This window comes from Pieris brassicae, chromosome 11 (genome assembly GCF_905147105.1).
Source record: "Pieris brassicae chromosome 11, ilPieBrab1.1, whole genome shotgun sequence".
NCBI lineage: Eukaryota > Metazoa > Arthropoda > Insecta > Lepidoptera > Pieridae > Pieris > Pieris brassicae.
Genome location: NC_059675.1, coordinates 12,053,202 through 12,182,264, shown reverse-complemented (window position 1 = coordinate 12,182,264; position 129,063 = coordinate 12,053,202). Strand labels below are relative to the sequence as shown.

General features: G+C 34.9%; 4 protein-coding genes across 6 annotated transcripts; 2 read left to right on the top strand and 2 right to left on the bottom strand.

Moving 5' to 3' along the window:
* Positions 1-9,172: 9,172 nt before the first annotated feature.
* Positions 9,173-19,001, top strand: LOC123716504 (sodium channel protein Nach-like). Its single transcript, XM_045672267.1, has 10 exons — positions 9,173-9,279; positions 10,647-10,853; positions 11,363-11,537; positions 13,030-13,175; positions 13,764-13,890; positions 14,442-14,591; positions 15,517-15,709; positions 16,429-16,618; positions 18,471-18,574; positions 18,883-19,001. Exons 1-10 carry the CDS (start codon positions 9,173-9,175, stop codon positions 18,999-19,001), a joined length of 1,518 nt encoding a protein of 505 aa, XP_045528223.1.
* A 612-nt stretch (positions 19,002-19,613) lies between these two features.
* On the top strand, positions 19,614-24,817 carry LOC123716328 (NAD-dependent protein deacetylase sirtuin-2-like). Of its 2 annotated transcripts, XM_045672017.1 has the most exons (7): positions 19,614-19,768; positions 19,838-20,086; positions 20,413-20,619; positions 21,097-21,246; positions 21,694-21,886; positions 22,432-22,618; positions 23,225-24,817. In XM_045672017.1, the coding sequence occupies exons 1-7, from the start codon at positions 19,654-19,656 to the stop codon at positions 23,405-23,407; spliced, it is 1,284 nt and encodes a 427-aa protein (XP_045527973.1). In that variant the 5' UTR covers positions 19,614-19,653; the 3' UTR covers positions 23,408-24,817. The 2 variants fall into 2 exon arrangements, with proteins under 2 accessions (XP_045527973.1, XP_045527972.1); XM_045672016.1 differs by having other exon boundaries at positions 19,616-20,086.
* A 585-nt stretch (positions 24,818-25,402) lies between these two features.
* On the bottom strand, positions 25,403-28,913 carry LOC123716657 (DNA repair protein RAD51 homolog A). The gene is made up of 6 exons (XM_045672503.1): positions 28,604-28,913; positions 28,122-28,321; positions 27,836-27,983; positions 27,360-27,568; positions 25,986-26,115; positions 25,403-25,731 (listed from the first exon to the last, which is right to left on the bottom strand). Exons 1-6 carry the CDS (start codon positions 28,685-28,687, stop codon positions 25,486-25,488), a joined length of 1,017 nt encoding a protein of 338 aa, XP_045528459.1. The 5' UTR covers positions 28,688-28,913; the 3' UTR covers positions 25,403-25,485.
* A 9,687-nt stretch (positions 28,914-38,600) lies between these two features.
* On the bottom strand, positions 38,601-122,313 carry LOC123716283 (homeobox protein prospero). 2 transcript variants are annotated; one of them, XM_045671946.1, is made up of 8 exons: positions 121,709-122,313; positions 114,826-114,871; positions 87,875-87,933; positions 52,453-54,227; positions 51,707-52,281; positions 50,677-50,831; positions 39,252-39,396; positions 38,601-39,163 (listed from the first exon to the last, which is right to left on the bottom strand). In XM_045671946.1, the coding sequence occupies exons 4-8, from the start codon at positions 54,152-54,154 to the stop codon at positions 38,984-38,986; spliced, it is 2,757 nt and encodes a 918-aa protein (XP_045527902.1). In that variant the 5' UTR covers positions 54,155-54,227; positions 87,875-87,933; positions 114,826-114,871; positions 121,709-122,313; the 3' UTR covers positions 38,601-38,983. The 2 variants fall into 2 exon arrangements, with proteins under 2 accessions (XP_045527902.1, XP_045527901.1); XM_045671945.1 differs by having other exon boundaries at positions 51,707-54,227.
* Positions 122,314-129,063: the final 6,750 nt, after the last annotated feature.

Sequence of the window (129,063 nt, the reverse complement as noted above, 5' to 3'; positions counted from 1 at the left end):
GAAGTTATATTTATTTTGGCGCGTTACGGAAAAATTATGAGAGTAAATTTTTACGTCACCGTCACAAAAAACGGACACCCTGAAGTTATAGTCAACATTTTACTTGGTGATATTTAAATGTACTTTATTTAACTAGATAAAGCGTTATAATAAAACCTTCAATGTTTTAAATAGCTTTTTTCTATTGTTAGTGTAGTTTTTTCTACAAACGTAGAATATAATTTTTGAAAAGATTTTTAACTTTTTACGCCAAAGAAGTATAAATTCTAACACGTTTTTTTAAATAGCACGAGAGCGTAACGCCAGACAGTAACGCGGGCAGTTCCGATCAGTGAGCCCCGCCTCACCCATAAATATTATGAGGATATTTTCGAAGTAGTTGTCACCTGGGCCAGGCGCAGACGCAATCCGTTTAACTTAATAAACCCCTTTTTAGGAAAGGGGAGATCGAGATCCCCCTACTGCTGAACCTCTCGGTCACATATCTACCTGATTGAAGCTGCTTGAGGCTATGGCGTAGGTATCTCTGTTTATAATAAAAACTAGTTTTTAGTTCTCTCAATATTGTTTATAATGCCAAAACTCGCCAAAATGCAAGGCAAGATGGCGTCGCACCTTGCCTGTTAACAGAATATGCTTGAATCAATCTTCGGTTTAAAAAATATTTAATGAATTGACAATTCTTTAAAACAGGTTTATTTTTCTTCTGTTAGTTTATAAACCAGTATAAATATTTACCGTGACAGTATTTTTTAAATAATTAATTTAATAATGTGACATATGACGAAGTTAACAAATATTTTTGAAAAAAATCGCGATATTTTTTATTGACATTGGCAGGCTGTAAAACCTATTCTTTAGAAGTTTCTCATACTAGACCTCACAGACGCATGTCAACCCTATATTACAATCTAAGTATTCTATGAATTATGAGGTGTTTGTAACCATAGAGTCTAGAGCACAATCAACTTGTCTTTAACTACACTTAAACGTAGGTTTTACAAATTAGGCATTACAATGTCGCATCGCTATTTCAATATAATTGATGATTTATAGAGCTTTAAATATAATTTGCAGTGTATAGGTAATGCTTACTCTACGGCGGCCGTGCATTATAAATGGTCTCTTGTAATTTCTACTATGCATACTCTATGTAGACTGTCTGTTTTCCTACCAGCTACTTCTAATACGACTGGGACCATATTTATGATAACGGCGTTTACCTTGGGCGAATGTGACATTGACAGGTAGCGCTCGCTGAAAATATACACGCAGAAAGTCACAAAAATTACTCTAGGTAAAAATTAAAAACTGTTAGTGGTTATAGATTTCTTCGAAAGTAAAACATTGATGGCTTATATAGCGTATTATCCAAGACGGATTCTATTTCAGAAGATATTATTTAATTATGTATGCACGGAGATATTATTTAAGGCTGTACACCTTGTGCGTTTCCGTGTGCATTGTAGTTGGCATTTGTTTCTAGTCATTTGACCCGTATTTCATACAAATATCTCGCTCATACACCCCTTGCCAGTCTTAAAATAATACAAAAAGAATGCAGTTAATGTGCGTTAAGTGGCTCTTGCCTCTGAATGGTTGGATTTTTTCACACACCATTTAGCCATACTTTATTTTAAGTCACAACTTTCATATTTTACAATTTGGATCGTTATTTTAATTATATTTAGATAATATAACTACAAACTTTAAACTCAAAACAAAATGTTGGCCTTATAAAACATTGTAGAATAATTTATAATAAAACGGTGTTTTGAAACGTAATTCATAAAGGGTACTAAGAATAAGTTTGATCAAATTTATTTATTTAAAAGTAATGTTACAGCTACACATATACATATTGTAAGAGAAAACACTTAGACAAAATACAAAACCAAAACAGATCACATTGTTCAACAAAACGATACAGAAAACAAGTCAATTATCAAAAATGTTAAATACATGAATAGATAATAAAAGAAAACTGAAATTAAACTTTTAACAAACTACAACTGAACATTTTAAAGAAAAAAGAAATTGTTACTAGTGCTAAATAAATTCGATCAGATCCCGGACCCAAAAATATTTATCCTATATTTTATTGTAGTTAGATACCCAATGGGGTTGGTGTTGGTGGGAATCGCTGATGGAGTGAGGTCAGCATTGCCTAGAAAAAGCCAAGAAAAACCTTCTGCTGTGTTACGTAGTGGAACACTAGTATAAGCAGAACCCCGACCTGTCCGAGCCATCCACGTCCTAGTCGTCCACCCTGGGACCTACTGCAGCCACGCTCACGCGTGCCCACTACCAAGAGCTGCAGATGAGCTGAGGATGCAGGGCAAAAGGCGAATATTCTGCGCCTTAAAACAGAATCCACTCACTAGGGAGGTAACCCGTATAAAACCGAGCATGTCTGGATGCTCTAAAGTGGCAGCCCCACTATCAGACTAGGGCACAGTGGGTTAATCTCCTGCTTGCCTGAAAAACCAACGATTCAAGAAACCGAAACAGTGAGAAACCGGACCGATCTTTTACCGACGACCTTTGGCATTAAATCACGGACACGAATTGCTTTTTGGAATATAAAAACGCTAAGTAACGACACTCGACTAGCACAAGCAGAAGCAGAAATGATAAGATATAATCTACATATACTTGGTTTAAGTGAAGTGCGTAGAAATGGTTTTGGCGAACTGAGAACGTCCAAAGGCCTAACTCAGAAGAGTCCTCATTTTCCTTCCCGGAGTATAGAAATACTCCGGGAAGGAAAATGAGGATGACGACCTTGAATATGGCGTCGCTTTCCTCCTCTCTAACTCCGCAAAGAAAAGCCTTTTGGACTGGAAACCGATCTCAGACCGAATCATTTGGGCCCGCTTCAACTCAAGAGCACGGAAGATCTCCATTGTGCAGTGTTACGCTCCCACCAACACGTCTGCGGAAGACATCAAGGATGACTTTTACAACGCTCTAAATGCCACACTTAAAGGTATTAAGAAACAAGTTATTGTGATCGTCATGGGAGACCTTAACGCAAAAGTGGGAAGCGAAAACAGTAACTGTGAGTGCAACATGGGCAAACATGGACTCGGAGTACGGAACGAGAATGGTGAACGGTTTATAGAGTTTTGCCAACACCATGACCTGACCATCGGTGGGACACTTTTTATTCATAGAGATGTACATAAGTACACATGGAACTACCCTGATGGCTTCACGAAAAACCAAATTGACCACCTTGCGATCAGTTCGAAGTGGCGCTCGTCACTCCTCGATGTCCGAAACCGAAGAGGCGCTGATATTGACAGCGACCACCATCTGGTTGTAGCCGAAATGCGACTCAAGATTGCAGTTGCGCGACTAGCTGGTGGTAGGTAGGTGGTGGTAGAGCTGGAAGAAGGTTTGACGTCACTAAACTGCGAGATCCTGAAATTTTGAACAGGTTCAGGCTTGAACTTCGTAACCGCTTCACCAGACTTCACGCCGACGATGACTCAATAGACGGAGAGTGGAAACGCATCAAAGTGGCCTACACAGAGACCAGCTCTTTTGTCTTAGGTCATACTAAGCACTCGCGCGTGGATTGGATGTCACAAGCTACTTGGCAGCTGATAAACGACCGTAGGGAACTCCACCTAAAACTGCTAGGAACCAAAGACGAACTACTACAAGCCGACCTCAGACAGCAGTATCGGGAGATTCGTAAGAAAATCTATCGCAGCTCGCGAAAGGACAGAAGGTTGTGGGTTGACGGTATTGCTGACCACGCTCAAATTGCCGCTAACACCGGCAACATGGGAGAACTGTATAAAGCGACTAAAATCTTGGCAGGAAAGATAAGTCAGCATAAAAAGCCTCTAAAATCAAAAGACGGTCAACTTAGCGTAACAGCAGAAGGGCAACTACGACGCTGGCGTGAACACTTCGAGGAAACCTTTCGTCCCACAGCTACGCATGGAGGCGTGCAAGACACATTTCCACCACCCAGGCCACTAGACATCGATATCAAACCACCTACACGTGATGAAGTGGAGAGAGCGGTCATGGGTCTTAAGACTGGTAAAGCACCAGGGCTTGATTTAATAGCCGCAGAAATGTTAAAAGCGGACTTGGCTACTACCGTCGACACTCTGACACCTTTGATTGGGAAAATCTGGGCCAGCGAGAAGCTTCCGGAGGACTGGAATAGGGGCCTTCTTATTACTGTGCCCAAAAAAGGTGATCTAAGCCAATGCAGCAATTGGAGAGGTATTGTATTGTACCTTGCTCTCGGCCCCTTCCAAGGTTTTCTGCAGAATTATCTTGGACAGGTTGTCTGCAGCCATCGAGCCTCTCCTTCGCATAGAACAAGCTGGCTTCCGGCCTAACCGCTCGTGTACCGACCAAATTAACACTCTTCGTATCATTCTCGAACAGGCATCAGAATGGCAGAGAGAGATTTATCTTACCTTTGTTGACTTCGAAAAAGCTTTTGATACATTGAGATGGAGCAGCATATGGTCGCGACTCTCTAACATTGGTGTCCCGCCAAAGATAATTAACCTAGTTAAGGCCAGCTATAGGAACTATTCTTGTAGAGTGATTCACGATGGTCTCGTCTCAGACGATATTCAAGTGCACGCAGGCGTCCGGCAAGGCTGCTTACTCTCGCCACTACTTTTCCTGGTTGTTCTCGACGGGATTATGGATCGCATACATCAGAACCAGCGTCGCGGAATAGAGTGGGGATTAACCAACATCTTAGAAGATTTGGATTATGCCGATGACCTCTGTCTGCTGAGTCACACGCACCGCGACATGCAATCTAAGTTGGACGACCTGGAACGCGAGGCGGGATTTGCGGGACTCAAAATCAACACCCGGAAAACGAAAGAAATGCGTGTTGGAGTTGAGAATCGCACCCCAATGCGGGTGAGTGCAGAGGACAGAGAAAGCGTTCAACAATTTGTTTACCTCGGAAGCGTCGTGTCTGATACTGGAGGTACAGAAGAGGACATCACTTCGCGCATTGCCAAGGCCAGAGCAACCTTTGCACAACTTCGGCCTATATGGCAGTCATGGATGTTGACGCGTCGAATCAAGGTTAAAATATTCGGATCCAACGTCAAATCTGTGCTGCTCTATGGGTGTGAAACGTGGAAGGTCACCAAACACATCTCGCACCGACTCCAAGTCTTCGTTAACCGCTGTCTTCGCCGTATTCTGAACATCTACTGGCCTGAAAAGATCTCTAACGAGCAACTTTGGGAGCGCTGTCGAGAAACCCCAATCAGCCAGCAGATCAAGCGACGCAAATGGAATTGGATAGGCCATACACTCCGAAGGGATCTCAATCATATTCCCAAGCAGGCGCTTGATTGGAATCCGCAAGGAAAGCGGAAGCGTGGCCGTCCCAAACAAACCTGGCGCCGAACAGTTGCGGACGAGGCAAAGAGAGCCGGAAAGACTTGGAGCGAGGTGAAACACGAGGCTCAAGACCGAACGCGATGGAGACTCACTGTGGACGCCCTCTGCCCCACATAGGGGTTATAGGACATTAAGTCAAGTAAGTAAAGATACCCAATACATTAGCGAATAACGCAGGTAATTCTTGTTCGTACGAGCCACAAGGAACTTGTGGATATCTTGTCGTTTCCGGGGAAAGAAATTAATTAAACCAAATATCAATCCATCCGCCCATAACGCGTGCAAAAAAATATGCATGTCTGACGCCGCAATGAATCTAAATTAAAATATTTGCAAGTATCCTCATATCTATGAAATATATATATATATATGTTTATTATGGACCATAAAATACAAGTATCACTTACCACGTCATTAAATTAAAAAAGAAGACATCCCTACTCATCGGCAAAGAAGACAGAATGCAGACCGAGAGAATAAGCCGGCGTAAAAACCTCTCGGTACTTTTTTAAAATATCAAATCATCAAACGACACTTATATTAAAACAAATATCGTAAATCAATTAGAAGTAACCTGTCTAGTCCCAGGCCCAACTAGATAATCGTTAACTTTGTATTAAGTCTTTTTACACAGCTTTTCTTAAATACATTTCCTCCGGAGAACCTCCGGGATTTTATTAAAGGAGAGTATACCTTTTCCTAAATAAAATACTAACTTTAGATAGTCTAGTACGGGGCAATTACAGCCTGCGTTTGTTCCGAGTATTAACATTGTGCGTATGTTCTATTCTAGTAAACTTAAACTTATCACAATTTTTGTGTACGTACATAATATTTTCATAAATATATGAAGAGAAATAAAGAGTTTAATTTCCTTGAATTTATCTCTCAGAGATATTGAAATATTGATTAAAAAAAATAATTTTACTATTTATTAATGTACTTAATTGACGTATGTATTCTGTTTCATATATATTGTTTATCTATGTAATCCGTTTTGGCTCTGTATAGTGTCTAAGTGTTTTGTTTTATTATGTGTATGTTAGCTATAAGATTGCTAATAAATAAATAAATTTTAGTTCCAGATATATATTATATAAAAAGCGCATTTGATAAATTTATATAATGAAAAGATTATATTAACTCTTGTGTTAATATTATCTCTATTTAATTATAAAATATTATTTCACAATACGAATAACAATTAAGCTAATTTAGATTGAATTAATTATCTAGCTAATTTACATATGTAAAGTGTATTTACAATATTTTTTAAATACATAGTAATAATAATATAAAATTAATAAATAGAAAACTTGAGTTTGGTCCCTGCCAAGTGTACCTTTAACGCTGGGAGTATTTCGGGAAACGCAATAGTAATTATATACAGTAAAACCCGCTTAAGACGATTTCTCAGGGACCCTACCACAGACGCGTCTTAAGCCAGAAAGCGTATTATGCCGGATATGGAAAATAATACGTACTACATATTATTATGTTCTAATTTTGGTATATATAGGTATTAAATTATACATTTATAAATTACATTAAATACGTAGTGTAATTATAATTACATTATTTAAATCACTTATTTTAATTTAATTCATTAGCAATTAAAAACGATTTAAAAATACATAATTTAACTTTTGCAGCGCGTCTTCGGTTTGATCCAAAGAAGCTACATAGTGTCTTAAATCATTAACAGTTGATAATGCCTGGGCGTTTGACAAAACCGGAGTTTCATCATTATCACTTAGGGCTTCGTTATGTGATTGAATTTCGTAGGGTGCTACATTGTTATCAATGGAAGAATATCTAGGAAAACCCTGCAGTATCTCGGGTTCTTCACAAGCGGGCGGGGAGAGTCTTTCTGGGGGCTCTTGTTAGATCGCTCGGTTAGACCTCGGCTTAGGCTCGGGCTCGGGCGTATTAAACGGGATGACGAATCGTATTAAGCGTTAAGAAATGTATGAAAAAAGTCACAAGTTCCAGAAACTGGCGTAAAGTGGCGTATTATGAGAGAAATCGTATTAAGCGTTAAGAAATGTATGAAAAAAAGTCACAAGTTCCAGAAACTGGCGTAAAGTGGCGTATTATGAGAGAAATCGTATTAAGCGTGATCGTCTTAAACGGGTTCTACTGTAAGTCAAAAACATTATATTATTCTTGATTGGAACCCGTAAGGAAAGCGGAAGCATGGTCGTCCTCGGCAAACCTGGCGTCGTACAGTTGCAGATGCGGCAAAGAGAGCCGGAAAGACTTGTAGCGAGGTGAAATATGAGGCTCAAGACGGAACGCGATAGAGACTCAGTGTGGTCGCCTTCGGACCCATCTAGGACATTAAGTCAAAAAATTCAAATGACACTTCACAGACAAAAAATATTCCACATGGTAAAAATATTGTGTGACCGAATGAAAACAATTATACATGTATCAACTATATTATTACTATTTTTAATTGATTTTATCATGCAAGAGAAATTAGGGTTCTACATTCACTGCAGTATTTATAATTACAAAGATAGATATGATTTGACCATTTGTATTTACGTTAATTGTATTTGATACCAAGTATGTAATCTTCGCAATCATAATTGTTGTAGTTTGAACAGGTCGTAGAGAAGAAAAAGAGAACGCCCACCAGAAACTTGGTAAGATGGAATAAAAGAGATAGTGGAGCAGATTTGGAAAATTGTGATTGTAAGACATGTGGGAGAAGGTTCACTCCGTCGGAGGTCGAGTACTAGTGTAAAAAGTAATGACATATGTAGTTTATTGTAGTGTAGTACTCGAATTTTTATCTTACAAACACTACAAAATAACTAAATAAAAGTACTGTTTATATACAATTTTCTAACACAGACTAATAAAATCTACCAAGAAACCGAAACTATAACGATTAAGCAACTATATGATTATAGCAACTGTATCACAATTGACAAAAAAAACTTTCTCTTCCTTTGGTGTCACTTTATTGCTAAAGGTTACCTTAACAACTTGCATTGCCGGATCTTGCGCAAGTTTAAATAGCTCCTCAGCAGATGTGATGCCAGTCCACTCCCGTACGTTCCGTAACCACGACCAACCAGTCTTTTGCCTTTGTGCCCATCATCATAAGCTGCAGTGGTATCGATGATGACGCAAAATGTGTCCGAGATATGTGAACTTCCGTCTTTTAACAGTCTGTCATCCCAATTCGTTGAAGGACTCTTTCATTCTTCAGTCTTTGGATCCAGCTGATGCTAAGCGACAGAAAACCACGTCTCAAAAGCTTTAAAGAATCTTTTTCTGTTTTCTTGTAAAGTGTATGCCTCACAGCCTTGTAAGGCTTGAGTTTCTAGAATTATGCGTCCGGAAATTAAAACTTTTATACAGTGAGTCCAGGCCCCATGGGAGTTGACCCCCACTATCCCACTTTAAGCCTGCCCCTGTACTCAATGTATGGGAAATGTTCTGTTTACATATAAATGACAAAATACTTGAAAGTATCAAAAAGTTTTGCATTAAGTACTGAACCTTCATAATTCTAATAAATAATAACTAGTCGTATAATTGAAGCTAATTGGAGGCTAAACACAATCGCTTTATGGAAAATAGAACAGTGTTCATGGGACAAGCTAGTAACATAAACATCTCTTTAACGTATATTAAAAAAAACATGCCTTGGCCTTTTCGTCGAGCAACTTTTAAACAAAAACCTAAGGAATTATGGTGGAAGGCTTATAGGCGACGTCAAAATCGTATCAGAAAGTGTGTAGGCACAGAAATGATACTGAGGCGAGCATTTTTAGAAACATTTAGAGAATATGTTGATAACTGCTCCATTAATGGCGTTAAACAGATGTGGGAGCCCAAGAGTGGGGTAAAGCAAAGGTAAAGTATGTATCTGAGATAAAAGAGCAGTGTTGGCCTAGTGGCTTCAGCGTGCGACTCTAATCCCTGAGGTTCGAACCCCGGCTGTGCACCAATGGGCTTTCGGTCAATATGCTCATTAAATAGTCCCTCTTTTGGCGAAGGAAGACATCGCGAGGATCTAAAAACGAGGCACTAAAAAGGTTCTAGCGCCACTGATTTATCATTTATTTTTTATCAAACTATTGAAGTGAAACTTCGTTATCGGCGTTGTAAAAAAAAATGCCGTCACATTTTCCCGTTACGCGCCATATTTTTCTTGTCCCTACCACGGTTGATTCGAAGAGATTCGAAGCCATTCATAACAAAAGTATATAAAAACAATAACAATGATAGTAGGTAATAATTCTATAACAATTAATGAAATTCTGTAATAATCTTAGTAGTAATAAGGTAAAAAGAAAAATTGTATTATGTGTATTCATGTCTATGATAATAAAAGCCTTTTGTTAAACTTTATCTAATTTAACTTTATTTCACCAATTTCTGTAAAGTTGCATATAGTAGATAATTTTTCGAAAAATAAGTTCATAAACAAGTTTCACTCCATACGTGTGTACACTAGTACACGCACACATTTTTGTTAATCAAATTATTATACCCTTAACAATCACTACTTTATTATTGTTAGGAATTAAATACTCTTTCGATATTAATTGCTTCAGTAGTTTAGGAGGTTAATTTGTAATATTAAGTACTATATATTTACACAATGGACTTACGCTCTAAGTGAGCATTTAACTCGCTTGTACATTGAAGGAAGACATCGTGAGGAATTTAACGCCTTAGACCCACAGTCCTTGCAAGTCAACGGTTTGTGTAAGACGCAGAAGGCTAGACAAATCCTCTTAGAAATAACAACTCAAATGCTACATACAGCCTTTGATTTGTTATTTCTAATTCGCCATTCGTATATGTTATATATTGGGAGTCGTGTATGTAGCGTGAATTATATATAACTTCTGAATTGCTTATACAACTGTTTACCGTGGCATATTAAAGCTCTTTCCTGCGAGACCGAGACAAACTTAAAAGACGGACATATTACACTAACATTGCCCGCCTCTATTTTTCTCCATCGACTCGTTTGTATATCAAAATAAAAACTCCTTACAATAAGGTTAACACCGTTGAGGATTTAAATAATTGTGTTTATTTACTCCGTAATTAGAGAAATTTAAAAGGTTGATTATTAAAGAATAAATGACAATGAAAAGTATATTTAAAAGTTATACAGTCACAAACACGTACTAATATTAACTTCACGTCGCGACTGCGCATGCGTCGTCCCCTGACCACTTATTAACCGTGACCTTTTGATTCACCAGACTAACGTGGGCTGTTATCTTCGTGATAATGACTGCAGCTATGGTCTACTTCCTTCATTCTGTGTGGTATGAAAGTCTCGGAAAACCCCTTGTGGTGACCATGGACTCCTCCACCTACCCCATATCCAAGATTGACTTCCCAGCTGTCGCGATATGCAACATCAATAGGATCAGTACGAAAGCATTAATCAACTACACCAAAATAATGTAAGTGAAGTTTAACGCAAAGTATGTAATGAAGAGCACTGTTCTGCTTCTTGGAATGAAGCGCCTCTCTCATAATACTCTCATATGTCTGCCAGAAGGCTGCTGGCCTTTTAAGAATTGGTCCTTTTTTCGTACAAAACGCCAGTTTCATACGTATTCTAATACCTATTACCAATGAGGAATTTCCTCTTTTCTAAAACTTACATACAACGTTTGTCCTATACTATTTCAGGCCAGGTGACTTTAGTTATTAACACTTTGTTGCAATACAGAATTACAGTATGATAAAAATATTTAAATAAACGGAGGTCAAGTGGCTGGATCTCTTCCAACAACAACTGTAAGAAAAAAATTAGATAAGATGATGTGCAAAACTTCTTAAAAAAAATTTGCGGGTATTTGCAGTCCTGAGGCTATGAGCGAATCTGTTCTGTGGTGCTGTTACTTAAGACATTTAGAGAAAGTTATAATAATTATTCTTTAATACATTAATGATGATGTCTTAACAGATACCCATTACTAGCTAAACATAACGAGTCATTCGACGAGGTTCTAGCTTTCCTCTCTCAATTGGGAAGACTTATTGATTACACATACAACTTAACTCTGCGCAACCATCCATTCGTTGATGCCTTCAATTCGCAACTGAATAATACAAGGGAGCTTGTCAAAATTATGAGGATGGTAGGTATTCAAAAAATCTTATTCGTATAAGTGAATATTGGAAAGAACCTTTGGAAATTGATACCCGAAACCGTGGTAGGTATTCCACTCCATAATAAATTTGGAGTGGAATTATAGTATTAAAAAAAAAACTCTAAGATGATTAACAACAATTTGAATGTAAACACTTTTTAAACGGATTGAAGCTATGTATTATTATTATTATAAACTTATAATTATTTAATTAAATTTAAATTTTTCCGACGTTTCGCGTGCTTTACAGCGTGCGTGGTCACGGTGACTGAAGACAAAAGGTGTTGAATGTGAAAAGTATCACAGCTGTAGAGAAAGTTGTGTTATCTGTATTTATTTCCCCGGAGTTGATATCGACTAAAAGATGGCGGGTTTTCTAGAAATAACTCACGGTGTCCTCTATTTTCGCGGATAAACAATCCGGGTCTTGGGGTTTTAAAAAACTATTTGAAAGCTTAAATACATTGGTTTTCCATACAATTTGTACAATCCAGCGATTTCTTATCAACGACAGTGACTGATTTACTAGCAGGCTAATTAGGCTGGTGTCTAGGGCGGCCAATTTGGGGAGATTTTTTTTTTCACTACCTCTTAGAAATCAAACAGATTTTGACGTTCACTGATGTTTTACAGAAGTCTGCAAGACATTTTGCCGATGACTTTCACCTCTCACCTGTCATTGTACATTTAGCGTAACAAACTTCCATATTCTAGAGTAAAACAAAGTCCTATGCGCCCCCAGCACACACTTTGTACAAGTGAAGAAACGAAATTGCAGAACATGTAGTTCCCTCTTCCCTATCAACGTATACATGTCAGTCCTACTGGTTGGAGCCTGCGAAGCCGATGGTTTTCGTAATTTTGTGCTCAAAATTATAACGTGCAATTTCAACGAAATTGTTGGATTGTAAAAATAATCTAGGCCATGACAATTGTAAAGGCGAGGGCTGCTCAAACTTCACAGCTTCGATGTATTGTGGCTTTCATTTAAAATTATCATGAATCAGTAACTTTAATTTAAGGGCCACTAGTGTCTCGCCTTCTTCTTTTTTTATCTGTGTGATGATAACCCGTAATATGCGAATTCCTTCTATATCAAGAACTAGAGAAATTGCCTCACTGGACTGGTGTCTACCAGAAACCTTGATTGCTAAAGACTAAGACTTACAGTGTGAGCACGTATGCTCTTTCGCGGTCATTTGGAAAGAAAGCTTGGTGAGTTCAGCAAGGTGAGACGGTTACTACGGGCCACTACTTGCAACTCTATTAATTCGCAAATTCGGCCCCACGTGAAGTACTGTTCTCATCTCTGGGCGGGAACTCCCCAGTATAACAGGGGGGTTATATTTTAAAGAACATTATCTCACCAACATACTTTTAACTCTCGATCAATATCTTTAAAAAAAAATAGAAAGCATAACATCCCTTTCTAGAAATAGTAGATCGATTGATAAACATTCAAAAGATGCATTCGTTTCAGCTGGCGCCATCTTGCGACGAAATGCTAATGAAATGCTTTTGGGGAGGCATGCAACAAAAATGTGAAAACATTTTCCGTGTTCGCCGAACGACACATGGCCACTGCTGTATATTTAATTATATTCTTGGTTATGATTCAGCTGATAGGTATGCTTATTTTCTTTTCGTTATTATATATTTAAGTCCAGCTTCCCGTAATCGTAATAGATCCCTGACGGTCTATGACGAGAAAGTTCTTGATTGAGTTGGATGTGGAGAAATCAGCAACGAAAAGTAGCGTTCATGGGCTTCGAATTGCGCAATCACCACTCCGCACGTCTTTCAATTAATTGTGATCCTGGTAAAAATCCAGGGTTGAAGAAAAATCATGACTTCGTAACGCTATAGAATGGCCCATCCATGTTGTATCTGCGAAAGAGTTGATGCATCTCGTGCAAGACCCTCTACGAGACTAAAGCCAAAACTCCTGTAATGGAGAGGCATCAAAAGGAGAAGAGGTCCACTTATCCCCAATGGGACACATGGAAGAAGTAGCCTTGAAACACAATATATATTTGAAGCTGGGTTGTGAAGGTGTTATACAACCTAACCAGGAATATTTTCTTTTTACCTTCCTCTTTACATTGACTGTTATAGCAAAGGGAAATGTGATGAATAGCAATTTGAATTACGCACTTTAGGTCTGAGTACCGCTTAAAGTCTAGGTCAACTCATTGTGTTAATATTTATTATCAGACCAGACCGCACATTGGACACGGCGAAACGGCAGCTTAGAGCTGGCAAGTACTTTGGCCTTTTTGTTTTATTGGAATCTATGGCTGAGGACTACTCCTATAATCTGTACAGCAGGAAAGGATTTGAGGTAAGAGAAAAAATACTTAAACTTATTCATAAGCGTCCTAAAACTATTTTGATGTGTCATTTTGATGAACGAGTCAAATTATGGTCAGACACATCCACAATAATAAAAAAGACTAAAAACATCACGCTTCACCATCACGTGAATATCAAGGCTATTCAACTCTTTGACACCACGGGCCTAGTGAGAAGACTGAAAAGGACAAAACGATTCGAACTAGTGGCCACTTAGTGTTAGTAAACACTGCTAAACAGTGAGTGAAAAATAGAGACTGTATGTAGTGTAATTCGACACTGTTTTGTTAAATATCCTTATTAGTATGTTATATAAGACTTCAATTACTTATTAGTCTTATGTAGTCTCATGATTGTAATGTTCCATGATGTCTTATAAAAGATACGTGTATAAAAAGAAAAGTAAACCAGATACAACAATGATCCCATCTTGTCTAAACTTCACTCACTCTAGATACCAACCACAGCTAGCATACGTAACATCGAGTTATGTAATTAATATATGTAATTAATCGTTTTTAAATATCAATTGATTGACAGATTCTGATATTCGATCCGACCCATTTTCCTGACCCAAACGGCGGTAGAGTGATCCAGAGAACAGTTCAACCCGATCAAGAGGTCTACATTAAAATACTATCCACCAAACAGATAGCTACGAAGGAAGTTCGAAAATATCCGGAAAGCACGGTTGGTACTCCCAAAGTTAATTAATATAAAATTCTGGGTATAGTGGGCGCCACTGATAAAACAACTTTAACTTTATTGTTCAATAACCCCCTACCACGACCACAGTGAGTCTACATCGCGTTAGGTCTTGAGCTTCGTATTTCAACTCACGGGCAACTGTACGAAGTTAGGTTTGCTTGGGACAGCCACGCTTCCGCTTTCCCTGTGGGTTCCAATCAAGCGCCTCCTTGGGAAAATTATTGAATTTTTTTCCGAGTCTAAGGCCTATCCAGTTTCACTTGCGTCACTTGATCTATTGGCTAATCGAGGTTTCTCGACATGAAATATTTCTATGAATAACTCCCGTGATCCTGGTTTCACACGAAATTATAAATTTTATACAGACATATTACGCAGCGTTTTCTACCTAATAAATATTTGTACATGTGTAAAGAAATATTTGTATTTCTTTAAGATTATTAATTATCTATCATGTGTCACTACTGACGTTTTGTTTAATTGTAAGATTGAGAGTTAGTTAGTCTGTGGACAAAACGCGAGTTGTGGCTTGTCATTTATCATATGAATTTTATTATTCTTTTTTTTTACAATGCACTTCCATTTGACTGAATTATAATTATGTTAAATGACTTTTAAGAAATAAAGAACTAACTTTTGTTTAATAATAGTTAAAACACCAATACACAAAGACATGTGTTGCTGAAATAATGTTTCACCAACACATGTATTTAAAAATATCAAACCAAAGCCAAAGATGAGAATGTGGGAATATTAATTCATTCATAGGCACATTTCTTTTGTTTATGGTGCAAGTGCAATGCAATAGTGCAAGCGATTTCCGTTTCACAAAACACGCCCTTACATTATCGTTTTTATTTTGTTTAAGCCGAATGTCAAAGCTAAATGTATATTTTAAAAATTACAGAGAAAATGTCTATTTCACGACGAAAAACGTGAAAAATTCAGTAAAATGTATTCGTACAGTGCCTGTGTAGTTCACTGTCGAGTGAGGACTATACAATCGCTTTGTAAGTGCACACCATTTTACCTACCCGTGTCTTTAAAACATGGGAGGGTGTGCACATTGGATGATCTCACATGTCTCAATAAATATAAAGGTAATGTATAACACATAACACAATAAAACCGTTGCGCTACAACGCTGTAAGATCTGGGCCTCAGATTTCAGTATCTGTTTCATGATTATTTATTTTTCTACAAGCATCAGGGTGGTCAGACTCCTGTATCTGGCATATCCTTTACTTTTTGAGTGAAAGGCATGCCGGTTTCCTCAATATTTTTCATTTACCATGTATAGATAGACAGTGCATTGGTGCAATGCCGGGTTCAAACTTACAACATAATACTCTCAAATTATCAAATCAATAAAAACGTATAAACGATAATTTCTTTACACTTAAAAATTGCATTGTGACGCCTACCATTGGGTAGCTAGGTAGGTAGCACTTGCTGTCACGAATGCTATGATTTTTATTAGTTTCCATATTTCAGTCCATTTTTTAAATAAAAAAAGCCTATTTTACGGAAGGATAGTGTAGCATTTTAATAGTGATATCATTTTTAAAAACGTTAAACAAAATCACGTAATTTTGCGTTTTTTTTTTTTTTTTGAACAGGAGGCAAACGAGCAGAAGACAGGGATGCAAACTTCTGGCGTTACAAAAATACAAATATTTCCTATATATAATTTATATGTTATATTATATATTGTTTAATGTGATAGTGTTCTTTACAGAAGTTTATTTGCATCGCATATTTATGCCAAATTTATTTTTCATTAAAAAGAGTACATAATAAGGTACATAATTATTTGTAGAAAAGTTTTTCTACCTATACCCGATGGGTGAAAGAAATTTTGATGGACTCGAGATAGAGGCTGTGGACTCGCTTTACTGTCCTGAATGTCTGCCGGACTGCGAACATACGCAACACTTCACCGAATATGTGAAGTTTCAGTCAAAGTCGAACGGTTTCCAGGATAAACTATTTCCTAAATTGGTCATTAGGTGGGTAGTAAAATAGTGTAAATATATAAAACAAAGTTAGGTTCGAACACTTATCACTCGAGAACGGCAATTTCATTGTAACATAAAATATTTTTTTGAGCTTAATATTATAAAAAAACCATCCAGTAAGCAACCAACCAGTAGTGGGACTGACATTTATAAGATGATAGAGAATAGAAAGAGGGAAATACATTTTCTGCAATTTCTTTTCACATATACAAAGTGTGAGCTGAAGGCGCAGAGGTGGATTACTGGTTGGAGGGCTGCGAACTAGCTGTTCTACTTTATTTTACTCTAGAAGTTTGCCGCACCAAATTTATAATGACAAGTGAGTGGGAAAAGTCATCGGCAAAATTTGTGGCAGAAAATTTGTGTAAAACATTAGAAAACGTCAAAATCTGTTTGATTTATAAGAGGTAGCAAAAAAAATTGCCCCCCCCAAATTTGCCGCCCCAAAAATTTGCTGCCACAGAGTATTCAGCCTGCTGGTGAATCCGCCACTGATCCTCGACCAGTCTAACCACTGATTGGCCGATCCGAGCCGCCAGTGACGTTCAAGAAGTTCTATAAGGATGACTTCGCTAGCGCGTCTTCAGTTTATGTCATCTCACTGATTTGTAAGCGCAGATTGTACATAGTCGCTACACAGTAAACTCTCCTTGATATTAAAGATAGTATTTAAATAAAGATTTCGAATCCACAAGATATATATAAAGGCGTAATTAAGATTTTAAAAATGTAGAACAATGTTATTAACAAAAAGGATTTAGATTTTCTGGTATATATGTCGCAGCCAACTAGCATAATAAGCCGTTCAATTAACAGCTTAGCCTGTTAACTAAACAGCGGCCTGAAAGATATTCAGCTGTAGCGTTTGTGACAACGTTTAATAAACAGGCTGTCTAATGCTTGGGTCATTCCTACGATAGAGTGACTATGTGGCTAAAATAAAAATAAAGAAACATCTGACAAAAACATTTCTTTAAAAAATTAAATGCTTGAGTCAGTCACAGCTAAATTCACATTATTATGTTCATTACACTCTTCCATTGTACCTGTTGTTTTTCATTAAAATTTGGAAAACACCATCAAAGTTGTGATTTGCTGACGCCATATTGACAGAAAGTGGAACTAAATTTAAATTAACATTCCACAGACTAGGCAAGTAATAAAACGTCATCAATCCATGTTGTTTGCGTAGCTGTTGGATCAACTGGCTGAATATCTTTCAGGCCGCTAGTTAAACGGCACTATTAAGTTAGGAGGCTAGGCAGTTAATTCAACGGCTTATTAAGCTGGTTGGCTGCGACATATATATTGGTTGTCAATTATTTATGCGTGCGTTCAGAAATTTATTGTGTGAAAACTAAGGAAAATATATCCAGCTATTTAATTAATCAACAAATGAAATCTCTGGCACTCAGCATTCATTCTGCTTGATAAAATAGTAAGCTTTATATTTATATTGTATTCATTGTGTTATTTAGATAAAGTAAGTTCACCGTATCTGTAACAAGACATTATTGGCTGTTACGCGGTATGAAGTTCACCGGGGTGCTTAATCAAGATGCCTGTAAAATGTACAGTAGTCGAAATCTAAATTTGTATGAGATTTCATGACACGAACTGTAATTTTCATACAAATTTAGTTTTCGACTTTTGACAAACACTACTCTTGACTAAGTCCCCTGTTCAACTAGTAATAATTAAAATAACAACACATATTTTGTTACGTAAAAGTGTAATTAGTGTATAAGGTGACCGTTTCATCATTATAATCAAAGTAAAAAGTTGACACAGTACCTGGTAAATTTTAAGTTTATATGAAAATGTAACAATACTGTTTCCCCAGGGACGTTAATACCACGGGAAAATGCATAATAAGTATTTATCAATCCACAAATTTTGGAGTATTAAACCGCTTGGATGTTGTATCTTATTGGTTTGAAGTTGTTAGTAAGTATAGCACGAACTTCTGTATGTTTTTTCAGTATAGGTACTGTATAGGGCATTAATACAATTTATGCTACAAAAACTAAGGGGCTGATTTTGGTTTCAAGTGTGCGAATTTATTTACTAAAAAATATATATGTATTTTAACTAATGTTAGGTTACCTAACTTGTGTGTGCATAACTTTTTTAATACTACATATATTTAAAATAATCATTAGTGTTAAAACAAACTAAAAAGGCTCGTTTGAAGTTTGTTGACGGTTGGCCTTTCCCACCTATATTTTTTCTTAATAAAATCAATTACTTTTCAGGTAACATCGGCGGCTTTTACGGCATTCTCATCGGTTACTCAATAATAACCATTCCTGAAATATGTTACTTTTTTATATTTCGGTTTTCAGTTCGCGTATATCATTTCTATGCAACATAAAAATTTTACTTACTAAAATGTATTGCATAGCTATAAGTTTTAAATAATTAAATTTGGTAACTGGATAATACATATTTATCTTTCAATAATTGTGATAAACAAACTAACTTTCATTATACTACTGTGGAGGGCACAGTGGTAATATGTTAAAGAAATTGATAAACTGATAACTAACATTGACCTACTGTATTAAATCAACTCAACTCAGTCTATTTAGAATTATTTCACATCAATTTTATTAAATGGCTATTAAAATTAATGTCGTCATTGCCCTTAGGTATGCGAAAATATTTCTTAAGATATGATATGAGATAGTCTCATGTGTCAAATGTGAAGCTTTAACTAATGTAAATTCAATTTGACCAGAGAGTATGAAAATATAGAGTTTACGTTTATGAGTAACAGTAAACACTAAATACCACATTACTCAATTATAGGCTGCGTTCCGAAACCTTTCCATAATGAAAAGTATGAAATTCTAGACTACTAAAGTAATAAGAAAACGGTTTTAAAAATTAAAGTAACGTAATATATGACCTATATATATAGAAAATCATTTGTAATGAATATTACGTAACAGTAATTTATTATTGCACTTTAACTTTGTCCATAAAGTTCACGTTCAAAGTCAAAACATTTCCATGTTCGAGGAATGCGCGTCAATCCGCTGTCAAAAAGGCCTTATCCGTGGGCTGTGTCAGTAATTTGCAAGCGTAATTTGTTTTTACATAAAATGTCCGCGAATTCCTCTCCAGGAAAAAGCGATGGTGAGTCTTTGCTGTGTTTGCTGGAAAAGTTATTAAACCAGGATCACCAATTTTTGTCTTCGATTTTAGCTGAGGATAGGAATCGTGCCCCTAACCCGCCAAATCAAAGTGAGCATTTAGGTTCTCGGATTCGTGATTTGGATGTAGATACTATTCGAAGATATTTTGCTCAAAAATTCGGGTTCTATGAGCCTAGCGAACCAACTGGTGGTGTCGAAAAGGTTTTACATGAAGTCAGTTTAGATGGTGTTGTTAAATGGATGAATAGCGCGAGATGCCAAAATGTTATTACATTAGCTGGAGCTGGTATATCAACATGTAAGTATTTATATATCATGCCAATTTATTTATAAGAATGAAACAAATGAATTAATGAGAATAATTTATGTTCTAAATGAATAAAGGAGGAAAATGTTTTATATACTTTATAAATATCTCTTCTTTTATAGAAACAACTGCAAATTATTTAAACAAACTATTTGATTAAAACTTGTTTAAATAACATGTTGTCTTCAGCATTAATATACATATCCACATACTTTTTGTAGCTAATTGGTTGAAACAACTTTAAATGTTGCATTCTGTATTAAAACCTTAGACATGACATTTATAAATGTTAGTTATTAAATTGTGTATGATTTCAGCGGCAGGTATCCCTGACTTTAGAAGCCCCGAGACTGGTCTCTATCACAATTTGCAAAAATACAATCTTCCAGAACCACAGGCAATCTTTGAGATAAACTTTTTCAGACAAAATCCCAAACCATTTTTCACACTAGCAAAGGAATTGTTTCCTGGAAATTTCAAGCCAACAATTTCACATTATTTCATTAGGCTTTTGCATGAAAAAGGTATTTTAATGTTATGCTTCCTACTTATTTAATAAAAGGGTTGATATACAATAATAGCATTTCAACTATATTGAATGGGCCAGTAAAAATATATTATAATGTAAATTTTCCTTGCATTTTATAGATTTCATATACAATTTTTTTACACCTTGGATGTTAAAATAAAATGATTTATAGGCACCTAAACATAATAAGTTCACTTGTAATAGCTAATATAACCATTGATAGAACTATTTTAACATTATGTTGTACATTAATAAAAGTGTTAAATCAAGTGATGTTATATGATGGATACACGATCTCTTGATGTAAAAGTTATTAATCATCTTATATATCACATGTACTTTACATTTAGTTTTTGTCTGCCTTACAGTAAGCATGGTAATTGTATGTATTTAAACTGAACGTTTTTTAAATGCTTACAATATTAGTCTATTTTAAACAATTCTCATTCTTTTAACCTGCATTATTTTACAGGTCTATTGCTTCGTCACTACACACAGAATATTGATACATTAGAAAGAGGCGCTAAGATCCCTGATGATAAAATAGTTGAGGCACATGGCACATTTTATACATCACATTGCTTGGAATGCAGAAAATTGTATAATCTGGAATTTATAAAAGGTTGGTTTTTGTGAGTAAATATTTTTTGCAACATACGGTCAGAAAAAAAATCCAGTGACGGTTGGATTAAATGTATGAATTTGGATGGTAGAACAATAACGGCTCAAAATTAGATTTAATCTACAAACATAAACATGTGGAAACAAATCTTAAAATTAGAAGCAAGACCAGGTTGTCTGACAGGTTTAAGGCTCAATAGATTTTGCCCTAAAGTGAAATTAATTAACTTAACTAGCTAATCAATATATATTATTATCTTTGTTGAAATCTAAGAATGAAAAAGCGTAAGAGGTTTTGTAAAGGTATTTGTTGTATAAATTTATTATTAAGATAAATCTCAAAGAACAAGTTCGTTTTATATATACCTATGTACCTTAACTGAAAATTTAATACATTTTTAATTTAAGTATGTCAATACAGATTTTTGTAAATAACTCTTTATTTCAGAACACATCTTTTCTGATGAGATCCCCGTATGCACAGAATGCAGTGGTGTAGTCAAACCAGATATAGTTTTCTTTGGAGAAAGTCTGCCAGAACGATTCCAGAATTGTCTGCAGGAAGATTTTCAGAAATGTGATATGCTAATCATTATGGGATCGTCCTTGGAAGTCCAGCCATTTGCATCGCTGATTGATATGTATGTTATGTATACTATACTATACTGAAGAGCACATGATAATTGCTATTATTTATTTTATAATTTATAAGTTGCTGATCTCTGTGGTTTTGTAGAGATATTGTGTGTAGTAGGAAAGTTCTTGGGTTTTATTCTAGGCAAAGAATATTTGGATTTGGGATTATGGAGCAAAAGAACATATAATCAATTGTGGTGACAACAATTCACACAATCTTTATAAACAATTCAAATAATCACATTGACATGTGTTTTTTTCTGCGACAACCCATATAGTAAAATATATTTTTTTACAAATATTTCAGTTTAAAGATAACACAAATAAGACCATTGCTATTATGTAGTAATGATTATTAAATGCATGGAGCAAGATGTAAAGTGAGAAAGGAATGAAGATTTAAAGCTACCATCAGGAAATGAAAATTTAATTTAATATTTATCGGGAAATTAAATAAATCTACACATATGCATTAACTTATTTTTTTATATTTAACTCTTTAATTTAATGATAATGGTAATGGATAATAATAATGGTTTAATGATTCCAGGGTACCTGAATGGTGTCCCCGTCTCCTAATAAACCGGGAGAAGGCCGGTATGAGGTCTCCCTTACTCCGTATGTGGGGCCTGATGAGTGGGGGACTTCAGCTAGATGATGATGCTGTCAGGGATGTGGCAAGGCTTGGTGATTGCGATGATGGGTGTGCTGATCTGGCGGAAAGACTTGGTTGGGGGGTAAGTCTTAAAGCTGTGTCTCTACTAGTCTTTAAAAAACTTCAATACCATTTTTTAAATTACTAAATTCCAATTAAAATAATTGCAGAATTCACACATTCTTTAATGATGATATTGAAAATTTTTGTGTGTTGCTTAATTTCAACCAAATAAATACTTTCTTTCTAAATATGAAGTCTATTTTCTATATAAAGCTATAGGACTTGGGGAGCGTTCAAGTATTAACGAGGGGGAGTGTTTGAACTACGCGTTTTTTATAGTGTGAACATGATTAAAACAAAAATATAATTGGGACTTTTAAAGTAGAAATAGTAACTTGGTGGTCACGTATCGTTTTACTGGGTGAAGGTTTTCCTTGAACGGTACTTTAATCGTAGTTTTAAGAGTAGTCGTAGTAGTTTAATCTGGATACTTGATCTTGTAAAATAAAATACATAGCGATTAGAATGAAATTGTTATAAATGAACCGGAAACCAGAGAGCGCTGTTTGCCTAATAATGTCTTCGTGCCTCTTGAACCTGGATTCGGGCGTTTGTGTCACGACTGTGCAATTTTCTTCTACTGTTAAATACTTTTTTTTTTCTTATATTAATTCTAATTTCCCAGGATGAGCTTCACGCATTAGTGGCCAGCGAGCATGAAAGGTTGGACCGCGAAGGCGCTCTCACTAAACCCCATGTGCGAAAAGTTGTCCAGTGCTTGAAGCCGATTATTCCAAACGTTCCAAGTGGAAGCTCTGCCATTCCAAAAGTGGTGAAATCGCCACCCAATCCGATACTCAAAAAATGAATGAATGATGCATTTTTCGAAGCCTCTAGATGTTCCTCTATCTTGGTTTAAATCTTGTTTATAATTTCGTTGTAGATAGCTTATTTATTTTTGTACTATGTAGTCTAGCATTGCTTAGTAAAGGGAAAGCAGGGAAGGAAGTTTTGTATGGCGGTATAATTTAACTAAATGCATACTATACCAAGTCCCCATTTAACTAGATATGGGTGTTTGAGTTAAACATGTAGCGTCAGCACGCTTGCGTGCGTTCCATATCACATGTAAGTCTATTGCGTCAACTGTCATCTTTGACAGCTGACATTGACATCAGAAAAAAACATGTGTTTACCACATATTTTCATTGCGTTAATGGCTTTAAAATTATACACGATGTATTATTACAATGAATTTGTTGATTGCTTTAATTAAATGTCTGAACTTTCAAAAATGGGCGAGTAACATATATTGATGTCTAAGAAATAAATTTTCTTTTGAACTTTAAGTTTTAGAATACCTGCGATTAATTCTAGCAATATTAAAAGAAAACTAAATTAATCTAATTGTACTCTTTTAATTTTATGTCTCTATCTCTCAAATTGTGTTAATGTTGTGGTGGAAAGACAGTTAAGCATTCAGAATGATTTATTGTTGTTTTAGGTAATATATACTGAACTATAATAATTTTCCATAAGCGCTTAACAATCTTACTCTTAATTGTTACCATGGTTACCATGGTCATTAGTCGTAGTAATATGAGTATGGTATTTATGTTTTTAAACTTATAGTACATGTTTTATCCTAGTTATTTTAGATGTTGCCTAAGACAATTGTAATATGTCTTAGTGGTTGTCAGTAGGAGTAATGTGTGGTCAGATGAACGTAAAATGTTTACTCAAAACTGATTCCATCTTTGGTCAAATGTGGCCAAATTTAACTAGCTTCGTAGTTGATAGATTCAAATATTTAACCATATATTCATTAATCAAATTCTGTGTAATGGTAAATCCGTAAAGGGCGTCTCTTAGCACGAATATATAATAGAATAAATAAGATTTTCCTTTTTTTATTTGATCAGATCCGTGGGCATATTTGGAACTAAACAGCAACTTAATATTACTATACTGTGCGCTCTTTTCTTGAAGGAGGACCCTAAGTCGAATTGGTTTGAAAATACTGGGCGGCTGGTACCACAGTGGTGGTGCGCGGCAAAAACGCTCATATGTAGAACGACGGACATTAAGGCGATCCATTTACCTGCCTTGACGTCCGATCATAAAAATGCTTCTAAAGTGTTCTAATTTGTCATTTAAAGCTATTACTCAACAGTCGTAAAACACGCAGTACCTATTTACATATTTCAGTCATACTTAGTGCTAAGTTTCGCTTCTTTACACAATCAAATAATCAGATATTATAATATGTGTTAGTTTAAAATTATGTGTTAGTTTAAAATTATGTGTTAGTTTAAAATTATGTGTTTTAGTATATAAGTCGCCGTGACACTTACTATTTATTTGTATGGGACTGCTCGTTGGGAGTTGAATATACTAATATGTGTAATTCTTGTTATTATTAATCCCTATATGTAGATTTTTACAGGAGTTGTAATATCCAAAGATATCCTACGTAGAATTGAAACTTATGGGAACACTACACGTCGTCTGTGAGAACAGTGATGGTGTAGAGTCTTTAGTGTGAGTTTTATTTTTGGACGCTAATACAAACACTTTTATCTGAGGGCAAAAGTCGTATGGAAACCGGTGTGTCTCAAAAATCAATTTCAAACCAGAATTAATAATAGGCTTATTGTTTTCATACATTTAATTCATAAAAATTTAACTATAAGCAACTTTTCAATAAATCATTTAGTAGTTAGTTTTAAATGAAAATTAGTTTAATAACTAAAATCTAGCCTATTTTTTTAAATTATTTTGTTTTTGTTAGTGTTTAAAATCTAAATTAATTTTTTAAAACAAATAATTCATTAAAATATTTTTTATTGTCAATTTCACTGGCTTGTCTTGTTACATTTTTTAAAAAGGATATATGATACAAATTTTAGTTTTTTAAAGCCATTAATAATTTTGAACTCAAATACTTTATTCCTTAGGATCAGTAATTCCTTCTGAACTAATCGCAAACATTGCTTCAGTCTCTGGAAGGCATGGGCTGTCATAAATCTTGCAAACTCTATTGTCACCACGTCCCTTGCGTAAGTATAGGCGAGTAGTCGACGCGTGCGCAAGAATATGTCCGCCAATTGGCTTTTTTGTGTCCGCGTTGAATACACCAACTGCGTCCACTTGTGCCACTACCTGGTTTGTAATTATCACTGCGACGCCGAACTGGAATATTACAACATTATTTAATACTGGGTTTAAACGCGGGTACAATATAGGGACCATGGGTTCGATATCCAGCTATAACATAATATGAGTTGATAGGATAACACTGATCTACTAGTCTTAACATCAACACGGAAATATGTTTGCCCCATGGGACGATTTCCAGTATTAAAATAATAATGAGCTAATGTTATAAACTTCATATATGATTATAACATAAATATATTTAATGAAACTATAAATATTTCCCCTACCTCATCAGCGAGTCTTAGCAGCATCCTCATGAACCTGCCGAGATGCTGTTGTCTTGGATTCAGTTCACCACGTCCTGAATAGTCTGTACGGTATAACGCAGTCACACTGTCAACTATTAGCAAGGAATATCTGAAAATGTAAGAGGTGGTGATAAATTACAGGCCACATTCCTGATGTCAAATACAGATACCGGCAAACATCTTGTAAATATGTCCTTGCCAAGAAGCGATTTTTAGGTAATTAATTTAATGCTCAAGAAGTTTGCCGGTATCACTACATATTATAAAGTTTGTGAAGTGAAATTTCTTTAGGCGCATGTGAGTAAAATTTTGACGTAAACGTCACGAAGATGTGCAGCGTTTTTGTCGAAGAAAAGGGAGAGAGATTGAGACTGATTAGAGGGAGTGAGAAAGGGCGAACGTAGTATGAAGCAAATAGCCATGGAGCGAGGGTAGAACAACAATAGATGCTATTTTTACAAGATAATTTAGATAATGTTGAAACTTATATTGCATTTTTTACTTATCATAATGTTTTAGTCACAAAAATGCCAATACCAATCGCGTCAAATAATGTAAATATCGAAGAGATAAATTAAATTTATAATTTGTGTTAATTTTCGACACTTAATATTTTAATGACCATTAAATTCCTAACATATCTTCCTTTTTCCTTCCACTAAGTCTCAGAAAAAGTTTTAGATTTTTATAAATATGAACTAGACTTAAAATTTAGTTTACCAAAGAAGTTTCACTTCTGACATGTGTACTTTGTACGCAAGCACTTTTTTTAATAAAGTTTCTATTGCATTTAATAAAGATATTAAATGAAAATCAACCAAAGGAACAAGCAGGGTAAAACAGAGGATACTCATGTTGCTAAACAAATAATTGAATAAACATAAGAATTGAATTGAAATAAATAGTATTATTGTCTTGATGATTTTAACAAGGCCTTTTATACAATTGACAACAATAATTTGGCAAGCATATGGCAACTCACTAGGAATATTGCAAAAATAAATCTAAAAACGTAGGTAGACATAGTAAATGTAGCTTGAGGTAGAATTCAAACAGAACTTTGTCGTCATCGCCAAACGTACTTAAGTTTAATTGATTGTGTAAAAGAAAAAAGAACTTTACAAAATAGACATTTAAATTTTTCTAAAAAACTATTTTTGGAATAATTAATTATTCAGGGGTTGCCATTGTGAATGCCCATAAACCAGAGGTCTTGAGTTTGATTCCCAATAAAACAATTTTTTTTGGGTTGGTAAAAGCAAAAACTCAGTAGTCTGTCAACAGATGTCTGAAGTAGATATTATTACTTACAATTCATAAGTAAGAAATTAATATTATTAAGTATGCCATTACCTGGATTCAGCCATCATAGCACATGCCTGTACAAGCAACTGTGTCTGATGATCAGTATTATATGCTCGGGCATATGCCACATTGTCTAGTACAGCTGCGCCTTCCATGCCATATCGTTGTGCTACTGCCAAAAGCCTCTCTGGACGGAATGTCCCTTCTGTGTCTATATACATACATTTTCCTTCACCACCTGATTGTTCTATTGGTAACTGAAAATAATATAAATAAATGTATAGTTGTTAAATTACAAAAAAAAGTATTCCAACATTGTCCCTTAGAAAGAGGATAGTACAGTTTTAAACAAAGCATCATATATGTTAGACAGCATATAGAATAGCACCAATATCCAGAGCATGGCTCGAAAAATTACAATATTCATTATTCCTGACTATTGTAAATTTACTTAATTTGATTTTCAGCATACCAAACATGATAAGTATATGTCTATACTAAATTTTTACAACATTAACAAATACCTGGCATGTGACAGCAAGAGTGTGACAAAGCTGTGTTTTTCCTGTACGAAATTCTCCAAATATCTCAGTGATGGATCCAGTTTCAATGCCACCCCCAAGAAGCCTATCTAGTTCTTTTGAACCAGTTGTCAACTGAATGATTTCCGCCCTGTAATATTTAGCAAGAGTATAAATAAATTGTCGAAAATTATGCTTGTTTGATTCAAATCAACTCAAGACAATTGCAAATCTAAGCTAATTAAAAAGCTAAATGTTTCAATATTAATTTTTCTAAAATGAGTATTACCTTTTCTGATGAAACTCTGTTGCTGTAGTAAAACCCATGGGGACGAGCTTAGAGGCCTCAGCTAGTATCTTATCTGCCTTTGCTTCTGATATGCCTTTTATAGTTATAAGCCATTTTTTTGGTGCATATGCTACTGACTCGACAGTGTGGTATCCAGCTTCTTCCAATTTTTTAATATCCCCAGCCGTGATGCCATTTCCCTGTAATGACACAAAACCATTTGGTAGCTTTTTTTAAAAACATTAAATTTAATGTAAAACTACCACTATCTATGGAAAACAAATGTTTCCCTTTGCAAACATAAAAAAACTTTAAAGGTTAAAATACCGACGTAGACAGGAAACAACTAATTAATAAGCCTAAATTAAAATAAAGTAATGTAAATTTTTGTCATCATTAAGTACTACAATTTAATTGTATATAATTATGTAAACATCCTTTTCAAGCTGCTACTCGGATCGAAATAAAGCGTACATATTTACCTCTAATTTGTTAATAAGTTGTGGTCCACAATCATCCAAGTCTTCTTCAACAGCTGAAGCAGTTGTTGCAGATGCTGTAGCCATTATCTTTGTAATAATTATTACCGAAACATCGATGAAACTTGCTAATGTGAATATTTTGGTAAGTTTTAATCTAACAACACTTTGTTATAACAAAATATTGATAACCAATCACAAAACTGTATTTTTACTTTCTGTATATAATCAAAAATATTTTTTTTTCTTAAAATACACTTTATATAGTTTACACCTTTTTTCAACAACATCAAACTTCAACATGCAAGGCCAAAGCGCGGGCCCGGATTCATATTGTTGTTTTGACATATATTAAATGTATGTTAGTTATGTAGGTAATGTTAGTGTCAATTGTCAATACATATTTGACTTTGGTGCGCAGTAATTCTAAAGTCAGTAAAGTTTTAGAGAGTTTTTATCTCAGTAATTTTCAAACATTAGTGTGTAAAAAGAAAGATTTCATTTTAAATATACAGTCAAAACCGTTTACGATGACATCGTTTAGAACAACATACGGGTTATATTGACCAGAAGGTAATTAATACAACGTCATCTGTGACGACTATCGGGTCTAACGACCAAATATGAGTAGTCGTTATAAGAGATTTTGATTTTATAACGTTTAGCATTTTTTGAAATAAAATAGGTATATACCTTTTTAGTCACATTATAATGCGTGAGACTTCTAGCAGGACGGCCTATAGTTCTTTTGCGCGGTAGGTATTTTTCTTTTTATGCCCGCGGGCGTAACTTGGTTTTTATATTTTTCCTGCAACATGATGTTACTGCTGTATGACCTCTACTGAAGAGCTCAACAGAATGGCAACGTTTGGGGCATGTTACTGTTTGTTAATTTTAATATAAATATATTTTAAGCTATCTAATCGTTGGTAACCATTATCCTCACACACCATTTTTTTATTACATTACTAAACTGTTATCACAATCATTTTTTAAATTATAAAATATATCACAGAAAATCTATTTTATTTACTCAAAGCGGAGCCTTTGATTTTGCTGAAATCGCAAACGAAGAAGTAAAAAGTATGATGGGGATGACACAAAAGGGCGATCGCGGAAAGTTATTATTAAGCAGATACAAAAATATACAGACTCACAAGTCTTTATATATTTAGAACTTCTCAAATTATTTATTTGAAATACAATTTTAGTTGTTAAATTTATAAACTACTACATTTGAGCTCATGGCCCTGGATCGAGTGGTGAAGGAGGCTTACTTGAGGTGGTATAGATGCCGCTAGATCAACAGACTGGAAGAGGGCCTGCTGTAGGTGAAAGTCAGCAATTGGCTGAAGGTAACACAGGACGAGAACGCTGGAATTTTCTCATTTCGGAGGCGAGGACACTGGGTCGGAGTGAGTTAATGAAAATTAAAATACATGGGTGTGAAAGAAAACAATTTTTTTAACGGATTAAAGCTATTTGTATTATTATTATTACGTCACCTTTGAAATTAAACACCTTTTGTCTTCAGTGACCGTGACCACGCACGTAAAGCACGCGAAACGTCGGAAATATATATAAAATTATGTAAATAATTGTGAGTTTATAATAATACAAATAGCCTTAATCCGTTTAAAAAATTGTTTTCTTTCAATGTGTAAAAGCTATGTTAACCAAAGACAATACTATATATATGGGTGTGAATTAAATATTCTATGAGGGAGTTTTACGCAAATTCAAGCAAATGCAAAAACGAGTGAATCACTTAATCAATTTCATGATCTATTGCGTCTTTAAGATTATTTATAATTTCGCTGCTTTGGCCTTTTACGATTAGGGTGCAATTATTGCCTATGTTTTCATCTTGTATATCAAGTGGCTTGATTAGGACTTGCGATGCCTAAAAGAATTGAGTGCCTTTCGCACATGCGATCCGATTTTATTTGCTAAGCAAAACGTTAATTTTGAAATTTCAAAGTAAACGTGTAAAAACGCGTTTACAGTTATTATTATAACATCGTGCCTTTATTACCTTTATTGTTGTAAAGCCTTTATTGCTGACACACAGTGTAATAGCTATATAATCATTGTTTTAGTTACATAACCTAACTTAATCTTATACATCAGTAGTGCCAGTTTCGGTGATCAGCGTGTCCTGTGTTACATAGGCCTCTTCCAGCTGCTTCCATTCTTTTGTAATGTTACCTCTTCTTGTCCAAGTTGTGTCTCATATTCTCATTATTATCGTCTGCCCACCTCTTGCCCTGTCTTCCTCTTTTCTTTTTCCGATGTTCTCAATGTCAGACAATTCTGAGTGACGATATAGAGTGTGTTATTTTGGGTTTTTGAGAGTGAACAGTTAATGTTTTCAAAAACATTGCCTTTAGTACTAGAGTGGTGATTATAATGTGAACAGATTTTGTCAGACATCTTATATTATACAGACTATAATGGCGTCGAAACGGTAATTTTAAGTAAATAAATATTTTAACAACGTTTGTTTTTTTCGGCCAAGAATTGAACCCAATGAGAACTCATTTGTTTAAAGACAAGTGAGCCGTATATAAAAAAAAAACTTAAAATTTGTCTATGAAACGATCCGATGTCGTATCGTACCACTAACAATTTAATCACTCCCGAGGCAAATTTGATTAGTATGGAATAAGCTGTATAAGTGTTGATATCTATGCAATTTTAAAACCCCCTAGGAATACTTTAGAGGTGTTAACCGTGAACAAGAGGAATTAGCATTTATTACTAGGGCATATGTACTACGTACAGAAAATAAATTTATGTATATATTATTTTATTTATTTTGTTAGTTATAGATTTTTAATACGTACATTTCTTATTATGAAGTATTAGTCATGTTCTGAATAAAGAAAATAATAAGATGTCGTGCATATATCTGTTTTTTTAAATATAATAGGGGCAAACGAGTCTACGGAACGCCCAAAAAGGTCAGTCATCGCAGCCCATAGATACCCATTTTTAGTGGGTGCGTCACCGGCCTCTGAGGGTGGAGTACGCTCGAATGTTGAACAGTTGGAGGTCGTATCTCTCAGGGAGTCGATTCCACACTTCCCTAGTTCGTAAAAGAAAATGCCTTGGAAGTTTTCCAGCCATCAAGGTGATGTTGGTGAAATTTAGAATTCATACGGCTCGTACGGTGATGAAACGAGGCAGGAGGGAGCACCCCAAACAATTCTTCAGAACACTCACCGTAGTACACTTTATAGAAAATGCAAAGAGACTCAATGTCTCTGCGTAGAGAATCAAGCCGATCAGTAAGACATTGGAGATTGACAATTCGCTGAATTTGGTCAAAAGAAAGAGCTGGTATTTGGGAGCTACAGCCCCACATGTTAGCAGTATTCCATATGAGGTAGTATTTGAGCCTTGTAGAGCTGCATACGTTGTACCTCAGTGAAATACTGCTTAGCCCTACCCAAAACACCCAACTTTTTGGAAGACAGTTTGGCTTTAAACAATGAATTAATAGTAGGTTTTCTAATGAAGTAAAAATATATCACACATTAAACCGTTAGTAGTTTAGAGCATTGTCGGCCTAGTGCAAGGCAGCCAGCACCTTACTACCTTAAAGCAAATCATGGCTATGCAACAAAGTGCTGATTTTAAGAAAAAAAAAGATATACAGAAATTTGAGGACCAGGCAAAGTTGTAGCGTCACAGGAACACTATTTATTAAAAGTCAAATACGATTATATGGAAAACGTAAATTTGGTTTACTTTAAAAAAAGTTTCCTAGAAGCTGTATTTGTTATCTTTGTAAGGAATATTTGAAATTGCTCCATTTTAAATATTCTTTTACTATTACAATGCATTCTCGCTGGGGAACATAGGCTGTTTATATATTTAAAAAATGTCCAGCGCTTTTCGCTAATAAGCTATAATGACCTTCAAAATCTTATCATAATAATATATAAAAAAAAAATTGTGCCTGATCAAAAAGATACACAAACATGAGTTGATTGCTTCTAGCGTATTTGCTATGTTTTTTCTATTAGGCGTTAACATTTAACTGATGCACATTTACATTTACTTACAATACCTTTGTAATAATTCAGCAGCCGTATTAAGACGAGGGCAACCACCACAAAATAAATTATAAACAACATTTTTTTTCTATTTTATTTGGAAAATAAATTTTCACTCCTTTGTTGCCTCGATTGCTCCAGTCTTCTAAATCCGGAAATAGTTTGCAATCTGATATTATAGGTAATGTAATGTTGTTTTTGTTGAGGGTACACCCACCTGTGGAAGTTTCAAGGACAGCCATTATGTGTTGATTGTGTGAGTGATTATAGTGTCTATGATTGAATGATTAAATGACACCTCTATGTCAAAATTCATTACCGTTTTTACTTACGGTAGTCAGACTTAGCACAAATCTTCTAAATCGTACCCTCAGAGACTCAACATCGTTTGATTCCTATTAGTCAAAAATGTGTTGCATTCTGATATATGGTAGTGTAGCTCCTGTTAATCTCAAATCGAATCCCCAGAAACTCACATCTACACTTGGAAACTTTAAAAAGACCTGTTGTGTTGTAATCCAGTTTTAGTTGTAAAATATTCGGCTTCAATTCCGTAATATTCAGTACTAAATTTCACTGTTTACTACATTATTTTTTAATAAAATCCCTTAAAACATATCACACTGTCGATAAATAAATTTAATTCAGATAAAGGCTCTTGCTAAGTCCTTGTGAAATTTAACAGTATTTTAAACATATGTAACATAACTGGAAAAGAGAAATGTGCTTGTATTCTGTAACTCCAAATAGCGATGCAGGTCCTGACTTCATAGTTATTTTTGCATAGCAAAATTCCAAGGTCTTAATTACGGATCAAGGATTACGGATACTCTAGTTCCAATATATCCGATATTGGAAGGTACAGGGTGGCGTCGGCTGCTCGCTCTCTATCTGGCTCGACTTCTTTTTAGACCCAAGACACAGTTTTTAACATGCTTTTTACTTCTGATACACTATCAACCATGTAGATATTCTTTTAGACGACTTCTAAAAAGGAGAAGTTTAAATTAACATTTCATTATATTCCAAATACGAAGGCAATCAATACTGTTAAATAATATTTTCAATCGATTTTGAAATCGGTTATATTCAAAAAAAAACGATATTAAAAAAAAATATATATGAATCAGGACTGATTGAAGGTCGCAGCAAAAGCTGCCCAGCAGTGTTTAGCTGTTCTTATTTGTGTAATGTGTTATAATAATTTTTATTTTTGATGAAGTGCTTTATCACAAGTCCATTCTATCAATATTGGTTTAATTTAATAAAATAGACTGAAGGGAAGAAAGCTTCCAAACGTAATTTTTTGATCAATCTATTATTACGCTAGTTCTAAGCTTTTAAAGAGGAAATATTTGTATGTATACGGTCCAAATGCTGTAATAATATCAACATTGTAACGCCGAATTGGTTTTAAGAATTCATTTGTGAAATATTAAATTGTCCAAGCTACAGGATATAAATGAAGTACTGGGTGTGCAATAAAACAAATTATCAAATAAAAGCTTAGCTTTATTACTCGTTTTAATCACGAAGAAACATCCCTCAGTGGTATCAACAAGTCTCCACGCTGACATTTTCATACTAATACAACTTATTTCACAATTGTCATTACAATCAATCAATTTCGATTTAATTTTAACACAATTTAGAACCGCCAATTGTTTACCATTTACGTAAACGGTCAACACTCCGACCTGCGACGGTCGGATTAATTTTGATAAAAAGATTTCGGTCACAAATCTCCACCTTGTCTAAATACACCAAACCGTGGTTAACTCCGAAACATTCACGGACACACGCTCGTAAAATCTAAGCATTATGACAATGTGTATTATATTACTATAAGAATGTTGTAGTATTAAGAACCGTTATAATAAATGCGTTAGGTTAGGTTAGGTTAGTTTTTGTGATATAAGTATATTATGATTTGTCTGAGGCCCACAGATTACAATAGTGACCCGCTTGCAGCCATTCATAGACAAATACCAAGGATTCGTTTACAATTTTTATTTCCACTTTCACCTTAAATGCCTTTAAATTTAACTTTTTACATCCAGAACCATATAAACATCTTTTAGTCATTTATATATTTTTTTTATCTATAAAACGGTAGGCCTCACTGCCGCAGCACTACCGCGCCGGTCAACTTTTTATTTACAAGTGGTTAATGATCCTAAACGTTTAATATCCGATACTATGCTTAAAATTAAATACAAAAAACGCATGACATTTCTAAATTTATCTAAATGTCCCATTCTTGTAATCGCTATAATTTATGAAATTTTGATTTTTACACCAACTTTAGAAATATCAATACAAAAATACTCTTTTGAATAAAATTTTATACACGACTCATCGACGCGGTGGCGCGGCGGCAGCGAAGCCGCCCCGAAAGAAAAAGCTTTGAGCCTCGTAACCTTAACATCATGAAATTTGTACTAAATATATCGAGACGAGCGAACGCGGGCCCTTATTACTTAGCCGAAATGCGAGGATTCGAAACAAACGCCTAAACACTAGTCAAATTTCAATTTTCTTTGTAACGCTCAGTATTGCGGCGAACACGTAGACGCCGAAACATAATTGTCGCACGTGAACTCGCAAAACCGCGAGCCGTTACTAATTTAATTTTGTTTTTTTTTCTTAATTTTGATACTAATTTTTATCACCGGGAACCGCGCCCGCTCGCTATAATTTACAAAATATAAGTAGGTATATCATACGAGAACAGAGTCGCAGCAATGGACTGCATTACCAAAATATATTAACAACACAATATACATTTATACGAATACAAGAAGACTGAACGTGTATCGCTGTTACGAATGAAGACCACAAGGATATTGAAATTATCATTTACATTATGACATACAAAATAGCGAACGCTGGATTTGACATGTTCTCAAAGTCAAGTACCGCGTCCTGATTCTTACCTAATAATAATTTAAAAGCATCGGCAGTATTTGTTTCATGACATTCTAATAGTACATCCGTGCTCAATTTCTTTGATAATTTTAACGACATTACAAACGAATGATACCTAGTTAATAACTACCTAATTTTCAGCATTTCCCTTATTGATTTTCTCATATTATAGAAAAGTTCATACAACTAGTTGGTACATCTAAATGTTTTCTATTATCCAAAAATGAAATGCTACATAATAGTTTATTACAATTTCGAAAATTTAGGAACCATAATACCAAAACGTGAAACTGAATACATTCATAGTGTATTTTCGTTTTTTATAATTAATTTTGAAAATAATTTTTTTCATATAATTTCACCACGATAGATCCAAACATTTAGTAGACGGATTTCAAAATATTAAAACTGTCAAGCAAAAACATTAGATAAATACAATATATTATGAAACTTAAGTAAACTACGTCTAGATACAAAATTTGGAATCAATGAGTGTTGCCAAAAGACAATTATTATAAATCTACAATACATATTATAGTTACAAACATGAGTTTCACAATAAACACCGAATTTTGTACTTTTCTGTGGGATAGCCCCTTGATCACTGTGGACTTAAATACTTCGATGTTTCAATGTTGAATCTTTACAATAATTTAGAAAAATTGTCAACCAATATCTAATAAATAATTTATTAATACACGAATCGGCTCATAATATCCATTGTGGTCTTTTAGCGGCTGCACAGTGAATCACTCAAGTATAAAATCCGGAAAGAACAAATTATCAATACATAATATGTCGTCATAATTGTTTTCGCCTTACCAGAAGTATAAAGAAAAACGAGACTCCAAGTATCTGCAAATAACGGCATGTCGGTTGAAAACTGTTGATGGGAAATCAATACATTTCTATTGTAATATGTGTTGTGTAGCCTGCATTTACAATTCTATTTTATATAATTATGAAGAAACTATGGAGAGATCGGGTAACGGATTCATTACTTGCTATACATGGAAGTAAATAGATAGACAGTCTCATTGTAGAGCTGAACGGGGCCGCTCGAGCGTCTGCTCGTTCCGTAATTCAATTGGTTGGCTCACCTGCCCAACTCTACCATTAGGCTCTGGATAAAAGAACGAATAACGTTAACAGAAAACAATTTAAACGTAACATGAAACGTTGCTCATTCGTGAATAAGCCCTGCGGCGACTGCGTATCAACTTGCCAACGTACCAATGTGTGTCGCAGAAAATGAATCTGGGCTATTGCTCGGGGACTGGGGGTGGAGACACGGGTGTCGGGACTAATTTTGAACTAAAAACTAGTAGGGATCGAATAGGGGAGGCTGTAATACTGTATCTGAGATTCCTTCTCACCTAACCTGACCACTTCACTAACACCAGTCGACGCCTGGTCCATCCTAAACTGATGTTCTCTTATAATTATCGTAATAGTAAAATGATTACAAATGAAACGATAACAAAGTGTATTAAATGAAAAATGCTTATAGTTGCTTAGCTACGGCCATCCGCCCGCCCTGCGCGGCTTCGTACCGGAAACTCAAGATGTGTACGTCATACAATTCCGCAAATGAATTCACAATATATCCGTTTCCTATTGCACCTTAAAATATCATTAACGCTAAGATAGTTTCAATTGTATTTCATCTGTATTAAAATTACCGTAGTATATACACGTGTCGCTATATAACTTTGTACAACTGTCTTACCGTTTTATATCTAGTTTAAGAAGCTAAATTATCGAACATCTTCCGTCCTGTGAAACTAAGGATGTGAACTAAAGGTGACGCCACTTTGCGGGGAAGGCGGCTGGCTTCTACACGTTATAACAAATACATCAATTACAATTTGTTCGAACTTGCGGCCGAGCTATTTGAGATTTCGATCTGTGTTCCGATTTGTGTGCCTGTAGCTAACTCGGGAGCAAGTAGCGAACTCCTCGTGCTACATATACCTACGAATCAAACTAATTATTCTTCTATAGTATAATAGTAAGTGTGTATGTATACTGCTTGTTCGATATGGCGAACGGTTGCGCGCTTTCGAGTGCACGAATGAAACACGGCGCCTTTGGTTGGGCGGGAAGTTCTATTGAGGGCCTTTTGTTATAATTTATTTTCTTTAAAAAAAAATCATCATTGAAGGCACTTCGGATCGGACGAGCTGGCCCTGGTGCGTTTTTGTGACTTTGTAATTGAATTGTTATGGTGTTGAGTTTTGTTTGGATTGTTATTTGGTTTGCCTTCATCTATTGTGCCTGTGTGGGTTTGGGTGTGGAGAGATAAACGCCGTGTATCATTCGCCGGCGGCGGATACGAGCTGATTCAGATTTCCAGTTTTAAACTCTAAATATGCCTACGATTGGAAATAAAATATGGATTACGAGATAATTGGCGTTCATTTGAACGAGTAAACGGAAATTGTATAATTCGTAACCGAAATAGTAACTTACAATACTAAACTCGTATACGCCGCTCAAGCACACAGATGTATGCACGCATTTCGGAATATATTTTATCTAACGAATAAACTTAAACCTATGTCCAGAACGAGAGTACAGGACCAACTGAAACCATTTGCCGAACATTGCCGAAAAGTGTGAATGTAACCAAGGATGTGTAATTGAATAATAACAGAGGATGTTTACTGTTTTAGAATTTGGATTCTGCATTCCTTATTCTATTGAAAACTCTGCACGAACATATAACCGGCTATCAGTATAAAAATAATGTTAAATTCTTTGTCTGTGGATCGAAAAATAACCCTGCTCTATTGTACTAATGTCTATGGTTAACTTTAATTATTCCTAAAATAATTATGACGAGGTAAAGGTTGACAATTTTCGGACACGCGAACTGTGCCAACAAACTGAACGCCTACGTGAAACAAACAAAACAAAAGGATCCAGGATTAGGTATAGAAATGAAATGAAAACAACAAAAAATTTCAAACTTAAGCAGTTAATATATTAAATCGTTTTCTTCCTTAAAGAATAAATCAATAAATGATTTAAGATATACATAACTATAAAAACCATTTACGATAATACTTAATAATAATATAATAATAATTATATATAGCGAAATATATTATGTGCACAAATAAAATTCTAGGTGACTTAAATTTCTTCTTACTCATATAACCTAATGAATTTCCTAGGAGAGCCCAGGCCGTGGCGGTGCAAGCCGCCCGCCGACGTCCACGTTCAACGTACGAATTCCATTTTAATAATTTAATTTAACTTTTATTAATAATTTTGAATCTGAAGGCCTAAATGCGAGTGTCGTATAATTTTGGTGTGCGAACAATAGTCCAATGTTTATTATTTATTTTCGAATTTTGTTGCCGAAACTTGTGTGCGTTGCGCGACGCGCTCACTCCAACTGCTCAAGGAAGTTTGGCGACTTGAAGTACTCCGGCACGGGGTCGTCAAGTCGCGAGATAACTTTGTAGATGGATTTCTTCCAGCTCTGCTCGGCGTCCTTCCCGCCTTGGATGGCGCGGAAGAACTCCCGGAGAGTCTGCTCGACCACGTATCTGAAGTTTGGTGGTACCTGAAAATAAGGAATTGATATATTAGCACCGTTAAAACATTAAACTACGCTGAAAAAACAAAATTAATAGAAATATTGTAAAACTTACTTCAATGTGGTTATTTCTGTTGTAATGTAGGTTGAGAACCCTGTACAGCTCAGAGTCTCCAGCAACGTGGATGTCGTCCGCCGTCTTCAGACCTTCGCTTATGGCCTGTCGTGCGTACTTCTCCATTTGAATGTAGTAAAACTCTCTGTAAAATACACAATCTGTTAGAATAATGCTCGAAAAAATGTGAAAATCACAGGCAGAAACAAGGAAATAATACGTATGTCTTGATATGCCGATAGAGCTCAGCCCTGAGGTCGTAGGTTCGATCCCCGGTTGGTCACCAATGGACGTTCTTTCAATGTGGCAATTTAACATTCATTCGAACAATGAAAACCCAAAAAGTTGACGGCGTGTGTCAGGCACGCTTATCACCTACTTACTTATTAGGCGCAATGATCATGACACAGATATATAAATCAGAGGCCCAGACTTAAAAAGGTTGTAGCGCCACTGATTTATTATATTTATATGCCTAGTTATAACCTATGAAGTTGATTAGCTTTTATGAAGCAAAAGGCTGGATATAGCAATTGGTATGATGCGTGGATAAATTCACCTGCAGTGTGATACTTCACAGCACAATGAGAATATAAAAAGTACTCGAAAGCCGTCGGAGGGCTGAGAGGATTTGATTAGTCATTTTCGCTCAGTCCGCTTGTCGCGTATCATCGCTATCTTGGTCCGCTTCGCTTACGAGAGCGAATCGAGTGTCTCGCAGGGCTAATTACTTACGAGTTCGCATTCAAACGGGCTAATTCAGTTTTTCTCGTCTCGTCGAACGACGGGAGGCTTATAGTACCTATAAAACCTCTGTCAGATTTGATTAACCGGAAAATTTGAATAGCGAATGCCAATAATTGGCAACACTTTGAGGTACGCATTCGGTTTTGAGGTTCTTTTTTTGAAAATGTTTGCGTTGTGACAATTAAAAAAATAACACGGCCTTAAAAATATGTCGCGAACTCGCGAGAACCACGTGAAACTTCAAATCACTCAATAAATAGTCAACAGCTATCAATCGAAGCGGATCATCCCTAAGCCACTTGCGCGAGGGAGAGTGCTCGAACTTCTCGCTCGCACACTGGGGTTTCTATTATTTTTTAATTGGCACTCCGCGAGATATTGCCAGCCTTACTAATTGACTAAGTAAATGAAGTGTCTTAATAATTAGATGTCTTTTTAACTGGCGGGAGGTGACATGATGTTTAGGTATTCAAGCCTCAAATGCTTTAATTAGAGGGACAAATTATAAAATGATTCATACTTCACTGGCTCACAAATAAAGATTGTGTATGGAGTAACTTGAGTGGTTTCACGTGTTTAAATAACGATTTTGTTTGTGTTTTAATTATTATGTGTTAGATAAGTCTTAAACACGTGTGACCATTGAGTGGCTGTCTGGAGTAATGATTGCTCATGGTCTTAATAGAAAAAGAATTGAAAAGGCATGTGACAGAAGGCAGGAGATTGTCAGAAGGTGTAAGTTCGTTGGCGGCCTTTTAAGAATTTGTACGCTGGCCTTTTTCTGTCTGGTCGAAGTGGTGGTGCGCGGCAAAAAATGCCTTGAGAAACGCTCACTTGTGGAACGACGGACGTCGAGGTGTTATAGTTGGGGCAAACATACAAACGTTCATATGTTTGTATCCTCATGAATAATATAGGACATATACTTCTTATGTAGGATAATTTTCTTTCCAATGCCTACACGTAGCGGCGTAGCAGTTTCGTAGCAAAAGTTATTATTAAATCTAAGACAATTATAAAATATTGCGAGAATGGACTTTGAACTTTCAAATAGCGAGGTATGAATTAAAAACCGTTACTGTATCAGCTGTTTCATTGTTAATAAATCTTACAAAATTTCTGTATGCACAATAATATATTTTATTGTGTTTATTTTAAAGGCTAAAATTGTTTATATCTTTAACACAATCGTTCCTTTAAGGTGTTTGCGCAATTTAGTGCTCAATTTCTACAACGTTAAGGTCTATATTTAGATAGAGATAAATGTTTTCTCAAGACATCTTTCGTTTACCTGGACGCAGTCTTGAATGTCATTGTTTGCGAGCAGTTGGTATTTTTTGCGGAGTTTCTTAGGCGAAGTTTTTTCAAAAATCCACTGGAATCGGAACTGTCGAAGAAATTCTTTGGAAGATTTTTATTGTTTATAAGAATGAAGTTCAAATTAAAATTTTATGCAGAGTTACCTGCATTGTTCATTGAGGCTTTCATTAGATGCTGCAATGGGTTACTTAGGGTTAAGTTCCGGAAGTTAAAAGCGTACCGGATGTCAATAATATTATAGGCTTTTGACGTTCAGACAGTCACTCCAAGAAATGTAAGTGTTAGTTATATTACGAAATTTTAATTGTTGTAATAATGATATTCAACTGAGATGTAAGTTGCCAAAACCTTGTTTGCTTTTAATGTATCTATTAATTACTCGTTATTACTAATAATAAATATACGATTTAAATTCAATCAATCCCTAACAAATACTTTCTGCATTCGTAAAACTGTGAAACGAAACAAGATTGACAAACAGTAACTTTGCTTATACCTAAATGGTTTGCAAGTTTACCACAAAGGGTGTTAAAAAAACGGTCTATTGTTGAGAGAATCTCGACACTTTCTTAGTCCCCCTCAAGAAGTACTTCGATTCCCGTGTGAACCGCTAAGCTTACATAGAGTTTAATTCTCGTAGACATCCTTTGATTAAAAAAATAGTAGTAAACTATCGTGTTTTTGTAATTGAAGATAATTCTTATGATAAAACGTATAAAAATTTATACGTCTATTGCCTCATAAAATATAATTTTTAATTCATTAATGTCAGCTGTAATAAATACCTAATGTAAAACCTAATATAGATAAATTAAATTCCAAGAATTTAGTATTTTTTAATGACGTTGACAACTAAGAATTTGTTAGTATAAACTAGAAAGTAAGAATATCAAGAAGCCTGTGAAGAAGCTAGGCCGGCCTAATTAGCCAAGACGACGGACCAAATGGACGTCTAAGTGCGAAAGCTGAGTCTTCACAACATTATTGCGTCTTGAGGAATAATAATAATAATAATAACCAGTCTGTTTATCGCAACTCTACATCGTAAGTAGTCGTTAAGAAATCTCTTCGAGGGGCCAGATCGTTGTTTAATATTTTCTTCCCTTTTTTAACTCGTTTGGCGAGAATTAGTATTTATAAGCTTCAGATACTTCGCAATAAGATTTGAGATATTTGAATAAAAAGCTTCTAGTTTTTTTATAGTGAATAAAAATGGTTTAAAGCACTGGCGAAATTTGCAAGGAATACTTAACTTTCCCTATATATCTTTCAGATATTTGGTTAAGTTAGAGAGAATTATTAATTGTATAGAAATCGTTGTGATCCATTGTGACAGGTCGACAGATGCGCATACGCAGCCCCTATCTGTCGACAATGCTGCATTTATCCTAGCCATTTCGGTTAGATAGAAATTGGCAATTATATACCATATTTAGGGAGTCTTATATAACGACAAATATTAAGATATTTTAAGATTGTTCTCACATCAAATGGCATCTTCAGACTCCTATGGCAAATGTTGTACTTTTGATCAACAAATGTCATTTCCGTAAAGCGGTACACAAGCAAAGATTATAAATTTTGATATTTTTCTTTAATACACGGTATAAACTAATGTTTGTAAACACGTTAATAAAGCAATTATTGAATATGGGTTATAGTGTCATATCGACATACCGATGTCTGCCTTAACATATACACAGTTAACCGTTTGGCGATGCGGGCTAACCGCTAACCGATAACGAACTTCTACGCCAACATCTTCGTGACAGGCCATCATTATTGTGACACAGATAATCCATAATTTAAATAAAGAATAAATTAAAAGTGCACTTGAACTTTTGAAGCAACGCAATTCCCGGAATTCCACAAAAACGGGTCCACAAAAATTAAGGCTCAAGTGCGCTTCTTAATTTTTCTATAGGAATAAACAAACCGCCTTTTTGTGCTCTTTCATTTTCACGGCCTAATTATAATAGAACTGTAGTCATAAAACAATGACACCTAAACATTGGCGGAGCTCGCACAAAAACTCATTTATAAAACCGAAATATGCACCACCTGAATCACTTCATAGAAATATTTTGATATAAAACCAACAAATCAGTATTGAAAAGGAGCTAATGCACACAATCGAGCGTTATATAAAACAAAAAAGAGTGCTTATAAACGCGTAACTTTGCCCTGTAAAAAATAGTTTTCAGACATTTACTACTGACTTCAAATATACTCATTTCGATCGTTGCCAAATACAATGGTTATTAAAACCTGATGCAGGCAAGGCTCACTGAAATGATAGGGGAGGTATTACAGGTTATGTGTATGTGTGTGCGGCGGATGTGTGTGTTAGTGGACCGCGTCCAGCTTTCGTATAACACGCCGGAATGAGCCGATGTTGCTAGAGTATTCAATTGATAGAGCCATGTTTTGTACATTTTATTTTGACGAAATAAACATACTTTAGCTGGCCAAATGAAGAGTATAAAATTACTAGTTCAATCAAAAAGTCAAAACAAGAGAGACAGAGGCTAGAGTTAAAATAGTTCTGATTAAATAGACAGGTAGCCGTCTGATGAATTTAACAAATACTAAAAACAGGACACTATTGATCTCAGTTACAGCGTTAAAAGTTGTATACGAAAAGTTGGCTAAAAATTGTTTAAAAAAAAAAAACGACTGCTCTACATTCTTGTTCTCTGTGCAAAAGTCGCACGGCGGTGAGCACACATACGCGGCGGCGCACACAGCCACGGCTAAAAGCGAGTAAACTAATACCGGGCCGGATTAATGCTTCAGTTAGTGAAAAAACTTTTTTTCAGCCTCCGCCGTCCGACTCAGGGCCGCACTCGCAACTTCCGGTTTTGATGATTGTCCAACAAGTAAGGTTGAGATGCAAGGTAATATATATTTTAATACTAATAAAGCAGTAAGCGAAGAATACTCCCTAATAGATTTGACAATCGGCACTTAACACGTATTTAAACTGACGCGTTACGATGCGGGTTGTAGACGGTTATCTACCCATACGCTTTGCGACTTTCTCGCGAATTATTCTCTTATCTTGAAACGGGAAATGCGAATTTTACTTTTTAGTTACGATGAAGAACATTTTATTTACAATATCTGTTCCAAAAACAACAATAATACATGATGCAATTTATTTTTATTTTTATTTACAATTGTCTTTACATTTACGACACATTTACGATGTCGTACATCATGGAACAACGATCTAGCCAAGCTTAAGACTAATAAGTAATTTATGTCTAACCTAATTTACTAAAAAGGATTGTTATCTTAAGTAAGTGTCCAATAACGCTACTTATAGTGTCTATTAAAGGGAAGACACTCTGTTCCTGTGTTCAGAATTGATGACATGATGCAATTGAAACTAAAACAACTCTTCACAGTTGAAGGCTTGTAAGGAACGTAGCCATGATCACAATGATGAATCGTAATCCGGTCCTGTATAATGACTCCCTCCTCACTGACCTGCCTCTGTCTTGTACCCCACGCTTCAAAAGTTCAGCTCATTTGAGTGCTTGCGGAGATTTTATTACCCCAACTATACTCGCTTCGGTATTAAAATTTCGAAAAAAAAGGGGTTGAACAGACGCGAGGCCGTTTAAGTGCGCGCATAAAGCTGACCGTTCACGGTTGCTTGATTTCAGGATTAGTTCGCTAATTACTGTTTTGAGACAGTTTCAAAAACCAGTTCTGACAGTTCTTTATTTTTAGCTTCCTCGAGTGTCCACAGTAAAAAGTATACAACGATACGAACCTTTGAGCCGTCCGTCATGAAATTACACTAATGTTGAATTTTATATGTCGAGTGCTTGATTGTATAAAAATTAGGCGATATTCTAAACAAAGGATAGTTTATATTTTGCCTTTTTCAATTTAACGAGCTCTGGACCGGGATATTATAAAATTAGAATCAAAACTAAATAATCTCTGTACACAATACAAGTGATACAATTTTAATTTAGTAGCAAAAACCTTTCAATTCAAATCCAAATAGAAATAGCGAAAACTATTACGTTTATAAAAGATTAGTGATCAGACATTTTCATAAAATCAAGCAGGAAATTATCAAAATGTTTTTGCGATTAATTTTTTTTTAAATAAAAGCTATTCACACGTGATACATTCACGGATCTGTCATCGCATCTCGTATTTATTTTATCTGAACAAATATGTAATCAGAACCGCGAATATGTTTAATATGGCGGCCGTTGATCACGTGTCTAACAATAATTACTTTAGTGTTGCCAGTCGTCATTACGTCAAACCGCCTGCTTGCTCACATTTTCACTATACTCAAGTTATTTCCCCCGGGCCTTTTGTCATTGCTATTTATTACTAAGATTTCCTACGACACGTATATTTTTTACTTATAAGTTTGATGGCTTTACAGATAAAATCAATATGTTTCATTTAAATAATACGTGAGTGAGTTTTTCGATTCGACGATTCGTTCACAAACGTGCGTTGTACTTTAAAGTTTTTGAGTATCGTTTTAAAATCGCCACCACTTTAAATAATTACTTTTTATTTCGTCCAAAGTCCATAATACATTGTTATCAACAATAACTTTTTGTCCTTGTTATATCCTTGTCTTTGCAGTGACCACTATCAAACGGAAGCGTTTGCGCACCATTTTATCTCGCTTTAACTGAAGTACCGTCCATTTTGAAAGATCTCTGACTGCAGACCGTACTTGTGTATATCATTTGTTTAGTTAAGTAACGGAAGGTCTTATTATAATGGCCAATGATGAAGAATACTTGTTGTATTTATATAGAATTCGTTCGTTTCTTTGTTTCATATTTTTAACATGAACTCTAGTTTGCTCATTATTAAGTTAGTAACTACTTTTTTTTATCTTTTCTTGGAAAATTTTAGGAGTAATTTATATTAATACAGAACTAAAGATGTGAAATTTGTAAAAAATATTGCGCTGGCTAATATCTGATCTAAGGTGGCATAGGTAATCCAAACCTTTTTACCGACACTGTGAACGATAACAAATATTACAGTTATGATTTATATACTGCGTAACAAATGCTATATTTTTTATTTAGGTTAAAATGAGTCATCCTTATATGTGTCATAAGAAAGTAGACATTGAAGTGCTTGAGTCGCTGTCACGTGGGAAATTATGTAATGTAAATCCCAGGCGTGTCACCGACCGAAGGAATTAATAAAAGTTTCTTACCCCACACCTACAGCAATAAATGTCCTTTATTAACTTAGTACACCTATAATAATAACTCAATCTTTTTAGTCTATTTACCGAAGCACAGAATACATTATAACGTAACGTGGGTGAAATTTTAATGACAATATTTATAAATAGTTCACGATAATCTGTGGCGTAATTGTGACAGCTGTCTTAGTGGTAAAGATCGCGTGACAGCACTGTTCCCGCCCAACCGTGTGTCGTGTCATTAGAGGCGTATTAAGGTTTTTAAGGCAAATGCTAATGAAAGAATGCCGCTCCCACTCCTTCGAGACCGGGCAAGGCGCGCCGTGCGTGTTCCCTATATGAAGACATGTCATGTCATAGCAATTATTAATTCTTGGTATGCTTTTGTATAATTAGCTGTACCGTAATCCAGTTAAGGTTAAGCAGATCCTTGGTGTTAAGAAAATGATCACAGGATTTTTAGATGTATGATTTATATTACGTAAGAAAAATATTGAATGCTTACTCCACGCATAACTGACATTAATACCATTTCGTGCCTTAAATATACTTAGTAACCTAATCAAAACGCGTTAAAGGGTGTGGTAATTAAAGCATTGTAATGGTTCGAAGACAAGATAAGGCCGGTCGGAAGAAACAAGCACTTTTCTAATTATGCTTTCATTAGTTGATGGATGGCTTACTCATGCTTACGTTAAGGAATTGTCTATAGTCGATGTTCGCATGCAATGTTTTATCTTCTCGTGCGATCGTTGTTGTCTTTGGATCACGCTAGAATCGTTCTATTGGTATTAGGCCAGTATTAGTATGGATTGAAATTATTGTAATACAAGAATGTTACGATGGAGGTTTGTAATTTTAAACAGAAATATATGTGACTAATGAACACCGAGGCAGCTTTATCGGCATATTATATTTCCATTTATAATGTCTCATAAAAGTTTCGATATTGATACGCGCGAAGTAGGGCACAGGAAGATTGGCCGGCGACCGCGGCTTCAGCCCCACACATGGCCCGTTACTTGATTACAGCGATAAGTACCGCGCCTTGCGTGTTTTAATTATATTATTAACGATGCTAGCCGAAACTAATACTTTATAATGGTTACGTCGCAATGATATGTAAATATACGCCTCGCCTAAACTATTAAGCGCGTCGCGTGCGTAAAAACCTCCACTTTCAGAAGATACATTGCCCACAATTTAGTACCGAGGCGTGACATTCCTTCGGGCTAACGTATTTATAAATTCACCAGTTACATATTAATTCAGCCAAACAAAACTGCCACTCGTAAGACGTGAAAACTAGAGTTGACGCGTAATTAGCAGCTTTTTAGAAGAAAAACTACTCATAAGCTTCCTCGAGAGGGTAGGATTAATTACTGGAGGTGCTTATATGAGCGGGCGCGATATAAATGGCCGGCCACTTGGCACCCTAGCCTCGCCTGGCCTTATTAAAAATGTTAACACGTAAATTAGACTCCACGGTGCCACTGTATTAGCCAACCAATTAAATTTTAGAGCCAGCTCGCACAATGCAGAGCTAGGCGAGTTCACACCCCGGGGGATGGCAGCGAAACAAAATAGCCTCGCCGATGTGAGATCAACCCCGTCATACGTTTCCTTCACACTTTGATAGCGTTTCTAGTGTTTGGTAAAAATAAAATTGCGCACTTAAGTTTTTAATTACAAAAAATTAAATATTGAACCAAGTATGTACGGAGCGAGTTAGCGCGATAAGTTAAAAAGCCATATGAAAATTGCGACGTAAGGTTGGCAGCATTTCCGTTGCCGACTGTAAGAGTCCTTGCATACGAGAGAATTTATTCTCAGTTGAATTAATAAAAAATATTAACTTTATAAAAGTAATTCTGATGATTGAAAATCTTGTTATTTCCACATTTCCCTTTGCCGATGCAATGCTGTGATAATTTCACGGTGTCTAACTTTACGAGCGTCGTGTTTATGAGATGAATAAATTATTAATTAAAAAAGTCGTGAGCGTGTCATTAAAGGCATCAGTGGCCGGCTTTAGCTGGAGCAGGCGGTGCGGCATTGTGTCGTGAGCCAGGTCGGCCGTGTGAGAGCGGGTAAAAGGTTTTAGTCTCGTCTAGTCTAAGTGCACACACTCGTGCTAGTTGGATGTGTATAAAGATTAATTGGAGTGTTGCCTATTCTAACAATTTACGACGCCTTGTAGCGGGCCGGCCGCAGACCACTTCTGCACAACTTAATTAAGCGAAATAACTTAAACGAGTCACCGTTGCTAATTAGAGTTATCGTTGCGGCTAATTCTCCGAGTGACTCTTTGTTTGCCTGAGTTTCTTTGAGTTGCGCGCTAAAAGAATTTGTCTTTGCATCGACTTTGAAGTATGTTTGTTTTGGACCCCGAGGACTTTGTAAAGAACGTCGTGTTAATTTCGAGAAATAAACTTTCGTATACAGAATAATATTATTCGGATATGGTGGGTAATTTAAAAAGGAACCGCTTTAAGGTTGGTACACACTGGGCGACGGAGCGATAGCAAAAGACGTTGAAGGGTTCTCGCCTTTAGAACCCTTGAGGTGTGCACACAGTACGTCAACAAGTGGCTAGTTTGCTTCCATACTCAAACTTGCGTCTTTTTACTATCAGCGAACTATGTTAATAGCGTAATGAACTATTATTTTTCATTACCAAACGCTTATCACTCTAATTAGTTTCATTAAATTAAATTTACTGTTGATAACGTTAATTACGACTTAAACAACACGTACATATTTTAGATACATCTGTAAATTGTATTAGTTCAGCATAATGTAACAAAAACAACATAAAACTTATCAAGAGATGTCCAAATTAAAGATCCAATACCCATAATTAACTAAAGCTTATCGATATCGCGTAGTTAACATGAAAGCTTTTCACCTTCGTGCTTAATATTAGCTCAATTTAAAAAAAAACATTCAATGTTACCAGCTAATCGAAGCTTCCGTTTTAAAATATTATTTGTAGTAGACACCTAGGTAATTACCTTCGTGACCCTCACCCTTTCAGTATTTCAGAGATGTATATCGTAAGGAAATGGACATTTTCCGTTGTCCACAATGCAACCATTAAGGTTACAATTTTAATGGACTTCGACTCGGAAAATATTTTATAAATAGACGCAGTAATCGTCGACAAGAATAAGATTTTATGATACTGTTTTAATATGAATAAATACTAAATTGGGTTCATTTACAGTTTCTTCTATCAAACGGTTTTTTTTTGAAAAAATGCATTAAATTTATACAATATAGTGTACTTCCTTCATTATTAAGTTATCGTTTCGCGGTCAATGTTCTCAATTAATTTACTTTTCTTGCGGTTATATCCTGTTGAAGGAGGAAAATCTCCAAATAAATTTTAATTAAGTCTTGAAGTTTCTCGGTGTTAACGGAAGAACACAAATATTAATTGATAATGTATTGCAGAGTTACCATTATTAAAATATAAATACATTACGTGAAAAGCTTTTACGAAGCTTATCATAGATAAAAGAACTAGCTCAAGATACGGGCATAACGCTCTGATAACAACAAATTAAAGTGTTAAGCAAACATTGATATTATCTTCGTCTCTATCTTTGTTATCAAGTGTGAGTGGGAGGTAGAGTGCTAGAATACCGGCCAATAGATATGCAAAGAACGGGAAGCTTTATCATAGGCACGCGGCGATGGCAGGTGCCTCTTATCAGGACTTAGATAGCGCGAAAATTAGTCAAGTGGAAATCAATATCGAAGTAATTTTTCCCCTTCGCACCTCTTGTGACCTTTTCGCTTACTCAGTGTTATATTTGAGTCGAGAGATATTTCTCTAATTTAATAAGAAAAACTTTCTTGAGTAAAAAATCTAAACAAACATTGCAGGTGATTGCTTTCTGTTAAATAGGGATGTTAGTGTGGGGCTATTTGTTATTAGGAAATAGTGAATTTTCACCCCTTTATTGAATTATTACGGGGTGATTGGATAATCGTAGTCGAAGACAGTGATTGCTCTTAATTTGTTTAACTCCAAGATTGCATACTGCTTGAATATTGACTGTTTTGTGGTATTTTGATTTAGTCCATTGAAGTATTATTTTCTTGTTTCTGTTACATAAGGGATAATAAAATAAAAACACTTACCTAAAGTTTGAGAACCATTTGACGAGCTGTGCTGTGTTGTTCTTGTTGAACTTGATGTCAGGGAAATACATTTTGAGGACCGCAGAACTCGGGTACCGCACCCAGAAGAACATCAGCTTGGCCTTGCGTAGGTGCATCGGTGTTAATGTTGAAGAGTACAACGGAATCAAGGATCATATTGTCTTCACAAATACACAAACATTCTATGGATACATTATGCAATAGACTATAGAGTATGGTATTATGGCATCATCTATTCTATTTAATCTTGTCTTGTAATTCTATTAAACGCAGATATCAGTCTTATTAAACCGCGATAGCCTTTTTAAGCGTGGAATACAATTTATTGGATTACTTTGATCCGCTTTATTTTATTCGGCCAAATAATATCTCAAACTATAATTGACGTTAAAGGAATTAGGCTAAGAACTAATTACAATTAATGCGTATAGATATACAATTATTCTTGGATAAAAGGAATGCTGGTAAATCTGATTATATCCCTGTATTACGTTGGTTCAACGAAGCACCACAATACCTTAATCCATTTGCATCTAATCTTATAAAATCACCTTATCTGATATCGCACTCGGCATCTAGGTACTGTTGAATTAATTATCTATTGCAGTACAACTGTTTTATATAATAAAGTATTAACCTACATTATAAATATTTGATATCAAAGCACTGTTAGTGTTACGCCTAATGAAATACATTTTCTTTTCTACGTAGACGTTGCCCAAGTATGGAGACTGTTACCGCAAGCATTTGCGGGGTTTCAAGAGTCGTATATCTAACTGTTAAGTAGGAAGTAAGCGGTCGCAGTCGTAAGGTTAAACGTAGAAATAAGATATCTGTGGCCGTTTGCGTGTACGGCTTGAGGACTTGACCGGATTACGTAAACACAGTGACTGGTCTTACATTGTGCGATCTTAGTTTTATAAGCCGGATGCGATATTATTTCCACGTATAGGCTCGAAGTTAAGCTGAAAATAAATATTAGTATGTGTAATTCTATTAAAAAGGATATAGTAGGCTGGACTCCGTCGTAAGGCAGGTCAGTGGAGTTGCAGTCAGAGTGGTCCTGCGCGTCCATGTGGTGAGGGTGATGCGGCGCGTGGTGCGGGTGGTGTGGGTGGTGTCGCAGGTAGTCTGGCGAGCTGTGGTGTGCCGCCGCAAGCAGAGGATGCAACATCGTCGGTGCGTTTGGCAGCGGCGGAGAGTCCCGCTCCGGCGCGGGCGGTGACCGCGCTAGACCTCCACCCGCCACAAAAAATGGCGAGTACGGCGAGAACACTTGACTCTCGTGTAGTGACGGATTCGGTATTGCAACTGACGTTGGCAACGCCATCCCTCCCGGGTACGGGCGTGGAGAAGGCGACTCGGGGAATTTGCTTTCAGGGGAATGCCCCATGCCTTCTCCTAGGATTCGGCTTACGGTGCGAGGCGTGATTCGTGTGTCTGTCACCTTATGCCGCTTAGGCTTTTTTGGCGTTACGACTAAACTCAGAGGCTCGCTGGGGTCGATGTTCTGTTCCCGATCATAATGTCCATTCATCGGGCCGAAGTGCGATGGCATCGGCTTCTGCGGCGTCTGGAACAGGCCTGTCGGAGGTCGCATGTGAGCGCCGTGGCCTGGCCCGCCCGCCTCGGGGTGCAGCGGAAATGCCGCGCCGCCTGGCGCACGGGGGCCATTCATATGGCTCATAAAAATTTGATTATTGGTCATAAATGGGACGCCATTTGGGGCGCCCGGGTGATGGACGGGTTGGTTACCTGGCATTTGTCCCGGCGGTCGCTCAGGCGCTTTCGGCGGTGGAGATTTTCTATCCAGCATTCTCGATGCTCTTATCAAATCCTTGTTTAGTTGCTCCGCAGCAGCCGCGGCTGCCTCTGATTGCTTGCCCATTACACGTCGTTGGTGCACGAAACGTGTTACAATAGAGTCAATGAGACTCGCCAAAGACGCTGTGATTTCACTTTTCAGAACTTCAGCGAGGCTTTCTAGATCTGCCCCTGTGATGGAGCCGACTGACCCCGCGTTGCTTCGTAAAGCATCTAGTCGTTCTGCTAGCTCTGAAGGTAGGGGCGGTTTAGGCGTTTGACCCATTTGTCTTTGTTGGGGCGAGTGTTGATTAGATTGTGGCCTATGTTGATTATTTTGTTGGTGTTCACTAGCCTCTTTCATGCGCGCTTCTTGTTCTAAAAATAATTTTTGGCTAACATTTAAATACATTGCGGCTGCATTGCTGAGGTGTTGATGCGTGTGCGGAGGATGCATGTGTTCACCGTGCGGCAAATGGGGCAACAGGGGAAGTGACCCATTGAAACCAGGTGGCAGGTGAGGATGAGTTGCTTGGATCTTAGCTGAGATCATCTTGCTCATGACCTGAGAGAGCATGTTTGGTGGTGCACTGTTAGGTATTGGTGGCGGAACTTCCTTAGCAGGTGATGCAGGTTCTGATTTCGGAACAGTATCCTCAGTTTGTTCTACATCACTAGATGCACCATCATTGTCAATAGTCTCTGACTCTTGGCCCATGCGATTACAAAGTTGCAAATATTTCTCTTGCATCTCAGCTAATTGTTCTTGCATAGTTCTTAATTGTGATTTTAAAGCATTTTTTTCTACTAACTTTTGTTGTATCGGAGGTCGCTCACCATCATCCTCGGAGTCCTCTGACACTGTCTGTACACTACTGCTGTGGCTGGCACCGTACCTCTCTGCCGCACCGTCGTGCTGTTGCGGGTGGTATAACTTTCGTTTCTTACACCCGTTCACTTGAGGTTGCTGAGGCGCAGGGCTAGAACGCATTGTAGACACTATGTTTTCAACACGAGCACGTTTCACATCCTGTGGTCGCGGAGAAGACCTTTGAGCGTCACTATCGCGGTCTTCTGGTTCCGACTTAGGAGCGAGAAGCTGTTCTGAAGGTTGCTGCGCAGGCGGCGGTGAGGTACGAGAATCGCAAGCGTTGTCCAGTCTCAGGAGCGCGTCGTCAAGGTCTGGCCGCGAGTCCCGCGATATCGGTCGCTCAGGTGACCGCTTCTCGTCCTTAGGCTCATCGTTGTTATTATTTGCCAGCACATTATTATTATCCGGGGAGAGTCGCATGAGTTCCTTCTTGTGACTCTGAAGAATATCTCTGAGAACACGATCGCGAAGCACGTCACCACCGTTAGTCTCATCGCCGTTGTCCTCCTGTTTGGGTGCGCGGCCCAGCAGCTCGTTGAGCATTTCAGCTGGCGCGTAGCAAGGACCAAAAAGGCCGAAGTGTTGGCGACCCTCGAAGATGGCGCCGTAAAGTCCCCCACTCATGTGTACGGAGCGCGCAGGCGCGGGTCCGTTCGTCGCGAGAGTTGAATAAGAATTGCGCGGCTCACCGGCGTCCACGCGCTGTCTGACGCGTTTCTGTTTCTTTAGGAGCTTATCCGAGTAGGGCGCGTGTGAGTCGGCCTCCTCCTCCGATGACATCATCCGCTAGACGGGCCTCGATTGGCCGGACGGGCGGCGGGCAGGCCCCCGCGCTACTCGAGCCGCATCGCCCGCTCTGCAATAAGGAGGGGAGCTTGATCAACACACCTGCTCTCTACAAGCGCGCGCGTCTCTACATTACGTCTTGAACGTTAATATGGGACGCATGTCGACTTATACCTAGTATGACAACTTTCCGAAACTAAAACTTATTACATATAGGAAATAGTAATTAACAGTTAACTGAATTAACCTCAATACAATGAGTGGAGTGCTAAATATACTCTATGTATTAAAAATACAACTAAAGGCTTTAAATATTAATTGTACTAATTATAAACTCATAGGTTATTTAATTACTTATTTATCAAGATGCGAAGAACGAAACGAAATACTGCGCGCATATTTCAATTATTGCTATTGAAATTTGGAGAGAATGCCAATCATTAGGAAAATGAGCTACATATCCTATGTACGTAACATCGCGCTCATATTGATCAGCGTTAGGCAACTTGATAAAGCGTGGTAGCAATACACGTATAAATTCAGAGCGTGACTTTATACAAAGAGGACAATGGAATCTAAAAATGTCAGAAATAATTCTATGAGACACGCGGCATTTGTGCGTATTTCCATTGCACCACGGTATGTCTAATAAGATTACTAAGACCGTTAAGAATATTCTTTTATAATTAGATTACTTTTTTCTACTGCGTGTCTTGCGTGTCTTTCTCACAAGGCTTCAATCTTTTTTATTCAATAAGCCTACTTCAAGTACAATTTAAATCTTTAGCAAAGTACATATCAATTATATTAATTAATTGTTGAGGACAACTATTTTTAAAAATTGACACTTTTTTATGTTCAGCAAATAGTGTTCACGTAAAACGAGTGAGAGTAATTTTGTTAAGGAAACTGAGAGGTATTCATACTTCACTATTTGGAACTTATACTTCAAGTATTTTTTCTTAAATTCCAAAGAAATACTGATATCTGATGTGTATTTTTTTAGGATATTCAGAAAAGTATTTCGGTAGTTAGTTATTAAAGTATTTAAATTCGGAGAGTTTTAATTATAAAAAAATACCTCAGAGGTATTTTATGGTCAACAATGGAGTCATGTTCATCTCGCGTCTCTACCAACATCCGCAATTTGCCACAATGAGATGTTATCAATAGCGGATGACTTCCGATGGTGACCAGCCACTTGCAACCACCGTCACGGTCCAACCCACCATTGGTCAACCTTACTGAACGCATTCCGCACCTATTTAGTATTAAAACTTGCTTTCTACATACATTGTTATTCTCTACAGCCGCTTCTACCAGCGTTTTAACACCACAGATAAAAACTATTTCGTCATGTTTGAAACACGTCTTCTATTGTATTAAACTTCTCGTTACCAGGCCATAAAAAAGTATTTAACTAAACGTGCAATTAGTAACTATCTAGTTAACTAAAATTTCGTCCAGATTATGCATATATTGGAGTGATTCCATTCTTATAAGAAATATATTAATAAAATAAAGCAAGACTTAAAGTTACATTAGAATTAATTCTCAAAAAGCTGATTTTTTGGTATATCAATTGGACAAAGAATTTATCTGTAATAAATACTTTGTCATTCCGGTTTAAAGGAAATCAATGCAAACACATGCCTTATTCATCTGGATGTAGTACGGTTTTTAAATTATTTATAAGTAAGTAAATAATTATAGATAATTGAAGCGGATATGTTTGCTATGTTCCCACCCCTTGTTTATAATAAAAACTCATGTATCGTAATGCGTGCACGAAACTACTTGAATAATTACGACTCATGAATAAATAATATTTGGACAATTGTGGTCGAAATTGTTCAATACAAAAAGGGTAACCATAAAACATAGACATAATTGTTTGAACCTTCGTTTGTTCTCTTATAAAGCAATTGTCATGCAACATATATTAATTATACTTTACTAACACCCAGAGCTGGTGCTTTCACTCAACGAATAAGTATCAAGCATTACAGCGAGGAAATGCTGCCAGCGTTAAAGGTACACTGCCACAGGGACTGAACTTTTTAAATTTGTTTTAATTTTCTATTTATGTTTTTTTTTTTAAATTGTAAATATTTTATCGAATATTAAAATGATATTGATATAAAAGTTTACTTTGGAAGGTTATTTTATATATTTCAAAGTTATTTATTATTAAAAAAACCAATAGGCAAGTAGGTGATCAGTCTCTCGTGCCTGATACACGTTGTCAACTTTTAGGGTCTAAGGCCAGCCAGTTTCAACACATAGAAATAACTTCTATTGGTGCACAGTATAGCTACGGCCTCAGGAAACTCAGGCCAGCACTGCTCTAGAATAGTATAAAAGTAATCAGTCCAGTAGTAACAGATATTTCCTCTTTATAATATATACGTTTCCATATAATGAGTGTAATATATTTCCTTAACAACAGTCCATGAAAAACCTTCTCTGTAGTTTCAGTCGTTAATTGCGTATTTAAGAAGATAACATTATCTGTCAAATGCTTAATTTTAATACATGTAATTAAAGCTTGTGGTTTGAGTATTATCTATGTACTTTTGTGGTTCTAAGTTTCAATGCCTCCGGGGAACAAAAGCGAACTCTAATTTTTTTCGGGAAAAATAAAATACCCTAATTACTAGGATACTAACTACAGTGTTGTTATGTGTTTAGAGTAAATAGTTAAAAATAACCTAATGTACATTACAGTAATTTATCTAATTAGACTGAAGAGAAAAAACTTTTGCTATTGTTTCACTGTTTAAACATAATTAGATGGCACATTTTGACGAATGTCTAGATCGTAATGTATGTAATGTAAATGTATTACCACACTTTTCGCGGAAATATTATTATTATTATGATTTTTTGGTTGTTGATATCTATTATAGGAAAACAAAATTAGGTACACGAGATTTGCTAACAATGTGCACGTAATAATTTCCGTATTTATTCGTACACATTCTCGTATTATTTTTTATAGTAAAATGCTTTGCATAGTTCTGAAAAAATTACAGTTATAGTACATCAACCAAGGATGTCAATAATGACAATACATTAAATAGTCAATATTAAACAACTTACGGAATTATAAAGTACGCAAAACGAATTCGATGTGATGGCATTATATGAACGCGAGGACGCCCTATAGGACCTGTTGATATGGTTCCATATTGCAATAGGAGTGCCCTTTCACCTTAAAGGGCTGTTCGATGTCGAGATACCATACGTTATTTGAAAACGTTTCTCGGCTAAGCGATTTTCTTAATAATATTTTTATACTGTGTATGGCGTAGTAGTTGAGCATTCTACCACGGATCAGTATTGGCCTAGTGACATCAGCGTGCGACTCTCATCCCTGAGGTCATAGGTTCGATCTCCGGCTGTAGACTATCTTTCTATGCGCATTTAACATTCGCTCGAACGGTGAAGGAAAACACCGTGAGGAAACCGGCTCGGCTTAGACCCAAAGAGTCGACGGCGTGTGTCAGGAATAGGAGGCCTAATCACCTACTTGCGTATTAGATAAACAAATGATCATGAAGAAATCTGCCAGACCCAGGCAAGGTTCCTCACCTACTATGGTGAGGAACCTTCATATACAGCGAATATTCCGGGTCGGAACAAATGTATATATCAGTTCCGTATCTCACTAGGCCAAACCTTGATTCTTTGGAATAAGTACAGTAATCTAGTTTGATAGAAAATTTAACGTAATTTTTAAACTATTAGATTTCATTGCTTACCAATTAAAATAACCTTCCATAAAGTCTTTTTTTATATTAAGAAAGAAATTTTAATATAAACACATACATGATTATATTTTAAATGATAATTGCTTTATAAGGGAATAAACGAAGGTTTGTAGAATTCGTCTACAATTGTCTAAATATGACAATTCTGTGTTTGTTTATGGACTATTTAAAATTTTGCTCAAAACACGTCGACACAAATTCATCGACATACAACCTCCCTCGTGTTTAATTTGGCGTGACACGGCGTCGTCTAATTTTTACGGAAATATTTCCCTTCCCTACATCATTCCCATGCAATGAAAATAAAAGAAATTAACAGATTTTCAAACAAATATATAAATGTCATAATTTTAAGTGGTTTAAATAGCGAATGTTATTTTAATTTCATTTTCATTTTTGTAGCAGATACGCCACGAATTGCTTTAAGCTAAACTATATTCGGAAACTGTTCCTCTATTCCAGGTATAATGTAATATATACTATGTATCTATGTAATGTATGTAGATGTAGATGTTATAACGTATTTTTTTCTTTTGATAGGTATTTTCTTTCTTCAAAGAAATATAGATGTTATCGAAAACACTTTATTATACGTTTAAAAAGGAAAATCACGAGCCCCCACTCTAGGATTCCCTGTGTCTGACAGTCTCTTACGTTTGGCATATCAATGATTTTAGGTACTCGTCGTAATAATTTCTAAAACACTTACAATTTTATACTTAAACTGACGATAAAGATGTATGGCGCTAATTCATCTCTGCTTGTGCGGCTTCCCTGGCAACTTGCGCTGTGCAAGTGTGTGTATCTCATTTTACACTAATAGTAAAAACTCAATTTTCTTTTGCATTGTATAGAATCTCTGTATACCTTGCATTATATAAGCTTCTCAGCCGATTATTACTATTGTAACCGAGTCTTTGTAAGCTAAACCATTGTTGAAAAGAGTGTCCATGGAGTTTCTTGCCGGTTCTTCTCCATGAGACCCACTTTTTGGAACCGTGCAACTAGACGTTTCATAAGAGCCTGCAAAGGCCTATTTGAAATAAAAACTTTTGATTGTGATTTTGATTTTGAAACTAATACACACGAAGAATACTTTCCACTTCAGCATAGGACAGATTGAGAAGATATTTACAATTGTTAGTGAATAAAGTTTTGAATCGTTACTATAATATTTTGTTTTAATGTATGATTTAATCAATTAAGTTTTATCCGCCATTTTAACCCAAGTTCTCAAACGCCACCAAGTTAAATATACCTAAAAGTCAAACCCAAGACTGTCGAATATACATACATGACAAAGTTTACATTTCCTTTATTTCCTTTAAATTGCAAATGTTTTATTGCAATAATAATAACACCACAACCATATGGCACCCTTTGGGAAGTGGTGGAATTCGTGGGAACACTCACCCTCGCAATACCTTTAGTACCATAAGTCACCGGTAATAGTCATCGGACCATGTCAGGGGCTGTAATAAGACATGACAGGTGATAACCTACTTGTATTGTTTGGTACTATTCTTGCTATATATGGGCCATGATAAAAACGCAATTTAAAATAAAGATGCCGAGTTTTGTGTCTGCCTGTTAATAAATACATTGAAAAATATTCATTATAAAGTAATTATTTATGATAGCACGAGTTTCGTGGACTATATTCTATATATATACTTCGTCTAACCTCTATTATATATTTAATATATTGCGTTACAATATTGTATAATGGTGTCAATCAGCGTGGCTTAGTTGTCATGCATGTATTGCATGCATGCATTAAACCATTAACTATATTGAACATAGCAATACTGTAATCATTTACAGTTGCACTATGGCAACATATTGCCCCTACAACATTTTTAGGTCTGTGGCTCAGATTTATGTATCTGTTTCATGATCATTTGTCAATCTAATAGGCAAGTAGGTAATCATCCTCCTGTGCTGGACAACGTCGAATAAGCGTCTAAGTCAAAGCGGTTTCCTGCATAATTAATTTTAAAAAGAATTATGTAATAAAATTAGAATATAGTTTTTGCCGTTTTCTATTGGTGAACCAGACAGAAAGGTTTTAATGTATGATTTAATCAATTAAGTTTTATCCGCCATTTTAGCTCATGACAAATAATTATCAATACCAACGAAAGACACATGTTGCGTTATCTGTAGTCGCTGGCTTGCGTCAACTTGCGATATGATTCAAGCGTTGTGGGCGTTTGTAATGATAGTAATATGAACACTTATTAACCAGAGAATCGTCCCATATTATTATTAACCAGAAAATTTTAGATCTGTTAACTCAGTTTTTGATAGCCTAATTATTACGCAAATTAATTTTTTTACAACCATAGAATATAAAAGGATTTTGTTCTATTAAATACAGTTATGTCTATTTGGTATTTCACTTCGACGTAACATGATTTTTAAATAGCCTACTTTTTAAGTAGCTACACTATACAATGCTACCCTACATACTTCGCTGCCTGGCCTTCATCAGAGTTCAACGAATAAATTTAAAAAAATCCCGAACTGGTCCAGCCATCTTCAAGTTTTGCGCTTTTATTTATGATGAACAAAATTAGTACGTTATGTATATTACTACACCATATTAATAACAAACACAAAATAATGTTATAATTTACAAATTTGTCATATTTTTCTTCAATATTTTGTTGAAAAATCCTCTACGCTCGCGTAGCTATATGTAAGCCATCTACGAGGCTACGAGCTTATACGTAGCAAAGGCTTTTTATAATCCATGGAAAATGTCGGATCTGCCTACTTAATATCAACGAGCACTCCATAATCAGCACTAAAGATATAGCAGAAATTAATAAAACGCGTCCTAGTATTACTAAGATAGCATCCGTTCCAACATAGCTTTATATATGTCATATATCTTTTTATATTAAAAAATACTGACGTTTAATTGACAGTGGACTCGTGACCAACTGTTAAACGAGAAAATTAGTATCTCATTGCACAATTTTTTAGGTCTGGGCCTCACATTTCTGTAACTGTTTCATAATCATTTGTAAATCTAATAGGCAAGTAGGTGATGGGAGTTCGGTAAATGCGCACATAGACTGAAAGCCCATTGGTGCACAACCGGGGTAGAGCCTACGATCTCAGGAGTGAGAGTCGCACAATGAAGCCACTAGGCAAACATTTTACCACTTAATCATTAATCAATTGTAACATGCAGAAGTAAAGTATGTCTTAGATCAATTTATCATAGACAATTAAAGAAATTAAACAAAATGGAGTAATAAAATAAGTATTATTAACAATAATAACGGACAGTGAAGTCCAGTAAAGGGTAAAGTCAAGCAATCAGCATGTATAAGTTATGAGTTTGGTAGCGTGTCTCCTGGGCCATTACTGCTTCTATGAAAAAGGACATTTTGCCTTATCGTTGGATATCACGAGAATAAAAACTGATGATAAGATCACTGAGGGTGGTGCGTTAGTCGATATCGATGTTTTATTATGTCGATTGTTTTAACAATAATTTTTATCCGTGATAATAATATAGCTTTGGACATTAATATTGACATATTGAATATGTCTTGAAGTATACTATTTAATTGAATTCTATACATAACAATCAAATATACAGTATTTACAATTTCTTAACCTACATAGTAATAATAAAAAGAAAATGTAAACAAAAAAGATTTGGCACCTTCTAGCAGTGTCCTTTTAACGCTGGCATCATTTCCTCGCTGTGTTGCGATACTTATTTGTTGAATGAGAATAGTACCAGTTCTGGGGTCACCAGCACAATCTACCAGGTGCCAACTTAAATCTTTAATTAGTGCCTGTGCAGTTCAACCCTACGGCCCAAGAGTCTATGTGTAGAATATGTATTGTATTTTTATTTCTACCTGTAATTATATATATATTATATATATTATTGAAATTATATTTTTCCTATAATATTTCGTTACAGTGTTAACGTTTAGATACATACAGACATACAGTATCACATTTAAATTCACGTCCAATTCGTGATTATAAGTTTTATATACTCATTATGTTTTATGTATGATACCTATTTTTTTCTTACTCTTAATCTACTAATTATACACGTTTATCAGAGTAGTGTTGGCCTAGTGGCTTCAACATGCGAATCGTCCTAGGTTCGACCCCCGGCTGTGCACCAATGGATTTTCTTTTTATGTGCGCATTTAACATTAGCTCGAACGGTGAAGGAAAACATCGTTAGGAAACCGGCTTGCCTTAGACCCAAAAAGTCGACGGTGTATGTCAGGCACAGCAGGCTCATCACCTACTTGCCTATTCAATTCATAAACGATCATGAAACAGATACAAATATCTGAGGCCCAGACCTAAAAGGTTGTAGCGCTATTTATTTATTTTTTATACACGCTTATCGACTAGGCACATCACTACCGCGGTAGGTAGGAAGACAGGCACTTATTAGTCGTCATTATCTATCGCGGTATCGCCCGTGACATATGGCCAATATTGGACGACCATATCTGCTGTCATGCGAGAGAACACCACGCTATACCCTTTGTGTTGAAAAACCGTAATTGCTCTTTGTTTGACTACATGCGATGCTAGGTATTCGTTGAAAGTATTCTTATATCAGGGATGAGTCATTTACACACCCACAACAAAATTAAAATTGTCCTAATATCAACTGCCACATGCAGCAGATGAAGAGAACGCTGAAATTTGGACGCTGTATAACTGCTATAATCGTTGTATCACTCTCGGAGGCTATTCAATAACAAATCCACTACTATCAAATAAAATATATAATCTATGTAACGGCTGGACATGGAGTCAAATGAGTTTTAAATACAAATAAATTAGTTTTATTCTCATTAAATTTTATTGACGTTATTAAAACTAATTGGCAAGTAGACGATCAGGATACTGTGGCCGGCACAAACCGTCGACTTTTTGGGTTGCCGGTTTCCTCACGATATTTTCCTTCACCGTTTGAGGAAATTTTACATGTACATCGGGTCCACACTTTTCTGACGTAACTTCATATCTTCTGCGTAAAATTGTTATAAAACGACATTGTTCCTACGCAAATTTTAAAAGCGTAAAAACTCATCATATAATCTACCACAACGTTCTTATCTTCCCACTTGACGCAGATAATACAGGCCTACAGTATTGATTATTATAAATTTATTATAATAACTTCAAGCTCATTGATTATAGCGGCACACGTGGTCATTGGTTCGTGCTTCGATTCCCGTTCCACATGCGCAGAAACACTTTGATAGTTCGTAAAGAAAATTTAAAGTTATTTATAATAGTGCCAGATGTGTGTAGTCTCAGATGTGTAGTGTTATTATTTTACAATTGAATTTCCTTAATTGAATAGAATATAATAATTGTATTGATAAACAAATTTTAAAGGAAATGATTTCGACACACTTTTACCTTCCCTATTACGCCAAGAATGGTAATTTCTATATGTTTTGGCGATAAATCGAAACCTAATTAGGATTTCACAAATGTTAGTCATTAACGTTGTGGTTAATTTAACTGTACATTAATAATCTTTCAAAATAAATTCAAGTATTAAACAGTTTTTGATCAGAGATCAGAGAGAGAGAAGTAAAATCTTCCGATTTAGTTTTGAGTCTTTGCGATGGAGCGATAGATTAAAATTGTTAGTGTTGTCAGACTGCAAGGCAATATTCTAGTGCAATACTACTAGGGGTATTGACATCGCAACAACAAATCGTTGGATTAAATGAACTTGTGGATCTCAAAGCGGCTCTTCTTGGAGGAAGTTCAATTAGAGAGAGCAAGAAGGATTTTTGCTTCCTGTTGTGGTGTTCAACAGTCTACGACTAAACTACGAATAAACTGGAACACAATTAAAAATTAAATTCACAAGAGCATCCCAATTAAAAAAGTTTTTTTTTTTAATTGATAGAATAAAACGGTAGTTTCGAACTAAAAAATTATAGGTCCGCGGTATATGTTGAATTAAATTTGAAAGGAAAAAAATTCAATACTGTCGAGCTAAATGATCTTATTTTATCAAAAGATCCATCAAAAGGTCGGGTTATAGTGGTTGTATGGTACTCGCCATTGAATGGGGTTCAATTTTAAGCATTACACTAAGCTTTTCCAATCAATGATACACCTATACTGTAAAGCTTAATTGCTTTTTACTTAATTTTTCATAAAAACCCTTATTTATGTTTACCCACCATGTCAGCCACAAGTCTGACATAATCTCTGGATTATGTTTCGATTTAATCATATTAATGACCGTCTCTGTGGGAGTCCGCAACAAAATATTTGGAAACAAAAAAACCACATACACAGATATGTCAAAATACTAATAAACATAGACAAGATCTATTGTCGATGGGTTAAAATAAACAATAACTTATACCAAGAAGTTACATCTGTTTATCACGAACAAACAACCATTATTTCATAATAACCTCGCCTGTCCTTTAGTTTTTGCACTCATTAGAAACGATTATTTTACGGTTCGTAAAAACATATATGTTTCCGGTTGATGATAAAATGTTATCGTAGTTAAGCGTTAAGGACAGTTAGTCTAGGATAAGTTTATTGAACATTTTTACTATTGATGCGATACATCATTATGTAACATTATCTCTTTGCAACTACACTTTTATTCCAAATAGTAGATATTTAGAATGTTATACGAATGGATGCTGTTGCGGCGCGAAAAAAGAAACTTTTAAATGGCTAACAACTCACACGCCTTCTCAGAGCGAGTATCAAATGCCGCGATATCATTTAACAGGATATTTTGAATCCTTATCTATCAAAAAGAATAATATTTCTTGAAATACAAAATATATTTGGCTATGATATTGCTAAATCGTTATTTTCAATAAATACCCACGGATTCATTATATTTGTTTATTCATATTGCAAGAAATACTTACGATTGGTTGAACAAATGAAATCACGGCTAATAACATTCAATTTAGACTTCTACTAGACAATTGCCGCGGAGATGGGCAGTCAAAACATCTGAGTGCTTAGTCTACTTCCAGCCTAACTATCGTCAAATTGTCTCTTCCTCTGTGACACTGTGGTCACAGGCTAAGGATGAATACACACTAACTAAGGAATTTAATAAAAAGGTTTGGTGGCCAAATTTTTAGGGCAATTAGAAGACGCGCAAAATCCCAGTCCACGTCCCGATCTAGGGTAGTGAAAACAGTAGGTAGGTGGTAATTTTTGTAGCTGGCAAGCAATCATTGGCTTCATCAAGTATAGTTTTAGTACGATAATAAAGCCTCTGTTGTATAGTCTAATGAACAAGAAACAAAAGGGATATAATATTACAGGTTCGATAAAATATATACTAAGTCATATTTTGGATGAAATTGTTTTGCGTTGTTTTAAATGCAAGGAAAACTGTGTGTGTTTATTGCTTGAATGATTGATGAGGTACCAATATTTTCTGTGCCGTAAAATTTAACATTTTAATGATTTTTATAGGTATGTATTAAGGTATCGCACAATACCCTTTTATAATTTACAACTAATTGTTTGTAACCCACTAACGTGTTTATAAATCACTATTTAAAATTAACAAAGTAAGTACATTAACTTCATCCGGAACAATTATTATATCTCCTCAGTATATAAATTCCATAATATATATATGTAAATACTAATATTTATATATACCTATATTCTACTTACTAAAATATATTTTACAGTAGTTTCGTATCAAACAGAGGTATTACAAGAATACTTGACTATCGCTACCCTGCTTGACACTGAACGTTTCGTTCTTAATTTAGTTCATTCAAGGAATGAATTCATTATGTCAACTAGCTGAGGAGTTCTATAGAACGAGTATTATTGTAACTCAAAAGGTGGCTAGAAAGAATACTTGGCGATAGGAGTGAAGTTTCTGACTAGATACGATCTACGCGCTTTATTTGAGAACTGGCAGTTAATTAAAGCAGATGAGATTTATTGCCAGTCTTCTCTTCCGTTCTACGCCCTTGATTTGAGAACTGTTTATATAAAATTAAAATTCATATGTGTACATTGTGCTATAAGAATAAATGATTTTGACTTTGATGGAAAATAATAAACGACTCAAATATAAGAGTCGTTCCTTCAACTTCGATTTTGTTCCTTTTAGAGTAGAGACTCCTGGGCCGTGGTGTTCAAGTGCACAGTGACTCCAGAACTGGTGCTTTCCTTGCTCAACGAATATGTATATAATACACAGCGAGGAAATGCTGCGTTAAAGGTACACTGCCACAGGGACCAAACATTTTAAATTTGTTTTAATTTTTATTTTCTTTTAATTATTATTATTATGTATATTAAGAAAATTTTAAATACTGTATAACTGATGGTTATAATGCTTAAAATGTGTACAAAAATTTCCTATATGCAGCCAACGAATTTAGCGTCATTTTTTTTTTATTTATAAAGACAAAAGTGTACCGGAAGTTTGTAAACTTAATACAAGAGAAATAAAACAGACACACCTCAAAAAAGGACCCAACATAATATAATAAGCTACACAATTTGCAAGACAATCTTTGCACGTAAGCAATACAACAATCGCTCAGCTTATCTCTATAATAGTTTAAATAAAACCCTTAGCTTTCATAATCTTACATACCATAAATGTAAAACAACTTTAAACCATTGGCTCGGTACACTTAACTACAACAAAACAGAAGCATTGTTAAATCATCTAATATAATTTTTTCCTTAATCCATCTTTTCATGCAACACGCGCACACATTTGTTTCGTCTTTCACAAACACATTACATAGTCATCATAATATATTTGTTTATTTTTATTTATTTATTTTCTTTTTTTTTAAACCAATTGTGTTGGTTGATTTAAAGAAGAGCGAAGCTTCCCTGTCACAGGTCTCTGACTTACTAGGGAGGCCTCTATCTGAATTGTATTGTACATATATCTGAACAAATAAATAATTTTTAATTTTTTTTTTTTTTTGAATAAGAGAAATGTCGAAGTTTTTATCGTATATGTACCCTATGCCGGAACGCATAGATTGAGTGAAGTTCCGTCGCATCAAGCGGTGCGCGTACAAGATTGTTTCCTCGTTAGCTTCCCAATTGAGCAGGCGTTCTTGGCCCGAGAGGGGCTCCGGCCAATTTAAAACCTGTATCATTTTGTTACCAACATAGATAATGTGAGCATTTAGGTATCTTGTTCATTGCGCATTTGTTGTAACAAAATAACTGGGAAGAGTATTAAAATATATATTTATTGTTGTAAATGTTATATGGGAGAAAATAAATAAAATTATTGTTATTATTAGGTAGCGTGGAATATTCTTTTTTGTTTTTAATTTATTTTATATCTTCGATTAATATTTTTGTACTTGAGTAAGACTCTTTAAAGTAATTTTGCCTTATACTCCAAGGCGTGGTCGCAAATTTCCTTCTAATTTTAAAATCACAACTTGTATTCGTGTTTTATATATTACAACTCAAACATTCTTACATATCTCGAAAATTCCTAAAGTTGCAACATTGTCGTTAAAACAAGAAACATCCAGACGCAACGGCGCAGTAAGCAATATTAGAAGTTGTATTGCAGAAGTTGCCCTAACGATATCTTGAGCAGCCAAAAGGTTCTGGCCACCGGCCAAAGTACGCTAGTACTCTTTTAAAGACATGTTCTAAATTTAAAATTCGTTATAACATATAGCTTTCCGCATTGATAAAAGACCGCAAAGAGTTATACGAAAATAATGGTTAAATTAGAATAAATAAATTGCAAATAAATTAGCAAGAATATTGTAAAAAATGTTATGCTGGTACAATATAAAGTTCGGATATTCAGACACAAATAATGGCCTGCAAATTTGTCGTTAAAGGTGGAATAGAAGTTACAATTAGATTATAAGTATCATTATAGTCAATTCATGTATTATTTTATCGCTACAAAATCAATCATTAATAGAAGAATATTTTTTTCCAAAAGTACATTAACATTAAAAACTCTTGACGATCTTTGAATGTTATTGGTTATTATAAATTGATTGTTTAAATATACTAGTAGCTAGCTACTGAGATTAATTTGTTTAAATATCTATAAACACTGAAAATACATACAAATATAATTTGTATAAACAGCTTAGCAAAAGCCTGAGACGAAGAATGAGCAATTTCCATGCATAATGTTGTTCTTGCAGTTTGTAATAGTTGTTCCCAAGTCTAATGTCTAGTCCATAGCCCATAGTGCCTTGGGCTTCTTTATGAAATTACTTTACATTTGTGGAATTAGAAGATTATACTTCACAGAACTGTAAACCAAACACATGGATGTGTTTTAGTTATATTACTTAGGTCATTATCAGTTTTGTATTTTCGTTAATAAGCAATTGAACGAAACGCTTTATTAATAAGAAATTAAGAACTTTAAAGTCATCAATTAACGAAACGAAACTAGTTAAGGAAGATTTAAGGATAATCAGCTGTTCATACGAAAAACAAAATGATTTAAGTATCCTAGAGCAGATTTCGTCGCTCAAAGAATAAGTATTGCCATCAAACAAATGTATTATTATTATTAAAAATATTGTGTATTTGTGTTGGATTATTAACTAACTTCTTAATTGTAATCAAACTTCTAATCATCCAGCGGTCATAATCAGGTCAGTCAATCCGCGAAAACGCCGGAAGTGAGTCAGTGACACTTGTCATTAATTAGCGCAAGATGTAGGATGTAGCAAAGGTTAAATCTATATTGTATCCTCGCACGCTTCCTACTTAAGCGTGTTAATTGTTTGTGTTCATTCAAATATAGCACGCGAACAATTGTCTGAAATTGGATGACTTGTTTCGTAATATGAACATATAAGACGTCATAACGCTGTTTATTTTTATAGTCCGCTGTTTCGAATGACTTCGTTTTGTCGTATTTAATTCCAAGGATATTAACGAAGCTTTTTTAATCACTCATGTGAGTTGACAACCACCACTTTGACACTTACTGTACATTTTAAAATATTCCGGGTTTTTAACCATGTTTTCCTTTAGTGTATGAGCAAAGAATGAATGTGCATAGCCGTCAAACTGTATGTAGGTAACTGTATGACATCGGCTAACCACTTAACCAATGCTATAAACAAAATCAGTGGCGTTACAACTTTCTTAGATCACTTTCATCATCAATTGTCAAGAAATACAGTTTCTTCATACAACGTGTTTAATATGTTTTGCTCAATCAGAGTTAATAGTGAAATTGTAAAACTGTTCACGTCATACAATAATTGAATAACTACATGAGACTTAAAAGGTTATAAATAAGCAGCTGCTTACTGATAGTGTATTTTATTAGTATTCAACTGAAGAGTCTTTTAAAAAGGAAATATCCCTAATTAATGAGTAAGCGTAAAGTGTTTCATTTATGTAATTAAATTAAATGATGTGACATTATTTATAGAATAATTTGATTACATATTGTAGGCCTTTGCCGACGAATAACTATTTGCGATTGGATATTATTTCACCCTACACACATGTGTGAAGGACTACACATATGTTTCGCGTACAGCAGGCTGTAGGGTCACTTTTAAAAGCAGATTGGTGGCATAAAACTTCACAAAGCGAGGCATTTTATATTTAACAAAAGCAGGGCACTGAATTTTTTTAGGCCTGGGCCTCAGATTTCTGTATCTGTTTCATGATCGGTTTTTCGAAGAGGCAAATAGGTGATCAGTCTGCTGTGTTCGCAGTCGTCTGTTTGGGTTTGTTGCTTTAGACTAAAAGTCGACTACGGATCCTCTGGATGCTTTTCCTCACAAAGGAACGACTGGTGCACAGCCGGGAATCGAACTTGTAGCCACTACGCCCACACTGGTTGAGCGTCATAATATTACAGTGCATATTTTAAATGACCTGTTAAGATGTTACAAACAACAATCCAGATATTTTAAGCGCAGTCAAAAAATAAGCAATGAAAAGTCAACATGCATTTAGGTACCTACAAGCCCCGCAAGGCAACTATTGCACCAGTTCATTAGCAAGTTATATAGTTTGAAAATTAAGAATTCCTCCATTCTTTATACCCACAAGTGTCTCTTGGTATCTAATTTTTCTTACAAATCAAGTACGTCATTACTGACTTGATGAATTGAGGTGCGGTGTGAGCTGAGCTGTGAGCTGTGCGGATTAATGACATTTCTTATATTTTTCTTATTCCCGACTTCTAATTAAAGCTTAAGAAGCGAGGTTACATAATATTTTCCTGCCATTCAAGCGCTAGATGGTCTCCAAACGCTTGTCGGCCTTATTACCAGTTAATTTTTTTCGAAATTAAATTTAAATAATTTAACATATTTAGAACTGGCAACATGATATCAATGCGATCGCTAGCGGCAACAAGCGTAAAAAATATTAATCTCATTCAATGATAGTTTGGGAAATTTGTAAACGTCTTTCAGCTGGTAGGGTTTGTTTTTTATTTAATTATATTAACTATTAAATTAATGGCCAAAATTAACAAATCTTATCCAAAATATATCCTTCCTAATTACCACTTCAAATGTTCTAGGTAGGTATTCAAATGACGAGTTATTTATTAAATTGGCTGGAATATTTATTATCCTGTACGCCTTTTTATGTTTTGCTTATGTAGCCTTCATGCCTTCATGTAGCCAGTCGTTGAAAAAAGTAACTTATGTGGATCTATTTCTTTTTAATTAGATATTTCGTATTTCTATCTAAAGTAAGCAAAAAACTTAATACAAAACACCATCCATATCACATCGACGTCCGTCCCACAACTGAGCGTTTCTTAGGGCAGTTTTTGTCGCGGACCACCACTATGTTGTATGTTGCCCACGGAAGTATATCCGAACCAATTTGACTTAGGGTCCTTCAAGAAAAGAGCTTACCAATTCTTAAAAGGCCGGTAATGCACTTGCGAGCTTTATGCCACTGTGATTGCCATGTACGGCGGACAAATGTATGTATCACTTAAGATTAGGTGAGCCTTCTATTACATAAAAAGACATAAGATTGTACGTCTAGATACTTTCAAATATTTTTTCCTTGTGTTTTCCACTAGTATAAACATTTTGATAGAGAGTTGTTTGAATTGTTTTTTTACGAAGTAAATAACTACACTATACACTAATTTTTTTAGTATTTTCGAACAACGCTCACCTAGAAGCACGCTGGAGTTCTCTCCTTCATTGTCGACATCCCCAGATGTCGCACTACACGATTTCTTTCATCGATATTTATAAAAACAGCAAAGGAGTAGAATTCCTTGCCTCCTTCCATCTACCCTATGCAGTATGATATGGGTTCATTCAAGCATCTCCTGGACAGATGTACCCTCCATTTGGCCACGCTGGAGTTCTCTCCTTCATTGTCGACATCCCCAGATGTCACACTACACGATTTCTTTCATCGATATTTATAAAAACAGCAAAGGAGTAGAATTCCTTGCCTCCTTCCATCTACCCTATGCAGTATGATATGGGTTCATTCAAGCATCTCCTGGACAGATGTACCCTCCATTTGGCCACATCTCACTTAACATCAGGTAGGATTGTGGCCAAACGTCTGTCCAGTTATGTATAGACAAAGGTTTATGAATAACAAAAGTTGACCGTATTTCCAAATTGTTCTATTTATACCTTGAGGTTAGTCTGAATTTAAAAAAAAAGTCGGAAATTCAATTGATTTATTACATAATAATTATTGTTTGGATTCTAAAATCGAACTGTAATCCGCTTATTATACAATATTAAATGTCTAAAAGTTTAATTCTAGACTAAGGTAAAACATTTTGTTAAATTGTTTAGGTTTATCAAATAGACCCAAACGTCTACTAAACAACGTTTATCTTAGTTGCAAGTTACAGGTCTAAGTCTGAAACTTAGGCAATATAGCTATATCTCCGATCTCAATTGCTGGGGCTGTACAATTTAAGTGCTAGATAGGATCATTTGTTACGAATTTAAGATTTTAAGACCCAGGTCATTGAACTTTATTCATGGTTTTATTATTATACCGTGAAACGTGTAAAATTGTGAGTTTAATATTTAAGACTTTCATAAGCTTATTAGGTGTCAAATAAAAAACTTTAAATCCGGAACTGAAAATATGAATTTTCATAGTTCCTTAAACAGTGAGATGTGTACACAATATTAAAGACTCTTAAGCTAAATTATGTAGAATAACAAACGTCATGTATTTGTTTTGTGTTTGTGAACCTAAACGGTGCAAGTACTCTGTGAACGATCATAGATAAAGAATTCAAAGCTCAGTAAACTGAGTACGTAACGTAATAAAAATGCGCATCTTAAGACAGAAAGCGAGTCAAGTGTGAGCCCCGGGCGAACTCAAAGAGCTGGAAATTCAGTTCATTACCGTCTTACTGTCTCCTTACTAGTGATGTGCTTCTTTAAACGTCATTTTAACTATCGATAGAAAAGCGTTTCTAATTAATTTTGAACATCTGGTAGCATCTATTGTTTAAACAAATTAAAAACATGCATTTCAATTCAACAACTTATACCTTTAATCTACCTGGAGATAGAATAATGAAAACAAAGAGAAAATGCATATTCCCATTGTGGCTATAATAATGATTATCAAGAAATATTCAAGCCTATAGGCTAGAACAAAAACCTCACAATCTCATTGACAACGCGAAGTGGAATAAAAAACAAGAGGAAAAATCACAAAAGATGTCGCCGCCTTATATCAACCGTGAAGAACAAGCGCTGGAAAGAAAAAAATAATTACTCAAAATAAATTTCAGCGTTCCGCGATTGCGGAGTCACTCGAACTATCATCGCATAGCGAGCGGAACAAACTACCGCCAAGTGTGTCGATTTCCAACGTCCTCGAGTAAAAAAAAATATTCTCGAGTCGCAAGTTCAGAGGGGGATGGGGAGGGTGGACCTCCTTAACTGGCGGACAAAAAGAATGAATAGATCCGCCCCTTACCGAATACACCGAGCGGTATAATTCATACTTACGAGAGAACAAGGAGTTGACATAGACTTTTTTTTATCGATGTACTTAGGCAGAGGTTGCGTTTTTTCACACTTGCCTCGGTCTTGAGACAAAGCGATTTCTCTTTGAAAGATTCTTTTAAGTCTGTGGACTTTTACTGTGTTCTTTTTAAGATCTGCTCTGCGTTTTTACTCCTTGACTTCTTATCCTCATTTAAATGCCGAGTTAAAAGTATTTACATTTATTTTATATTCAGATAACTCCGTAAGCTTTATTTATTACTAAGATTAAGACATTAATGAAAAATTGTTGCCGCATAAAAAAAGCAGTGATGCCTCTCCATCCCTTTCGCTAACAATAAATTACATAATAGACAAAGAAGATGGAGACACAGACAATAGCAAAAACTACGTTAAGCTCGTTTAATCTGTCATTTTCTTGAGCGCACTTTTTATTCACATGAATTATCTAGGTCTCAACTACTTGCCATTTAATTCATACTGCGACACAATGGTATAATATGTCCAATGCTTTGTTAAATTCGGTAAATATTTTCTATTTATTTTGGATTATATGATGACGACTACAGGACTAGCTTGTTATAGTTTCACCCCGTATTACACACAATTTGTATATCTATTACGCAACAAAACATAATACATTGACACGCATTCTTAATTTAGTAAGATCAATGCGTATATACTTAAAACAGACGCACTTTGTAAAGCTATAAATACGCAATGGCCAGTAATTATTCCAGCTTCGAAGCTTCGGAAGTTAAGATGCGTCGGTTGGCACGTATAATTTTTTCCACTCAGTTCGACCCCCTCACCCCAACCCTGTCTGTCAATCTTAACTACAAACCGGGTTGCTACAGGGTATACTAGTGGGCCTACATTTTTTTTTTTTTTAATAGGAGCTGAAATCTGAGAATCGATGCCGGAGCCTGATAGTTGAAGTAGTGCGTTTCAGAATTTTCTTTAAGGGAATTTTAATTTGATACTAGGAGTTTCTCGTTAATTATAGTGCGATAATTAATTGATATCGAGTTGAATTGTGCTAGTATATTTTTCACTTTACGTCGTTATGGATTATATAGATTAATATTTGTGACAAAAAATACTATAATGTTTTTAATGATATGTATGCGTTCGACTACTATTTACTTACCTTTATGATATATAAAGTTACATATTTTTAGGTGTATATTTAATTTACTTATTTTAAACTTTCTAAATTTTCACGCATTTTACATAGTTTACAAATGGCGATTATAATGTGTGATAAAGTCAATCGTTGATATCGTTGTGTAATAAAAAAATAATTAACGGGTAGAATAGATAAGAATATTTCTGATTACCCAGTAGTCTATCAGACTATGCCTAATAGTAATTATACTTCGAAGGAGGGTGTTAAAAATCGACGAAAACACCCTTGGAGGGTAATCACGGCATTGTGGCTGATAGCTCAAATAGCAAGACCAGACAGACCAGGGGGAAGAAATAAAAAATATCCTCAAGCATACACGCATAAGTAGGCGTATGCTGCCGCTAAACTATGAACCCGGCAATTTTTCACATCGTCATATTTTGTGCAAATCGTTTTTCACTTTAAATAAACTCTCCTTATTGTTATCACTACATATATTGACAAACGCCAATAATTTCCTAGATCTTTATTATTCCGAAGTTTGAATATAAGTTCTGAAATCGCTTAAAAATTTCATTAATTGTATACGTGATTGGTATTCATTACCATTACAATGAAAATACAATACATAACAAATACAATATATACATAATATAATACACACATAACGATGAAAAGACGCTTAAAATAAAAAAAGAGCCGGCCTTTTAAGAGCGTAAAAATTCTTAAAAGGCCGGCAACGCACTCGCGAGCCCTCTGGCATTGAGAGTGTCCATGGGCGGCGGTATCACTTAACATCAGGTGAGCCTCCTGCCCGTTTGCCCCCTATTTTATAAAAAAAAAGCGTAAAACCAATGCACTTGCATTGACCGTAACGTGCAACTCAAGATGCATCAGCAAAGGGTCCCCTACGAACCACTACGCTGAACAAACTTACAACAGATAAGGGTCTCAAGTACCCCCCAAAAGGGGTAAGACGGCACCCCAAGTCTACCTAGACTTTAGTGGAAGAAAAAATAGCGGGGGAAAGGGATGGCGACAACCAATCTCGCCTGTGGTTGACTAGACTCTACCTTACCGTTCAATTCGTCTTTATATACCAAGTACTTTTTGTTGGATTCTAGGGCAGCCGAACAATACCTTTGATTAAAACATTCAAATTCTTGTGTTCGCCGGATTATTGTGCACTTTTTATTAAAACCTCCCAGACGTAACAATCCCCAACAATGTGTGGAAGAAATTTTAACAGTTTAATCTTATGCAAGACATTTACGAGTTATGTTTTGTCTTATAAGACGTACTTTAGTTAAACAAAGGTATTTCTTTACGGAAATTTTAATTTGATAAGGGTTTGTAGATTTTGCTTCAACGCTTAATTATTGTATAAATCAGTGGCACTACAAACTTTTTTAGTCAATTCCTTAGATTTCTGTATGATACAATGAACATGTTAATTAATATGTATCAGTCCCCTGTGCTTAGCACACGCCGTCAACTTATTGGATCTAAGGAAAGCCAGTTCCTTACGATGTTTTCCTTCACCGTACGAACGAATGTTAAATACGCACATAGAAAGAAAGTCCATTGGTGCACAGCGGGGATAGAACCTACGACCTCAGGGATGACAGTCGCACGCTGAAGCCATTAGGCCAACACTGCTCAAAATTATTCATTTTAACTTCAACAATTATTGTGTTAGTATAAATTCACTTCACGTTGGATTATAAAGTTTTACATAGTTGATAAATAACACGTTTTTTTTTTCATTTATCATGTATTAGTGTTTGCCTACTAGGTTACTATTAGGTGTAATTGATATGTATATAAACGTTTGTTATATTTAATTAAATTTTATCAATACTCTATCGGAAGCAATCATCAAAGTCATCAAAATCGAAGATAGATTTTGTATAAACGGACAGGGGAACGGTTACACTCACAATACAACGCCAGAAGGCTAATGAGTGTAGAAAAGCCTTCTAAGAAATACCCTGGAAGAAAATCGTTATAAAAAACGAAATTCTCGTTTTCTACTTGTTAGTCTTGAAACCTTGATTGCATAGATTAATATAATTGCGATAGGAAATTAAGAATACTTGTTGTTTTTGAAGCGACAGAGTAAACAGCAAAGCGACCCTATGGCTACGAGATTTCGCCAATAAAACTAGAAAGGAGCCCGTCGTGTTTGTCGAACACTAAGATTTAATTGAAAATGTAATTATACTATTTTTATTTTACGCCCTAAACGAATTCGGCGTTTGTAAGTTTTGCGATATTTACGGACGCTGGTTACGGCTGCTTTTTTTAGGTTCGTACAAACAATTTAAATTAATTAATAAAAATACCTCAAAATGCATTGAAATAAATTGATATTTGACTATAATTTTGATTGATTAATATCATAGTAATAATAATTCATAGACTAATTATGTCAAAAGATTTATCCAATATATAGAATTGTCAAGACAACACGAAACTAAAATAAATTTAAATCAGTGCTGCTAAAACCTTTTTAAGTTTAGGCCTTATATTCCTGTATCTGTTTCATGATCATTTGTCAATCTAATAGGCAAGTAGGTGATCAGCCACCTGTACCTAACTCACACAGTGCACACTCACAGAGTTAGGTGCTGGTCTAAGCCAGACCGGTTTCCTCACGATGTTTTCCTTCACCGTTCGAGCGAATGTTAAATGCGCACATAGAATGAAAGTACATTGGTTTGTAGGTTCGATCCCCGGCCGTGTGATCGAACCTACGATCTCAGGGACAGTCGCACGCTGAAGCCACTAGGTTGAGAAACAAAAAAGGCTCACAAAATATTAAGGTGACACAACCACTAATAACAATGTTGAGGTCATAAAAACAGTAATAGTATTCCTTTTGTTAAAATCCTCAAGTTAGCGGGCGATGCTCTAATTATTCCCACAGTGGACCATACTAATATTGTATTACATTTGCATTGTTTCGCTATTGTTTTGTGATTTCTAAATCTTACCGCTTTTCACGTACATTCGCAAAGAAAATTGTGTAATATATTTCTCGATAAACAAGTAAATTGTCTTGCACTTATTCGTACTTTACTAAAGGCTTTCCTGAAAGCTTTTCCAATAATTCGTTAGTAAACTTAAATATTACCTTAGAAGTTAGGACTTAAAAAGGCATGATTATGTTCCCTTTGGAGTAAACATTGGCGTGAAGTTCTAGTGCACAGGCGTTAATTAAATATTTAAGTTGGCGTCTGATATTTAGTAGGTATCAGTGACTCCAGAACTGGTGCTTTCTTTTTTTATTAATTTTCTTCTTTTCATTAATTATTTTCTTCTAATTCTAATCTTTTTATTAATTAATATTTTCTGTTTAATAATGTTCAATTATTATTATTACTATGTTGGCAAATACTCTTTATTTGTGTGCTGGGCATACATATACTATCAAACAATAGTAACAAATGAACTAGAAAGATCATTGTAATTTCGACATTTCGTCGTTCTGTGTAACGCGAAAGGATATTTGTGCATGAGCGTACTAACGCTTGGCTAACCTCTTAGCTGTGAACTTGATACATGACATTGTCTGCCCTTTCACGCTTGTACATTCTACACACCTTTTGTATGATGCTTTCTTTGTGAAGATATTCCGTTTCGTGTAACGGAGCTTGCATTCTTTAAGAATGGAATATTCTGATAAATGTAAAGTTTTAATTAAAGGTTAACCGCAACTAAAATGTTTAAATTTTCCGTCTCATTAAATTCAATACGTATTGTTTAATTAAAAGCAGACCTTTATCCTAGATCTTTTTTCTTCATCTCAATCTCGATCTTCGATCTTTTTAAAATCTATTTTTCACATTAAATAATGATTAATCAATCAACGTTATTATCGGCTTAAAGCGTGTAACAATGCGTCTCTCGTAAATGTGTGTATTACTTTAATTTTAAAGAAAAATTATTAGAAAAATCAATATAACACGCGAAAACAAATAGTGGTGCACTCTGGTGTTTAACCGGCGTGTCTCAAGTCAACGCAAATGAGGGGTGATACGGTAATGAATAATTAATGTGCACACTTTTCTCGCCAATTATAATTACGTAAGGAAAGCAATTATGAAGCCTGTGACTAGGCGTCGGGTAAGTGAAAATTTACATATGGGCAAATATATGTCTTTGGTTTTTACATTTAATTTCAAATGCAAGCTGTTATATGTCTTATTTGGCTTAGTATAAGTCACGTTTTCGCATAACATTGGAATGTATTTGGTGAGAAACAATTTCTTTAGAAATTTATGATGATGTTTTAAAGTTTCGTCATAGTTCTTAATACTAATGAATACTGTTTTAGACGTGTTTTCTTATAGGGAATTATTATTTAGAATAACTGTTCGAAATACATAATTTCAATTTAAATAATTTTTGATGAGGGTGATCCCAAATATTTTTTCTCGGCCGATCGTCACATTTATTAGTTGAGTCATTGTTTAGATTTACTCGGATTACGTTAGACACATTTTTATTTAGAATTTTTATAGTGAGTGTTTAGTCCGTTTTTGAGAACTATCGTGAGGCAAGGTATTGGCATCAGTCTAACCTCTCTTTGTTCCCAAACTAATAGAATTCCTCCAAATTCTTACGGCTGATAATATTGTGTTCTTTTCTTCCTGGTAAGAAGATATTGTAACGAAGTATGTACTCAGGACTTATTATTCTAGTATAAGATTGTGTATCGACAGCCACCGAACCGTTCTTTGTGGTACAATAACCTCATTTTCATACATAAAAATGTTCTCTCCTGTGAGTCTATACAAAGATATTGAATTAGGTGAATGTCCTTAGAAACAAAGGAATAAATTTTTAGTGATTTGTTTCGAATTATTTTTATACGACTCCTGTGGTAATTGAAAACAATCTACGCGGGAGGCTCTTCGCATCGCCCATAAATACACATTTATAAGAAAGGACATTGAAAAACTCCCGCCATTTCTGTATAAAATTTTGTGTGTGCACATGCATTTAAGTGCGTCCATTATTTTTATGTGAGTACTAATGAATTACTTTAAAATAAATGGTATTTTTATAAAACTTTTAAATTATGAGATAAGAGATAAATTGATGTGTTTGAAAATATTATAGAATCCTTTTGATAAAATTATTATGGTATAACATAATGACACGTCTAATTAGGAACAATGCCTGCGCGTGCGCATACTATACGCGGGGCGGGAGCGTCACGCCTTACGGGTCCGGAAGCGGCGGCCGGACGGACAGATTGTCGAGCCCCTGATACCTTCCGGTGGGAGCTAAGTCAGGGGTCACAGCGGTAAGGTACAGTACGGAGTAATTGTGAAGATATTTGGTGAGTCATACATTACGTATTTGTTTATCAAATTGATACTAATTATTTGTGAGAACAATAGTGCTAAGTTACCTGATTATATTTAATGAAATAACATAGCGCTACCTATTTTGTCAGAATAATTATTTAATCTATACAAAAAAACTGTTCGATTTATCTACAGTCGATTTACTTTCGAACCGTAAATTGTTAGTACAGCTAAATAGGATAAAATCGAAATATCCGTGCCATAAGAGATAGCGATTTTAGTCCGCGGCATCTCCTGACAGAGGCCCCAACCGAAGGTCGTCGCACCCTGATCTTTAGCACGGAACGATTGGCAGTGATCCTCTTTTTATTGAGCTCGTCATGCCGTTGTCCGTGACTCATATCAGTGATTTATCGTCGCTTAACGAGATGATGTCTTTGTCAAAATCCCAACTGGTTTGATTGCAACGCCTAAAAGTCTGGGGGAGCTGACGAAGTATTTAAGTCCTTCAAACACCTTCATATTGACCTTTTATGTAATTTATTCTCTTTATAATAATAACAATAACAGCCTTATAATTCAGATACGTTTGCCACTCTCTGTCACCTTGTCTCATGTGCCATCAGCTGTTTCCCTAATTTGATCTATTCCAAGTTGCCTTCTTTTTCTATTTACGTCGTAATAAATCTAAATATGATCTGGTATTATAAAATATAATGATATCATAAAAGCCTTAAATTTAGTTTCTAAAAGAACGTCTTAATTAAATACTTGGTGTAACATATCTTTATTTAACCACAAAGGATGGGTAGTGTAAACAAAGCTACTCTGTGGCAAGGGTCACTGCTTACCATAGAGTATTTATGTCAACTTAGGCCGGTTCTCACGATACATGCTACCTTCTCACGCGCTCACTTCCTTCCTGTCAGTACACTAATGAATTATGCGTACAAATAATTTTATAAACAGTTTTGTAATATACCTACCTAATACTTTTAGATTAGGAATATAAGACATTTCTTTTGCTTTATAGGTCTGGGTCTCAGATTTCTGTATCTGTTTCATGATCATTTGTCAATTTATCAGGCAAGTTGGGGACCAGCCTCCTGTAACACACGCCATCGACTTTTACGATCTAAGGAAAGCCAGTTACCGCATGATGTCTTCCTTCACCGTTCGAGCGAATGTTAAACGCTCTGCTCGATCGAACCTAAGACCACAGGGTTGAGAAGATCACGCTGAAGCCACTAGGCCAAAACTGCTCCAGGTAGCAAGTGGACAACTAAGTTTTTGGTCATTATAAATCCGATTTATGATTCCGAGTTTTGTACTACGTATATAGCTTTTAAGCCGAATTTTAAGTTCAAAACAAATGCAGATCGTAAAGTTTTTTCTAAGTTAACTAGTTATACGCAAATAAAATTCGTTCCTAGCGGCTAGCCTCAAATAACGAGCCAAGGCTGCGCAATATGTACATTTTGCTCACATAGGTTTGCTTAGTTTTATAAGCGTCGCGATTTCCTAAATGGACGGAGTTACACCCCGAGAGTATAGCCAGACGTCACAAACTGTTACATTGCATTTATTCCTTACATAGCAATTAACTCCGTACATGAATAATAAATAAATAATTAAATTATCCTTCTAAATATTTAATGTTAATACATTAAAATTAATCTTTGAGCTGACGTTTATCTTTGCTAATACAAATATGACGCAGTGTCGAGAAGTCACCGACTCTTAACGTCTTGCATCGGAAGGGGTCACTCAGGACACCGGGGTGATAATCGCCTGGTGCCTGGGAACTACTCCTTCCGGACCCCACCCTCGCACTTAAGTGACAAATCTTTTTTTGATTGTGAGAACTATGCCGCCGGAACTATTGAGCTGAATAGCTTCTCGGATACGGAAATTGTCAGAGGAAAGTAGGTGCTTGTATCGATTATGTATTTAGACGTTCTATGCTAACGTTGAAATCTCCCCCTTATAATCATTACAACACGTTAATAGATATAGCTTTTGTCTTTTTCATATATTTATGACGTAATTATAATCACAACAAACGCTAGATACATTACAAACAGAAGTCTCGGGAGTGTATAGAGTTGGCAAACAATCATCAAAAATCAATATCTTTGTTCATAAAATACGCGTCTAATAAAATAAAAATTCTCTACATTATCGAGAAAATTATGTAAATTTTGGCAGAAAAGTAAAATAACGCGAACCGTGGGAAAGTGTTTAAAATAAAAGTGTCCCATGACCTGTTTGCACTCAAGACAAGGGCCTGTGGGACGTTGGAACAATACTCCACAACCGCAGCCACAAAGGAGCGAGAAAAGAAAACGCAAGACAATAGGTATAACCGCCGTATTACTTTGCACTTTATTTAAACCTTCGATACATCCGTTTAAACGAACCACCGATCCTTACTAACATTAAATAATTCTGTTTTTAACGCGCTAATCTCAGACACCACTGGTACGAATTTAAAAGCTCTTTTTGTGTTGGATACTTTATTTATTAGGGAATATTTAAGAATACAGGCGAAACCGCACGGCCTATAATATATTTTATATAGTATATACGTAGGTAAAAGTAAGTATGTATTTTTGAGAGTAGTGTTGGCCTAGTGGCTTCAGCGTGCGACTCTCAAACCGCGATCGTTGGTTTGATCCGCAATGAACTTTTTTTCTATATGCGCATTTAACTTTACGAGCGATGATGAGGCTTGCCTTAGACCCAAAAAGTCGACGGCGTGTGTCAGGGACAGGACGCTGATAAATTATTAGATTGACAAATAAAACCTAAAAAGGTAGCGCCACAAATTTATTATTTATGTATATATATTAATTAGTTTATAATTACGCAGCTTTGAATAACAAATTATAGTAATAAACAGATTGGTTGGTACAAAACAATAACGGTTCGAAAGGTGTTCCGCAATAGTTTTCGTTAATTCAACGGACAAGCAAGCTGTCGCATGGTCTACCGGTACAGTCCAGATGGTGCCTTATTTTGTGAATTATGCCCTATTTTCTTTTAATAGTCGAATGGTTGGTTTCGCAACCTATTATAGACTTGATGTGAAATGTATAATACACTAGCTGACCGGGCAAACGTTTTGCCATGTATATTATTTCCAGGAAAATTTTTTTTTAGTTCAATAAAAATCTACTAAAATAAAAAATAGGAGTTAATCGTACAGGGGTGACAAATAAGGGGTGTATGTATGTTTGTATGCTGTATCATAAAAAAATAAAAACAAAAAAAATTGTCTAAAAATAAAAAAAATATTTTTTTGGGAGGGAAAACCCTTATCACATAGGGGTTTGAAAGATAGTAGCCGATTGTCAGACATACTGAATAATATAAAAAAATCATAAGCATCGGTCGAGCAGTTTCGGAGGAGTATGGGAACGAACATTGTGACATGAGAATTTTATATATATACAATATGTCAGTACTAAGATTTATTAATTATTACAGAACACCGCGACTTAATAATATTGTGTATGTAAGACCAGCGTACGATGTAGAAAATTTTATTTTTAATTAACTTTACGCAGTTCCACATTAGAAATTCAAAACTATCGTGTCATGCCAAGAAGACGATGAGTAGACACATTCGAATTTCTTGAGTTGATTGGGTTCCGAGTTTTTGTAGCGTACTTCCGCGGTTTTAAGTGACATGCACGCACGAATGGCTCTCTAGAAATTGATATTTGACTTCTTGGTCTATTAGAGCGTCTGTCTTCCGCTTCTCTATGGTTATTGGCGCGTGTGTCCCTTGCTTTATAATTTTTTTTACCTTAATTGCTTCATTTTTGATAGATAATGATGGATAGGCTGTTAAATTCTATTGAGATGTTATGCTCTATTGAAAATTACTTGGAATTTGTTTGGACAATGTAATGATTAGCTATAATTTGTTGTACAATGTAAAGTTCGTGTCCAATTAACGAATTAATCACTATTTAACCAAATTGCAGCAAAACAAATAGGTTTGGAGCAATCACATCATCACGCGTACAAAATCAAATAAAACTCATAATTTTATTGCTAAACGAATTATCTATAGACATTTTAAGCTCGGGCCGCGTCGCGTTGCGTCCGCTTATTCAAACAAAATACCGACCAATCACGATTTTGTGAATTTGAAATTTGTTAAAGCCCCCAGTACTACAGAAAACCAATACCGCGTATACGTAGCTACGTAAAACTACGCACGGGCTAAGCTAAGCCGCGCCTGTGTGCGTGCACACACTGACCGCCGCGTATAGATACCTACTCACACAATGTGATATTGCAAATGGCCTAGTCGAATGTATTCGTTCGCCCGGCGGCCGCTGGGGGGAGCCTGGGGGGAAGATGCGTTTTTGTGCACATCTCCTCTCTTTACCTACGTTTACTGCTAAATATAAGTGCGTAACTGATAGGTAATAAGGCCTATGTGTGCGTGCTATTCAGCAACGTCCGTTCGAATCCGGTTTTCAAAATTTGAACTTTTAAAACAATGCATTGTTTTGAACATGTTGATAATTCGGCGGCGCTGTTATACGGTAGGTATTATTAGTGACAGTGGCAGACTAAGTGGCTGGCTCCATCGGTCTCCGAGTTAAGCACACCTGACCGGGCTCGGTGTTGAAGCGGCCGAATGGAAAGCAACATAAAAGGACGTTTACATCGTCACTAAAGAAAAGAAAAAAAAAAACGCTTTCGTTCAAACATTGAACCTGTTAGAAAAAAAAACCATGACCAAATGTAAACATAGATGAACATTATATAATGTAATGTAATTTAGGATTTCGGGTTTCTATAGATTTAAATATTACTTGAACTGAAAATCGGTTTACACGTCATTTTTATCGTTCGTCTTCTAATATTATTACATTATATATACATCTGTCATCTGTCACAGTTGAAAGATGACAGATGACAGGTGAGTAATGTAATAGGAACCTATTTATTTAAATGAATATAGGCAAGTGTTGCATATAAAACAAGTGTTGATGTATTTAACTTTTGTTAATTTATCCACAAATTGACAGATTAGTTCCGTACGGTTATCTCACAAATTGGCGTGACCACAGACTAAAGCAATTGTCAAATTTGGTGAACCAGATCCTATTTAATTAGTCCTAACATACCTCACATCGATGTCGTCAATTTATTTAGATTAACAGAACAACACTACCTGAAAAAGGGTTGTCAAAAATAACTTTTTGCTACGCTAATATTGCCTTTGTCTAGCTGACCACGGCTACTTTAATACACTTGAAAAGTCAAGTTATAATAATAAAAAAATCACAAAATAGTATCTAGAAAATTTTATAATTTATTGACAGCAATAGACAACGGAATATTTCACAGAGATCGTGGTGCAACAAAATGTGAATTTAGTTGTTTTACTTTCTTCTTTTACCGATAATTACGTAAAAACCCTCAAAAATTAAACAAATAATTATACAGACTACAAAAATGTACAAATATAATGGTAACCCTACTGCAAACTCAAAGCGATACGACGATGTCCACTCCTTTTACAGGCGCTCGAATTTTCACACACACGCGCGCATTTTCCGTACCTAGTTGTATAAAATTTATGGTGCACACTTTTGCAGGCTATAGCATAGATTTGTGGGGGGGAGGTGCAGTTGGTCAGCCATTTCGCGTCGACTTGATTTACAAGGGCTGTGCGTGCCGGTGCTAAGATTGGATAATCTCTGCTATGTGTCATCGGCGCTTGTTTTTGAAATTCGAACTTTTTTGTAAATCGATTTACAATTTTTTTTTTTACAGAGCAAAGACAAACCTTTGTGGCCGGAAAGATTTGTATCTATAGTTAAATCTTTCTTTATAAAAAAAAAATACAATAACCCTTTGTATATAAATGAATACAAAATATGCAATTGGATTTGAAATTTTGCGTTGGGAAATATCAATATCTATAGCTGAATCTGTGTTCATAAAAATGGATGCACTTCTTTATTGCTTAGAAACCTTTCAATACCATTACATACATAAAAACAAAATAACAGAAGTCATTTTGACATTGATAAAATCGTTTTTCATTAAGTCACCAATTAGATATGAAAATCTCCAATTAATCACTAAATAAAGTAACATAATCAGTCTGGCTTTCATCGTTTAAAAACGTTTGGCCGCGGGGGCATTGCGAAATGCACGTTAGGGTGGCTAGGGGTGGTAGGGGTCAGCGAGCTGTTTGTCTATCGCGTTTTCCATTCAACGGCTGAATTTCCCGAAGCCCGCTGCGATTCACCCCATCCTCCTCGTTGTATTTTTATTAAAGGAATTATAGCGTCTAGGTACCTATCTGATTATTGATTAGTTCGCTTAGCTTTTTGCGTGTGTGTAAACTTTTTCTGTATTTCGATGTCTGTTATGTGTTGTGAAGGATTTCATTACTTCATTTTCGTTTAGCGTTCGATGTAAGCGATAAATAAAAAATCTTTTTTTAGGTCTGGGTCTCAGATTTTTGCATCTGTTCCATGATCATTCGTTAATGTGGCATGTGGGTGATCAGCCTCCTGTAACTGACACGCCGTCGACTTTTTGTGTCTAAGGCAAGGCGGTTTGCTCATGATGTTTTCCTTAACCTTTCGAGCGACTGTTAAATGTGCACATAGAAATAAAGTCCATTGGTGCAGCGCCGGGGATCGAACCTACGACCTCAGGTATGAGAGTCGCACGCTGAAGCCACTAGGCCAAAACTGCTATGTAAGCAATTATTAATGTAAAATCGTTCAAGTTAAAGTATTATAATACCTACTAAGCTAATCTACAGTTATCTTAAGGAACCGGAAATCAATATTCGGAATTCAAAACACTATGACACATTCAAACATCTATAGACATCCTTAGAAACAGAACGGATATAGTTACAATAGGTTCTAGTTGTTCGAATCGTAACTGCAACGCAATGATACGAGATACCATCGCTTTTGGTGTTCGATATTCAAAACCCCGTTGTTCTTGATTAATGTTCCGTTTTATCGGTTTTTGTTCGCCATATTTGATTCTATACAGTTTAAATTTCGAACTTGAAATCTTTTCTCAAAATTTTCCGTACTAATCAAAGTGATTGCGGCATGTATACGTAACAATGATTATTTAAATATTCGTACTACGATAATATGTACTTTGTATAGTACCTAACCTAGGTACAATCGTGTCTGGTCTACCACGAAATTTGCTTGAAATATTCATAACTTTTGAAACGCGCCTGAAAGCTAATATAGATAGTTATGACAACCCACACCCTTTTCCAACTACACTTGTTATATAATACTTTTGGTTCAAATATGAATTTTATTCATTAATTATCTTATAGTTAACGCATCACAAAACACGCAGCTAAAACAGATTACATTGATGAACAGAACAGAAGAACATGAAAAGACAACACTCAAATTGAATGTGCAATTGATTGAATTACGCAGAAAAATCGTGTTCGTACGCGGCACATGGAACACTTATTTAGCAATAAACTGGACGTTATAAAGCCTACAGTAACAATTATAAAATAATTATATTAAAAGTGGTAACTATTGAAAGGCTGGCATCATACAAATATATAGAATGCCGAGGTCAAAACGATCCCTAATATTTTATTCCCGCTTAACTATGCCATGTATAAAACATAAATTAGTTCAAGAGAACTTAAAAGGCAGAGTATTAAAATACGTATTTCGGTTAGTGCGAGAAAATAAAACGAGTTTTGCAAAAAAAAATCCAACGGGCATAAGCCTCGGTTTTTGTATTAAATATGATTTCAAAGAGAATTTACGCTTTTACAATTGTATGAAAAGTCTGAAGAAAGGCTTCGGCCATATCTTTGTATAACAATAAGTAAACAATTGAACAAAACGCTGTAGTAATTTTCAATATTGCCCTCTGTAAGGCCTGTTTTCGTTACAGTATTCTGCATAAGTTATTAATATAAGTGACTACCAATGTTTTTGAACTTTGTTGTTTTAAGAAGTCAACGGGAAGCCTTACACCTAACAAGCTATCTCTTTCAGGCAACCGATCGTTTACTTTAAGGTAAATACTCAACAGAAGAACTACATCTAACTTACTAATGAAAAATTAAAAAAAAATTATATAAATGTAACGTGTATAAATATATAAAAACAAATCAGTGACGCTACCTTTTTAGGTCTGGACCTCAGATTTCTGTATCTATTTCACAGTCAGTTGTCTGTCAAACAGGCAAGAACGCAACCTATGCTTGACACAGGCCAGGACTGGCTCTAAATCAAGCCGGTTTCCATACGATGTTTTCCTTCAACGTTCGAGCGAATGTACGCGCGTAGACGGATAGTCCATTAGTGCACAGCCGGGGATCGAACCTACGACCATAAGGCTACTCCTTCTATCTACATATGTAAGGATGACTAAGAACAATAAATAACCGGAATGAAAAAAAGAATCGTTTCAGAAAGTTGTCAATTAATAAAGTTATATTGAAAAATACTCACCATTAAAATGATTTTATACAACTATCCGATGTGAAACTGCCCGTGGCGCTCCGCTGGCTCTGTAACAGACAAACAACTTCCTTTACTGAAAATGTATTGAAAAAGATCGAATATCATTTTATTCCACGGGAATGCCTATTGGGTATTAGCACGAAACGTCCGGTTTAATTAATATAACTTTAATTCAGCATTTTCGTTGTTTTGTGGCATGGAGTATGTTCTACCATAATTTCTACGTAGATTACGAAAGAATGTCATAAATTAAATACTAGACATGTAGAGGGTAGAGAGTTTACATAGGGAGTGTTTAAGGGAGTTGTTCGGATTAATACCTGCAGCTGAGTTTCAGCAGCGGACGTAGAGGCAGTATACGAAATTCCACCCGTATCATCATTCCACAACTGAACGTTTTTTTTTCGGGATTTTTTGCCGCTCACCACCAATATGTGGAACCATGTGACCAATAAAGTATTTCCGAACCAATTCGACTTAGGGTCCTTCAAAAAAAGTGCGTACCAATTCTGTGAACGCACTCGCGAGCCCTCTGGCATTGAGAGTGTCCATGGGCGGTATCCCTTAACATCAGGAGCCTACTGGCCGTTTGGCCCTCGTTCTATAAAAAAAGGAGGTTAGGCTTCCAGATACGTTGTTATTGGGTAAAGAAATGCCATTCTAACAATGCCTTCCTAAGAGCATTTGTTAACCAGAACGGACTTCAGAATTAAGTCTCATGCTTAACTGAAGTGTGTAAGTGAACAAATAAGATTGTAGTTTTAGCTTGCAGATCTTGTAACTTATTTATGAGCGGACAATGGCGTGGTAAGTGGTGGTTCCTGGATATGGGATGAATATTGAAATAAAATAAATCAAACAAAATGAGTGGCACTACAATGTTTTTAGGTTTAGGCCTCAGATTTCTGTATCTCACACACACACACGCCGTCGACCGTATGGGTCTAAGGCATGCCGGTTTCCTCACGATGTTTTCCATCACCGTTTGAGCGAATGTTATATGCGCACATAGAATGTCCATTGTTGCAAAGCCGGCGATTGAAGCTGCCACCTCAGGGATGAGAGGCTCCTATTCCTCAAGTTTAATGACACAAAAGACTTCTTAAGCTATTTCGTACCTCATCGCTTTCCTATTGATAATCCTTATCGATAAGAGAAAACAGAATCAATACGGGCTAGCACGTGTGAGCCCACCCGCGGCGTGCGCGTGCGACGCTTTTTATAAGGATCTTAGACCCGTATTAGAACATGATAAATCGATATTGATTAGCTCCCAGACAACATTTGACGAATATGTCAAACAAAATAAGAATTAAAACCAAACTCTGTTAGAATTTATTTATAGTGAACGTGAACAAAAAAGCTGTTGAAACCTTAAAGTAATAAGCTGTAGTTACGAAGAAACTACAAGTAATAAATCTTTATCAAAAGAAAACCAGGTGTAAGGCGCGCGTAATATTGTTGCCACTTAGAGGCTAATTTTATTGTCGGCGCAGTGTTGGTGCCCCTCAATCACCGGAAGTCATTTGTGATACTCAAACTGATTCCATATTTGAATCAATGATGCATCTGTTAAAGGTGGGCTTTTGAGGAATCCAAAGTTTTCGGAGATAATATGTTGCAATCTTTAAAGAGCACACATTTTGTATTGTGTACAGTAAGTTTTTGAAAAACCTGTTTTAAATTGAAATTATAAACACAGAAATCTGAGACCTAACCCTCAAAATGTTGCATCTTATTTATTTTATTATATAGCCCATGACTTATGTAATAAAGTTTAGTTTATTAGATTGCCTTAACGTTGTCAAACAGACAAAAAACTAAATTTATAGAAAATCACTAACATAAACTATCTGATATATCAGATACATATATGTTTAACTAAATAATACGTATGCAGATGATAAACGCGCTTAACTCAAAAACGATTAGTAAAGTTATTAATGGTATATATAAATTATACTAAAATATAACATTTATTTACGAAATCTACAAAATAATGTCCATTGGTCCAATACGGCCTTAGGCCAAACAATTCTTTCGATATACTAATCAATTCGTTGAATAATAACAAAATGTGTTTGAAAACTCTTCTTTATTTCCGTTCGAAATTAATCTGTTTAGAATATAACACTCAAAGAAAGTGTAAAACCGAATACACATTAATATTTATTTGCGAATGCGGGCGCAAGGAGTTCTTAGCTACTTGAACTACAATGGGTCACGGAATTGGTCTACTTGTCCCAAATTACCGCTATGTCCCGCATCCTTGCCGGGGTGATACATAAATTAACTGCTTCGCAGAAACACGCCGGAAGATCTAATTTCTTTTATGCAGCGCTTTGAATTAACAAGTACAATTACCTGATTGTTTGAATTTAGAATATCTGCTTTCTAAATTTGAAATATTTTTGTTAAGTAATGTTGCCATACGTTTAAAAAAACTACATGATAATATAATATCGTAATTACACGGTTCACTTACACGTGCCACGTGTCATTGAAAAAAGTCACATCTACAAATCGCTATCATACAAATTCAACTAAATTACACGTTATTCAATTTCTTAAGCCCTTCAGTTATCAGATTCAAACCGCAACCTGTCATAATATAAAAAAACACAACGAGCATTTAGGGTGAATACACACGCCCACTTGCAAGGAGGTGACGTCACAGGAAGTGACGTAAGAAGGTCGGCTGTCTTGAATGGGCACGCACACTACCTTAACCAAGTTCCTTACTCACGTACGAGTACGTGTGAATGAACGTACTAGCGTTTATCCTGATCGTATTGTCTGACATTGAGATTGACGTTTAGTGGACAAACATGAGCTGTATGCGAGACGAGACTAATTCAGCACATAACGGGTAGCATATTAAAACTTTCGCCGGGAACTACGAATTACTAATGAGCAAAAGCCAAATTCACATCACTGTCATATTGTCTCGCTTGACCGCCTCTAGGACAATTGAGTACGGAAAAAACGTACGTCATTTCCGAATTTTAATGAGAACGACAGGGGCATTGGACTCCGCCAAAACCATAACACACGATGAATTTGTGCCCTATTCTCTTGTAATTCGGGTTGTCTAGAATGTGACGGTATGGAGTGCTGGGGTGCGGGCAGGTGTGAGGCCAGATGTCTTGAACAAATTGCCGTGCCATAAGGTACTGTATGGACACACCCTTACTTTTGTCGGGCGTGTGGCGTGTGCCAAGTTTTAATTTTATGCTTGATTACAGCATCGGGGATTACTAATTAATAGTTGCGAGATGAATGTTTCTGAGAGAAAATGTGAAGTACTAAGCGTATTGTTTCGCTTCTTGCATATTGTTACGTGTGCTAATGAACGAATATCTTGATATAATGATATCGTTAAAAAGAAAATGTCTTGACCTTAATTGAGCAGAGGCTTGTATCAATGTTACATTGATATTACGAAATGGGTATTCTTTTGAAGCGGTTAAAGTGAGGCCAAAGAATATTGATTTTGTTCTACCGGACAAGTTTTATGAGATGTTGGAATGTTTTTAGGTATAAAAAGTCTAAAAGATACAGAATCGCATCAGGGTTAAATTGAGACCCCACAATAGAGACTACGGAAAAAAATGTGTTTAATTCCGACTAGTAAAAATCTTCTCTTTTGATATATTTTATATATTAGTTAAATACTTAAGGAACCTTCTTGATTTCACAATAAATTATTGATTTAAAAAAGTTGATTGGATTGAATTCTTTTTAAATTTATTTGGAATTTGGGCCTCCACTCCTCTAAATCCAGCCATGAATAGATTATTTACGACATCTTCAGATAGTCGCTTCATCAGACTTCACCATTGAAATATGTTCCAAACTAAATAATTTTGAAAATGTTTACATTGATCGAACCTTGTCTAAGCAATTGAATAAATTGTGAATTTGAATTTGAACATTGTGAATGTGGCTTCTCTTAGTACCAAACAAAAAAAAACTTTATTTGTTTTATAAAGTTAAATGTCGTAAATATGTCGAAAGTGTAAAAAAAACCAATGACAATCGTAATCTTGACATATCTGATTCAACAACAGAAGGAAACTGAATATAAATCGAAAGCCAATTACAAAGATATGAAATAGCAAAGGACAGCTCGAAAAGCCAGGCTTTGTCGTGTACCTTTGATTACCTAGACTGTCCCTAACAGAGAAGACAATGTGCGGATAAAAATGGAATAAAGGAATAGTTTTTTACTTGTTTGAACCCATTCCTTTCTGCGTATTGATTGCTAAGATTGATGACTAACAGTCTTACAGATTAGCGATTTTGTTTAAGTGTTCTATGGTTCCTAGAATTTAATCAAGTAAATAGTTCCTAATAATTATGGGACATAGTAATTTACAGATGGAAAAAATTGTAATTATGGGAGCACTGTTCGCAGTGACTTCAGAGTGTAACTCTCAGCCCTGAGGTCGTAGGTTCGATCCCTGTGCACCGAGGGACTTTATTCGCTCGAAAGGTGAAGGAAGACAAAGTGTGAGACAGTTTGCCTTAGACCCTAAAAGTCGACGACGAGGGTCAGACACGGAAGGCTGGTCACGAAACTGATATATTAGCCCATGATTAATTTAATTGTTTTTTTTTTTAATTTAGAACATTTTTTTGTTTCAATTCCTCAGTCGTGGCAACAGTTCTAAAAACTTTATAACATTCTCGTAACATAACGTGGATATAATACATAATATACGATTGCGGTTCATTACAGTATAAGTTATAAATCGATTAATTACTTATTTATTCTCTAATTATTATATATCACTAAATAGATTGGGTATTAAACGGTTTTTGTCCTTTATTATATACATATTAGGAAGCGATAATAAGACATATTTGAAATTAACCGCCAAATTCCACACGCCAAGCGTCACTCTCCCTACAGCGTGATGGCAACCCCAGCGAAAGGTGTACACTCACGTATGGGGGCCCACCACCCCTATTATCTTTCAGAAGTCTGCAAGATAAAGGCAAGCGGAGTCGGGGGGTGATTTTCTTTATTCTTCACCCGGATTTATTATTATTTTTTATTATTACTCTGATTGTAGATCGACGCGTGCGCACATGTCAGGCGCCCCTCAAAATAAGCGTATTACTGTTACGTATTTACATTTTTCTATTGTTCGATGGATTATTGAAGGTTACTTTAGTAAGTGTTATTTAACTAATCAACGTATGCTGAGGAGTAAACATCGGTTGTAAAACTTTGAGTTGTGACGACGTCATTCAGAATTTTACCTCAAGTATACACGGAATACCTTTCTTGAACGCAATAAGACGGTCTTTTTTTCCAAATACAATTCTATTGCGCGGCGTTTAAGGTGAATTTCTAAGATGTCTATATAATCAGCTGATTTTATCGTACCGTAAACTCTGCCTTGTGGTTTCGTGTTTCCTTACGTGGCCTTTAAGACTTTTTCTTAAGAGTCATATTGGTTTGAGCTTGATATGCACATGTTGTTTGATCCGGCGATTTAATGTGTTTTGTGGGCGTATCATATGTCTTTAAGGTGATGTTGTTAAGACAATACTGGCCAGGTGGTATTTCGGTCAGATGACAATGCTAACGTAACTTCCGTATTGTACGGGCTTTTTTTTAATGATGACGTATATTTATTTGCAAACGATACACAATTCTTATAGAAATAGGCATGCAAATGCCATATTGTCATAAGAAGCGTTAAGTTATTGATAATTGCTGTCAAATCTTACGGTCAAAATACTCTCCCACGCTATAAAGACACTTTGCCATTATTTTTTTAAATTTATATATAAATCTTACAGTTGAATACTGATTTATTATAGCTTCTGTTGCAGACATAGGTAACGAATCTCTGCCTTCCAGTCTCTCTGGTAATCGCACCCAAGTCTTAGACAAAACAAATAATACGGTCGTATATTAGTTATTGTGTTCAAAGATTATTTTAATAATTTTTATATACACTCAGTATTATAAGAATCAATATATAATATAGTTCTTTTTTTCTTATTGGCTTCATTTTAAACTAAAAAGCGTTACTAGGCAACGCTATGTTCAGTTTTTTCGTCATTCAACTCCCAAATATTCTATTAGAGGAAAATAACTAAAAACTAATGCGAATCTAAAATTGCATTCGATTTGCCAAACGTTGCAATTTCTAACGGAAAATTTTCAAATAGGAAGCCACCAAACATGGCGTCGTAATCCTGTAGACAGCACACTCAGCGCCCACTACAAAGCTTACTTGCCCCTCACCCACCTTTGACCCTGCGCCGGCGCAGCTGCGGGGTAAGATGAAGGGGAACCATCGATCGATACTCGTGCTCTTATCGAACAATTGATTGTGTAACGTAGTCATGATAGCGTATACACTAATAAAATGGACGATCAAAATTTCAATTCGTGCTGAGCAAAACGTCATAACGATATTCCGACTGTATCCTGAAATTCCACCACAACACTCATAAATAAAGAAACTTGACAGAAAGATAAAAAATCCATACAAACTGTGGAATTGAAAATAAAATTCTTTAAAATATATTATATCGTGGTTGTCTGGAAAAGATCGCTTGAAAGCAGCCAGCCAAGTTGTCCTGAAGTGATGAATGAAGTGTTAATAAACAAATATATAGTAACTTGTGTCTGTGTTGTGTGTCTTTACAATTCTTGTACAATTACTTGTCTTTACAATTTATGTACAAAAAATTTCCACGAAATCTAGTTTTTAATCCGCCCAAAAATATTTATATTATTCTAACACACAAATCTTCTTTACTTTCTTACGATTATTATTATTAAATTATTTTTCTTTTTTTTTGCGTCTGAGACGCTAGTAACTGTTGGTGTCTCTGGCAGTATGACCAGCGCTGTGGGACACGTCTGCTCCACAGCATAATGCTGAGCCAGGGTCCGTTACAACGACAACACACACACACATTACACACTTAAAATGTACCTTATTCCTTAAACAATTTTTTTTGTTATTATTATGTGTGTTACTGTGGGTGTGTTTCGTTAGAAATAAATGTTATATCTGCATAAACAATTATTAAACAGTTCAAGTGAAACCGTAAATGTCTACAGATGTAACACAAGGTGTAAATTATATCCGGATGAGTAAGATTGCAATCAATGTGCACCGGGCACGCGACATTTTGGTATACCACCGTCAAGGTGCAAGCGACCCCTTTCTCCTATTATTATTCGTCACAATCCATCGACCCCAGCGAAGTGTTTAGCAGGCATTAATAGAAATTTCGAACAATAGACCAAAGCTACCACTGTAATCTTAATTTTGAATTTCGAACACTAATAGCACGCTGTGAGTTTGAATTTAGAACAGAAGTTTTACAACGCCCACTAGTAGAACGTTTTTGTGATAATAATTTTATTTGTAAGAATATTGTACAAACATATTATCGTGGTACAATCTTCGCATATTCTGAAAATTTGTCTCACATAATTAAAATATAGGATTTTATATAGTTGTTACATATCATCAACACAGTAGTTACATTATCAATCAAATCACTACATCATTGTTTCACTCAAATATTATTAAGTAGATTTTTTAATTCTATTATGAAGATCATTTATTATTTTTAGTAAATTATAATGAATTGATTTCCTATACAATTCTAGATATATTTTGTCGTAGCAAATTCCTCCCCACGTCTTCAGCAGTTTTCCACTTAAAAATATGGTGTTTTATGTAAATCGATAAAGCAACCATTTTAGCTCTAGATAATCGGTTTCATGATCATTTGTCAATCTATTAGGCCAGTAGGATCATAATATTGTGCCTGACACACGCCGAGTGAATGTTAAACGCTCACATAAAAAAACTCCATTGGTCCACAGTCGGGAATCGAATCTACGACCTCAGGGATTTCAGTTCAGTGAATCACTACAAATAAATGTCTTAAAAGCATTAAACGTGTTCTAATATTGATAGATTTTTGGGGGACATTAACCCATATCAAACCATTGAGTACTAGCGAATTTAAGAATAGGGAGCAAAAAATATGATGCGGGTACATATGTCGGCAAGGTGCTATTTGTAGAGAACTCTTTCTTCGGCGAAAGGTGCAAATATCAAGTAGGTCATCTTTGATATCTTTTTTTGATATCAGGTATAACACGTGGTAATGAATCGCTGTATACTTAAAAAGAACATAAGAAATAGAAGCGTCAGCAGGAAGGAATGGAGAAAGAAAGTCATGAACAAGATAAGGATAAAGCTGGCCTTTATGAATTCCGATCGACGGTACTTAAGGTAGTTAGGAAATTAGGTAAAGTAAAAAAAATATATGCAGCTGTAATTTTTATTATGTTTGGAAATAAAACGGGCTTTTATTGTTATTAAAAAGTAAATTTTACCGCAATTCGTTCAAACATATGGAGATAAATAAAGACAATTTATTTCCATAATATTGAAAATAATTACATATCAAACGGGTGTTAGTTTTGTGTTCTGCAGTATGGACCTCTCACGTCGGTTTATTCGTTTTTGTCCTGATGTCGTCACCTCGAATTTTGTGGATATTTTTTATTTGCATCGCTCTCTGGGCATTCGTCACTTTCGACTTCACTCTTGTGAATGGCCAGGTTTGCTTCCTCATTCTTATTTTCTTTAAAGGATTTTGGTTTTCCTAAATAGGTATGTTTTTTAATATATTCTATTTTCTCTATTGTTATTTGGCTTTCGGTTAATAGACCAATATTAAAACTAGGGACAACACCATTGCTTCTAATTCTTTTGTAGTTTCTGCCAAAATAGTGATGTCATCCGCAAACGTCTTTGTGACCACTCTATATTTCTAAATATTATCATTTCGACACACACGAAACGTTGAGGCGATAGAGGGTTGCCCTGTCGTACTCCTCTTGCAATATTTCTATCAGAAATATATTAAATTTGACACTCGGCATTTATACTCAGCATTTTCACTCAGAATCTTAAGATGGTGATAACACATAAAAAGTTATGAGACATATAAATATATATATAAATTATGAGCTAAGCGTCTCTATGACAATGATAATAGCCAATTTCAAATTGTCTATTAAAAAACCCTTAACAAACGTTTAAATACCAAATGTCACGCGTTTCTCTACCCTCAAGACAAACAGATGGCCATGGGAACCTACTCCCACCATTTTAGCTTGATCCCTATATTAATTATTATTAAACAGAAATGCGGATCAGTTATAATCGGTTGGCGAAACATGCGATGATTTAAACCCTTAAGTGATGTAGGTAGGGGTGTTATTCCGTTGTGGGTGAAGGTTATCTATGCTAAATTTGGCACACTGGCACAAATTAGTAACTAAATCAGTGGCGCTACAACCTTTTTATTGTCTGTTTCGCTGATTACTGTTTCTGTTTCATGATCTGCCTGACACACGCCGTCAACTTTTTGGGTCTAAGGTAAACCGGTTTCCTCGCAATGTTTTCCTTTACAATTCGAGCGAATGTTAAATACGCACATTGAAAGTCCATTCGTGCAAAGCCGGGACCAACTTACGAGGTATGAGCGTGACACGCTGAAGCCACTACACCAACAATGCTCTACGTTGTGTTAACAAATATGTATATTTATGTTTTTTTTCATTTACATATATTCCTATTCTTTATTATTATTATTTATATATATATATATATATTATATTATATTTTTATTATTATAGCTGATTACTTAAAGATGTCAAGTGGAACGGTGCAATGGTTGCAGCCCCTAAAGAACATTTTGTAAAATTAGAAGCATTTAATATCTATGTATATCTTCATTGATGTTCATAATTGTAAATTGTGTTATCTAAATGTATAAATGATTTTGAATTTTGATTTAATTCGCGTAAATAGAAAACAATTTAGAACCCTTTTTTGTCGTTGCAAATCTTCAATGTAGGTATGTAGGTATTTCACTGCTGTGTTCAATTATTTAAATCAGATCGCCCCTTTCAATTAAACATACAATTTACGTTATTCAATTTATGAGTGCCAGAAACGTTTCAACCAAAATTAAATAGTATTTACACTATACTATTATATTACTATTAACTGTGCGTTTCATTGATATTACTCTCCTATTATACGAACAAAATTATAGTAGCCTAGCACTAAATAACTACCATGTACCAAAGCCTTAATTATTGAAGTGAAACTTCTTTATCGGCGTTGGAAAAAAATTACCGTCACATTTTTCAGTTACGCGCCATATTTTTCGTGTCCCTACCACGGTTGATTCGAAGCCATTAATAACAAAAATATATAATAACGATAACAATGATAGTAATAATAATTACAATTAATGAAATTCCGTTATAATCTTAGTAGTAATAAGGTAAAATCGAAATAATTGTATTATTTGTATTCATGTCTATGATAATAAAAGCCTTTTGTCAAATTTATGCATGTTGTAATGCAAAGTTGCATATAGTAGATCATTTTTGTACACTAGTACACGCACACATATTTTTTTTTAACCTTAAGCGGTATGCTTTCAAGTCTGCAGTACAACATACATACAATAATAATCAGAGCACACTTAAAAATTCACCCACATTAGTGGAAATTTAAAAAAAATAACCCCTCACAAAAATAAACGACGCTCATCACTTGCACCAACACACGCTGTACAGGAAGCGCAGTGCACACAAGCTCAGTACAAAAGAGATGAGCGGAAAACATATAATTAAGCTATCACATAACGGAACTAACGTCGATATGAAGAAGACGACAAGTGATTCACTTGTTATTTCCTTTATAAACAATTCATACCGGTTTTATTAAGTTCTCATATGTCATGTTATTATGTTTGGGGGTCATAGTAGTTTAATTGTAATCAGATTATAAGTACTCGTACATGTTAAGTTAAAATTACGAAGGAAATCCATGTCTATTTTTTTTTCTTTCACGTTATCGTTATCTTTCACATCATGAGGATTTTGGAGTAATATGAATTATTGATATTCCCGTATCACCTCGACGTCCGTCGTTCCATAACTAACTAGCAGCTTTGCCGTGCTCTACCACTGAAGTGTTTCTGACACAATTCGACTTAGGGTCCTTCAAGAAAAGAACGTACCAATTCTTAAAAGGCCGGCAATACTCGCGAGTCTGGCATTGAGAGTGTCCATGGGCGGCGGTATCACTTAACAAGAAATGAGCCTTCTGCCAGTTTGCCTCCTGTTCTATAGAAAATATTAGATTAGTTGTAATACAGCCCGGGAGCCTGTAATGTCAGCCTATTAGATTGGAGTAAAATCTGCAAGGATTTATGGGTAGACTAAATAAATGCAGTGTTATGTATATATTATTTACTTTATATAAAGATGAATGTAAGGTAGTTCATTATTTACAAAATGAATGTCTTTAATTAGCATTTGTTCCATAAAATTGTTTACTAATTGGGCATTAAAGTTAATAATAATAATTTTAAGAAGGCTAAAGGCAAAGGGTGTTAATAAAACTAACAAAAACGCAATAAAAAATTTAAAAAAACTATATCTACTCTGTAAATCCGACAATAGTTAATTATCGAATGTATGGTGCGTTATGGTCTGTTCCCGATGCGTGACGCCGGACCGGAAATCACTGCGTCGCCCGTTTCCGTATCTCCTCGACTACTTCCGCTCGGAGCTTGTCACTTCTTGTTGTTGTTGTGATTTTAAACAGGTGATTATTGAATTTTTGACAGTTAATTCGAGTTTTTATACAAATTCGGTGTATTCTTTTATAAAAAATAAAAATTGATATAACTATTTGTTATTATTACATTTAAAAATGGAACGTGACACACCCCTTAACCAATAAATGTGTTATTATGACAATAGTGTTAATGCTACCTTAAAATTTTAGTTTTTATAATATAGAGGTAAAAAATAATAGAAAATCAACATCCAACATTACTTTTATTATGAGATAAAACAACACGAATCCTTAACCAATCAAAAGGCCACTCTGACCGGTACGACACACAATTACAGGCACTCAGACAAAACAAAACATAATACCTATAGTAACAAAAAATGGTTTAACAAAAGAAAAAATCGTATGGAATGAATAACCGAAAACCTGAAATGTGCATCGAGTGTCTAAATTCGAGTATTAACGAGAATAACAAAACAATCGCGAATCGAAACGATCGTACGTATTTTGTTTCGTTGAGTGGGAGATGTAATCATTTGAAATTATATTCGTTATGCCTAGAATGCGTTATGTCCTACAAATCCGAAAAGTTTTTATTTATTTATCACATATAAATGCTATATCTACAGTATATGTTACAAGCTAACTTTTCTCAAATACATGAAAATTACGGTAATCTTTATTACAAAAAATAACTAATACAGGTAGTATTGTCTTTTGTTAAAATAGCTTTTACACATTAAGAAAAACACTTTTTGAACGGATTAAAGCTATGTATTATTATTAAAACTTATAGTTTGGTCACGGTGACCACGCACGCTGAAAAGTACGCGAAACGTCGGGAAAAAAATTTAGAATTATGTAAATAACTATAAGTTTTAATAATAATACATAGCTTTAATCCGTTCAAAAAGTGTTTTTCTTAACTAATATAGGTATTAGGTATCAGATAAGCACTGAACAATGCTTTTTTTTAAATTGATCAAACTCTTCAAACTCTGGGATAAGTGTTTATTCTGATATAGTCTCGAAGAATTCTAATACAAAACTGAATAGTACTTCAACTTAGATACAATCCGTATCACCTCGACGTCCGTCGTTTCACAACTGAGCGTTTCTTGAGGCAGTTGTTGCCGCCCAAAACTACTATGTGGAACCAGCTGCCCACTGAAGTAGTTCCAAACCAATTCGACTTAGCCTTCTGGCAATGTGAGTGTTTTTATTACGTTAAAAAGAATCCGACCCCTTACAATAATCTTAAAATATCACGTAGCGAAAACTAGTTGTATGGAGCCAAAGAATAATTATTATAATTAATTACGGCGGCCTCATCACGCGAAAGCGTAATCTAAACCGAAATAGGTTAAACAAAGAAGCGTCTCTTGTCATGGAGGCTGGCTGGAGCTAGCGAGCCGTGGCCACGCAGATCTGCCTCAAACAACTCTAATGCGCCGCTGCATCAGCCCGTAATGAGCTACTCAAGTACTCCCTAACTTGTTTACATTGTTTCTTTATTGTGTTTTTTACCCGCCTTTCTTTTCTATGTAACGAAATGATTTTTTTCCCTCGCAATAAAACGAAATCTCGCGACTGCCATGCCTTTGTGTTTCATGTGATTTATTTTTAATTACACGTACTGATACGCCTCTGCGCGCGTGTCTTAAATCAGTGTCGAGTATCGCGCGGTAAGAATGCGTATTGCAATGTGGAACGAGTGTTTGCCAACTTTTTAAATAAGCTTCCTTAAATATCGTACGAGAACTTTCGCAGCAAGTAAACTTTGTGTGATAAGTGTAGCGTGAAACGTGCAAATCGATTTGAGACTTGACGTTGCGTCAATCGGCTTATAAGTCGAATGAAACGTATAGGTTTTAACGTTTTTTAATAAAGACCAAGCAATTAGTGAGTGGGACGCGTCACAATCCATATGAGCTAAAGTTCCGGGGCCGGTACAGTTGGTAACAAAAGTGCGCGGTACAGTCGCCAACAAAGCGGCTAATCATTCCGTATGTGCGTGGCCCCGTTTCCATTGTCTGGTGCTGATTAAGAGGATTGTCTCCAACGTTCCTCGGTTATTAAAAGCGTGTCTTTCGATGCGATAGTCTAGGAATTGTGGAATTGTGCACTAGCAATTTGTGCTAGATAATGCGTAAAATTTGCCGCTGTGTGAAAGTTTCTCGGCGCTTTTTGTTTTTCCATATTATTGTATGCCTTTTTGTCAGCGCTTTTTACGTCGATCTTGTGTTATATACTCCCGATTATTTCTCATATAAAATTGTTCGTGCTATTGTTATAGTAACAATAGCGTTGACGAATGACAATATTTCTTAGATTTAATTTATATTATCTTTACATACTATTTACAATACAGTTCATATGTTACGTATATATATATTGAAAAAACGCAAGTATTGGGAGGTAATTATCCTCTTAGGAGAAAGTTTGTAAGAGAGGGTTCATCCCTCACAAGATAATATACTTTCACCGGAAACATTAAATTAATCATAAAATGTGATTATTTTTATACGTTAAACATTATTGCATCATACTATGTTTAACTACAGCTTAGTATATATATATATAATAAAGTTTGATTTCAAGGGATTTTTTTTTATAATTTTATAAAGAAGACACTCTTTTACTCTGTTCTTACATCTTGCATTTAGTAGAAATTTTTTTTTAAGTTATCTCCCCATGGACACATTGCAAAGGCCTCGCGTTGCTGGTATTTTGAATTGATACGAAATTGTAATAGTTTAAATAACCAGCAATTCATATTCGTAAAGTCTATTGATAGTGTTTGTTGTCCTTGTCACTTAACAAATAAATAAAAGGGACATTCTCAATATAAGGTAAAATATTCCACTTTAGCTGAGAGAATACGGTTAACGATACTTAGAAGTTGTGGCTCATTTGTGGAGTCTTAAGAAAGTTTAAGATAATCTACAAACTTGAGATAGGGTTGTTACAAAGTTCAATAAATTCCGATATAGCAATTTACAATGACAGAAACGAGTTGTTAGTACAATTTGATAGCTGACATCTGACAGTTTTCACAGTAATTTCGACAATAAATCGATCCATAATGTAATACATAGCTAGTAGTCTGTGCAAATTGACAAGTCTCGAGTCCGTGCTGGGACCTTCGTGGGATTTAAACTAAAACAAAAATTACACGCACGCTTATAACAACTCTTCAAACTCCCAAATACATAACAACAGATTTTGTTTGATTAGATGTAATACTAAGACGTTTTCCATAAAAGAATGATTTGAACATTTTTTTTAATGCTTTCAAAATGCACCATGTACCACGGAATAATTGAGTCTAGTCACACACAACACAGGAGCTCCCGTTAGATCAATTGTCACGACCATATTTATGACATGAATAAAGTTTCGTTATTATTATATACGGCCGATACAGTACCTAATCATAATGTAATTAGTATTTATAGCAAAAAACTTATTATATTATCGCATTACGTCCTTAAACCTACCTGTTAAATTCTTCAAAATCCAAATATAACAGACAAAACCATTTTAGCGTGTAAACGGTGTTACTTGCGTGTAAACACGATAACCACGAGTGATAGCCCTACAAACCCCAACGTCTTAACCCTCCTAAGACACACAAACAATAAGGTGCTGACTTAACCAAGCGGTTAGCGGTTAGCGATTTAGTTTGTTTAACATATTTCTGTGATGTATGTAAGTTTTTTGACAAAAAAATGTATTTATATTTATTTATTGATTCGATCTTAACATAGAAAGTCCATTGGTGCACAGCGCATTTAAAATTTGCTCGAACGGTGAAGGAAATCGACTTGTGTTAGAACCAGTCGACGGCGTGTGTGTGTATTGCATATTAAATTGACAGATCATGAAACAGATACAGAAAATTCCGAGGGCCAGACCTAAAAAGGTTGTGGCGCCACAGATTTTTTTATTCCAGTTTATAAAAGTATTTTGACTGCAAAAAGGTTCGACGTAATTTTTTTAGAGTTTTATTTGTTTGTATTAAATAATATTCATAGTTTAACGGATTTCGTATTAAAACAAATACGATATATGTTCTATAAAAATCCCCTCAATCACCAACCCATTGCAGTTTTAATAATTACATAAACGAGTCTCTTGACGCATGTTCTTAGCATTGGAAGTACTCAAAAACGCTACTCTGTGTGCGCACCTTAATTCTTAAGTGGTCTTTTCTGCCCCGGCAAGCATGACATATGCTTCTTAATAGCAGCGAGGGTTAAATATCTGATTTTGTTTATACGCAAATTAGCTTTGTAGCTTTATCGGTAGCAAATTGTGACATTAGATACGGCGTGGTTTTTAGTGATATTTATAGTATCGTATCGGATATTTGTTAAGTGTTGTTACCCTAAGTTAGTGTAATTTTGTAGAGCTGGTACAAAAATTGCTGGAAGGTAGTGTAGCCAATTTTGTAGAGATGGTACAAAATTTGTTGGAAGCGAGTGTAGCTATTGATATCCTGGCTAGTAAGGCATAGATTAGGTTAGGTTAGTTATGTGATGCTTGAATTAACGTAAGGAAACGTTTGAGTACTGACTGTGAAGCAATGGATTTATTGAAGAAAAATAATAATTTCGCATATTAGGGAACGTAAAACAAAAATCAGCAATTTTGATAAATATAGTTACGGAATGTTTACAAATTCTAAGGTAGTCCATCCAGAGAGCTTGAATTAGTTTTTTGAGTTCTTTAGGTATATATTATTATTTCAACAGATAAATCGAAACTAACGGTCAGGTTGGAAATACAATTTTTTAACAAACATCCTGTTAATTTTTTTGTGCAATTGACTGTTTTAATTATTTTTTGTAAAAAAACTGTACTATGAAGGGTTATCACAAAAAACTGTTAAACAAATATCACAACAAAAAACAATAAAAGCTGATTTTGCGGTTCGCAAAGCACCTTGGAACATTTTTTGTCAATGGAAGCATATGTGCGCGTGCGGAACACCTTTCACAACATTTGCAAGCATCTTTTAGCGTATTAAATATGGAACATCTTTCCCATCAATCATTATCTCCATTTGAAATGGAGCTTGAGGTTTTTATGGTATCTTAAAAAAAATTGCATCTGATTTAATCGGACAAAGTATTTATGTTCAAGTAAAACATTCTAATTAAGTTTACACAAAACAAGTTTACAAGTTTTCACAAAACATTTTTTTTAATTATTATAATTACCACAAAAAAGTTACCACGAAACCAAAAAAAAAAAAGTCTAAAGACTTAAGCCTGGCTGGAATGTAATAAAAAAAGCAGATTACTTCAGCAATACACGTAGTAGTGACCTATATAAACACATTTCCTCATGTTCTGTGCAGTTTTTACAAAAAGTTTCTTAAGAAAGAGGTTCTAAATGAATAAACGCAACATTGTCTACATAAACCCTGATTAAATCCTTAGAAAACTAATCTTCCCCTCGACCATCATAGTGTCATGTTACTTCCAATATTGTTGATAGGCAAACAGGAACACATTGCAGCGCAGGAGGCACTGAAGAGGCCAATGAACCGTGATTTTAATATACATTATCTGTATAGGGCTGTGTTTTTAAATATTTTTTACTTCCGGCTTTACCGTTAATCTAGACTAACCTTGTCTACGGTGTATTCTAGCTTTGCCTGGATTTAGTGGTTTTTCGCAAAATTTAATGCGACAAAAACAATATTTTAATCGATTTAAATAAAAACGTAATTATTTATACATTAAAACTCTTTCGCAGTAGTTCAGTGGTTCACACAGAAGCGGGCAGAGGATTGTAATTCCTAAAAAATCCTTAAGAAGTTCTTTTAATGACTAAAATGATAAGACATTATAGTATAAGTTGATGTTGGAAGTATTTTAAGCAGTACTGGCCTGAGCATGCGACTCTCACCTGGGGTCGTAGGTTAGAACCCCGGCTACGTATATAGGTATGCCTTAGACCTAAAATATCGACGTTGTGTGTCAGGTACAGAAGTTTAATCATTTACTTGCGTATTAGAAACGATTATGGAACAGATATCGAAATCTAAGGCACAGACCTAAAAGGTTGTAGCTGCGTTTGTTTACCAATGGGGCTATTTATATAAATATTCTTATTATTTTATATAATATTCTTGGTAATCGTATTTGCTTAATCATTAAGAGGAAACTTGTAACTATAATTTCAAAGTGAAATAAAAATTCGACGAACAAAGCTTTAGCCAAATTGAAAAAGTTATCGGCTTGTTTGACAGCCCTACGTTTGTTTAGTTTATTACGTTTCTCTATTTTCGACAATCAATTTTTTTTATAGTGGCATTTTTACGTATTTTAAGGACTAGCCTTTTGTTTCAACATTGTATCAAGAGCTTTCATTTCAATATACATTGTTATTTTTTTGTTCGAGTGTCGAGATTCGGGTTTTTTACTCTCGCGAAAGTTACAAACATATATTCTCTATTGTTTTATTACAATGTGGGTCATATATAAGAGATTAAAATAAATATCGAGTAATTAATTTTATTTTATTCGCGAACAAATCACTCAACATCTCTCCATATGTCGCAAACATCTTTAGAACATATTTTTTCTCAAAAATATAAACACAAACCTACTAGAAACTATGAAAATGATACCCGTTCTGATTACGGCTTTGTTTTTTTGTTAATTTTGATGCAGATACGGGGTCGATATTTTATTTACAAATGTGTGTATTAATAACACGTAAATAGAAAACTTATTAAATAAAGTTTTTTTATAAATTTAACGATTATTTAAATAATCCTAATCCCTAAGATTGATTTACTCCAGTTAAACTATTTATTACAAACAATATATATAACTTAAAAACTTGACGATTAAAAATAGTGGCGGAGAATTTCTTGCCAGTTCTTCTAGCTCTTTCTACGCCCTTGACTTGCGAACTGGTAGTAAATGTCAATTTAGTAACATTTTAACTTAAGTGTACTTGGTTACCTAAATAAAGTTATTATGAGTTTGAGTTTGAAACTAAAATTTTGTGTTTTCAATATTTTTTTACATGTATGTTATTAATGAGAACAACTATCTTAGAGTACAAATTTTCAATAGTCCACGCACGGATAACAAAAAATCAATGGCACTGCAACTTTTTTAGGTCTGGTCCTCAGGTTTCTCTGTCTGTTTCATGATCATTTGTTAATCGAGCAAGTAGGTGATCAGCCTCCTGTGCCTAACTCACACCGTGTTGGGTCTAAGGCAAGCCGGTTTCCTCACGATGTTTTCCTTCACCGTTCGAGCTAATGTTAAATGCGCACATAGAAAGAAAATAATTTGGTCCACAGTCGGGGATCGAACCTACGACCTCAGGGATGAGAGTCGCTTGCTGAAGCCACTCGGCCAACACTGCTCTCAATGGCCACGCTCGGATACTTGACACAAAAACTATCAGCTGTATAGCTCCATCTAATTCTACCCTACTCTGTGTAGAGCCTTAATTTTTTTCTAAAGCATCCAACTCCAAATGAGCATCAAAGCTTCTACCGACAAAGTGAGTGACTTTTATAAGATTCATGTAATATGTAGGTAGGTATTATGTTTAAACCTAACATAGCATTCTATGGTATGTGAACACTAAAGCTTTAAAGACGCATTTAGCTTTTTCAGTTAAGAAAACTTAAAATGTTTCATAAAGCTCGTGTACGAACAAAAACTTTTAATTTCAACTTTAGGAATTATTTTGGTCGTAGTAAAATTAACTAAATAGTGGTTTGTTTAAAGCACTTTTTATATATTATTTCTTGTCATGGATTTAGTTATTATATTTCGATAATTTTAACTATATATGAGCATGTGAATTGCGTGTAAGTCAAACAAATGAAGACCATTTTGATATAGACCAAATAAGGAAACAGTGCAGTATCGAATTTACCAGCAGGCTGAGCCGGTCAGTTACGCGTCACATTTTTCCGTTACGCGCCAAATGAAGCCATTAATAACAAAAAAATATAATAACGATAGCAATTATAGTAATAATTCTATTACAATTAATGGAAACTCTGTAATAATCTTAGTAGTAATAAGGTAAAATGTAATAATTGTATTACTTGTATTCATGTCTATGATAATGGCTTCGCAACCAATACCTTGAAAATTTGTAAATCCGCCACATATTATATTAGTCAAATATTCTGGCCGTATTTGTTATAATGGATGGTCTAACAATTTGATTGATTTGTGCAAAAGTTTTTTGTTTTTATTATTATTATTAATATAAATTTTATTAATAACTAAATTGCTTGTCTATAGTCTGGATTTAGACGCCCATTTGGTCCGTTGTGCGTAAAATCCAGGCTAATTAAGCCGGCCTAGCTACCTCCAGAAGCTCAGAAGTTTCCTGGCCACTTCACACGGAGCAACCTCACTGCTCCGAGGCTTTCTATTCGTTACAAAGCCACGCTTAACTGTAGTTGTTGTACACAGAGTACTTTTTTCTGTGGTAAATTTCAAAATCTTTTTTAATGTAATGTGTGTTTGGACACTTATGTTAAATCAAAGTCAATGTAAAAATGATTTACTCATATACACATTACACAATGTACACTTATGAATGTCAAAAAAAAGATACATACATTAAATGCTTCTAATTTTACATTTACTGCCAGTTCTCAAATCAAGGGCGTAGCACGGAAGAGAAGAATTGGTAATAAACTCTCTGTTACTCCTTTTAAACGCCAAGTTTTTTTGTTTTACACAACGTTTGTAAGGAGCTGCAACCATTACACCAGTAGATTTAGTAAATTAGTTATTAATCTTAACTAGGCTCGTAATGTTAAATGTTGTATTTATTGTCAATTTATAAAAACGTAATTAAAGAATCTGGAAACAGTTAAAAGCGGGTTCAATTGTGATCTTAATAGGGTTTAGTTTAATGAAATTGCGGTTACTCACGCGGTTTCAATGGTATTTGCTAATCTAACTTGGTATTTACCAATCTTAAGATTAATGTTTTGGATGTTCACACCAGAACAATTTGGACGTTTAAAATGCGTTTATTTTTAATTTGCTACATGTTTCGCGTATTTTTTTTCAAAGTACCTACAAAAAGTTTTTTTTTAAATAATGAGTTAAGTAAACAGTTCTAATTGCATTGTTCCGATTGTTAGCTTAACAATCCTGTAATAGGTCATATTCCGCTGCCAAATGAATTTAATTACGACCCCAAAAATAACGAGTTGTACTGAAAAGATCTACGAAAATCACGGCAGAACAATGAGAATTAACTTGCGGATTTTTCGTTTTCTTGCCCCCATTAAAAACAAAAATGGAATTGCGAAATTTAAATTGCCTTTGAAAAATCTTACGCAGCCGGCACGCGTACGAACAAAAAAACACAAAACAATAAACACCATTAAACGCGAACAAAAGGAGTAAAAGGCAAGTCGGGTGCACAATTAAAACAAGAAATAATAAGGAGTTGTAATAATAAGTATTATTATAAAGAGATGACAGGAGGGGACGGCGGGCACACCTGGCGGGCCACGCGACTCGGCGCCCTCGTCAAAGCCTCTGCCGATTATTTTTTTTTTCTAAAGATGCACATTGCGGTAAGTCACTTCGTATAAGCTGTGGCGCTTAAATATTTTAGAAAACACACATTTGAATTTAGAACTTGTGGTCTATAACATCATCAATGTTTAAATTTAGAATGTCTTTCTTCTACAATTTCATATTATTTTTTCTAAGCTATTTAATATAACATTAAAAATTTAGAAAATTATTGTAGCATTCCACTATATGCCATAATTGAATTCAGAGCTATACTATCAATATATCCATTTATATTAACGTAGCCTAAGGTACTTCGTGTAAGCTGTGGCGATTAAATATTATAGAAAACACACATTTGAATTTAGAAATTTTTGGTTTTTTGGCATCCATGTTTGAATTATGTATCTTCGTTCTACAGTTTCATATTATTTTGACTATTAAAGGAAACAATACAATTAAATTTAGAAAATCATTGAGTGATTCAAGTATATTTCATATTTGAATCATGCTGTCAATTCATATAAATGTAGTACCTAAAGCACTTCGTATAAGAACTTTATGGTTATAGTAAAAACTAAAAATTATTTGAATTTGGAATGTATCGTCCTCATACAGATCAATTTTTATTTAAAACGTTTAAATTTAGAAAACCAAGTTAGTATTTTAGTATATTCCATATTTGAAATTAGAAGAGCACTATCCATGTCCATTTATTGATATTAATAATGAATTAATAAATTAAATATTTAAAAACATACAAGTTTTAAAATGTGAAATATAAACAAAGACACACTTTTTAATTTATATAATAATCGAATTGTAATATAATGTAAAGCTTGTAAAGTGTTGCTATGCTCATCAACCCCAAATATGCATCTTCAATGAATTATTGTTCAAGTATTGTATGCACGCGTAACATGTTTTCGGTGTAAGTCACCACCATCTGTCTTTGCTCATGAGCACCTGGTTTTATATTTTTTAAGTATGACACGCCCCTTCTAAGCAGGAGTCTAAACAAGTAGAATGTTTGTTTTAAACGAATTAAAAAGAGTTTTTGATGGTAACTATAAAATAATTAAACTTGTATTTGCTATTTGTAAAACGACAAATGTTAAATATTATTTAGTCTTGAATTGTTCAAAATTATTCAATTAAGTTAAACTAAAATGCGGTTACGAGCCATGACTCAGCAGTTTCATACCAAGAAAATTCCACACCACGCAGATGGAAATTACTCACGAGACGACGTCAATTGAATAGAGATACTGGTACTTTGTCAAATATACTGGTGTTAGTTTGATAGAAAAACGACGCGTTTTTTTCGCTCCAATAAATAATAATTTTGAATAGGTCTGGGCCTCAGATTTTTGTATATGTTTGATGATCATTTGTCTGACCGACTTTCTTGGTCTAACGCAACTCACTCGCGATCTTACCGTTCGTGCGAATGTTAAACGCGCACATATAAAGAAAGTCCATTGGTGTAGAGCCGAAGATCGAACCTACGACCTCAGGGATGAGGGGTCTCAAGCTGGAAGCACTAGGACAGAGCCTACTTCACTCAATAATTTTAAATATGGAAATTAATTACTTCCACTTATGGGATAGAGGAAAAAAAGGGGAGAAGTGGGTAGGCCTTAAAAACGGATGATGACTTGATAGGAATAGCTGGAAAAGACTGACTATCGTTATAGATATCATAGAACATTACGAGCCTAACTTTAGAGTAATTTTAATTGACTAAAAAGGATATTAAATAAGAATGATTAGAAGTTGGAGAAAATCTTAAAACTATTCACTGCCATGAGAGGCGCTGGACAGAAACTGGTGTAAATAGATAGTCGGCTTTCTTGCTGACCACGACTTTTAGTCGTGAGCTGCTGATGGAACAGAGAATGAGAACGTATGAAATATAAAATCTTAAAAATATAAAAGTTCCCTTACATTAAATTTTAAATTATTAACATTAAATTTTAGTAGAAAACTAAAAAATGTGTGCGTGTACTAGTGTACACACGTAAGAAGTGAAACTTCTTTATAACCTTATATTTCGTAAATTGGTTAAATAAAATAAAATTAGATAAAGTTTAACCAAAGGCTTGTATTATCATAGACATGAATACAAATGATATAATTATTTTATTTTATCTTATTGCTACTAAGAAGATTATTACATTAATTGTAATAGAATTATTAATATAATTGTTATCGTTATTATATATTTTTGTTATTAATGGCTTCAAATCTCTACGAATCAACCGTGGTAGGGACAAGAAAAAGATGGTGCGTAATCGAAAAATGTGACGGTAATTTTTTTTCAACCCCGATCAAGAATTTTCACTTCAAAAATCTCGGTACCGCTCCATATGTATGTCTGTATGTTTACATATTAAGTGTTACACGGCAACTTAGGTGCCAACACTTCAGGCGTCGTCACTCGTGATAAAGGCAAGTTTTAAAGTTTTCACATTAACACCAGGCAATTAAGTTTCAAGAAAGTTCCGTCGCTCCAGAATCTGATAATTAAAATTTCTTCGTATTTGTTGCCAAGTGTTGGAACAAATCAAATTTTATCAACATGTCGTTAATCTCTTGGAAGACAAAGCCACAGCTTATTTGGCGTTGTCATATTGAACGACGTTTAGTTACGCGGTAATTTTTAGAGCTAAATTAGCCTTTAAGAAGCTAGGAGACGGTACTTCAGTCCGGGCCATCCATTGCAACTGTATACCAAATTTGGCCCCACATGGAGTTCTGTTCTCAGCTCTGCTTTAGCTATACACGTATATCTTATATATACGCCTTTTACCCGAAGGGGTAGATACCACGTATTTCCACTTGCTATGGTCTCGCTACATCCAGTTTCATGATGTAGCAAAGGAGAGCACTTTGTTTGCCCAGCGCTTTTTCTCCTTTAGAGACTTAAACACTTAAAAACAAAATTTTCAGACACTATACTGAACTAGTGAGTAAACTTAAAAACTTCTTGAAGCAGCTTTTTGTATTACTATAGATTATGTATGTTATATATAATGAAATATTTTATTTATTTATAATACGTTACATTTATAGTAAAACAATATAATACATAAAAAATATAAGGGATGCAACAGGCGGCCTTACCGTTAATAAGCGATCTCAGGTAACCCTAGTAAGGTAAAAAAAACTATATATATGGGTAAAGTGCAAAAAGTATATAACCAAATTTACCTTTAACTTTATTTAAAATAATACGATAAAAATAAATAATACACTAAAAAGCACGGGTTCAAGATTTGCAAAATACGAATTGCGAATACAATAGAATAAGAATTTGGGGATTTGGTTAAGAAATGTTTATGTAGAAGACTTTTGAAATAGGTTTCACAACTTAATGGCAGAGAGACCCTAAACGAATTGCCTAAGAAGCTTGAGCTGTGAGCCGGAATTTCCAAGAAGCATCGATTAGATTATTAAAAACATAAATTACAAAATGGTCACATATAAAATGTACCAGGCTGGCAGAATTCGCAAAGAGATCTAACTAAGTACATCATTGCGGGTTTACATTTTACATAATACCATCACGAGCCCGCATCTAACGTATAATTACAAACGGTATCTTAAGTCTTTAATCGCGGAGTCGCATCTCTACAACTCCACGGCTTAATGGAGAGGCGACTCGCAGTCTTTCAGCATTTGTGCGCCTTTTAAAATTTCCTTTTTACCGGATGTTCACGGTTGCAACTCTAAATGTACAAAACTCATGTTCTACCAACGTGTGTGGCCTTAATTAGCGGGGATTGTGTGTTTTATCTGTGGCAAACGGGTCATTCTTTTGCTGTATAAATGGTTTGTTCGCTTTAGATAATTTAACTATATGGTACGCAACTTTCGATCTTTTAAATTGTACAATAGGATGTAACTTATATAACTGAAACGTCATTTCTAACGGACATTGTTAACGGAAGTTGTAAAACCTTTCAGATTGTAATATCTCTGAATAAAACAATACGCCAGCTATACGTTCTTTGAGAAAAATGAGAAAGGGTTTAAAAGTAGACTTAGCTGACTTGAATACATTTTTTTGTATCGAAAAGAAAATAGACAAGTCCTAACATAGAGCACACAAGAACGTACTAAACAATAACCCACTAACGAAATTAAAAAGTATGCAACCTCATTTTCCAGAACCTCCATGCTCCATTACTTAAACTGCATCTTTTTAAATGCTCTGGCTGAATGCGCGCGGTCCTTGAATCGGTTTAGAAAAATAAAAAAAAGAAAACACACGCATGGCGTCCTATTGTGCGCAACACGAAGGTAGATCTCATTAAGGGAACGTTCGGAATTAAGAACTGCGATGAAGCGGAGTCTTAGCGATCATTACCGCCGCTGACACCTTTATACTCTGTGAAATTTATTTTTTATTTCTTTTTTTTTCAGTTGCCAGTTTTAGATCTGCGACACTTGTAACGGATATCGTTATGACCTAAACTTTTTAATGATGTACACTATTGTGGAGGCTTTAGAATAAGATAAGACTTTCAGTGATTTTTTAATAATACAATATTATGAACCAATCGAAAATTTATACAACCGAAATCGACAAGATATTTATGACATGAATTTATTTTATCGAGTGAACAGAAAAATAACAAACACACATTTCACCTACAACTAGAGAATTTAATTAGCTTTTGTATTAAATAAAGTACTTAATTACTAGATAAAAATCTGTCTACATTGATAAGTCTATGCAAAATATTATCTAGCATACCTAAGTGCCCACTTAGGACCTACACTGGCCACTTAACGAATAATTTTACTAAAAATTCTTTTATTTATATCTATGCTCTCTCACTTCCCTTTGAAAAAGACGGTTTGTATAAAACAACGATTCATAATATTTAAAAACATTCTAAATTGAATAAAAAATTTACATTTGACTTGATTATAAAATAAAAGAACTACTTGGCTTTGAGTTTCTAAGCTCAAAGCTATTAATTTGGTCAGTATATTTTAAAAAGCTTCCGGTTGCTGTTAAATTAAATTATTTTGTACGAGTATAATATAACTGTATTAAAAATTAAACTGGAATTGTATGGGAAAAACACCTTTTGTATGGCCAAAATCTACTTAAAAAAAAATTATTTAATTAATGATTATTTGTGTGAAACATTAAAATTAATATTAATTTGATAACGTAATAATATATTTTATTTATATGATGATGTTGTGATAAAAAATAGGAGAATTGACTATAATGATAACATTGACTCATAACGTCACGTTTATTCTACCTTTTAAGACGAATTTGCACGGTATATATTGGAACTTTAGATTGTTTCACCATAACATTTTTGTACCATACTCTTGCAAATGAATCGTTAAATTGGGATATTAAAAATATATTTCCAATACACAAAAACAATATTCTTAACCTACATAATAATAATAATAATTCTAAATTAATAAATAGAAAATTAAATCTTATTAAAATAGTATGGTCCCTGTACCAATACAATCGCTGGCAGCATTGCCGCGCTGTATTGCGATCGGTACTTATTCCTAATTAATACCAGATGCGGCAATAGATATCGTTTTAAGACACATAATTCTTTATCCAACATTGTTATCACCGCAGTTCTCCGACTATGACCGTTGTTAACGATAGGTCTAGTAATAGATATACTAGTTTTTAATCCCTTTAAGAAGTTTTAACTGTGTATCGCATATGCAGAAAATGACAGTTACTTACCTTTTAAAGAAAAGATGCGTTGTTTGATTGTCCAGTGGTGGAGAATCTGGAAAAGAGTAAATACACATCAAACAAACAAATATAGTGATACAATATGTAGAAAAAAAGACACATTTATGTATTTTTTAGTAATTGGAGCAAAACCGTCAAGTTTTGGTACTTCAAGTAATAATAGGTCAAATGCGATGCTCTGTGAAGCCTATTCTGTAAAGCTTCTGGAAGGAGCTAGGCTGGTGTGGTTAGGGGTTCACGTGCAACGGACCAAATGAGTGTCTAAGGAGGGAAACGGGCAGGAAGCAGACCTAATGCTAAGTGGTACCGTGACCCATGGACATTCATATTTCCAGAAGGCTCTCAAGTGCGTTGCCGGCCTTTTAAGAATAAATATTGTAGATAACAATTAAGTCCCTTAAATATCGATTAAAAACCCTGAAGTTTTTGTTGTACACTCGACTTTATAGGTAATTTTATTATGGATAAAAATATATATTCAAATAGTATATAATTTTGATCTTGGTTATAGGTTTTTGACAGTAGTTATAGCTACGCGAAGTTTAAATTTGATAAAGTATTGACACGTAGGTATGTTTTTTTAAGTAAAAGTAAATTATCCCCCTAAAACCTCCGTAAGTAATCTTTATCTCTAAATTTAGGGGGAAACCCGCAAAGTATGCAACACGCTTCTTATTTGCATTTGTGATCAACGAGTCTGTCATAATTATATAATAATATGATTGGAGCCTATTAAAATAAAAAACGCCATCTATTGATGAAAATACAAACTAAAGGTAAAAAAAATGTTCCTATGTTTTAGTATGCATTGCTTGAAGTAAGCATTGCTACGCGATGTAAACTCACGTAAATAAATCAGACACGAATCCCTTTCAGGCATTACTGTAACCTTTAAACGTTACTTAACTAATCAATACTTGATCGTTACACACAAAATTAGCCGGAGAACTTCCTATACAAACTTTAACCACGCCCACGTCTTAGACCCACCCACTAAGCTCGAGACGGGGAGTCTTATGACCTACTTTCCCATTGGCCGCTATAAATAATACTTCTTTAAAATTACGGTCATTGTTCGAATGCATACTTTGCTTTTGTGGTTTTATAGGAATAAAGTCCTAATCAGTTGAAGTAATTTGTTGCGTTTTATGTTTTTATATACAGTTTTAATGTTAGGTTTAATTCCGTATAAGGAATTACTTGACTTACGACTTCAGTAAGAAGAACGGCTATAACTTGGAGAATCTAGGTTCGTGTCTTCGTGAACATAAAGAAAAGCAGTCATCTTACCAAGAAGCTTCTAATTTTATAAAGCTTTATAAAAAAAGGGTTCATATATTTTTTTATATAGAACATACGTTTAAGCAAGAGGTTGTCTATAGGAAGGCTAGGAGATTGTTCATGAGATGTCTTTTTAACCGACATTTAATTTTAATGTCGGTTAAATTAACCCAAATTAGGTAAACTGTCTAAGAAAGATTCCTATCTAACTAAGAAGGTAAGCAGTTCCACGCCTTTGCCGTTTTTATAAGAAACTCAAATGTCGAAAACAAATACTTAAGTAATCTTATTCCTTTAAAATCGAAAATATTTCAGAAAAAAAACTTCTAAAAAAATTGAAATGCAAGCGAAATCTGGCGTCTCTTCCACAGACTATCAAACAAATTGTTGAATGAAACGTTATATAACACGTAATAGATAATTAACAATCTAAAGTAAGAAATATAATCTCTCTTTTTTTGACGTTTGACTTATTTCTTTACATACATATATGTTAAGGCATCTAAAACACAGTCCAACAATTACCAATATTATTTAATTAGAACGTATTTAAATATATTTAAAAAGATAATGTAAAAATAAGTGTTAAATTCAAAAGGCATTTTTTTGTAGTTCTATTATATGTATTGTACACATTATACATAACAATAGAATAGGCTAATATATACTAAATTCTAAGAAAAGATTCAACCAATCGTATGCCATGTCCGCCGATGTCTTGCCACACCCCCTTTCTTAGAAGTTTACACCCACACACGTCTTAACACACCTACCTACTTCTAGTTACCATTCAAAGACAATTCCTACGTACAGTTGGTCAAATCTGGACACAATTTAATATATTTATATAATTAAAAACACTCACCGCAATTGTTATTTGGTTTTGTCAGAAATTATTATTTGCTTAGGCAGTAGTGACATCTCTTAGCAGTGTTTGGTATTGACAAAACATTACTACCGAATACGTTGTAACTTTATCTGCTAAATAATAATATTTTTTTTCTATTTAATGAAAATATACTTATTTATATACATACTTCTTAATATTAAATTTATTATCATTACTTCGAATTATTAAAGCACTAAAAGAGCCACCTGTGAACAATGATATAAAACGATGCGCTCGCGCAGATTGGTAGCGCCATCTATGGTTTACTACGAGAACTAGTACTATATCGATAATGAAAGTCCGATTACTGGTAAGAAATTATTAAGCTTCTTATTTTGCACGTTAGATGGCAGTTGGTATAATCATAATAAAAAAACCTAGTGTTTCGTTAGTATTTCGCATTTATATTGCAAAATTTAAATAGAACAAAAAATATTCAATACTTTTTAATTTTCTGATGTTATGCAAATTTGTACTATTTGTTTCATGAATTTGAAAACGCCTGGCAAAATTTTATAGCAAATGTTGCGTTGTTCAATTTTAGTTTAATAATTTTTCGGCAATTTGAAAACAATGTTTTTTAATCTAAGTGGGCAGGTTCAGCATATTGTATTGGGATTGCGTTTGAATAGAAATAATACAACATTTTTATGAAAACCGAAACAATTTACGAGAGGAATTTTTGACCAAACGGGTGAATATTTAGATTTAATAAACCAAAACAAGTCCAGATCTATGGGTATGTACGATTTAAGGCGAGAAATACCGCATCTAAAATATGTTTTTACTTTTTAACATACGGGAGTCATACTTAGAGGTAAGTATTGACTCGGAATCTTAGGGTATGTTGATAGTTCAGATGCGTAGATATCTGAAGTGGCGTTGGTTTAAAGACTAAGACATTTTTTTGAAGATTAAATTACCTTTACGAGAGATGCCTTGTATATTATGACCAACAGTGCCACTTCGACAAACTAAATCATTTGCACTTATATCGTAACCAATAGGAAATATACCTTAAAGTTTTAATATAAAAAAAATACGTTCACAGTAACTTGACATTGACGTTTTAAACCTTTGACATTATAGGATTTTTTTTAAATTAGTTCGAATTAATTACCTTTTAAATGCCGTATAAGAATTGTTATCTAAATACAGTGTAATTAAAGAACTGAAATTTCTCGAGCCTTATACAATACAAAGAAACGCGGCGTACAGTGTCTTTGATGACGCCTGTCATAAAGTACAGACTATACTCTACTTACGGAATATGATAATAACCGGTAATCATTTTTGGTTCTCGGCCTAAGAAGATGTTGCTTTGATGATTTTTAAGACAAGCCGGAAGGAAAAGGAAAACTTTCCTGCTATCATTATATAATGAAACGAGTGCAGAATTTTTACTTTTTGTTTTTTATGTATCCGTTTTTTAGTATAGTTTGTTTTTTTGTTCCTGTTTAGTTTTGTCTCTACAACTATGTGTAATATGTATTTTTGCACGTTTTGCCTACCTTTTCTAATTTAAAACATTTTTTTTTCTCTTCTTATAGAAGTTGCCTGGAAGAGATCGCTTGAAAGCGATAAGGCTGCCAGTTGCCCTCCTTTTAATTTAATTATGTTCACTTTTTATATTATGTGCAACGAAGTGTTAATAAATAAATAAGATTTTTTTATTTTGAGTATGAAGAACTGTGGTGTTATAAGCACGATACTGATTTTGAAAATAGTAATAATACAAATGATTTATATGTTTTTATATTTCTTCTTACCGTAGATTATTAATTAACAAAATTATTTTTGTTACGATGGTCTTAAAAAATTCATATAAAATTTTAAACTTAAATAAAAATATTTGTCCGAACTTGACATTATGTACAGCCACTAAAAAGGAAGAAAACAAAACAAAAATAAAACCAAAACAATAATAATTTATTTTAAAATACCAAATTAAAAAAGAAATTACTTAACTACTACATCACACTTACAAAACAATATAAACAGCAAATAAAATTATCCGACGGAAGCGGAACTAACGAGCAACTTGATAAAAAATGTCTATAAACCAAATAAAATAGCTTAGTATTTAAAATTAAGCACCTTGGTCCAGTGGTTGTTTACGTCCGGAACTATGCGAAATTCTTAGTCCATAAAAATCACAATTGTCCGAAACTTAACTTACACTTAAAAAGTATACGGCAGCCAGTCTCAAAGAATTATTTCTAAATCCTTAATATTAATTCAACGCTTATCCAATATTTTATCATCAAATGCTCACTTGTCGTTCGCTAGTTAAAAAAAATAAACTTTAAATAAAAATATTTCCAATAACGCCCAAACGTTTAATCTCTTACAAATGTAACCGACGTAAATATTAAAAATTTAGCAAAACTTTTTTATCCACTGCCAACAGTTAAGGTTTAAAAAATCGGGGATATTTAGCCTAAAAATATCTTCGATTAGACGCGGTTGGAATTTTTAAATTTAATTTTGTCTTATTAAATTTACAATCACAAGAGCACGAGGAACGTGTATTGCGCCGCGCGGCCCGGCCGGCCGCCGCGACTTCAGACGGACGACTGAGACTGCTCGCGGCCCACCGCGCCACCCTGCTTACTTCCCCCCTTCACCCCGCGCCCCGATCCCCCCCGCTTCTACCCCACAGCCTGCTTTGCCGCGCCTCTCTCGCCGCGGGGCCGACTTCGTTACGAGCCACTTGTAATCGGCGCGCGATTTTTCCGCCTTAGACAAATTAGGCGGTCCGGGACTGGCAATACTCAAGCTTTCTTTGGGCGGCTTCTTAACCTTCAAGACATTTCTTTTGTTCACGCCTTACTTTCCTATGTAGTGAACAGAGGCTACGTAACGCCTAAACAACGCAATACTCGCGTGGACAACGCGTGTGAGGATAAAAATTTCGATGAAGCGATGTAACAATACGTTTTTAAAAATAAATTATCGGCACTTCAGTGTTATGGCGGCGGCTGTTTTATTTTTAAATGGCATTTAATCGCCACTTTCACTTTCAGCGATACCGAGGCCGGGTTAATTGTAAATAAAATTCAATCATTCGCAAAAAATCCGCGTAATCGACATCGACAATATCAATGAGAGATACGCATTTAAAAGTTAAAGCGCATTTTATGCATAATAATGAATCTCGTTGGCGAAGTTTTTATTCGTTTATTTTTATTAACAACAAATGTTTTACATTTCACGCAATTAATTTCAATGTCAGCTTTATCGTTGATTCTTGACCAACTTTGACGTATTTTTTATGTTATTGAGATTATTTTTAAAAATAAAATAAAAGTCACAGATACACACAGATTTCTGTAGAGTGAACATCCTGCTCCTGTCACACGCAATTGACTTTTTGGGTCTAAGACAAGCCGGTTTCCTCGCGATGTTTTCCTTGACTGTTCGAGCGAATGTTAGATGCGCATAGCCAGAAAGTCGACGACCTCACGAATGAGTCTCAGCTTTTTGTTTTGTGAATTGTGAAAAAAAAAAATGTGAAGGCAGAGATTTTTGTGAATAAACTAAAGATTTGCATACAAAACATAGCACTAAGTTTGACTCCCGTACGTCAAAATAGATATGAACATACGGAAGTCAAATTCACGTACCTGTATCTCTTACGATTATATGTTTAAGGGTTTAGACCGAAATAGACAATCGTGATAATGGCTATATACAATTAGGACCACAGATAAGAGATTTAGTCATTTTTGCGTCTGTTTAATGAGACAATGATCTGTGGTTTTAAATAGCAAGCAATAAGTATTTAGCCGGGAACCTAAGTTTACGTTCTCTCCATTTAGCACGGCCACAGAGGTGTTGCTTAATATGTATGTATGTAGGTAATTTTAAATTACAAATACAAAGTGTGGTTCTGTTGTCTATGCCAAAATTCATCAATATTTTTTATTTAATAAACGAACATTTGTATATTGAATAAAACCATCTTATGCAATACAAATAATATAAACCGAATTACAGCTTAACAAAATTAAAAGAAATAAAACAGAAAATGTAATTTAATCTATAAAGAAATCATAATACAAAAAACCAAAAATTTCAATGTAAAATTATAACGAAGACAATCAATTAATTTTTTTCTTTCCTTCGGTCCAGAGATAACTCACTGGTCGCTTGATTTTAACGAGGTATTGATTTGGTAAATCTGTGATTTGTTTTTTTACAGCATTTTTTTGTAATATTGTCTGTTCTTTAACAATTTTAGAAATATCATGAAAAACCAAGCTGCCCGTAAAAAATAAGATTTTAGTCGACGGACGACTAAAGAATCAAATGTTACCATATTTTAAAATAAAATCACAGACTTAATAAAATATTCTTGAAATTAATTTAATGATTTTAAATATATAAAGTTTTTCATGATTACAATTTCAAATAATTTATAACACACTTTACGATATACTTTGTGGTATATTTTTACATATATTTATGAGTTATGGATTAATACTTTTATTATTTGAGAATCATGATTTTCTAATAAAATTGTTAATTTTGGTGTTTAAAAAAAATTACATGTCAAGTAACATTAACTAAATTACTTCAAACAAAAAATTATACAATAAAAAAGAAATTAAAAAATATATATATTTAAAAAGCACGACTTAATACACCTAAAAAAACACTATTAAATAAGCACTAATAAATTACAACACATTTATTTACCTGGAATAATTTTACACTATTCTTCCAAAAAACACGAACTTACGCTAAATTATCTAAATATCCCAAGAACATCACAAATAAGCTATATCCAACATCTAAACCGATTACTTTGTACAAAGTTTCTAAATATTCACAGACACGTTAAGTTTTTTCACTTAAAAGTACGACAAAAAGTCCTGAACACTTTCCGATTAAATTTTGATACTAACAAACGTAAGGAAAATAAATAAAATTGTAAAACTTGATAGAGGAACTAATACCGCTTACAGACTATGCGGCAAACGAGCCGAATATTTACATTGAAGAAAAAAAAATGAGGTCAATCGGAGGTTACGGGCAACGCAGCCGGTCGGCATGGGCCGCGACGGGATGTGGCATTCTAGTCCTCAGTCGCCCTCCGCGCCCTTCCTCCCCTCTGTCGCCCGCCGCGGGACCGCCGAAAACCACGTGCGCACTCGCGAAAGAGATCCTCAGCCGCGAAACGCCCGCGTGCGACAGGGACGACACTGTTCTTTTTTCAATTTACTATATTTGCTGATTTTTATTATTTTTTCGCATTTCGATATTTTATTTTTTAGTTGATGCGCTCCGCAACTCACCTGTTGTGCTTGACCCGTTTCGATCTGTCGACTGATCACATGATCGACGGTTTTCGATGTTTTTTTATGACTTGTGGCCACCTCATATGTACGCATTTCTACAAATAGAGAAAATCAACAGCCAACCGGCGTCAACTAAAAAGTTTCTAAAATAAGTACGCGAGGATAACTTAAAAACGTTTCAAAACAAGCGATGAAATTTCGTTCAAACAGTTCTAAATAGTTACCTATATCTAAGCAAATTAATCAAACATTTATAGTATAGAGAATACATTTTAAATCAAACTAGAAATATTAATAGAATACGAAATAGATAGAAACATAAAAACGTTCATCATAATTTGTAATGAGTGCTGCCGTATGACGCAGCGGTGGATAGCGGAACTAAATTGAGCGACAACAGCGCACCTACTATTTGCGATACAAATTGGAACTATTGCTTGGTTCATTTCTAACGCGTAGTTTATTTTGCTTTTTTTCTCTTTTTTTAATCGTGAAAGTGCAACGTTCACTTCGCTGGGCATTCAACGGGCATTTTCGTTCACGTTTTCTTTTTAGTTTTCATTGGTTTTTCACAGACGTTTTGATCATGTCGCGGAATTGGCGTGTATGTAACATACATTGTTACTGCTGGGGAATGTTAACACCTGAATTGGCTCCGATATTGGAAAAATAGTTTAATATTTGTTTGATACTTTTGTTTGTACATTAGAGGTATTTTATTTAATTAGATATTTCTAGATATTGATAATAGATGGCGTTAGGAGTATTGTTTATTTGCAATTATGATATGTATGTTATAAAAGGCATACAATTAAAAAAATATTATTTAAGAATTAGTCGTAATTATTATAAACAATTTACTATAATATAAAAAAATGAACAAAAATTATTTGCAGCATTGTAGCTTTACGGCTACGAAGTGCTACGTGCGTAGGAGTAATGCTACAATGTTTCGTAGCAAATATTTGCTTGGCGTACATAACTTCTCAAAATTGATACTAAATGCATATTAGAAAATACATTTAAGGCCTAAATATTCGTTTAGGATTATATTAAAGCATTTTTTTTGTTTTTGTGTATTTCTCTGCTTTGTTTAATGTTTTTTAAACATTTTCTGATAAAATGGCAAATTTATGTTTCACTAAAAAATAATATAAATCAATGGCGCTACAAACTTTTTAGGTTCAGGCCTCAGATTTCTGCATATGTTTCATGATCATTTGTTAATATACTAGGTAAGTAGGCGATCAGCCTGCTGTGCCTGACATACGCCGTCGACGTTGGTTTCCTCACGATGTTTTCCTTCATCATTCGAGGGAATGTTAAATGCGCACATAGATATTGCATTGGTGCACAGCCAGGTATCGAGCCTACGACCTCAAGGATGAGAGTCGCACGCTGATTCCACTAGGCCAACACTGCTTAATTATTTGTTACTATCTAAAATTATTAAAATATTCAGTTTTTTAAAAGACTTGAATGTTGGATACATTTTTTTTTATATAAACACGTTTTTTTCCAAAGGGACGTACGTAGACAAGACTAGACTAGCCCACCCCTTACAATGATCGTTAGCTTTTTCTGCGCCAGCCACTCTCATATATCTGAATCTATTGAGACGCAGGCCGTCACCATCACTTACACTTCCATCGGTGCAACTAGTTTATTATTATGTAGTCGGACATTCGACATAAATAAATAAATAAAAATAAAATCTTTTCAAAACCTATTAAAAAATAAAATGATTATATTTTTCTCTATCTTAATTTTGTAATAGAAGGCAAACGGGCAGGAGATTTACTAGATGTTAAGTGGTATCGCCGTCCACATTGCCAGAATGCTCGCAACTGCGTTGCCGGCCATTTAAGAATTGAAGCTTGAAGGAAATACTTATGTGGGCAGCTGGTTCCACACAGTAGTGGTATGCAAAACTGCCTGTAATGCTCAGTTGTGGAACGGCGGACGTGAAGGTGATACGGATGGTATTTTGTATTGTTCCCTGACGTTCAATTATGAAACTTACCTGTAGTTTTCTACTGTACCAAGTGAAATTATGTTGACTCGCTTAAAGATTTACCGTTTATATAAACTATCAATTGTCACAAACGGGAACAAAATTTATGAGACAGAAAAAAACTACTTACTTGTCTATGATATAAAATGTCTATTAACATTCCCCTACAATACGTTGTAGTCGTAAACCTAACCAGTTCCTTATGTGGGAATAGTTGACAATATACCTCTAAAGCAGAGTTGGTCTAGGAGCTTCAACGTGCGACTCGCATCCCTGAGGTCGTAGCTTCGATCCCCCAATGGACTTTATTTTTATGTGCGCATTTAACATTCGTACGGTGAGGGAAAACAGCGTGAGAAAAGCGGCTTGCCTTAGACCCAAAAAGTCGACGGCGTGTGTGCACAGAAGGCTGATCACCTACTTGCCTATTCGATTAACAAATGATCATGAAACGGATACAGAAATCTGAGGCCTAGATCTAAACAGGTTGTATCGTTTTGTCTTTTGAATGTTTCGTCAAGTTATGCTCGAAAACATGACGAAACATTGAATAAGTAAGAAAGAAAAAGAAAACAAGAGAACCTTTTTTTAACGGACTAACATCTATTAAGAAGTAACATTATTACGCGAACAATTTCACATTAAAAATGCCACTTAACCTTTTTCAAATGGCTCACCATAAAAAGGAAAGCAAATCACCGCCTTAGGGCTCATACACACCTTAACGGCTGTAACAAGGAGCTAACTTCTTTTTTATAGAGACACCTTAATGCAATCGCTTACAGGCAACTTATATGTGGGATTTTTTATTACGTAAAATTTTAATCTTATTGTATACCTTATTACACGTGTTTAGAACACAATTTCCCTTAAACCTTGTTAAGACGCGAGAATCACCGATAGATAAAAACTTTAAACCCCGATCCGTTTAAAAAGATCGTATCTGGATTATTTGCAGCCAATTCTCAGTCTAATTCGTTTGAATTAGCGATTGTATTTCTCTGTAACCTAATGTGTATTTACGTTGAAATTGTTTCCGAATTAAAATGTCGTACATTTTGTTTGGGAATATCGTGAAATGTCCTTTTTGATGTGTTTGTTGAAAGCATTGTTCTTTATAATGTTAGGAGATAAATGAAGACAGGTTATAGTATCTATGAGACTACAATTTGCATGAAAACAAATTGAACTTTTTTATTTGTCCGTTTTATTATAACGATAAACCGAATGTTCGGACGTTATTTTATCATTCTAACTCAGGTGAGACATTACTTCATTGGTTTATTGAGGCCGAATCAAGTTCCGTGATAAAATTAAAAAAAAAACAGTGCATCTTCCTAGATGTGGGCTTCAGATTTCTGTATCTGTTTCATGATAATTTGTCAATCGAATAGGCAAAGAGGTGAGCCTCCTGTGCTGACACATGCCGTCGACTTTTTGGGTGTAAGGTAAGCCGGTTTCCTCACGATAATATCCCTTAGCATTCGAGCGAATGTTAAATGCGCATAGAACGTCCATCGATGCACAACCGGGGATCGAACCTACGACCTCAGAGATGGGAGTCGCATGCTAAAGGCACTGGCCAACACTGCTCTAAACAAAAATATCATACGAAATTCATTTTTATAATTACAGTTCTCTCAAAAATCGCAAATTCATAACAAAACCCATATCGAATGAAACTTTTTAATAAAAAGACGTTACAAAGAGCTTTTGTTTGAAGACTGTGAAAGAAAGGGTAATAATCTACAAAATGAGCCACCAAGTAACGTTTGTTAACAACAAAAGAACTTAGAGGGGATTGTGGTTCTTTCGCCGCTAACGAATCGGTCCCAAATATTAAGTCTTAAAAGTTCATGCAAAGGAAACTGTAGATTTTTAATCGGGACAACTGTTTGGAAGTTTTGGGAATGATTGCTAATTAGCTACGCATCGGCTCAACAATTTTAGCTGGATTAATTTTAATGTCATATTTGGCTTCAGCGTGAAACTCTCCTCCCTGAGATCGTAGCTTCGGTCCCCGTCTGTGTACCAATGAACATTCTATGAACATTTAATATTCGCTCGAACGGTGAATGAAATTATAGCGAGAAAACCGGCTTGTCTTAGACCCAAATCGTCGACGTTGTGTAATCACGCACACAATTTATTAATTAACTATTAATTGTAGAAGTCATGTAGAGCATGGTGTAATGGTTGCAGCTCCTTACAAACGCTGTGTAAAACATAAACTTGGCGATTAAAAAGAGTGGCGGAGAGTTTATTGCCAGTTTTTGATTGATTAGAGAACTGGAAGTAAATGTATAATTAAAAACATTTAATATGTATTTATTTTTGACGTTCATAAGTCTACATTGTGTTACCTATATGAATTATTTTGACTTTGCACCTACTTGCCTATTAGATTGACAAATGATCATCGAACAGATACAGAAATGTGAGGCCCCGGCCTAAAAAGATTGTAGCTTTTGTAAATGAATTAACAACATCTAATAACCGTTTAGAGCTTATTTTGTTTTAAGTTTTTTATTTAAATTTATATCAATATTAACGACTAACGTGTTCCACTGAATGAGTGGTTTCGAGTTTGAATCTCGACTTGTGCTTTTTAATATCTCCTTTGGCTCCATATCTTCAAGCATTTTTTTTAAAATGTAATAAAAGCCAAACGGGCAGGAGTCTCATCTGATGTCAAGTGATAAAAGCCCAAGGACACTCGCCTCACTCACATCGCCAGAAAGCTTGCAAGTGCGTTGCCGGCCTTTCAATAATTGATCGCTCTTTTCTTTAAGGACCCTAAGTCAAATTATTATTATTAGTTATTTTAGTATTTATAACGAACTTAACTGAGCTTGGACACAGGGGTATTAATTCATTAATATGTAATTTTCAAGTAATGTTAAGAGCTTTTTCGTCCAACTTCGATTTAGTTCCTTTTGGTGTTAGAGACTTAGGTGTTTGGGCTGTGCACAGGCGCTAATTAAAGATTTAAGTTGGTGCCTCGATTACGATCTCTGGGGCGCGAGATCCTGTGGGAGATCGTGATTTCCTCGCTCAACAAATAAGTGTCGCAATACAGTAAGGAAATGCTGCCAGCGTTAAAGGCCAATGTACCAATGTACCTTACATTGCCACAGGGACCAAACTTTTTAAATTTGTTTCGATTTTCTATTCATTAATTTTTAATTATTATTATTATTACTATGTAGGTTAAGAAAATTGTAAATACTCTATGCTTTCGTAGCAATCTATAGAAATTATCACAGTTTAATGTTTATGGTAATATACACCTAACACACAGGTATAAAGACGAGATTATTATTTGAGAATTCAAAGTAACTAAAATCATTATTAATTGAACGGTGAAATTAGCTCTCAAAAAGCAAAAAAAAAAAAAATACATACCGTTCATACTTAACTCTAAGTCTCAAGTCTGAGGATATTTCTACTTTGTATCTCAAGATACAGTCTCGTCTTCAGTACTGTCAAACTGACTTTGTTTTCAGTTTATTGAAGTTTACCAAATCATACATATTACGATATCTACGGAATATGCTTTTGGTAAACATATACAAAAATATAAAAATAAAGTAAAATACATATTTTTTTTGCTAATTAGCAAAAAGATACCAGCAAAACAGCTTTCTTAAAATATGATCAACCCATTATCGAATATATCCAGATGCGGATAAGAACTGTTCAATCCGTTATAATCGCGAATAATTCGGATGAGAGGTGCCTGAACTCCAACTTTGGTTTGGTTAGTATGAATAATGTGTTTTAATAATGACGAATTAAAGACGAGTATAGATTTATACACTAGAGTAGACACACACAGTGGTCGTGATAAATCACTGCGCCCACAAGTACCTACATTACGAATGTCGTCGGTTAATTTATAGTGAACTTTCAATTTGGCAAACGGAGCCCTTCCGTAAATCTCTGGACTATAACTACTCCTTGTGGTCACCCGCTTGACCAAACACGTCGTTTATCCAATTCCAATTACATTTGAAAGCCTAGAAGATAAGAATATGTATTTTGTAATTTTTTTCATTATATCATTTCTAGGCTGTCTGCATTATCAATTATTAGTATTAAAATATTTCAAAACTTCGTTTGGAACTTCGGAATCATGGTTATTTTATATTTAATATGAAAAGGCACGAGCCACAGACCATATTTTTGATTGATTACAAAATATTATATATTTTCCCTTTCACGTGATACTCCAAAGCATCTTAAAAAAATGAATCATAGAACAATGAATTTCATCATGTTACCGTACATACAGATTACACGTAGATTACAAATTACCGTCCGTATCATCTAGATGTCCGCCGTTTCACAACTGATCGTGGTTTAAGGCGAATTTTGCCAAGCACGCACTTAGATGGAAATGCACTTGTGAGCCTTCTGGCAAAGTTACTCACATTCCTCCTTGGAACTCCTTGGGAGGCGGTATCACTTATCAGGTGATATCCTGTTTGCCCCTTTATTTGAAAAAAAATGACAATAGTTGAATATTACTTTTTGACTCGCGTTTGACACAATCCAAATGTACTGGCATTTGGATAGTTTGGTATCCTGAGTATTTTAAGTATTTTTTACTTAAAAGCGTTCCCAAATTAACACATTGTAATGCGTTTCTATTTAATAAACGAACATACTTTTATTCATAACACGAACACGGCTAACTAAAAACTAATCTATCGCTATATTCGGATTGCTTTGTCCCG

What these genes read in the sequence shown, in the direction of transcription:
- LOC123716504 (XM_045672267.1), top strand. Translation starts at nt 9,173, where the DNA reads ATGATACTGAGGCGAGCATTTTTAGAAACATTTAGAGAATATGTTGAT. An exon ending in TTGTCAAAATTATGAGGATG is followed by an intron (nt 11,538 to 13,029) that starts GTAGGTATTCAA and finishes CATTCGTTTCAG; the next exon opens with CTGGCGCCATCTTGCGACGA. An exon ending in ATGTCTCAATAAATATAAAG is followed by an intron (nt 15,710 to 16,428) that starts GTAATGTATAAC and finishes AATTATTTGTAG; the next exon opens with AAAAGTTTTTCTACCTATAC.
- LOC123716328 (XM_045672016.1), top strand. Translation starts at nt 19,654, where the DNA reads ATGCGCGTCAATCCGCTGTCAAAAAGGCCTTATCCGTGGGCTGTGTCA. An exon ending in TAGGCTTTTGCATGAAAAAG is followed by an intron (nt 20,620 to 21,096) that starts GTATTTTAATGT and finishes ATTATTTTACAG; the next exon opens with GTCTATTGCTTCGTCACTAC. An exon ending in CGGAAAGACTTGGTTGGGGG is followed by an intron (nt 22,619 to 23,224) that starts GTAAGTCTTAAA and finishes CTAATTTCCCAG; the next exon opens with GATGAGCTTCACGCATTAGT.
- LOC123716657 (XM_045672503.1), bottom strand. Translation starts at nt 28,687, where the DNA reads ATGGCTACAGCATCTGCAACAACTGCTTCAGCTGTTGAAGAAGACTTG. An exon ending in CTCTTGCTGTCACATGCCAG is followed by an intron (nt 27,569 to 27,835) that starts GTATTTGTTAAT and finishes TATTATTTTCAG; the next exon opens with TTACCAATAGAACAATCAGG. An exon ending in GCTATGATGGCTGAATCCAG is followed by an intron (nt 26,116 to 27,359) that starts GTAATGGCATAC and finishes TTACATTTTCAG; the next exon opens with ATATTCCTTGCTAATAGTTG.
- LOC123716283 (XM_045671945.1), bottom strand. Translation starts at nt 54,154, where the DNA reads ATGATGTCATCGGAGGAGGAGGCCGACTCACACGCGCCCTACTCGGAT. An exon ending in ACGACGGAGTCCAGCCTACT is followed by an intron (nt 50,832 to 51,706) that starts ATATCCTTTTTA and finishes ATTCCGTTGTAC; the next exon opens with TCTTCAACATTAACACCGAT. An exon ending in AAATGGTTCTCAAACTTTAG is followed by an intron (nt 39,397 to 50,676) that starts GTAAGTGTTTTT and finishes TGTATTTTACAG; the next exon opens with AGAGTTTTACTACATTCAAA.